We start from the raw sequence: 144,179 nt of genomic DNA on the forward strand, positions 1-144,179 counted from the left end.
CATACGTGTAATTGGCAGACAATTTTGTCTTTTTAATAATTTATTTATCTAATAGCATTGATCTAAACTGTTTGTTTTATTTCAGGCTTACAGGAGAATGGCAGCTCCTCCTCATCTTCATTTGCTCAGACCTCTCCTCAGTGGAAACAGCAGGACAAGAAGAAGAAGAAGATGATAAAGAAATCAACAAGAGGATCACAGAATTTGACAGCCACTTCTTTGGCGTGCAGTTCTGTTCCTGCTGACAAACACGATCAGCCCGAAGCCCTCAACACTGATCAACAACAAGGGCATAATACAAATCACAAGGCCTTGTTTACCAACTCCTCCGACCGTAAAGATAATACGTTGTTTCGTACAAAACAGAAGCCATATGCCTGCTCTGAGTGTGGCAAACGATTTTCACACAGCAACAGTTTTCACAGACACAAAAGAATTCACAATGGAGAGAAACCCCATTGCTGTTCTGAATGTGGCAAGTGTTTCTCGGACAACAGAAATCTTAATAGCCACATGACAATCCACACTGGAGAGAAACCCTATGCCTGTCCAGAGTGTGGAAAACGATTCCCATTGTTGCGCAGTCTTCAGAGCCACATAAGAATCCACACTGGAGAAAAACCCTATTGCTGCTCTGAGTGTGGCAAGCGATTCTCTGACAATAGCGGACTTCGACAGCACACCCGAATCCATACTGGAGAGAAGCCATATTGCTGTTCTGAATGTGGTAAACGATTCTCCCAGAGCAGCAATCTTCAGAAACACCTTCGAATCCACACTGGAGAAAAACCTCTTTGCTGTTCTGAATGTGGGAAGAGATTTTCAAACAGTAGCAGTCTGCAAAAACATGTAAAAATTCACACTGGAGAGAAACCTCACTGTTGTTCTGAATGTGGGAAAGGATTCTTACAAATCTATCACCTCCAATGCCATATCAGGATTCACACTGGAGAGAAGCCGTATTGTTGTACTGAATGTGGGAAACAGTTCTTACAAGTAAGCCAACTTCGGAGCCACATCAGAATTCACACCGGAGAAAAACCTCACTGTTGTTTGGAATGTGGCAAACAATTCTCTCACCTCAGTAGTCTTCATAATCACTTAAGAATTCATACTGGTGAGAAGCCCCATTGTTGTTCTGAATGTGGGAAAAGATTCCTACAAATTGGCCACCTACAACAGCACATTAGAATTCACACAGGAGAGAAGCCTTATTGTTGTTCTGAGTGTGGCAAACAATTCTCACAAACAAGTAGCCTTCACAATCACATGAGGATTCACAATGTTACATAGTAGGAAGGATTGGTTTCTACTGGTTTATTGCCAGTATGTCAGTCACACGGACAATGGTCTTGACGTTGGTGCTATGAGATAAAATATGGAACAGTATGGCTGCCAGAAAACATGTACTGTGCTATGATATTGACATCCAACAAAAGATCAAAGCTAAAAAATGTTCAGTGTAGTAATGCAGAAATACAGATAAACTATAAGATGAGGTTCACAGTGTAATGCAAACTACAAGGTAATGGGGTAGGGTTACACTTGAATATTTTTGGTAAGGAGCTGAATGGCTATAAGAAGGAAGTTGTTGAGATGGCATGTTGCCTGAGGGCGGTATTTCAGTTTATAAATGACTGCTGAGGCGAGTGGGGTTGTTGCAAGCTTCTTCACTCAGTTCTTAATCCTGGAAGCAAACAAGTCCTTTAGTGATGGAGGCTGACAGCCAATAATTTCTACAGAGCAGACCACCCACTGTAGCCTCGTCTGGGAAGTGGGATACTGGTCAGAACACTGATGGTGGTGACTGAATAAAAGCTCATTTGCAAGGACTGAGGAATGCTGAGCATCCCAAGATAAGAACAAATAATGATGGAGGCGATGTTTCTGTCCTACTTCAGAAGATTGTGAATTGTGGTCCCCAACAACTTAAAAGACTTCACCATGGACACTCCTTGGCCATAGACGTCAATGGAAGGATAAGGCAGGAGGGTGTGTGTGGAAGTCGGGTTCCATATATGCACTGTGTTTAGTTCAGCATTCCTATGAGCAACCCGTACTACAAGGTGGACCCCCTCTTTTTAGTTGGAGATGTGAGAGGAGACCCACAGGTGGCAGACTCTAAGGACTTAAGGTGGAGATCATTAATGGACTGGAGGTGGGCCACCATCAAATGTTCAGGGCTTTTCATAACTGCTGGGCCGGTAATCCTTAAATCAGAACAGTAGGATGGACCAGCCGCTACTTCAGATTCTGGACACTTTCTTGTGAGTGTCTCACTCAAACAGGACCAGGTATCCTATATCTAGACACTGATGCCAAAAACCGAGTAACAGAAAAACCAGACAACCGAAAGAGCAAGTGAGCGTACTGTGCTGTGGTAACACCATGCAATAAAGCTGAAACAGTTTTCAGTGCAATAATATCAAAATACTGATGAAGACTAGGATCAAGTTCACAGTGTGCTACCAAGTAACGAGGGGTACAGAGACAGAGGAGTGGAAGGAATACACTTGGAAATGTTTGGTAAGGAGCTGAATGTCCACACGACTGAAGTTTTGGAGTGAAGAATTATGGTGGCTGCCTGGATGAGATGAGTCTGCAGAAGTCTTTCTTGCTTTCAAAGGAGTCATTTAGTGGTGGACAATTTAGATCCTCTCCTGTGACCCAGTATTGGCAAGGGAACCAGCAAAAAAAGTTCGGAACATTCTGGATGATGGCTGAGTAAAACTTCATTAGCGTACTGAGGGTCTTAAGCTGGTGTAGGGGGAACAGACACACTGCTGTGGTTCATTAATACAAGAGGTGATGTTCTTGCCTCACTTCAGAGTGTCATTAATGATGGATCTCAAAAAAGACTCCACCATGGACGCAGCCTGGTTTAAGATTTCCACAAATGGATGGACAGGAGGGAGTTTAAGGAAGGCCACCACCATTTCCAGGGTTTTGATGTTCTTAATTACAAGCCCACCAGGCTACAGTGCGGTCCACTTACCGGAATGGGGTATCGTAATGTCATTAAGGAATGACATCCACACCTCAAATTCATTGGAATTATTACAGGAGGTGCAGTCGTGAGTGTAAAGTGAGAATATGGAAAATAAAAGGTCATGTGTGTTAGCACTTGAACCTCTGTGGGAATCGAGTATGCTTAGCAGTTAATCAATAGAGGCATATGCCATATTTCTTTTTTGGACAAAGGTCAGAGAAAAGCTACCCATGTTTAATAAATCAAAGTGGGGGAGATGAATGGGGATCAGCCCGATTTCAGAAGAGGGGGAACACGTGGCGGTCAGAAAATACAGCGCCTTGCACAATTATTGGCACCCTTGGTTAAGATGTGTTCTTAGGCTTCTAATAAATCTTAATAATAATAAACCTTTAATTGAAGTGCATTTATTCATTGGGGAAAAAAATCCCACATTAAGAAATACATTTTTTACATGAAATCATATGTTGCCAGAATTATTGGCACCCCTGCTGCTGTTAATATTTGGTACAACCCCGTTTTACCAACAGGACAGCACTTAATCTTCTTGTAATAAGTTTAGATAGATACTTTATTAATCCCAAGGGGAAATTTGTTTATATGTTTAATATGTCACTGTGCTCTGTACAAATATTTTAAATCTGCACAGCTGAGCCAGATTTAGTGCAAAGGGGCTCAGCATTTAGATATATAGATATAGATAGATACTTTATTAATCCCAATGGGAAATTCACATTCTCCAGCAGCAGCATATTGATACAATAAACAATATTAAATTAAAGATTGATAATAATGCAGGTGAAAAACAGACAATAACTTTGTATAATGTTAAATGTTAGCGTTTACCCCCCGGGTGGAATTGAAGAGTCGCATAGTGTGGGGGAGGAACGATCTCCTCAGTCTGTCAGTGGAGCAGGACAGTGACAGCAGTCTGTCGCTGAAGCTGCTCCTCTGGCTGGAGATGATCCTGTTCAGTGGATGCAGTGGATTCTCCATGATTGACAGGAGTCTGCTCAGTGCCCGTCGCTCTGCCACAAATGTCAAGCTGTCCAGCTCCGTGCCTACAATAGAGTCTGCCTTCCTCACCAGTTTGTCCAGGCGTGAGGCGTCTTTCTTCTTAATGCTGCCTCCCCAGCACACCACCGCGTAGAAGAGGGTGCTCGCCACAACTGTCTGATAGAACATCTGCAGCATCTTATTGCAGATGTTGAAGGACGCCAGCCTTCTAAGGAAGTATAGTCGGCTCTGTCCTCTCTTACACAGATCATCAGTATTGGCAGTCCAGCTGCACTCCCAGATATTTATAGGTCTGTACCCTCTGCACACAGTCACCTCTGATGATCACGGGGTCCATGAGGGGCCTGGTCCTCCTAAAATCCACCACCAGCTCCTTGGTTTTGCTGGTGTTCAGTTGTAGGTTGTTTGAGTCGCACCATTTAACAAAGTCCTTGATTAGGTCCCTATACTCCTCCTCCTGCCCACTCCTGATGCAGCCCACGATAGCAGTGAGCTATTAGAGCTGCTAGGCTAAGCATAAGATAAGATAGACAAAGGCAAATGGGCAACGTGCACTATTTCTGTGTGTTAAGAGTCAGCATGTACGGAATGGCATGATTTACCTAAGTGGGGGCCTGCACGTGGAGAAAGGGTATAAAACCTTGGCACATCTCGGATGGGAAATTTCGTCATCCGATCCGGAAAACCCTTCCAGTGCAGCGACGAAAATGGCAGACTCTAAACTTCGAGATCCCACTTCGATAATAGTCTTGTCATGGCTTCCTCGCCTGTTATGCCACGTAAATTGTCATCAAAGAAAGGTACAGTGGAACCTCGGTTTACGAGTGTTTTGCAAGACGAGCAAAAATTTTTAATAAATTTTCACTTGATAAACGAGCGAGGTCTTGCAGTACGAGTAGTATGTACTGTATACGCTTTGTTGGCTGAGCGTCATGTGATCACAACTGAGCTGATGGTTCTTCTCTCTCTCTCACTGCGGGATTGTGGGCAATCATCTCCTATTCTCCTTCTGAGTCGGCGTACCTCACTCATAGTAAACATCCGTACAAGCGTATAGTGTTTACTACAGCATTGTGACTGTGTGTGTGTGCGTGTGTGTGTGTATGTGTGCTCGCATGCACTCGTGTGTGTGTGCTGTGACATGCGAGTCCCCGTCTTGCACCGTAAAACACGAAGCTGAGTCTCAGTACTTTAGCAACACCAGCTTTATTCAGCTTGAAACCGCAACAGCGCGGTTATTTATACACCGACACAGTAGTCAGGCAGGGCCCTGCACATTTATAATGTTCCTTGTATCACCCATTGACAGCAGGCGCTTATAGCACGTCCGCGATCTTTTCGGGTTCGCTTTGACGGCAAACTGCTACAGCGCTGGGAGACTGCGATTGCTTTGGGACGCTCTTCCGTGTGTCGTCCCGTTGGGTGGAATCTCACAAGAGTTTAGAAACTCACTCACACCAGCCAGGATTCTTTTCAAAGGTAAAGTGCAAGTTAATTTGTTTTATGTATTTTTACTTTATATTTTGTATTAATCATTTTTGTATGAATAGTTTTGGGTTGTGGAACAAATCATCTGAGTTTCCATTATTTCTTATGGGGAAATTCACTTTGATATACGAGTGCTTTGGACTACGAGTACGTTTCCGGAACGAATTATGCTCGCAAACCGAGGTTCCACTGTAATTTCTCTTAGGTGATTGCTTACCACCATATCACTATGGGAGGGATATCGCCTTTTAATATTATATCTGTATAGTTTCAGGTTACTTAAGACGCCACAATTACAAAAAGAACTCATTTCAACAAGGGAGCTAGCGACTCCTGATGGATGGACTTCTCCTCTAACATTTCACAAGGTTGAGGAATACAGAGACCGGGATTTTTGACCTATTCCTCTTTGCATAATCTTTCTGGATCGTCCGGAGTCCCGGCTTCTCTCTTATGCACGCTCCCCTTCAGGTTTTCAATGAGACGGCCATAGGAGGACTTTGATTTTGTGTCTACTGAGCCATTTTGGTGTCGATTTTGCCCATATGTTTAGGGTCATTATCCTGCTGGTGTGAGCGCTGAAGTCAGAAAATGACGAGATAAACACCAATATAAAATTAAAAGCAATTTCTTTATTCTTGGTGAGTTAGAGAGATTGTGAGACTGCCCCCCCCCATGCCTTTGAAGAGACTGCAACCCGACACACCCCCCAAACCCACCACCACCACCACCACCCAAGCTCAGTGCCACTAACTGGTCAGAACAGACAGTCTTGCTTAAAAGAAAAAAATCTTCTTTATATTACCTAACTTATTCATTAGCCAAAGAGAGAACAGAAAAAATGTTATGATAGATAGATAGATAGATAGATAGATAGATAGATAGATAGATAGATAGATAGATAGATAGATAGATAGATAGATAGATAGATAGATAGATCTGAAAGGCACTATAAGATAGATAGATAGATAGATAGATCTGAAAGGCACTATAAGATAGATAGATAGATAGATAGATAGATAGATAGATAGATAGATAGATAGATAGATAGATAGATAGATAGATAGATAGGAGATGCAGTACATAATAACAGATAGAAAGAAAGAAAGAAAAAGGAAAGAAATCTTTCTTTTTTCTTTCTTTCTTTCTTTTTCTTTCTTTCTGTAGTGTCTTCTCACACATTCCAATGAAGTCCATTTTTAAGGCACATAGACAGATAGATAGCTAGAAAGAAAGAAAGAAAGGCAGTATATAATAACAGATAGATAGATAGATAGATCTGAAAGGCACTATAAGATAGATAGATAGATAGATAGATCTGAAAGGCACTATTAGATAGATAGATAGATAGATAGATAGATAGATAGATAGATAGATAGATAGATAGGAGATGCAGTACATAATAACAGATTTCTTTCCTTTTTCTTTCTTTCTTTCTTTCTTTTCTTTCTGTAGTGTCTTCTCACACATTCTAATGAAGTGCATTTATAAGGCACATAGATAGACAGATAGCTAGAAAGAAAGAAAGGGAATATATAATAACAGACATAGATAGATAGATAGATAGATAGATAGATAGATAGATAGATAGGAGATGCAGTACATAATAACAGACAGAAAGAAAGAAAGAAAAAGTAAAGAAATCTTTCTTTTTTCTTTCTTTCTTTCTTTCTTTCTTTCTTTCTTTCTTTCTTTCTTTCTTTCTTTAGTGTCTTCTCACACATTCAAATGAAGTCCATTTTTAAGGCACATAGACAGATAGCTAGAAAGAAAGAAAGAAAGAAAGAAAGAAAGAGAAAGAAAGGCAGTATATAATAACAGATAGGTAGGGTTAGGGTTAGGAGATGCAGTAGATAATAACAGATAGAAAGAAAGAAAGAAAAAGGAAATAAATCTTTCTTTTTTCCTCTCCTCTTTCTTTCTTTCTTTCTTTCTTTCTTTCTTTCTTTCTTTCTTTCTCTCGCGACAGTGGTGAGTGGGCGGAGCTCTGTGAGAAAGTGAGAGTGAGAGCGGGAGTGTTTGAAGGTTTGTGATTTTACTTTTTTTTTCCTGCTTTTTTATTCTGTCTCTGACTGTTAATCTTTTGGTTGGAGTGGTTTATTCTGAGGAAGGCCAGAATGGCCTCCTCAGGAGGGGTCCGTTTTCGGAACGGTGATTTTGAAAAACTCACCCGACAACATGGAGTAAAGCTAATGCCAGAAGCGACCTGTTCTCTAGAAGAATGTGTATTGGCTTTAGGGAATGTAATAGGCTGTGACAATGTTCGTTCAGCCTCAAGAATGAGCAGTGTGGTGGTTGTGTTTGTTGCTACAACGGATTTTGTCCATAGATTGGTAGAAAATGGAGTTGTTATAAAAGAAACTTTAACTCCCGTAATGCCTCTTACAACTCCAGCAAAAAAGATGACCCTATCTAATGTACCTCCTTTTCTATCTAACGAGACCCTTGAAAGAGAGCTATCTCGCTATGGACAGTTAATCTCACAGATTAAACGTATACCTTTAGGATGTAAAGCACCCCAGTTGAAGCATGTGATGTCTTTTCGGAGGCAAGTTTTAATGATTTTAAAAAATACAGCAGATGAGTTAAACGTAGCGTTGAGGTTCCGAGTGGACGGTTACGAATACGTTATCATTGTCACCTCGGAACCGATGAAATGCTTTAAATGTGGCAAAGCTGGTCATGTAGCAAGAGATTGCAAAGATGTTGTTAAAGCTGTAAAATCTGGCAAACAACTGACCATAGATGAGAACCCCGACCGCCCTGGGGATGAGACAGATTCGGCAGAGAAGGCGTCTGCAGTTAATAACGCAGCAGAAAGTAGCGGCGGGTTCGCTGTTGTTCAGAATGAAGACGCTGCTAGCGATCAGACTGCGTTGGTCCAATTGATCAGCGATTCGCTTAATGCTGATCCTAAATTAAATAGGGATAATGGAAATCAGGACACCCCTGTATTAGAGTCTGGAAACATTGCTAATGAGTCGGGTGTCTTGGAGGTATCGGACACTGCTACGGAATCGGTGGTCACAAGCATATGGGGCGATAAGAACATGGAGTGTGTCGGCTCCGACAGTACTTTCAAAACAGCAAAGGCTGTTAAAAGACACCGTGGGGCAGATGAGCAAGTTGCTTCTAAAAAAAGAAGCTTTGAGGAGACTGCAGCTGCGGTTGACACGGAAGCGTCCTCGGTTTCAGATTGTGGGGAGGACGGTTATTTAACTGATTCCTCTGTTGTGTCAGAAAGCAGTCAGGACACCACAGAAGGATATGGATTCTACAGAATTAGAGCCTTTCTGATTGAAACAAAGGGGAAAAGAGTGGATGTACAGAACTTTTTTCCAGATGTTAAATTATTTATTTCCTCCGTTAAACGGTTAATGAAGCAAAGATCGGGCACTGAGGTTTTTTCAGACAAGGAGGGGTGGAGGCTTAGAAGTATTTTAAGAAAATTACGTACCTCTGCTAATTTAACAGCTTGTTGATAATGGCTCAAAAATCAGCATTTTTTTATATTACTTAATGGTTTTATAGCATTTGTTTTGGTTCCATTATCTATTTTACCAATGTACGATTTTAAAATTGGGAGTCTTAATGTTGCCGGTTGTAAGAGCCGTCTCAAGATAGCGAAAGTGTGCGACTTCCTGAGAGGGAAGCACCTGACAGTGGCTTACCTGCAGGAGACGCACAGCGAAAATGAGTGGCAGAAATGCTGGGGAGGAGATGTGTTTTTTAGTCACGGGTCTACACGTAGCACTGGTGTTGCCATTGGTGTATCTAAACAAATGTGTCCGGCATCGGTGTCTGCCTACGAAGTGATAAAAGGGCGGCTGCTTAAAGTAAAGGTTGAAGTGGACAACAGCCGGTTGGTTTTTATTAACGTTTATGCTCCAACAATTGGCAGTGAAAGAGTGCGATTTTTTAAATGTCTTGAGCGTACTTTAGCAGAGTGTGACCCGGATGAATGTGTGTTTTTAGGTGGGGATTTTAACTGCACCCTTACTGATGCATTGGACAGAAACCATGCAGAACCCCACCCGCGATCTGCCAGAGAGCTGAAAGCGCTCATTGAGCGATATGAATTGAAGGATGTGTGGAGGACCCTGAATGAGGGAGACAGGCAGTACACGTGGGCACAAATGCGAGGTGGCACTCTTTCACTTGCCAGGCTTGATCGGTTTTATACTTTTAACCATCATCTTAACCGTTTTAATTCATGTGTCATTGTGCCTACAAGTCTTTCAGATCATGCATTAGTTACCTGCAATGTTCTTATGTCATCTTTAAAGTCAAAAAGCTCTCATTGGCATTTTAATGAGCTTTTATGTCAGGACTCCCATTTTAAAAATTGTTTTAGGTACTTTTGGACACAGTGGCGGGAAAGGATATGTCAGTTCTCTTCTCTGGGTCAGTGGTGGGATGTTGGTAAAGTGCAGATTCGCCAGTTCTGTCAGCAGTATACTCTGAATGTCACAAGGAGTTTGAATGATTCTATGAAAGCACTGGAGGAAGAGATAACAGCACTCCAGCAGGACTTTGACTCCTCTAAGGGCAGTGAGCACCTGGACATGTTGAAAGTGAGAAAGGCTGCCCTCACACACCTGACTGATTATAAAGTCCAAGGTGCTTTGGTTAGAGCCCGTTTTCAAGCAGAAACTGAGTGTGATGCTCCAACCAAGTACTTTTTTGGACTGGAAAGAAAACAGGGCCAAAGCAGAATGATTCATTGTTTGCGTGACCCCTCTGGAAGTGAGATGACAAGCTCTTCTCAAATTAGGGCATTTGCTGTTGATTTTTATTCTAAACTTTTCTCATCTGAGCTGGTGGAACAGGACACTGCTTGTTCGGGTTTTACTAAGGGGCTGCCGCAGGTGCCAGAGGAGGATTTACCAGCTTTACAGAGAGGGCTTACCCTTGAAGAACTCTCACGGGCATTGGCAAGTTTAAACACTGGGAAAGCTCCAGGTATTGATGGACTTACTGTCGAATTCTACAGGTTGTTTTGGGAGTTCATCGGACCAGACCTACTTGCGGTTCTTCAAGAGTGCTTAGATAAAGGTCTCCTCCCCTTGAGCTGTAGAAGAGCTGTTGTTGCCCTCATTCCAAAAAAAGGTGATCTCTGTAATATTAAGAACTGGAGGCCAGTATCCTTGCTTTGTACTGACTATAAAATATTTTCTAAAGTGTTGGCTATGAGAATGAAGGAGGTGTTGGGGCATGTCATTCACCCTGATCAGACTTACTGTGTGCCAAACAGGTCCATATATGATAACATCTTTTTTATCAGGGATACATTTGACATCTGTAAACTGTTTGGATTACGCGGTGGTCTAATTTCCTTGGACCAGGAGAAGGCTTTTGATCGGGTGGAGCATCAATACCTTTGGCGAGTACTAATGGGATTTGGTTTTCCACCCTGCTTTGTTTCCATGGTTCAGGTGCTCTATAGTGACATTCAGGGTGTACTGAAAATCAATGGTGGACTGAGCGCTCCTTTCAAAGTAGATAGAGGGATTAGACTGGGGTTGCTCCTTGTCTGGCATGTTGTATGCCCTGGCTATAGAACCCATCCATCCATCCATTATCCAACCCGCTGAATCCGAACACAGGGTCACGGGGGTCTGCTGGAGCCAATCCCAGCCAACACAGGGCACAAGGCAGGAATCAATCCCGGGCAGGGTGCCAACCCACCGCAGGACACACACAAACACACCCACACACCAAGCACACACTAGGGCCAATTTAGAATCGCCAATCCACCTAACCTGCATGTCTTTGGATTGTGGGAGGAAACCGGAGCGCCCGGAGGAAACCCATGCAGACACGGGGAGAACATGCAAACTCCACGCAGGGAGGACCCGGGAAGTGAACCCGGGTCTCCAGGTCACCCAACTGCGAGGCAGCAGCGCCACCCACTGTGCCACCGTGCCGCCCGCTATAGAACCCCTGCTGATCAAATTAAGGAAAGTGGTGGGTGGACTGACTGTCCCTGAGTGTTCAGTGCCTTTGAAGGTCTCAGCATATGCAGATGATCTCGTAGTATTAGTTGCAAAACAACCAGATGTGGATGGGCTGATATCCGTGCTGGATGAGTTCCAAAAGGTATCATCAGCTAAAGTAAATTGGACCAAGAGCTCTGCAGTACTATTGGGTAACTGGATGGGTCCTTTTTCTTCATTGCCATCTGGACTGAAATGGACAAGAGATGGAATTAAATACCTGGGATTACATCTGGGAGGCATAAACAGTGACATTAAGAATTGGGAAGGCGTTGCAGAAAAGGTCAGAAACCGTTTACAACGCTGGAGATGGCTACTTCCCCAACTGTCATATAGAGGAAGGACGCTAATCATAAACAACCTTGTTGCATCTGCTCTATGGCACAGGTTGGCATGCCTGGAACCCCCACCAGAACTGATTACTGAAGTGCAAAGGGAGTTGATTAGTTTTTTTTGGAATGAGAAGCATTGGCTGTATCAAGGTGTTTTGTACTTGCCCAGGAGTGCAGGAGGACAAGGACTGGTGGACATCTGTAGCAGGAAAAATGCGTTCAGACTACAAACTCTGCAAAAACTGCTCTATGGTCATATGGCTGTGTCTTGGAAGCCACTAGCATGTGCTCTCCTGCGCCAAGTTGGCAACCTGAAATTGGACCAAGCACTTTTCTTAATGGACAGTGATTCCTTCCCCATTGGTAATGTGTCAGACTTTTACCGGAGTTTATTAAGAATCTGGCAACAGTTGGACTGTCGGTTAGAGGAAAAATCCTTGAATTTATATTGGACTTTAGAGTTGCCAATTGTCTCTACCATGGCAGTAGAATCGACATCTCTGAAACAACACCTGATCAGGGCTGGTATTCTACAAATTAAAAATTTGATTCAACCACAGCTACTCAGTTGGCTGAGCCCAGAGACGGTGGCTGCAGCTTTAGGACTGAGCTCTGTGCGCACAGCAGAAAGATTTTTGCGGCAGATCTTTTTGAATATACCTTCAACAGCTAAGGATTTCTTGAAAGACTTTTTCAAAGCTATAGATTATCCAGAGCCTTTGTCTGCGTTTCCAAATTTGTTTATTAATGCCAATGAGAACAAGATGGAGGAAAACAACAGGAGAAGTACTAAATATCTTTCTTTTGACTCTGCGGAAGGGAAGGATCTTTATAAAGTGTGTGTCCAGGCTCGATACCAGTCCCAACTATGCAGATACCCAGATACACCCTGGAGGGATAAACTGGGAGGGGTGGAGGGTGTCGGCCCCATTTGGGAAAGTCTGTACAGTCCACCATTGAATAAGAGAACTGGCGATCTGCAATGGAGAATTGTTCATGGGATTGTGGCAGTTAACTCTTTTTTGTCTTTACTTAACTCCAACATCTCAGAGATGTGTCCTTTTTGCCAACAGAGAGAGACTGTTTTTCACTGTTTTCTTTACTGTTTTAGGATTCAACCTCTTTTATCTGTACTTGGAAGTGTTTTTAAGGTTTTGGGTGTTTATTTTACCAATCAGGTTTTTATATATGGTTGTGCTAATGTGAGAGCTAAAAAGAATGTTAGTAGATTAGCGAATTTTTTATTGGGCCAGGCTAAGCTTGCCATTTATATCACCAGGAAGGAAAAAATTAAGAGTGACGGGGAGTCTGACTTGGTGGGGTTCTTTAAAGCACAATTAAAAATACGAATTTTATTAGATTTCAAGTTTTATAGGATGACCCACAATTTGCAAACATTTATAGAAAAGTGGTGTGCAGTGAATGCAATTTGTAAACTTGATAATGAGGAGTGTGTTTTTGTTTTGTGAATTACTTATTATGAATCTACAGCAAATTACTCATTGCTAGGTTACATAGGATGTTATTTTTTTTGTTGGTTTGTTGATTTTTGTATTGATTGTTGAATGTTTAATAAAAGGTATTTTTAAAACTCAAAAAACTCTTTCTTTCTTTCTTTCTTTCTTTCTTTCTTTCTTTCTGTGGTGTAGATAGATAGATAGATAGATAGATAGATAGATAGATAGATAGATAGATAGATAGATAGATAGGAGATGCAGTACATAATAACAGAAAGAAAGAAAGAAAGAAAGAAAGAAAGAAAGAAAGAAAGAAAGAAAGAAAGAAAGAAAGAAAGAAAGAAAGAAAGAGAAAGAAATCTTTCTTTTTTCTTTTTTTCTTTCTTTCTTTCTCTTTCTTTCTTTCTTTCTTTCTTTCTTTCTTTCTTTCTGTAGTGTCTTCTCACACATTCCAATGAAGTCCATTTTTAAGGCACATAGACAGATAGACAGACAGATAGCTAGAAAGAAAGAAAGGCAGTATATAATAATAGATAGATAGATAGATAGATAGATAGATAGATAGATAGATAGATAGATAGATAGATAGATAGATAGATAGATAGATAGATAGATACTTTGTTAATCCCAAGGGGAAATTCACATATTATTATTTTTGTGATTTAAATGTTGATTAACGGAGAGTACGGTGCCACAGTGATAGCAGTGCTTCCTCACAACATGGAGGGTTCATTTCACGTCTGGTGGTGCTCCCAGTGTGCGGTTTGCACGTTCTCCTTGTGTCTGTGTGGCTTTCCTCAGACAGTTTAAAGGCATGCAGGTGGGGGGACATTGATGTGTTCAATTGTCCTTGATGTGTGTGTGTGTGTGTGTGTGTGTGAATGACTGACACCCTGTCCTGTGGTTGTTCTTGTCTCGTGTCCGATGCTTGCTGGGACAGGCACCACGTTCCCAGTGATCCTGTTCTGATAAGTGGGTTTAGATGATGGATGGATGGATTTTTATTTCTTTTTCTCAGTTCATTGAAATTAGTCATAACTGTACATAAACATCCATCCATCCATTATCCAACCCGCTATATCCTCACTACAGGGTCATGGGGGTCTGCTGGAGCCAATCCCAGTCAACACAGGGTGCAAGGCAGGAAACAAATCCCAGGCAGGGTGCCAGCCCACCACAGGGCACACACACGGGACAATTTAGGATCGCCAATGCACCTAACCTGCATGTCTTTGGACTGTGGGAGGAAACCCACGCAGACACGGGGAGAACATGCAAACTCCACGCAGGGAAGCGAACCCAGGTCTCATTTTCTTTAAAATGCTATTGTTTTAAGTTTTATTTACTACTAAGTGGTTCTCCCGTGCTTGCTTCGCTCTCCAACCCCCACCAGCCTGCGCTACATGCCAGCCACTTTGCGTCTCAGCTGTTTGAGTTATAACAATAATAATAATAATAATTCATTACATTTATATGACGCTTTTCTCAGTACTCCAAGCGCTATCCACACAGGGAGTTGTGAAGAGGGGCCTGAACTCACCCCAAGGAGACTCGGTTGCTCCTCTGAAACCCCCTCTTAAACGGTGATACAATGGAAAACACATACTGTTTTATTTTACCTCCTCTTTGCTCGATCAGCTGCTGCTGTGCCACGTGATCTGCATCTGACACGGCATTTTGAATATTTAAATGTCTGTACAGCAGCTGTCCTGCTCTTTGTGTTTTATTTCCAGCCCCTGGTGAGTTAAATCTTTTGGCACAAAGTCTTGTCTCACGGGACGCAAGTTCTTGATATTTTTTTAGTTTATAATTTAAAAAACGAATAAGAATCTGAAAATCTACCAACATGGGCGGCACGGTGGTGCAGTGGGTAGCGCTGCTGCCTCACAGTTAGGAGACCTGTTGGGTTCGCTTCCCGGGTCCTCCCTGCATGGAGTTTGCATGTTCTCCCCGTGTCTGCGTGGGTTTCCTCCCACAGTCCAAAGACATGCAGGTTAGGTGCATTGGCGATCCTAAAAAATTCTCCCTAATATGTGTGCTTGGTGTGGGGGTGTGTGTGTCCTGCGGTGGGATGGCGCCCTGCCTGGGGTTTGTTCCCTGCCTTGTGTTGCACCCTGTGTTGGCTGGGAATGGCTCCAGCACACCCCTGTGACCCTGTAGGGTTGGATAATGGATGGATGGAAATCTACCATGTGATAATTCCCCGGACACCACCACATCTTAATCCACAAGACCTTTATTTCTCTTCTCCACAACACACAAGTCAGTCCCGCTCAAGTCCCACAATGCTTCCATCCCCAGTCTCCCTTCTCCTGGGCCTTCTCCCTCCTTGTCCCTGGGCCAGCTGTACACTCTCTCCACGAGCTTCGTCCTGCTCCTGCTCCCAACTCCAGCTCATTGATTGGAGGGAAGCGGCCTCTCTTATCCTCACCTGGATGAGCTCCAGCTGCTCTCCATGACGTCATGTCCTGGTGTGGCGAAAGCGTCAGGATAGAACCTGGGAGCACTCCGGGTGACCCTGGATGGATTGTCCTCCATTTGTCTGGTGGAAGTAAATAAGTCCCGGGCTCCATGAGACTCAGGGCACCCCCTGGCGGTGACCAGAGGCCCCAACGGTCTTGAGCCTCCCTGCTCTCCTTCCATGGGCCTCTTCTACTCCAGGGTGGTTGTCCCCTTGTGGCCCGGAGGACAAATATACCATCACCTAGTCCTTCCAGGTGTCCCGGCCGAGTCTGACCCCCAGCCATGTACGACAACCAACATCACATTAAAGTTTGATAAATTGTGAAAAGAATGATACCAAACATATACTGTATACAGTATGTAGGTTTTAAAATAAGCCTGATTTAAAAGGTGACATAAAGCGTGACATAAAATCGTTGCACTTTTAGGCTTAGGATTTTATATACGTATATAGAATTTGGCCGAAGAAGAAGGAGAAGTAGAAGAGATGGGAGACATGTCTGGAGGCAGCAGGAGAGGAGGAAAGTAAAGAGAGTGGAACTGAGGGTAGGAACTTAGGGCAGTATGACTGGTAAGGGGAGAGAGTGAGCAGATATGATGGAGAGAAGGAAGGTTGATATGTTGTGACTACAAGAGACTAAATGGAAGGGGAGTAAGGCCAGGTGGATCAGAGGTGGATTCAAATTGTTCTATCATGGTGTGAATAGGATGAGATATGGAGTAGGAGTTATTCTGAAGGAACAGCATGTCAAGAGTGTTTTGGAGGTGAAAAGAGTGTCAGACAGAGTAATGATTATGAAGCTGGAAATTGGAGGTGTGATGATGAATGTTGTTAGTGCATATGCACCGCACGTTGGTGTGCAATGAGAAAGAAGATTTTTGGAGTGAGTTGGATGAAGTGATGAACAGTGTACCCAAGGGACAGAAAGTGGTGATTGGAGTGGATTTCAATAGACATGTTGGTGAAGGGAACAGAGGAGATGAGGAGGTGATGGGTAGGTATGGTGTCAAGGAGAGGAATGAAGAAGGTCAGAGGATAGTGAATTTTGCCAAAGGGATGGACATGGCTGTGTTGAATATGAATTTTAAGAAGATGGAGGAACATAGGGTTACGTACAAGAGTGGAGGAAGATGCACACAGGTAGATGACATCCTATGCAGAAGAGTCAATCTGAAGGAGACTGAAGACTGCAAAGTGGTGGCCTGGGAAAGTGTAGTTAAGCAGCATAGGATGGTGGTCTGTGGGATGACATTGGAGATCAAGAAGAGGAAGAGAGTGAGGGCAGAGCCAAAGATCAAATGGTGGAAGTTGAAAAAGGAAGACTGCAAGGTTGAGTTTAGGGAGGAGGTGAGACAGGCACTGGGTGGCAGTGAAGAGTCACCAGACAGCAGATGTAGTAAGGGTGACAGCAGGAAGGGTGATTGCTGTGACATCTGGACAGGGGAAGGAGGAAAAGGAAACCTGGTGGTGGAATGTGGAAGTACAGGAGAATATACAGAGGAAGAGGATGGTGAAGAAGTGGGATAGTCCGAGAGATGCAGAAAGTAGACAAGAGTACAAGGAGACAAGGCACAAGGTGAAGAGAGAGGTGGTGAAGGCTAAAGAAAAGGCGTATGATGAGTTGTATGAGAAGCTGGACACTAAGGAGGGAGAAAAGGACTGCTGGGCTGGACAGAGAGGGGCCGATCTGGGAAAGATGTGCAGCAGGTTAGGGTGATAAAGGATAAAGATGGAAACAAGTCAGGAGAGTGTGGTGAGCAGATGGAAAGTGTACTTTGAGAGGCTGATGAATGAAGAGAACAAGAGAGAGAAGACGTTGGATGATGTGAGGATAGTGAATCAGGAAGTGCAATGGATTAGCAAGGAGGAAGTAAGGACAGCGAGGAAGAGGATGAAGAATGGAAAGGCCGTTGGTCCCGATGACATACCTATGGAAGCATGGAGGTGTTCAGGAAAGATAGCAGTGGAGTTTTTAATCAGATTGTTTAATGGAATCTTGGAAAGTGAGAGGATGCCTGAGGAGTGGAGAAGAAGTGTACTGGTGCTGATATTTAGGAATAAGGGGGATGTGCAGGACTGCAGTAACTACAGGGGGATAAAATTGATGAGCCACAGCATGAAGCTATAGGAAAGAGTAGTGGAAGCTCAGTTAAGAAGTGAGGTGATGATTAGTGAGCAGCAGGACGGTTTTATACCAAGAAAGAGCACCAGAGATGTGATGTTTGATCTGAGGATGTTGATGGAGATGTTTAGAGGAGGCCAGAAGGAGTTGCATTGCGTCTTTGTGGACCTGGAGAAAGCATATGACAGGGTGACTGAGAGGAGCTGTGGTATTGTATGAGGAAGTCAGGAGTGGCAGAAAAGTACATAAGAGTTGTACAGGATATGTACGAGGGAAGTGTGACAGTGGTGAGGTCTGCGGTAGGAGTGACGGAGGTGGGATTACATCAGAGATCGGCTCTGAGCCCTTTCTTATTTGCAATGGTGATGGACAGGCTGACAGATGAGATTAGACAGGAGTCCCCGTGGACTGTGATCTTTGCTGAGGACATTCTGATCTGTAGCGATAGTAGTGAACACCAAGACAGAATACATGTGTGTGAATAAGAGGAAGGTCAGTGGAATGGTGAGGATGCAGGGAGTAGAGATGGTGAAGATGGAAGAGTTTAAAAACTTGGGATCAACAGTACAGAGTAATGGGGAGTGTAGAAGAGAGGTGAAGAAGAGAGTGCAGGCAGGGTGGAGTGGGTGGAGAAGAGTGACAGGAGTGATTTGTGACAGATGGGTATCAGCAAGAGTGAAAGGGAAGGTCTACAGGATGGTAGTGAGACCAGCTGTGTTATATGGGCTGGAGATGGTGGCACTGACCAGAAAGCAGGAGACAGAGCTGGAGGTGGCAGAGTTAAAGATGCTAAGATTTGCATTGGGTGTGATGAGGATGGACAGGATTAGAAATGAGGACATTAGAGGGTCAGCTCAGGTGGGGAGACAAAGTCAGAGAGGCGAGATTGTGTTGGTTTGATCATGTGCAGAGGAGAGATGCTGGGTATACTGGGAGAAGGGTGCTAAGGATGCCATGTAAGGGAAACAGAGGAACCCCTTTTCCCTTCATTTTAATAGCCCTGTTTTTAAGGATTCAGTCCTCTGAATTGATTTTTTTCTTCATTAAATGGCAGCCAAACAGAAATGAGATGTGAAGCGAGCCAAGAAAGGACCTGAAAAAGAGGGGCTTCAATCTCCCAACATTTCACTCCAACCCGTTTCTTAATGAGACACCCATTCTTTTTGTTAATTCAACCCATTATTGAATTCCATAACTTGTTGCTGCTCTCATTTCCATAACTGTTGATTTTATTTTATACTTTCTCGTATATGAAGTATGGAGAAAGTATTGTAATTGTCCAAAAATTCGATGTCGAGATTTTGATGAATCTCGATGTTTTAGACGTCCCCGAGTCCAAAAATAACATTTTGGAATTATGTGTGTGTGTAAACACGATAACCTGAGTACGCTTTCACTTAGGTCAACCAAATTGTGCATACAAGTGTTAAGTACAAAACGTAGAATTCGATCAACTTTTAGGCTTTTTTCGTTAATCGGAAGCGGTACTTTTCCTGCAAACATACTCATTTTTTTTTATTCATGCAACTGCAGAGTCCGATTTCTTCTTCTTCTTCTTCTTCTTCTTTTTCTTCTTCTTCTTCTTTTCTTTTGGCTGCTCCCGTTAGGGCAGCGTTTCTCAACCTTTAAGTATTTGCGACCCGAGTTTTCATAACAGTTTAAATCACGCTCCCCTAACATTTTTTTGAAAACCCAATAAAATTTATTCCTATATTTTTTGCTGCCGATACACAGCTACAAGTTTAAAATTTCCCTACGAATAGCGAAATTACGCCACATATGGCAATATCCGCGGCCCCTTTTTTGTTACTTCGGGGGGTGCGCCCCACAGTTTGAGAACCGCTGCGATAGGGGTTGTCACAGCAGATCATCTTCTTCCATACCTTTCTGTCCTCTGTATCTTGTTCTGTTACCCCCATCACCTGCATGTCTTCTCTCACCACATCCATAAACCTTCTCTTAGGTCAGTGGTTCTCAACCTGCCCCCTAGGGGGGCGCGAAGTAACAAAAAGGGGGTCGTGAAGAGGTGAAAAATAGAAAACAAGAATCGAAAATATGAAAAATACATCTATTGAAACCAAAACAAATTAACTTAAACTACATTCTGATACTAGAAAAATAAATATAGAGTTAGATAAATGTAATCGTTAAGTAGGTATAATAAAATCCTTAGCGTCTCTTAATATTAAGTTGTGTTGCGCTACTCGAAAGAAACGGGTCTTCTGAATTGAGAAAAATGAAGCCAGCACAAACAACAAAAAATCCTACCTTCATGCGCTAGATGGCAGTGTTTCTCCGATTGGGATCTCGCTTTTCCAACACTTTTCCATTGAGTCGCTCGTTGATGACTCGTTTTGTTTTTCTTTGTTTCACTGAGGTCTGTGGCGGCTTCGTCTCCCCCTCGAGGTGCCCGTCTTAACTTTGAGGCGCAATAGTGAACGGAAACAGAGAAGCGAGAGACAAAAAGGAGGAGCGTCAGTGAGTCAAAAGAGCGAATTGGGAATATCTGGAAAGACAGAAGGACCGGGGCCGAGAATTTGGAGCGAGGGAGGTAAGGAAGGAGCGAGAGAATGAGCGTGAAAGTGACGAGGCTGAAGTCGGCTACTTATTCAACTCCAGCCAACTAATTCGGATGCTTTTGTGCAAACCTTCTCAAGGCTGCAGGTGAGCTTTTTTTTTCCCCAGACCCAACGTGGATACCCCAGTCAAAAGGACTGGCAAAGCTGGCACACTTCCATATCTAACGAATGAGGTTTAACTGTGATGGTTAAAGGTAAACCTGTAAAGGTTTTAAAAAGCGTTGGATCACCCCAGTTGTCACAATTTTGTATGAAAACAGATGCTTTTGTTACGTTTCAGTTGAGTTTTCTCAGCCCAACGTGGGTACCTTGAGTCAAAAAGACTGGAATAGTTGGCACACTCTTATATCTAATGAATGGGGTGCACTGAGATGTTTGAATGGCACTGTAAAGGGTTAAAAAGCATTGGGCCACCGCAATTGTCACACTTATGTAAAAAAAAAAAAAAAAAGGCAGATGCTCAGTCCAATATAATAATTATAATTATGATGTAATATAATAAAATATAATCCTCTTTAATAAAACCCCTGTGTGAGTCCAGTATCCGTATGTGTGTCTTCTGGTGAGTGCGCATGCGCGGGGCACGGGTGTGCTGTTTCAAAGCAGATGCTTCAAAGGCCGCCTGACGTGTCACGCAAGACAGAGTGGGCGGGACCTATAAAATATCGCGCGGCCGATCCAATCGGATTTCGGTAAATGAGGTAAGACCTAAAACATAAAACACGAGAAATCCAATCAGGTACTGAGAACGCGGAGACCAGCTTCCCCATTGTTGTGCAAGTGTTCACTCTGAGGATGTCAGATTTGCGATTAAGAAGCTTGGCCCGGGAAAGTAGAAAGTGTCAGTCGTTGAAGGGGTTTTCCTAAATTTACGAATTTTCATGATATTACAATACAATGACTTTTAAAAGTAGATTTATTTTCGCGCACATTAAATCAGTTGCTGGGGAGAGTTTGCTGATTGCCCACTGTTGTGACAGAAAATTAAACGCATATCACGGACAGCAAAGCCAGTATTACTGTCAAAGAAAATTACAGGCATTTTACGGAAACAATTTAATGAGGTAAAAGTTCCCTTGCCATTTAATATAGACTGTTCCTACTAATGTTTATGGACTACTTTTCTAGCGCCTGTTATTGTAACGGGCTTAATGTCTAGTAATTATATAATGCTATAATTATTGTTGTTTTATCTTGCTTTGCCTTTGTTTAAACTTTTTATGTTGCACTTTGATATTTACTGCTAATGTAAAGTGCCCCTATAAATAAAATGCATTATTATTATTATTAAGTTAATGTTAGAGTTTGTTTTGGTATTTATTAAAAATATATAAAACTTAAAATATACTGTATGCCGCATTTTTCACAAACAGCACTTCAGTTCTATGGTAACACTTTCACGATTTATAAACAGTTTTCTTATATGCACCGTATATATTTGACTTACAAATTCAATTCGTTCGCGAGGGCTGGTTGTAACTCAAGTTGGTTGTAAGTCAAGACAATTTTCCCCATAAGAAATAATGGAAATACCCATAATGCATTCTGAACCTCCTACAGCACTATCACCTGTTGCTGGCTTATCCTTTAACAGATCTGCATTTACAGCCCTAGCTTTTTCACAAATTATAGACTCATATAGGCTATAACCTGCCATCTGCCTTTCGTTTATCCACACCAATAATAGCTTTTCGACCTCGTCTAACACACTTACTAATTTGAGTAACGCCTTTAGCGACACTAGCTTCCTTATACCAATCTTTTCTTTGTAAAATTGACAAGATGGTGGATTTCGACATTCTGTACATATTAGCGAGATCGGTCACACGAACGCCACTCTCATATTTCCGCACAATTTCCTTCTTCATTTTGATTGTGATCGCTTTCTTTACCTTCGTTACCTTCTCTTCCTTCCTTAGCTTCTTTTCTAGCTTTTTTGGGGCCATTTTGATAGCAATTATCAAAACAAATTATATAAATCACTGCACTGACCGAAATGATGTCCACAAACACATGTATCTGGGCTCCGACTGACGCTTACGAACGCTCTCGGCTGTTTGTTAACAATTGCACGAGCGCATACACGTGACCGCATTCGGGTCGTAATTCAAAACAAAAATTTTGGTCGTAAACATGTCAGGCCGGTCGTATATCGAGGGTCTGTCACTACCCGATCTGCACGCGCAGGTGTATTGAAAGCCTAGCATGCTGTAAAGTGTTCACGCATGCGTTAAACAGATTGGGCAGCACCGTAAAATGTGTGATGACGTAGCCTTTCAATACACACGCGTATTGAAAATTCAAAAGTTGCCATCTTTTCCAGTGAGAAGTCCACTTAATTGGGATTAATAAAGTATCTATCTATCTATCTATCTATCTATCTATCTATCTATCTATCTATCTATCTATCTATCTATCTATCTATCTATCTATCTATCTATCTACAGACCAAGATAAATATAGCACAAAAATGACTCGCAAGTACAATTCAAACCTGAAGAGTGACGTGTGTCGTAAAACATTAGACATGCGCAGAACAAATCGGGCAGTGTCGTGAAATTAATTTTAATTAAGCAGAGAGCACGTGTGTGAGACAAATCGGATGGGGACTCGTGTCGCAAAGTAGAAAAACGCAGATCGGGTAGTAAATAGTAATAGTAATAGTAAAGTTCTGCGCATGCACGCGCGGCTCGGGTTGTCTTTGTGCGCATGCGCGCGCAAATCGGGTAGCGACAGGATCGACTGTATCTGTGTATCTTATATATAAATGTCTACGCGTGGAAGTACGTGTCTGTCTGTCCGGCCCAGAAGTGCGCCGCTACAGCAACGAAGCTCAAAGAGCCGGCAAAGCCACCCCAGATTAACGAGTCGGAAGAAGAACGAAGTACGAGGCTACAGCACGAAGCTGAAAGAAAGTGCAGAGGAAAGGCAAACGAGAGAGAAACTTGCTTAGCCGCTGATAGACGAGGGGCGGCGCGGACGTCCGCAAAACAAAACCGCCGACTCTGCATTTCAATTTTTTTTCCCGACGATTTCAATAGTTTCTAGGAGCCCGGGTTTACACAGCTAGTATATGTGAAAATATATAAAACCTGTGACATCAACACTTTATTTTGTTTCATGTGGGTAATGATGTGAAAACACAAAGTCCTAGTTTGTATCTTGTATGTGAGAGAAGTGTCTCCATATCTTTAGAGTTGTGAAAAGTAAATGTGCGAGGGGCGCTAAACGCTCTTCCCTTTGTTCTTCATCATCGCAGTCTTGGTTGTCCTCAAATTTTGCAGCTGCATCCGTGGCATCTTTAGGCTCCGTTTCTTCTACTGAAGGCTTGCATCTTTTTTTCCTGTAAATAATTCTTTGGTTCTCTCCATCCTCCATGTTCTTCAGCACTGATGATTCCTGTCCAAATATGTTAAGAGAGAGTTGCTCAGATATAGAGGAGTGGAGAATGTCACATGTATTGTGGAACTCCAGTTTAGAAATGTCAATGTAATTTTGTTAATTAGAGTAGCTCTCTTCACAACAACACACACACGGGTCGGTTCTTTGAAACGGACGTTTATTGCTTGGGCTCGTCTTACTCACACCGTCACGCCTTGAGAACTACATGGTGAGTAATCAGTACAAAACACGATAGCGAATACGCAGTAACTTGCGCGTACTCACACGATGAATTACAAAACATTTAGTGCAAACATGAAGCAAAAGACGTTTTACAAATTAAACACCTCGTTGGCCGCTTGTCACGAAAAGAGGTCCTTAAATCACTTGGATGGTCTGTTTTAGCGTCAGACATTTATAGTTTGAAACCTTTACTGCAACATGGCAGAGCCTCGCGAGAGACATCCGCCCTCCTGTGGCCCATGGGGCAGGTCTTTCTCATGTTCTCCAGTTACCTCCTAAGTGCGTTCTCGTGAGACACATTACTTTACATACAGTACATGCAGTATCTCACCAAAGTGAGTACACCCCTCACATTTTTGTAAATATTTTATTCTATCTTTTCATGGGACAACACTGAAGATCTGACACTTTGCTCCAATGTACAGTAGTCCGTGTACAGCTTGTATAACTGTGGAAATTTGCTGTCCCCTCAAAATAACTCAACACACAGCCATTAATGTCAAGAAAAGTGAGTACACCCCTAAGTGAAAAATGTCCAAATTGTGCCCAAAGTGTCCATATTTTGTGTGCCCACCATTATTTTCCTTAACTCTCTTGGGCATGGAGTTCACACGAGCTTCACAGGTCACCACTGGAATCCTCTTCCACTCCTCCATGACGACATCACAGAGCTGGTGGATGTTAGAGACCTTGCGCTCATTCATCCACCTTCCATTTGAGGAGGCCCCACAGATGCTCAATAGGGTTTAGGTCTGCAGACATGCTTGGCCAGTCCAGCACCTTTCCCCTCAGTTTCTTTATCAAGGCAGTGGTGGTCTTGGAGGTGTGTTTGGGGTCGTTATCATGTTGGAATACTGCCCTGCGGCCCAGGGAGGGGATCATGCTCTGCTTCAGTATGTCACAGGACATGTTGGCATTCATGGTGCCCTCAATGAACTGTAGCCCCCCAATGCACTCATGCAGCCCCAAACCAGGACACTCCCACCACCATGCTGGACTGTAGGTAAGACACACTTGTCTTTGTACTCCTCTCCTGGTTGCCGCCACACACGCTTGACACCATCTGAACCAAAGAAGTTTATCTTGGTCTCATCAGTTCCAGTAATCCATGTCCTTAGTCTGCTTGTCTTTCTTGTGCATCATCTTTAGAAGAGGCTTCCTTCTGGGACGACAGCCATGCAGACCAATGTGATGCCGTGTGCGGCGGGCGTATGGTCTGAGCACTGCCAGGCTGACCCCCCCCCCCCCCCCCCCCCCCCCCCCCGCCCGCCCGCAGCAATACTGGCAGCACTCATACGCCTGTTTTCAAAAGACCACCTCTGGATGTGACGCTGAGCACGGGCACTCAACTTCTTTGGTCGACCGTGGCGAGGCTTGTTCTGAGTGGAGCCTGTCCTGTTAAACCTGTCGCTGTATGGTCTTGGCCACCGTGCTGCAGCTCAGTTTCAGGGTGTTGCCAATCTTCTTATCGCCTTGGCCATCTTTATGTAGAGCCACAATTCTTGTTTTCAGATCCTCAGAGAGTTCTTTGCCATGAGGTGCCATGTTGAACTTCCAGTGACCAGTATGAGAGAGTGTGAGAGCGATAACAGCAAATGTAACACACCTGAGACCTTGTAACACCAACGAGTCACATGACACCGGGGAGGGAACATGGCTGATTGGGCACAATTTGGACATTTTTCACTTAGGGGTGTACTCACTTTTGTTGTTAGACATTAATGGCTGTGTGTTGAGTTATTTTGAGGGGACAGCAAATTTACACAATCTGTACATGGACTACTGTACATTGGAGCAACGTGTCAGATCTTCAGTGTTGTCCCATGAAAAGATAGAATAAAATATTTACAAAAATGTCAGGGGTGTACTTACTTTTACGAGATTCTGTATTATCTTAAAGTCCATCCATCCATCCATTTTCCAACCCGCTGAATCCGAACACAGGGTCACGGGGGTCTGCTGGAGCCAATCCCAGCCAACACAGGGCACAAGGCAGGAACCAATCCCGGGCAGGGTGCCAACCCACCGCAGGACACACCCACACACCAAGCACACACTAGGGCCAATTTAGAATCGCCAATCCACCTAACCTGCATGTCTTTGGACTGTGGGAGGAAACCCACACAGACACGGGGAGAACATGCAAACTCCATGCAGGGAGGACCCGGGAAGTGAACCCAGGTCCCCAGGTCTCCCAACTGCAAGGCAGCAGCGCTACCCACTGCATTACTGTGCCGCCTATCTTAAAGTCACTTAACAATAACAAATTGTAACATGTAAATTTACTATATACATCACATTTTAGATAAGTTATGTAACCCATTATAAATCAATTATCTACAACATGAACTTTACATTAAATATTGTTCAACATCATTCACAATTAGAATAATTAAACTGGCATCATTGCTTGAAAAAAGTTTGTAAGGAGTGAAACTTTTATGTTGCAACTGAAATGTAATTTTGATGTACGCGCTTATTAGCCCCCTTTATCACTGAAACACTATGGCAGGCACAGGTGTCACTAATGACATCGATGAAGCTTCTGTTCGATTCCAGCGTAGTATAATTGCAACCTTCATTCATGTCATTACTGACAATACTAGTTCATGTCAATATGGCTGCTATGATACACATGACACCATGTGACACCCCCTATCAGCAATGGTGGCTCAGCAACGACTCAAAAACCAAAGAGCACCTTTTCTGGTGATGTCCATGACACTTTAAGCTACGTTTAGTGACAGAATGGACTAATTTCAAAATAGAGTTGTATTTGCTATTCAATTTGTAATATTATACTCGCTCATAACATGGTCATTTTTCATTTTGGGGATAGCAGAGTATTTACACAAAATATGGAGTGGGAAAAGCACTTGAAAACAATTTCTGTGCAACTTATGTTTAGGGAGATGTAGCCAAGCAAAAAAAGTTCAGATTTTGTCAGCTTAAATCTCCTTCATTTTTGGTCCAAGACCTGAGTGATTTCAGTTCCACGGGTTACTCATACGAGCAAATCAGCAGGGCCAAGGATCGTTAAAATCTTTGATGATGATGATGATGAGCTCCAATTTGCCCTGTAATTACATAACCTAAAGCCACGATTTTTGAAACTGTGGTGGTACTTCAAGTCATGCCAAGTGGTACTCGTGTGGTCCTTAATTTTCCACGAATTAATGTTGCTAGAATGCCAATATGTTGCATATAATCATATATAGTATAAGTATACTACTGTAAATGCGTGGAAGACTCCAAGCCGGCTTTTATTAGCGCTGGCACCCATTTCCTTAATTAGTTTAATATCACTTTAACGTCATAATTATAGTCATTATAGTGACGTTTTCTTCAAAACAACACGGGCGTAAATTAACGATTCATTGACAGTGGTACTTCAGTTTACTGGTCCTCGCGGAGTGGTACTTGTTCAAAAAAGTTTGAACACCATGGACCTAAAGAAACCAAAGGTGAATGGGTTGCACATCCACAGTTTCAAATGAAGACTTGTCCCAGCAGCCACTCTCAGAATGGTAAGTTCCCCTGTTCAGACTTGACACCCCGGGTATTTAGCTTCAGCATTTGTAATTATGTGAGATGCCCCCTCAAATTATCTTAAGAGTGGAAAGGAGGAGCCGTTGATAATAATAATAATAATAATAATAATAATAATTTATTACATTTATATAGCGCTTTTCTCAGTACTCACAGTGCTATCCACACAGGAAGGAACCGGGAAGCGAACCCACAATCTTCCATGTTTACATGGAGGATGTGATGCACTTCACTCTGTATGTACACATGGATGCTCTGCTGAGATTTCCTATTCATAATAATAATAATAATAATAATAATAATTCATTACATTTATATAGCACTTTTCTCATCTTGCTGTAGAGATATCAGCATCCTCAGCCTGCTGACTGATATGATTGGCTAAGCAGCAAGCTATACATAGTCACCATAATTTGGAATGATAATTATTGTTTTATTAACAATAGGTTTGCTTTCCACTTTTTTTTTCTTGTCTTCTAGTAATATTCATGTGAGAAACATGACTGAGGATGAAACAAACCCATTTGCTGTGTTTTAGTAATTGTTATTTGTCTGTTTATGGCTCCGATGTTAAACTCACCCACCTTCACCAACTCTACTTTCTTCATCCTCACCATTCCACTGACCTCCCTCTCATTCACACACATGTATTCTGTCTTGGTGTTCCTACTGACCTTCATTCCTCTCCTCTCATATCTCCACCTCTCCAGAGTCTCCTCAACATGCTCCCTACTATCGTTACAGATCAGAATGTCATCAGCAAACATCACAGTCCCCGGGGACTCCTGTCTAATCTCATCTGTCAGCCTGTCCATCACCAATTGCAAATAAGAAAGGGCTCAGAGCCGATCCCTGATGTAATCCCACCTCCGTCACTCCCACCACAGACCTCACCATGGTCACACTTCCCTCGTACATATCGTGTACAACTCTTACGTACTTCTCTGCCACTCCCGACTTCCTTATACAATACCACAGCTCCTCTCTCCTCACCCTGTCAATGCAACTCCTTCTGGCCTTCTCTAAACTTCTCCATCAACACCCTCAGAGCAAACATCACATCTGTGGTGGTCTTTCTTGGCATGAAACCATCCTGCTGCTCACTAATCATCACCTCACTTCTAAACTGAGTTTCCACTACTCTTTCCCATAACTTCATGCTGTGGCTCATCAATTTTATCCCCCTGTAGTTACTGCAGTCCTGCGCATCCCCCTTATTCTTAAATATCGGCACCAGTACACTTCTTCTTCACTCCTCAGGCATCGTCTCACTTACCAAGATTCCATTAAACATTCTGGTTAAAAACTCCACTGCCATCTCTCCTGAACACCTCCATGCTTCCACAGGTTTGTCATCTGGACCAACGGCCTTTCCATTCTTCATCCTCTTCCTTGCTGTCCTTGCTTCCTCCTTGCTAATCCATTGCACTTCCTGATTCACTATCTCCACATCATCCAACCTCTTCTTTCTCTCGTTCTCTTCATTCATCAGCCTCTCACAGAACTCTTTCCATCCACTCACCACACTCTCCTCACTTGTTTCCATCTTTATCCTTTATCACCCTAACCTGCTGCACATCTTTCCCAGCTTGGCCCCTCTGTTTAGCCCACCGGTCCTTTTCTCCCTCCTTAGTGTCCAACCTCTCATACAACTCATCATACGCCTTTTCTTTAGCCTTCACCACCTCTCTCTTCACCTTGTGCCTTATCTCCTTGTACTCTTGTCTACTTTCTGCATCTCTCTGACTATCCCACTTCTACTTCACCATCCTCTTCCTCTGTATACTCTCCTGTACTTTCCCAGTCTACCACCAGATTTCCTTGTCCTCCTTCCTCTGTCCAGATGTCACACCAAGCACCCTTCCAGCCGTCACCTGATGCTACAGAAGACAGATAAACGCTCAGTTCAGACGTCCGTGTGGAGAGGGCCTTACTGTTGTGTTTGGGCAGCCTTGACTAGAGCTGAAGTGCTTCAAACTCATGAAAGGAGCACACATATTAAAACATTTCCCTTTTCCCTCATCTTGGATTTGTCATGATCATAGGAAGTGGGATTTCACTCCATGTCTGCTGAGAGGTTCTTCGACTAACACCGAGGGTTCACAGTATTTCAAATCTCTTACAAAAATCGAGTTGTTAGTTTAATGTTTTTAGTAAATCTTGAAATTATTTTTGTTGAATTTATGAAGAAATTCTATTGCTTTTATCTTGACAGGTAATAAGGAGCCTCCTTGCCAGCTGACGTAGCCATGTAATGAGGCGTCAAATGGCCTCCAGACCGAGAAGAAAAACTTAGAAGAGAAGAGCAGACACTTGTGAGAGAAGAGTTTAACACGGAGCATGGCCTCAACCAAAGAGGATGGTGTGGACGAGAGACTGGCACACATTAAAAAGGAGGACTGTGAGTGGGGGCCACCAGGAGATTGGCGTGTGAAGATAGAGGACTGGGAAGGAAGGAGTTCCGTGTTTGAAGAGGAGGAGTCCAAGGAGGAGTTTGTGGACATTAAAGTGGAAGATGTGAACAATTTCTCAGGGGGTCCTGAATGGCAGGAGTGCAAAACTGGGAATATTTTCAAACAAGAATCTCCCCCCAGTTCACGGCCCTGGTTCACTCATCATGAGGCAGTGAAATCTGAGATTCCCGAGGGTGAAGAGAAAATCACCGAAGGCAACGAGAGAGGAGCGGAGGAAGAAGAGCCGTTATCTAGGAGTGTTGGAATAAGTAAGTAATGTGATTAAACATAAGCAAAAGTGAAAAAGATAACAGTATATTCTATCGGGGGGTTATCTTGACATTTTTAGGGGACAGAATGGAGAGCGGGATTCATGTCTGATCGCGTTGAGATATCGAGCAGCTGCTCAGATGCATGATGTGTAAGCACAGCTGACCTAGCAAATAATATATTTAAAAACGTTTGTGTAAACCGCAAAAGGGCTGAAGTCTCCAACATCCGACTTTCACCACATAACACTGAGTGTGTATTGCAAGAGAATATTTTGCTGTTTATCGAGGTGCTCAAAAATCCACATTTCTTCAAATGTGACGAGGCAAAAGGATCAAATGTGCACAAAAATCCACTCAGAATCATTACGTCTGAGCAGTAAAGTTACAGGATTTATTTTTCTGCCAAAGAACAGTCATGTGAAAAAGAAAGTGCACCCTCTTTCAGTTCCAAGGTTTGATGCATTGGGACATAATAAAAAATCATCTGGCCTTAAACTGAGGTCAGTACAACCTCAGATGAAAAACAACACGTGATGTATTACACCGTGTCATGATTTGTTACAACAACTAAGCCAAAATTAAAAAGCAGTGTGTGAAAAATTAATTGCCCCCTTGCTACTTTTTTTTGTTCTTTATTTCGCCTTATACAATTTCTTGTATTAGGAATTTGTTAGTTTTCGCATACCCCTTGGGGTCAGAGCGCAGGGTCAGTCATTGTACAGCACCCCTGGAGCAATTTAAGGTTAAGGGCCCAGCAGAGTAGGATCTCTTTTGGCAGTGACAGGGATTCGAACCGGCAACCTTCGGGATACCAGCGCCACCACTCCGCTCTTAAATTGCATAGGAATTAAGCGGGTGAGTATCAGCCAGGTGCTGCTCATCAAATGCACTCGATTAATTGATCATCAGCAAGTGGGACCCCCTCGATAAAAGCAGATGTTTTGGTAGTTTGCTGATCTGTGTTAACACAACGCCAAGGAGGAAAGACAACAGCCGTAATCACAGAAAAACAATTGTGGCTGCCCATCAATTTGTCAATCAATCAATCAATCAAACAATTTGACGTCCTTCACTCTACAGTCAGAAAGACTATATTCACAAGTGGGAAACATTCAAGAGACTTGCCAAGAGTGGACGTCCCAGCAAATTCACCCCTAGGTGCAATTCTCAGAGAAACTGCCACAACCCCATGAGCTCCACCTCAGACTCTACAGGCCTCAGTTAGCGTGTTCAGTGTTGAAGTTTGATGACAGTGCAATGTCTGTGACTCCACAATGCATTGCGGTGGAGGTAACCGTGAGGTTTAACACAAAGCTCTGGCCTTGAGTCCGCTGCAGGGCCCTGTTAAAGACTGTGAGGTACAGCATGAAAGAAATGAGAGGAAAAGTGAGAACACAAGACTTAGTAAGTGCTAGGGCTGTCAGATTGACGGTCTGTGTTGGAATTAATTTTTAAACGATCTTATTCAAAGGCAAAAACTTGGAATGCTTGATTGTGAAAAGGATGTTGGACATCTCTGGGTCTACACGGTCCTTGAGGCTGATCCTCCAATTAGCTGTGAAACACCCCCATACCCCCATCTCACTGAGATTGAACCAGCTGAGGGTAGGGGAGGTTGCAGGGATCTGTGGTATCCGGGGTGAACTTCTCCAGGCAGGAGGTAAGTCTGTCCTCCTGGCATTGCAAGCAGTTCTTGCTTCAATCTGGGAGACTGTCATCATCCCAGCTGACTGGATAATGGGACTTGTCGTCCCTATCTGCAAAGGGAAGGGTGATTGCCTGGATTGCAGCAACTACAGGGGGATAACACTGCTCTCGGTGCCAGGGGGTCGTCCTCAATAGGATCCGTGATCACTTGCTCACCTATCAGCGACCAGAACAGTCTGGTTTTACGCCTAAGAAGTCTACCATCGACCACATCCTGGCACTGAAGGTCCTCATGGAGCGCAAACGCAAATATCGGCAGAGTTTCTTTGCAGCCTTTGTTAATTTTCGTAAAGAGTTGGACTCAGTTGATCGAGGTGCCCTGCGGGACATCCTGAGGGTTCGCGGGATCCCCTCAAGGTTGCCGGATATCATGGCCAGCCTGTACACTGGTACTGTGAGTGCTGTGCAGAGTGGAGACAGACCCTCTGTGTTTTTCCCAGTTGATTCTGGGGTTCGTCAGGGGTGTGTTTTTGCTGCTACTCTGTTTAGCGCTTGCATGGACTGGGTGGTGGGCACGGTCATGGGGTCCAGCAGCTGTGGGGCATCTGTCTGTTATGTAAGATTCACAGATCTTGACTGTGCTGACGATGCTGTGATCTTCGTGGAGTCAATGGAGGCTCTGATTGGGACGCTCAAGAGTCTGAGTGAGTAGTCGATTTTCGTAAAGCGTTTGACTCATTTGATCGAGGTGCCCTGTAGGACATCCTGAGACTTCACGGGATCCCCTCAAAGTTGTTGGATACCATGGCTGGCCTCTACACAGGTATTGTGAGTGTTGTGCAGAGTGGAAGTACTGCTCTGCATTTTTCCCAGTTGATTCTGGGGCTTTTCAGGGATGTGTTCTTGCTCCTACTCTGTTCAATGCTTGCATGGATTGGTTGTTAGGCAAGGTTGTGGGGTCCAGTGGCTATGAGGCAGCTGTTGGTGAAGAAAAATCCACTGATCTTGACTTTGCTGTGATCTTTGCAAAGTCAATGGAGGCTCTGATCAGGGCTCTCGAAAGACTGAGTGAGGAGTCTGAGGATCTGGGCTTGTGATAAAAACAAAGATCCAGGCCTTTAGTGACCTCTTGGGCCCGGCCATCAGCAGTGTGTCAGTCCGCGGAGAGAGTGTCGACCTCATCGAGAGGTTTACTTTCCTCAGCAGTGACATTCATGTCTCTGGTGACTCTTCCTGTGAAGTCAGTAGACGGATTGGCTATGAGGTCACTGGTAAGGGGTGTGTGTCACTCCCAATATCTCTATAAAAGGATGAAGGTCCAAGTCTTTAGAGTCCTGGTGCCCCCTGTTTCTGAGACATGGACGCTATCCAGTGACCCGAGATGAAGACTGGACTCCTTGTGTCTCTTCAGAGAATCGTTGTGTCCTGCTGGTTTGACTTTGTGTTGCTCACAGAGTCCCGAATGAGGCACATGACCTGCATTGTGAGGGAGCGTCAGTTACGGCACTACGGCCATGTGGCGCGTTTCCCCCGAGGATGATCCGGCTCATAAGATCCTCATTCTTGGGGACCCGTGTAGCTGGACCAGACCAAGGGGTCGCCCACATAACACCTGGCTGCGGCAGCTAGAGGGTCATATCCGGAAGGTGGGACCGGACCGGATGTCTGCCGGGGGGGTTGCCAACCGGGATCCCGAGTTGTTTCGTCATGTAGTGGGTGCAGCAACACACTGTACGCATGCATGCTCCCCAACTTGACTTGATTGTGAAAAAGCAGGAGTTTGTTTTACCCGCACTGAGTCTCACATCTAGCTGCAATCTTTCACTGATCTGTTTTCACGCCTTCACTTCCACGGTCAGCCTTTTTAAATTTTGAACAGTTAACTTGTCATATTAATTAGTAGGACGTACAGCCAGACCCCTCTACAATGTAATTTTATTTTTACCTGTCCCGCTGCCCAGCACGTTGTTCAACAAGTGTACTCAGAGCAGTTTTTTCTCCTGCACCCTCTCTGATTCTGTCCCGTTTGATCTTAAACCAGGGATCTCCGACTGCTGTTTAATGCTAAGACCTACTGAATTAAGCAAATGTTAAGTACCGGTCACAATTCTGATTTTTTTCCTTTTGTTACAAACTTTAAGACCCCAACTTTAAAGAGCTTTGTTACCAAACACGTGTTGTCCCACAATAAGCCACCGTCTTGCGTGGCTGCTGGTTTGACCCATAATGCGAAAACAACGAGGCGTAATGAAAACTATGCAGGCCACCTTTATTAAAATGTTGATGCATCTCTAATAGACAGGATTTTGCAGATCCCGAATGATACTGTGACGATCTGGCTTTTCCGGGTGCTTCTTATTCGGAATGCTGCTCTATGAATGGTGTATTGCCGCTTGCGCGTTGGACACTTTCCAATGAATCAAATATTCCATCAGTCTCTCTCGCCCACTCTGTTGGGTATATTGTCAGTGAGGTATATCCTTAACACAGTCTTCCAGAAGTGGAAAAATACAAAATGTTGGCAGAGTGGTAGCTCTGAGGGTAAGGGTCTGTGCTGGTATCTGGAAGGTTGCCGGTTTGAATCCCGTTACTGTCAGAAGGGATTCTGCTCCTTTGAGCCCTTGAGGAAGGCCCTTAATTGCTCCAGGGGCTCTGTACATTAGCTGACCCTGCACTCGGACCCCAAGGGGTATGCGATAACTCCGTTTGATTGTACGTGAGCAATGACAATATCATTATTAGCATTACTTCTCTTGCTGCGCTCAGCCTGCCCACCTCACATTCCTCTTGTTCATAAACCGCTCTGCCTGCTTACTGCAGAAGCACTGCCACTCATTCCTGAGCTCTGTCTCTCCACTCTCTCTCTCTCTCTCTCTCTCTCTCTCTCTCTCTCTCTCTCTCTCTCTCTCTCTCTCTCTCCTTCTCTCAGAAAGGTGCCCTGTGATGCCCCCCGTGCCTCCCCCCCCACCCCTGCTTTCCATTTTCCACATCAGTCCATGCAATTACAAGACATGTCACAATATGTGCAGCATATTCTAGAGAAGTTCTAGAAACGGGACCCACGTCACATTGTCTTGAGGGCTTCTTGTTTTGCGAGTAAAAAAATAAATAAATAAAAGCATTGATGATAATGTCGAGGAGCACGTTGCCAGCATGCATGACTTGTAAGGCTGATGTTTTGTGCCCAGGTGTCACTGAAGACAGTATGGCGGTGCAAATACTCAGGATGGGCAGCACGGTGGTGCAGTGGTAGCGCTGCTGCCTCGCAGTAAGGTGACCTGGGTTCGCTTCCCAGGTCCTCCCTGCGTGGAGTTTGCATGTTCCCCCCGTGTCTGCGTGGGTTTCCTCCGGGCGCTCCGGTTTCCTCCCACAGTCCAAAGACATGCAGGTTAGGTCGATTGGCGATTCTAAATTGGCCCTAGTGTGTGCTTGGTGTGTGGGTGTTTGTGTGTGTGTCCTGCAGTGGGTTGGCGCCCTGCCCGGGATTGGTTCCCTGCCTTGCGCCCCGTGTTGGCTGGGATTGGCTCCAGCAGACCCCCGTGACCCTGTGTTCGGATTCAGCGGGTTGGAAAATGGATGGATGGATGGAAATACTCTGGATTTTGATGGCTCCTATATTTAAATAACAGTTGCCCAAGTACCACTAGAATATTTTTTGCCCTTGGTGTTCGTTCTTTCTGTGGCCATCACCATGATAAAGTATTAATTAAAGTTCATTCAAATGTGCATGATATGCCCAGAATCATTTACCCAGATTAGAAAATATTTGAATATTTAGTCACAGAGTCACAGAGGTCTGCTAGAGCCAATCCCAGCCAGCACAGGGCACAAGGCAGGAATAAATCCTGGGCAGGGTGCCAGCCCACCGCAGGGCACACACCCACACACCAAGCACACACTAAGGACAAATGCAGACACGGGGAGAACATGCAAACTTCATGCAGGGAGGACCCGGGAAGTGAACCCAGGTCTCCTTACTGCAAGGCAGCAGCGCTACCACTGTGCCACCGTGCTGCCCCTTTGAATATTTACATATTTTTAATTTTGATATTCAAACTTTATTTCTAGGCTAATTTGACAGCCCTAGTACAAGCCAGTGAAAATAATAAAGATGTGAGGGGGGGGGTCACTCGTGACAACTGGACGTGAAGGCGCTTGAACTAGAGTTCGGCCCACCACCGCAATTCATTAGCTCCACTTTGCTGTAATCCATGGGTCCATTTTCTTAACCTGGAGTTGTGAGCAGCTTTTAGAGATAAGGCAGACATCAACCTGAAAGTGGATGCCAATCCATTGCAGGGCAGACTGCCACATGCATCCACACTCGAGCACACCAGGCGGTGATTAACACAGCAGGCGCATGTGTGGGAGGAAATGAACAGATACTGGGAGAACATGTAAAGTCCACACACTCTGTGGGCAAAGAAAGAATGGAATTACAGAGTGAGGTAGCAAAACCAATTAGGGTTGCCACCTGTCCGTTTTCAATCTCTTTAAAATTTTAAACCGTTTGTGTTATTTCAGATTTCCACGACAATGGTAGCGTTTCCCCATCTTCATTTGCTCAGCAGTCATGGAACTGCAGACTGCAACAGAAACGGGACAAGGACAAGATGAAGAAATCTACAAGGGGATCAAAGAATGTGACCTCAGCCTCTCAGCAGTGCAGTTCTGTTCCTGCTACCAGACTTACACAGGGAGAAGTCATCAACATTGATCAGCAAGAAGTGCTTAACACAAATCCAGAGGCTTTATATGCAGAGCAAGGGGATGGAAAAACTTTGAAAAAAAAATCTGATTGTGAAAATAAGTGGATTCATACAAAACAGAAGCCACATCCCTGTGAAGAATGTGGCAAACTATTTTCATGCATCAGAAATCTTAACTTGCACAAAAGAATTCACACAGGAGAGAAACCCCATTGCTGTCAAGAATGTGGAAAACGATTCTCACAGATAAGCAATCTGAAGAGCCACTCGAGAGTTCACACGGGAGAAAAACCTTTTTGCTGCTCTGAGTGTGGCAAACGTTTCTCCCACAACTGCAGCCTACAGACCCATGCAAAAATCCACACGGGAGAAAAGCCTTATTGCTGTATTGAATGTGGGAAAAGATTTTCACAAATAAGCCAACTTCAAAGCCACACTAGAATTCATACTGGAGAGAAACCTTACTGTTGTGTTGAATGTGGGAAAAGATTTTTGCAAATAAGCCATCTGAAGTGCCATATGAGAATTCACACTGGTGAGAAACTTTATTGTTGCCCTGAATGTGGTAAGCGATTTTTAGACAGTAGCACTCTTCGTAAGCATGAAAGAATTCATACAGGTGAGAAGCCCTATACCTGTTCTGAATGTGGCAAACAATTCTCCTACAGTAGCAGTCTTCAGAAGCACACGCGGATTCATACTGGAGAGAAGCCGTATTGCTGTTCTGAATGTGGCAAACGGTTCTCTGACTGCAGTGCTCTCCGCAGCCACAGGAGAATTCACAGTCGGGAAAAACCTTATTGGTGCTGCGAATGTGGAAAACGATTTCGCTACAGTAACAGTCTTCGGCTGCACACTCAAATTCATACTGAAGAGAAGCCATATTGTTGTTCTGATTGTGGCAAAAGATTCTCCAATAACGGTTATCTGCAGAAACACGCAAAAATTCACAGTGGCGCGAAATCTCATTGAACATTAGAACAATTGCTTATTGAGATTGTCCAAAATAACCTCAAGTCGAGATTTGAAGGTCCCTACGTCCCTGCTCTCTCTACAATACTACTTGGTCATTTATTACATGTGTCTGTGGTTCTTTGCATGAAGAAAAAAAAAACTTCTAATATTTATGCAAAATCTGCCCTTAAGTTTCCCATCATGTTGCTAACTTTGTGATATGGAATAAATTTTAAAGTAACAGCAGGGATCCACTGTACTAATTCCTTTCACAATTTTAAACCCTTCTGTCACCTCTTATTCGCTGCTTAAACTGATAAAGGTTCAGCTACTTCAGTCTCCTCCTGTAGCTCGTACTTCTTACCCTCCGGAATCAGCTTAGCCTCTCTTCTCTGGACCTTTTCTAGTGCTGCTATGTCTTTACTGTATAGTTTGGAGACCAAAACTGCACCCATTACTCCAGATGAGGCCTCACCAGTGTGTTATAAAGCTTGTACTCCACACGTCAAGGTGCTATATAACCTGACATTCTGTTAACCTTCTAAATGGCTTCTGAACACTGTCTGGTTAGGTGATCAAATCAAATCAAATCCAATCAAATAGCCTTATATTGTCAATTCACTATATGTGCAGAACATACAGGAGAATCGGAATACTGTTTCTCTCTCAACTTCGTAGTTAATAAAATATAAAAAGTATAAAGTACTAGCAAAATACCTACGCTTCGCAGCGGAGAAGTAGTGTGTTAAAGAGGTTATGTAAACATATATATACATAAACATATATACTTATATATACATATCTACATATATACATATATATATACATATACACATCCACATATATATACATATATCAACATATATATACACATACATACATACACACATATATATATATATATATATATATATATATATATATATATATATATATATATATATATATATTCATGGCATTCGAAGTCTGTGTCACAATCTGATTGTATGGGTGGTTACCTACCAGGTAATGCTTGTGGTTGGCCAGCAATCTGCTAACATCCGCCACGGTGCCCTCAGTTTATGAGGAGCAGATCATAGAATGGTTGAAATAGTTTACTGTCAAATAAATATAAAGAGTACACGACACGTGTTTCGCCCTCATTCTGGGCTCATCAGGTGTACACACTCCTATATACACATACAGACACATATATATACATATACATATTTACATATCTACATATATATATACACATATATACATATCCACATACATACACATCTATCTATCTATCTATCTATCTATCTATCTATCTATCTATCTATCTATCTATCTATCTATCTATCTATCTATCTATCTATCTATCTATCTATCTATCTATCTATCTATATACATACATATATATCTCTATCTATCTATATATATACATCCCCGTGCTTTGCAGCGGCGAAGTATTGCTTTTAAATTTTTATTAAGAAGAAAACCTTTTTAAATTGAGTGAAAATATACCAATAACAATTTGTTAAGGATCTGTTTTTTTGTGAAACTGACTTCACACAGCCTCTCCGCTTTTTTATAAACGAACGTCATATAAGGTCTTCCTTTTTCATTGCTTTGCCAACGGAAGCAGTCTTTTTATTTAATCCTGTTTTTACGATTGTTCTGTTTGTATATCACGTTGTCAGTTCAGCACTCCGGTTGTAATATGACCAAGTTATGCAAGCACACTCTTGAGAATGCAACGTATAGTTGTACAGGAGAAAAGCAATCTTGCCTGAAATCAATGGCAACCTTTTGTAGGTCTATGAACTTAATTTAAACTTTAGGTTTACACGGTGCTTTCTTTCCGAAGTACCTGCACTCATGAATATGTCTGTATGTGTCAGTCGCTCAAATCCCCGCGGTTTGCACCGGTGAAGTTCTGCTTTTAAATTTTTATTAAGAAGAAAAGAAAACCTTTTAAAATTGAGGGAAAATATACCAATAACAGTTTGTTAAGGATCTGTTTTTTTGTGAAGCTGCCTTCACTCGAGTGATCACTTCGAGCTTTAAGCCTGAGAAATCACCCCGTAAATGCACACGCTTAATTGCACATCTGTTAATATGTATGCTTACAAAGTATTAAAAGACACTCAACAATTACACAGTATTAAAAGACACTCAACAATTAATGTCATTTACCTTCATTCCCGCGTTTGACTCGTGCTGTAAATCTCTTCCTTGTTTTCACTTCACATGATTACGTAGGAGGCGTAATATGTGATGACGCGATACGTGACTTCGCCTCCTCCATTAGAGTATATGGACAAAAAATAGGTTCCAGTTATGACCATTTTGCGTAGAATTTCGAAATGAAACCTGCCTAACTTTTGTAAGTAAGCTGTAAGGAATGAGCCTGCCAAATTTCAGCCTTCTTCCTACACGGGAAGTTGGAGAATTAGTGATGAGTGAGTCAGTCAGTCAGTCAGTGAGGGCTTTGCCTTTTATTAGTATAGATAACATATGAGATAAATAACATTAGAACTTGTAAAGTAGACCTGTGTACAATGTGCAATAGTCAGTAGTGCAAAAGCCAATTAGAGTAAAAAAAATGAGAAGGTGCATTATAGAGTAGCTTATGAGATGTACAAAAAGACAGACAGTTAGCAGCAGATGTAATATGGGTACTTGGTAGATAGTGACTCTTGTTATGGTGCAGGGGTAGGGGGCAACAGAGTTCAGCATCCTGACATCTTGGTGGATGAAGCTGTTAGACAGTCTTGCGGAGCGTGCCTGGAGGCTCCGGTACCTTTTCCCTGAGGGGAGGCGGCTAAAAAGGGAGTGAAAGGGGTGGGAGGAGTCACCAGCAATGCTGATGGCTCTACGGGTGAGACGGGTGTGGAAAATGTTCTTGAGGGAGGGCAGTGGGGCACCAATGATCTTACTGGCCGCATCCACTATGCGTTGCAGGGACTTCCTACAGGAGGCGGTGCAGCTTCCGTACCACACAGAGATACAGCTGGTGAGGGTGCCCTCGATTGTGCCCCGGTGGAAAGAGCACATGATGGGGGGGGTGGGGACTTGTGCTCTCCTCTGTTTGCGTAGAAAGTAGAGGCAGGTTTGAGCTTTCTTGGTCAGTAATCTGACCAGGAAAGGTCCACTGAGATGTATGTCCCCAGGAACTTGGTGCTACTCACAGCTACACCATCGATGGTCAGTGTGAATGACCTCTCCTGAAATCGATCGCACTTTCAGGAAGAGACTGTAGTCTTTACACCACTGGACCAGTTGGCTCACCTCGTTCCTGTAGTTGGCTTCGTCATTGTTGGTGATGAGGCCGACCGCAGTTGTATTGTCTGCAAACTTGACAATGTGATTGGTACACAGTCGTGGGTCAGCAGGGTGAAGAGCAACGGGCTGAGCACACGCCCTTGTGGGGCCCCTGTGCTTAACGTGATGGTCTTAGAGGTGTTATTGCCCACTCGCACATTTTGTGTCCAACACCCAGTTGCAGAGAGAGGTCTTGAGTCCCAGATGGCTGAGTTTTTGTATTAGCTGCTGGGGAATGACTGGGTTGAATGCTGAACAACATTCGCACATAGGAGTTCTTGGAGTCCAGGTGGGTGAGGGCTGGATGGAGAGCAGCAGACCTGGCATCCTCTATGGACCTGTTTGACCTGTATGCAAAATGAAACGGGCCATGGGAGGGGGAAAGAATGGACTTGATGGTCTGCATAACCAGCTGCTCAAAGCATTTCATGATGATGGAAGTCAGTGCTACGGGCCGATAGTCATTATAACTAGATGGTGTTGATAGTATCGAGTCCACTACGACTCCTAAGTCCTCCTTATACGGGGTGCTTTCAAGTTTCAGTCATCCCATTGTGTATTCAAATCTACCATTTTTACTTCTTACATGTACTACTTTGCATTTATTTACACTCAATTTCATCTGCCACAAATCGGCCCAAGCCAGTATCCTGTGTAAGTCCCTCTGAGACGGCTCAACAGATTCCAGATAATTCATCTAGCTTGGTATCATTTATAAATCTAACCAGCTTATTGATCATATTCTTGTCCAAATTGTTTATGTGTATTAAACAGAGAAGCAGCCCCAGCACTGAAAGGTCCACCGTCTCTGAAAATGTTCCCCTCAGCATAACCCTTTGCTTCTGGTGCCTAAGCCAGTTTTGTACCCATCTACACACTAACACCTTCAACACTGACCACTAAATTCTAATGGAGTACCTGATCAAAAGTCCTCTGAAAATTAAGAAAAATTATCCTCATATCTCCTCCCTGATTGTAGGGTTTTGTTGCTTCCTCACAGAAATGCAGTGTATCGGTGAAACACGATCTTCCTCATCTGAACCCATGCTGACTGTTCAGTGAAACTCCTCTCCCTGCCACGTGATGCTCCATCCGTTCCTGAATAAATCACTCAGTTAATTTACCAGTGATGCACGTTAAGCCTACTGGGCCATAGTCACTTGGATCAACCCAGTCACCAGGATAACGTGTAGTCTCCAGTCTGATCGAGTTAATCCCAGTGTGCAGTAAGTTTCTAAAAAATATGTGTCAGCTCTCACTGACCTCCATCAGCACTCGCTGATACATATGATCTGGTCCTGGGGATGTGCAGATTTTAGTCTGTTTAATCGCAGCAGCACTCCTCCCTTAACATTTCCAAATCACAAGATCCCTTCTTAATATTTCATGTCGCTGATCGAGGATATCTGCTTCATAACATGTACGCCTAATGACTTTGGTAACCTGCAACTTCAACACATTAGCCTTTTAAGTGGCCGCATTTTATTATTCCCCTTTGCTACTCCTGATACAGTTCATCACTTCTTGACTGATCTTTTACTGCTAAAATATTAAAAGCATCTCTTTAGGTCACCTTTCTCCTTTTCTCGATATTTCTTGCCAGCTGCCTTTTAGTTTTTCTAATATCCCTTTTCAAAATTGCTCACATTTATATCCATTTTGGAGTTTTTGATCATTTTTTTTCTGCTTCTACATTTTAGGATGAATTTGTTCTGCATTTACCATAAAACACTTTCAGACCTGACCATCAGCCCCTCCGCTGTCACCACACATAAAAGCTTATCCCAGCTTGTTGTCCTCTAGCTTGGCTACATCTGCTCAAAGTTCTTTTCTACTAAAATTAAATGTAACTTTTTGTTTTAGAATACGCACTCAGCCAAAACACCCTGAAATCTGCTATGAAATCCACGGGGGCTCCGTTATAGAAACAGCAATACGAGACACGGGGACTGTGACTGTCAACTCTGAAGCTTTCTTTATTTTTAATTTTAGTCATTCTGGGGGGTGTTCAGATCATATTATGTCTGTCTGTCTGTCTGTCTATGTTATTATATAGTGCCTTATCTATCTATCTATCTATCTATCTATCTATCTATCTATCTATCTATCTATCTATCTATCTATCTATCTATCTATCTATCTCTTAAAACAAATTCCTGTTCTTGTTCTCCACTCGTTGTAAGTGTAGCCCAGTGGACGTTGGGGTAATTCAAGTCTCCCCTGACTATGCTCTCCCCTGCCTTTCTAATATTATTGAAAAGTTTAATTTTAAAGATGTAAACTACTTTGTGCCGTAGGGCGTCTGTGACACACTCCTAATATGAGGCCGCAGTCTTTAATGGTGTTTAGTAGAATCCAGACGTCCTGACTAAGCTGTGGCTCACCTTTTCAATTCTGTTTAATGTAGATGGTGACTCCCCTACCTTTTCTGCTTTGCCTGTCTTTCCTAAGTAATGAGTACCCATCTGTGTTCTGCTGCTGCCCCATCTCTGTTACTTAGGCAGGTTGCTGTTATTCCTCTTATATCAAAGGTCGGTGCAGCTACTTGTGGACTATGAAGGCATCACAGCAGCTGTACAAGGCACAAGTCAGACGACAGGCTGGATCTCAATCTCAAGTGTAACTAGCAAGTGCTCTTTTACTTAATGTGCTACTCCAAAGATCTTCACTGTGCTAAATGGTTCTGATCTTATTAAACACTTAAAGGTGTATTTTTTTAATATTGGATTTGTTTTTAGATTGCAATCCTGATGACTTTCAATTCATTAATGAATGAGGCGCGAGTTGTCCTTCACTGATGTAAAGTCAATTATTATCTTACTTTTGCCAGGTTGGGTTTCTAAACATGCTTGTGCAATTTATAGCTTCAGAGAGTTCAGGCAGATCCCAGCATCCTCAAGGACAAAGCTGAAAGTAAACCAGAATATCAGAGTCCACTGCCATACACATTCCTGATCATCCTGGGCCAATTTAAGAGGCTCAAATGTGTCTTAAAAATGCACATCATAGGAATGTGAGAGAAGACACTACAGAAAGAGAAAGAGAAAGAAAGATAGAAAGAAAGAGAAAAGGAAAAAAAGAAAAAAGGAAGGAAAGAGAAAAAGAAAGAAAAAAGAAAGGATGGAAGGAAGGAAAAAAGAAACAATAACAAAGAAAGAGGAAAGAAAGAAAGAGAAAGGGAGGAAAGAAAGAAAAGAAAAAAGAAAGAAAAGGAAGGAAGGAAGGAAAGGAAGAGAAAAGGAAGAAAAGAAAGAAAGAAAGAAAGAAAGAAAGAAAGAAAGAGAAAAAAAAAGAAAGAAAGAAAGAAAGAAATAGAAAAGGAAAGAAAAGGGAGGAATGAGAGAGAGAGAAAAGGAAGGAAGGAAAAGGAAATAGTAAAGGTAGGAAGGAAAGAAAGAAAAGAGAGAAAAGAAAGAGAGAAAATGGAGTAAAGAAAGAAAGAAAGAGAAAAGGAAAGAAAAGGAAGGAAGGAAAGGAAGAGAAAAGGAAGGAAAGGAAGAGAAAATGAAGGAATGAAAGAAAGAAAAGGTAGGAAGGAAGGAAGAAGGAAAGCAAGAAAATGAGAAAAGGAAACAGAAAGAAAGAAAGAAAGAAAGAAAGAAAGAAAGAAAGAAAGAAAGAAAGAAAGAAAGAAAGAAAGAAAAGGGAGGAATGAGAGAAAGAGAAAAGGAAGGAAGGAAAAAGAAATAGTAAAGGTAAGAAAGAAAGAAAGAAAGAAAGAAAGAAAGAAAGAAAGAAAGAAAGAAAGAAGAGAAAAGAAAGGAGAAAGAAGAGAAAAGAAAAGAAAGGAAAAAGGAAGAAAGAATGAAAAAGAAAGAAAGAAAAGGAATGAAGGAAAGGAATAGAAAAGGAAGGAATGAAAGAAAGAAAAGGAAGGAAGGATAGAAAGAAAAAGAAAAATAGTAAAGGTAGGAAGAGAGAAAAGAAAAGAAAGGAAAAGGAAGGAATGAGAGAAATGAGGCCACCCTGATGAAGTCTGTTTCTGATTGTTTGCTGAGACATTCACCCCAGTGTTCCACCTGCCTGCTGGAGGTCATTTTGTAGGCTCTGCCAGTGCTCATCCTGTTCCTCTTTGCCCAAAGGAACAGATACCAGTGGGTCCTGTTGATGGGTTAAGGACCTTCTACCAGGGGCCCTGTCCAGCTCTCCTCGAGTAACTGCCTGCCTTTCTGTCTCCTGGAATCTCCTCCATGCCATTGAGACTGTGCTGGGAGACACAGCAAACCTTCTGGCAATGGGAGGCACGTATTGATGTGCCTGCCATCCTGGAGATGTTGGACTACCTGTGCCACCACACTCTGTAGGGTCCGGGTATGGCCTCAGACTACCAGTAGTGACACTGACTGTAGACAAATGCAAAACGACAGATGAGGAGGGAAAAATGTCAGTGGCCTCCCTCAAGCCATTCATTCCTGTTTTGGGGGTCATCTCATTGTTGCCCCTCTAGTGCACCAAAGCAGCAGAAACTGATTAACAAGCCCCTCTGCCAATCCCAGCCCACCGCACACCACACACTAAGGACAATTTAGAATTGCAAACCTGCATGTCTTTGGACTGTGGGAGGAGTACCCGGAGGAAACCCACGAGGGGAGAACCCGGGAAGTGGGAAACCCGGGTCTCCTAACTGCGAGGCAGCAGCACTACCCACTGTGCCACCGTGCCGCCCTCCTCACAGTCCTATTTCGCTAATACGCGGGCGAAGCAGTGGGGGATGGCTAGCATATATATATATATATATATATATATATATATATATATATATAGAAAAATTGGGATGCAGAGATGCACGAGTGACAGGAAGGAGAGATCTGGTTTCCAAGGAAGAGTAACTTTATTGTTGAACAGGCAAGAACAGCTTCCAGACTTTATCCAAAACAGGAGCTTTTACTTCGGCACACAAGATACAGGCAGCGACGAGGGCAAACGTCCTGCTTCAGCCCCTTCTTCGGATTTAACAGAACACAAAGTCGTCTTCTTCAAGCTGGTTCAGCGGCTGCGAGATACCTGTTGGTGCAGACACAGTCTAGAGAAGAGAGAAAAGGAAAGACCCAGAGGGCAAGTGAGAACTTCAGGTTAAATATTTTAAACATTGCGTGGCTAGCAAGTTATGCGGTAAGTGCCCAGCTGAGACAAAGGAAAGTTAACAATGTGCTTGTTTCTCATTGACATTTTCTCCAGGAGGGGATTTAGACGAACAGTTGTGGTAACAGCAGTGGTTCTCAAACTGTGGGGCGGGCCCACCAAAGGGGGGAGCGAAGATGTGAAAAAAAGATAAGTAAAATATGAAAAATACCTCTATTGAAACAAACACAAATTAACTTAAACTATAGTTTAAGTTTAAGAATGTATACATTCTGATACTAGAAAAAAAAATAGAGAGTTAGAAAAATGTCGATAAAAGTTAAGTAGGTATAATAACATATGCATCTGATATATCATTAATTAAAAAAGAACAAATTGGTATTAGTGGGCTCCTTTCAAAAAAACGTTAGGGGGGCGCGATTAAAACTGTTATGAAAACTCGGGTCGCAAATACTCAAAGGCTGAGAAACGCAGGTCTACAGTTTAGCGGAGTGTCAGCACGCAGCTGATGGTGACAGTCGGGAATGTGCGGCAGACCGCCTACCGAGATATCTTAAAGCACCTGCGGCCATCAGAGATGGCGAAAGGCAGCAATAGCGGTACATGCGTGCGTCCGTGACACTGGCCTGGAAAACGTTGCCAGTACAATACACTACGTGCTCTTAACTGCTGCTGGTGATGGACCGTTTTCCCACACCGGAGAAATTTGATTCGTTTTCCAAGCCGGCTTGCCGACTGATTGTTATCAGTGACAAGCCCCTACCTTTCTACTAAAGAAACCGACGCTTTACAATCAAGCAAGGCCCGCAGGAACAAGGCGTTCCTCTTCCCACAGTCCAAACTTTAAACCCCACCCCCTTTCAGTGGAAGTAGTACGCTCTCATACTCCTGAACATCCACATGACACGCAGCTAAAGTTAATTCGCTCCGTGCTTACGCAAGTCGCGTCGGACTTCACAGAGATCGTCAACCATGAGGCAGGCATCTCGCACCTGGCCAAGCCGACAGAGACCCTAACCTTTTCGTCTTTAAAAGATTTAAAGGGAACATGAGAGCAACACACCTCAGGCAAGCTGATCTCCAAGGACTGAACTGGTGGTAGGCAACACTCCCTTGCCAGATGCCCAGACTCATCACAGCGAAAGCACCTGCGTTCGGTCCCAGCTGCGGAATTTCCTCGACGGGGTCTTCTGCCCGGGGCCCCGGCCTGAGTCCCCCCTCTAGTGACGTCAGTGACTCCACGAGCCTGGGCTTGAACCTGAGACACTGGAGACGGGTTTGGCACTGCAAGTTGGTCCGAGGTAAGGAAAGGACGAGCCGGAGCCTGGGGTTGAGGAAAGTAACCCCTACGATTGGCCTTCGGACGGGGACGGGGCGGTTGAACAGGAGCAGGAGCTAGACTGGGGTAGCCCGTCTTCCTCCAAACGACTTGGGCGCCTTCCAATCTGTGGGTCACACTCAACAGCGAGTCGACATTGCTGCAGATCATTTCATTACAGAGGTCTTCGCTTATCCCAGACAGCACTACGTCAATAGCGACCTTTTCGATGATGCGCTCGATGGACTCTCCACGAAACCAGCTGTGGATAAGGTACTGCAAGTCCTGTATCTGCCCCCCGATGGGGCGATTAGGATCGATCTGCCACAGCCGGATCTTACGCCCCTTGGCCAAGGAGCTCATACAAGTATTAACAAGAATTTGCTGCTTCAGATAATCATAATCAAGTCTCTCAAGGGGAATGTTTCGCATAACCTTCAGAGCATCTCCAGTCAAAAACGGGGCCACAATGGCAGACCAGTATCGCCTGTTCCAGCGCATCAACGTGGCCATATGTTCAAAGCCAATGAGGAAACTCTCAGGATCGTCCTTAGGATCCATCTTCACGAGCACATCAGTGGGACTGAGAGGGACTGGAGCCCACGCAGGCACATCGTCCGGATCAGGTGGAAGGGGGGCGTCGTGAGGTTGTTCACCTTCAGCGGGCAACTGCTGTTGAGGATCCATCTGCGTAACACCCCCACCTTGTGCCACTTGACAAGCTTGGGTCGCAGAGTTGCTCGAGAGACAGGAAGACGAGGCTTTTAATTCTTGAAACAGAAAGCTTTAAGGCTTTTAGCAAAAACACGAGCTTTCACTTCAGCACACAAAATACGAGCAGCGATGGCGCAAACGTTCTGCTTCAGCTCTCTTCTTCAGATTAAAAGAACACAAAGCCTTTCTTCCTCGAGCGGGTTGACTAACGCAGTCTAGAGGAGAGAGCAAAGGAAATACAGTAAGGGCCGATGGGAACTTCAGTTTTGAATGTTCTAAACATCGAGAGACAAGCAGGTTACGCGGCAAGCTGTAGAGGGGCAAGTGAACAGTGTGCTTGATTCCCACTGCCTGGAGTGTCTGAAGAGCAGTTATGCTACTTTGCCATTAACTTATCGTTTAACGGAGTGTCAGCGTGCAGCTGCCGGCGGAGGGCGAGAGGAATACGCAGTAGACCACCTATACCGAGGTACTGTGAATCACTGGCGACAGCGGCCACTATATATATCGTGAGATCTTTGAGACCCCAATAACCCTCCCAACTGCGCCGTACGCCGACACTCTGTGAATGCAGGCAGGGGATTGGTTGGCCTTTGTCGGTGCAACTGCAAGCTCGCAGGCTCAAAGAGTAACGCGTCTGCGGCCCGACGGTTGATGCCGGAGAACGTTGATAATCTGACCGTGTGCTCACTTTCTATCTTCTCGCTTGTGCAGGAAGGCTAGCAGCTCTTTGGATCAGAGAAGGGAGAGAATGCAGGATGACGTCATTGTCGTGTTTTACAAGTGAGTTCGAATCTGCTGTGAGAACTTTAACGTTTATGTAACAGAAACAGTGTCTCAACAGCCAAATGTATTTCCTCCCCCTCCCGCATTCCTCCTACCTCAACCTATCCATATTACTAACCGAGAATGCTAAACCGGATGATGGACGCAGGCACATCCGGCCATGGGCCGTAGCTGCAAAAAGACGTACTGCGCCGGCGCAACAAAGAGTCCGCGAGAGTCGGCTGAGGACCCGAGAAAGGCGGACAAAAGAGGGCGAGAGAGGCGGATGAGGGTCCGCGAGAGACGCAGGCGCAAAAAGAGTCCGACAAGAGCACAGAAAACAGGAGTGAGCACATACAGAAAGGAGTCACAAAAATGAGGCTCAACAAGCACCAAAATAAGGAAAAGGCACATAAAACAGTACTCAAAGGAGGGGAAAGCACGAAACACATTGCACACGAAACTAAACACACCAAAAAAAAAGAACAGACGAGCGCACAATAGCAAGGCACGACCATACCCCCGCCACCCTACAGGCACGGGACGGGACGGGACACACACCAAGAGGGGGATTCAACAAGCCCATGGAAGACCAAAAAAAAGAACACAAAACCACCCCACAGACCCTACAAGCAAGGGACGGGACACACACAAAGAGGGGGATTCAAACAAGACACAGGAACACAAAAAGAAACAAAACGCTCGCGCAACAACGATCCCCCCCCACACATCCATAAGAAGTGACACCCAAAGCCACATATTCGAAAGTGAACGTCAGCACCTTCACACTAGGCAGCATAGGTGTCGGCATAGGTGTCAGCATAGGTGTGTGTCCTTTCAATAAAGCACTATTAACCGTTCAACTGCAGAGAAGGATACATATTAACAGTGAGTGCGATCCGCCTTATTACTTATCCATATTTCGCATGCTGAGAAAGAAACAAGTCATGAATACACGCTCACGGGTACAAAACGATTCGGAAAGGATAACGGGAACAAACACACGTACACGAAAGAAACAAGAAAATAGACGACGGCGCATAAAACGCGCTTCTGAAACACCGGGAGAGAAAATGTCTCGGATCGAAAAAAGGAAAGCACAAATGACACCGTTACAGAGACGTGCCCAGATGGACAGACACAATGAACGTAGACGCATTCAGTGCGCGTGTCAAAATGCTGCATCGAAAGAAGCACGATTACAAACCGAAAGAGCTCGCGTGTCAGACATACAAAAAAGTGAGCGAAGATATGCAGGTGAGTTGTGTTTTATCTTATTTGGTATGACCACAGAATTGTTTTGACAATTGTCTGTGACACAGAAGAAGATACTGTATAATCATAGGTATAAAGAACGAATTGCACAAACTATGCTTTCCTCTTTAAATGAATTACAATCTGATGCTTTTCACCAAATTATTCATGCCACGGAGGGCAACAACCCTATACCCAAATGCTTCTTTCTTGACGGCCCTGGAGGAAGCGGAAAAACATACCTTTATGAAACACTTATACATTTCTTTGGTGCAAGACAACAGATGATTATCGCATCTGCTACAACCGGAGTGGCAGCAAATCTGTTAATAAATGGTCGTGCATGTCACTCAATATTCAAAATACCGGTCCCAATCACAGAGACATCAGTATCCATTATGAACATTCACAGTAGCAATGCCCGAGACATCCGTCTTGCAAAACTGATAATTATTGATGAATGTACAATGGCATCCAGTCACTTACTCAACACCATTGATAAACTTCTACAAACGTTGATAAATAATAATATTCCCTTTGGAGGAAAAGTTCTTTTATTAGGAGGAGATTTTAGACAATGCTTAGCTATTGTTCCACATGCCATGCGCTCAGCTATTGTTCAGTCCACCTTAAAATACGCAGACAATTGGCATTGCTTTAAAACAATACAGTTGGTACAAAACATGCGATGTCCAGATCCAGAATATAACAGTTGGCTAATACAACTGGGAAATGGTACACTCACAAATACAGATGGACTTCACCCAGATATTATTTCCATTCCACAATCCTTTATCTCAGACGACTTAGTAAAAGAGATATTTGGAACAGCAATCACATTAGACCAAATACCCCTGTTAACACAACGCACTATATTATGTCCAAAAAATATTAATGTTAATCACATTAATAACCAAGTCATTTCATTACTTCCTGGAGAGACACAGATCTTTCTAAGCTCAGACAAAGTTGACTCTGATGACGACAATGAACATATAAATTTCCCCTTAGAATATTTGAACACTATTAACCCTGCCGGATTACCACAACACGACCTTGCCCTTAAAAACGGAACAATAATCATGCTATTAAGAAACCTTAACACAAAACAGGGTTTATGCAATGGCACACAGTTGGTCGTCAACACCATGACACGCAATGTTATTCAAGCAACAGTTCTTACAGGATCACATGCTAACAATACTGTTCTCATTCCTAGAATTGACCTTACGAGTTATGACCTAGAATTACCTTTTACATTGAAACGCCGACAGTTCCCCATTAAACCTGCATTTGCCATGACCATCAACAAATCACAAGGACAGACCATGGACAAGGTTGGCATCTACCTCTCTGAACCCGTTTTTGGACATGGACAACTTTATGTTGCCTTCTCACGTGTTCACCGTTCATCTGACGTTAAAGTTAAAATTATAAATAATCCATGCCAAGGAAGACTCATTCAAGGACAAGACACCATCTTTACTACTAATGTTGTATACAAAGAAATATTCCAATAAAACATTAATATATGACAAACACTCTATTTGTTATTTCTATTGTCATCATCCAAAGCTGCACACTATTCTATATCTAATTCATACATCTGACTCTTTCTCATGTCCCAACGCCAGGGGTTGGCGAGCGAAGCGAGCAGGGGGCGGAGCCCCCTAGTTACCCCCTAACACTTAACAGTATTATACACAAATGATCGCGCAGTCACCGTCCCTACTTGCATGCTACTCGTGTTTGAGTGTCAGTTCAGTTTGAATAAATGCTTTCAGAATATTCCTGTCTTCACAACAGTAAAGCTGATTTTTTTTGGGAACCTGGACTCGCCTCTTTCTCTGTGACGTGCGAGTCCCTGTCATGCACCCCAAAACAGAAGGCTGAGTCACAGTACTTTAGTAAAACCAGCTTTATTCAACTTGAAACCGGAACAGCGCGGTTATTTATTGTAGCGGATCTACCACTGCCCTATACACAGACACAGCAGGGTCACACTGTTACCTGCATTTAGTATCTTCCTTGCATCACCCGTCGACGACAGGCACTTATTCGCGGCGATATGCTGTCTTCCACAGATGCGGATCAACCCACAAAGTAGTGAAACAGGACACATTTTAAAAATCAATAACACAAAAAAATGTAATTTATATTAATTATATTAATTATATTATATTAATTTATTTACACGCCTGGACAAACTGGTGAGGAAGGCAGGCTCTATTGTTGGCATGGAGCTGGACAGTTTAACATCTGTGGCAGAGCGAAGGGCACTCAGTAGGCTCCTATCAATTATGGAGAATCCACTGCATCCACTAAATAATGTCATCTCCAGACAGAAGAGCAGCTTCAGCGACAGACTGCTGTCACTGTCCTGCTCCACAGACAGATTGAGGAGATCGTTCCTCCCCCAAACTATGCGACTCTTTAATTCCACCAGGGGGGGTAAACGTTAATATTTAACATTATACATAGTTATTGTCTGTTTTTTTCACCTGTATTATTATCATTCTTTAATTTAATATTATTTATTGTATCAGTATGCTGCTGCTGAAGAATGTGAATTTCCCATCGGGATTAATAAAGTATCTATCTATCTATCTATCTATCTATCTATCTATCTATCTATCTATCTATCTATCTATCTATCTATCTATCTATCTATCTATCTATCTATCTATCTATCTATCTATCTATCTATCTTTATTATCCGAGGGCCTGTGAGGTCCCGATTCCTCCTCCCTTCTGCCTGCAGCCGCTCTCTCGGATTTGTTGAAATTAATCGCTGCCGCAAGCGAACTATGATACTTAGCGCGATGAGAGAAGTCGCACAATTAACCGGAATGTTCAAGCAAATTATAATAAAAAAGATCTAAATCCTTTAAGTAGCTCTCTCTCGAAAACCGGACAGACAGACTTTGAATTTTAAATAGTCATAAAGTCTTTTTTTTTACTTTCCCTATACTTCGTATAAGAGAAAGTATTGGAATTATCAAAAATTCGATGTATCTTGATGTTTAAAACCTCCACGAGTCCGAAAATTACCATTTTTGGAATTATGTCTGTGTGTCTGCGTGTGTAAACACGATAACTTGAGTAAACTTTCGCTTAGGTCAGCCAAATTTTGCACACATGCAAGTATTACGTACAAACCGTAGATTCCTATTAACTTTTCAGCTATTTCCGCTAACCGGAAGTGATACTTTACATCTATCTATCTATCTATCTATCTATCTATCTATCTATCTATCTATCTATCTATCTATCTATCTATCTATCTATCTATCATATAGTGCCATTCTCTACACTCTAAAAACTACTGTTTTGGGCCAACAAAAAAAATTAACGCAACGCTCTGCATCAAGCTTTTTAAGTTACTATAACTTCTGGTTAAAATTACGTAGAACCAACCCATAACATTGAGTAACTGGAAAAGGTTTTTCCTTCAGATCTTAAATTGCTTTTAAGTACCATCAGCTTAAAAAATTATAGGATACACAGAACTTTTTAAATTCACTGCACAGAAAAATTAAGTTGTCCCAACTAATTTATGTTACATTTTTAAATACTGTTTTAAGTTCTACGTACTTAATTATTAATATATTTTAAAGTTGTGATGGTGTAAAAAGTGAAGTTGGTGTAATTAATGTTTTCAGCCTATAATTTTCAGCTTTATCAAGTTTAATTATTTATTGAATTATTAAAACTACAGCCACTTAAAGAATGAAAATGTTGCAAAATTTACTTTATTGGAAATATAATGTGGCGGCACGGTGGCGCAGTGGGTAGCGCTGCTGCCTCGCAGTTGGGAGACCTGGGGACCTGGGTTCGCTTCCCGGGTCCTCCCTGCGTGGAGTTTGCATGTTCTCCCCATGTCTGCGTGGGTTTCCTCCGGGCGCTCCGGTTTCCTCCCACAGTCCAAAGACATGCTGGTTAGGTGGATTGGCGATTCTAAATTGGCCCTAGTGTGTGCTTGGTGTGTAGGTGTGTGTGTCCTGCGGTGGGTTGGCACCCTGCCCGGGATTGGTTCCTGCCTTGTGCCCTGTGTTGGCTGGGATTGGCTCCAGCAGACCCCCGTGACCCTGTGTTCGGATTCAGCGGGTTGGAAAATGGATGGATGGATGGATATAATGTTGCATTTTTATATTTTTCAACAAATAGCCATACTACAGCAGCAAAAATATAGGCCTCAATGTAATATTCAACTGTCAAATTTGTCAAACCTGACTTCTATTGCAGGATGCAAAAACATTTTGAAAAATATAGCAACCTCACTATGAAAATACCAAGTGCTTACAAAGATCATGAGGTACAAACACACAACAGCACCTACTCTGATCGAAGAACATTCTTGGACAAAAGAGCAACATTCTTTGAACTCAGTATTACAAAACCATAATGAACATGTTTTCAACAGCACATAATCAACAAAAATTTAAAACAAAACCTGAGAATGTTTACAATTGAAACAGCTGTTTATGGATTCCTAGAAATTTGATTCTGTTCATCTGGACAAAGTTTTTAAGTGGGAGAAATATTTCGAGACTTATCGAAGTCTCTTCCTCAGTCTCAATTGACTGCAGGTTTCCCCAACCTTATAAACAGTACCTTTGCTTAATCACAGAGACTAGCACCATTGACAAAGGGCCAGTTGATCAGTGATATGCAAATTGTCCACTGATTAGTAGACGTGTGAACCATTCATAGAGGGTTGAGGAATGGCTGCGATCACAGCATTGTAAGATGGCGACAGATGTACCCTTAGGCCCCCTCGTCTGTTCAGAGATGGTCGTTCCTTTTTCACGTAAATGGCCTCCTTGATTCCTCTCTCAAACCAGCGCTCCTCCCTGTCCAGGATGTACACCTCTTCATCTTTAAAGGAGTGACCACTATCCTGTAGAAGTAAATAGACCTGGCCTGACGAGGAAGCTCTTCTGTGTTGTGACATGCGCTTAGCCAGTGGCTGCTTGGTTTCCCCGATGTACAATTCACGGCACTCCTCCTGGCACTTAACTGCATAAACTATGTTACTCTGTTTGTGCCGTGGGACCCGATCCTTGGGATGGACCAATCTTTGGCGTAGCGTGTTTTGGGGTTTGAAAGCCACTGAGACCCGGCGTTTCGAGAAAATGCGCCTCAGCTGTTCCGATACTCCTGACACATACGGGATCACTAAGGGTTTTCGCTTAGGCAGTGGATGTCCTTCCTCTCTCATGAATCGCTTGGAGCGTTCTTTAGGTGTCCTCCCTGCTTTGACAAATGACCAGCTGGGATATCCACATTTACTCAGGGCCTTTTTGACGTGGTGTTCTTCGTTTATGGATTAAATAATAACATGGGTTTAAAAAAAAATGGCAGTGGTTTGAAAGAAAAGTGTTCTTAGAAAATTCTGTACTTAAGATTCATTACATTCCCACTGGTTTTTAGTCCATCAAGTTTAAGGAACAGTTTCTGAAATACTTCATATGTACATTTTAGATCCTTGGGATAGCTCAGATTCAGAGCGTATATTAAACCCATGAGCAAAACACAGCACCTTGGGACATCAGTACCATCCAGGATTTTGGCTCCCTCGATCAGGATGGTTCCAGTGTTTGGATTCTGGTCTTTGATGATGGCAATGTTCAATTCTTGCCTGTCAAGGTTTGCTTCAAACTCTTTAATATTCTGGCAGAACAAATGCAAAAGTATATTAAGAGGTTTAGTAAAACAAAATTGTGTTATTACTGCTGACGTTATTTTAACCATTCCAACACACAACCATACACAGCTACTTACATGAACTGGCTCAACTTGAGCAGTGAGTAGCATTGCCATCACACAGTAGCTATGGAGACAAATTTAACTTACTTTTTTTATTTGTTGGGGTCAAAAGTGCCAATATGAAGTATTACAAGAGCACGAAAGCTTACTAGAATCTTCATAGTGGCAAAGTTTGTCAGGTATTAATCCACCAAAAAGAAAACATGGTGTTTGGCAGCCTAATCAGAAACCTGAATGTGTTTGGGCTAAGCATTAAGTCAATACACTCATAATTTTTTTTCTCATTTATAAATGGGACAATAGTCAGATCCATTGCCAGGATTTAGCAAAATGCTGTTGTGGTTATTTCTATTATTTAAAGAAGCCTTCTTGCATATATTGTGTTATCCTCTAGCATTATAATGTGTCATTCTTTAGGAATGTGAGAATGTTTCAACTATTTGTGATGTCAAATTGTGCCACAGTAGAACTTACTTTCAACTTTCAATTTTTTGGTTGAAGTCTACAGAGAAAAATGTCCTTTTTTGTAAAATGTCATTTCTTACTTTAGGCGTATCACAGTGAAAGGTATCAAAACAACAAAAATTTTAAAAATAACCACTTCATAAGTGAAACAGGTTTTCAGTAACAATTACAGCTGTCTATAGCAGGTTTTGCCTGGAATATTAAAGTGTAATAATAATAATAATAAATTTTATTTATATTGCACTTTAGTAGATTCCACTGTGATAAATTACTTACAATAAACTCCTTGAAGAGGTCCTGTTCCTTTTCTCCAAGGTAGACAACCAGGCAACGAATGGCCACCTCTCTCCGTACTTCAATTATATTGTTCTAATTGAGTAAAAAGAGAAAAAAGAATAAAATTAAATTCCAATATGACTAATCCAAAAGGGTGACAAGTCAGCAAGCTTAATTTCAAAGACGAGTCTGATTAGTTCTCATACCTCTAGAAGCTGATTCTTAACGTGCCTTATCCTCAATCCTGAAGTTCCTCCCCTCGATGAGACAACATCCATTAATTTGGTCAAAACAGTCAATGGTCAAATGGTCAAACAGAAAGAGCTCTATGCAATTCAACCTTTAAGACCAAGACAAAGTTGGACAAAATTTATAATATTGCACTGATTCCATCCCCCCTGCAGATTTTATAAGCAAAGGAACATTTTACAATCCAGTTGAGGCAAAGCACACACATATGATGATGGTGGTGAGTTTAACATACATCCTGATTAAAATGGCTACTTTGAATAATTGCAAAAAAGGCACAAAAATGAAAATAACACAAAGCAATTTTAAGAAAAATGGCTGTACAGCTTCGGAGTAAACTCTAAACCAGGGGTGTCAACAGGGCCGGATTTATATGAAAAGAGGCCCTAGGCTATTCCACTTATGAGGCCCTTTCACCTTCCATTTTTAAGTTTGTAAATTACATGAGAGATAATAAAATTTTGCTAACAATTTGAATGTAGGCCCCTCTTGATCTTGAGGCCCTAGGCTGAAGCCTAGTTAGCCTATAGGAAAATCCGGCCCTGGGTGTTGAACTCCAGTCCTGGAGGGCCGCAGTGGCTGTAGGTTTTCATTCTAACCACCTTCTTAATTAGTGACCAGTTTTTTCTGCTAATTACTTTTAATTAACTTGACTCAGGCCCTTTAGTTGTTTCTTTTTCCTTAATTAGCAGCCAAACAATAATGAGACACAAAACAAGCCGCCACATCACACAATATCTGAAAATAAAGAAAGGTGATGGTCTTGGTAAGGTTGATCTCTCAACTCACCAAAACACTTTGACGATGTTCTTATAAAAAACAAAAAATCAACAGTTTTGGAAATGTCTGCTGTTGCAGAACGAGAGCAGCAACAAGCCATGGAATTAAATAACGGGTTTAATTAACAGCAAGCATCGGCTTCTCATTCAAAAACTGGTTGGAGTTTGAAGTCCAAGTTTAAGCTGGTCATCTGTTGGCTTGTTTCACATCTCATTTCTGTTTGCCTGTCATTTAATGAGGAAACAAATCAATTCAGAGGACTGAATCCTTCTAACATGGCTGTTAAAATAAAGGGGAAAAAAGTGAATTAGCAGTGAAAACTGGTCACTGATTAGGAAAAGGGTTAGAATGAAAACCTGCAGCCACTGCGGCCCTCCAGGCCCGGAGTTTGACACCTGTGCTCTAAACTTAAAAACTGGAAAATAAGTAAAGTCAAAGAAAGATTATTACAATTAATGAAGTATCTTCTCAAAATGGCATCAGGCTTACATGCAGTAAGGCAACATTGCATCTAAAATCCTTAACCAACATAGAAACGCACGTGAGAAATCATTAGCGGCTCGAACAAAAAAAAAAAGTAATGTTGAGAAAATATGGTAAGATGGACGGCAATAAATTTCACTAGAGCTATTCAATCGGTTATGCAAAATAAGTAAATTATATGTTAGAGCAATAATTATTATCTTGAAATTGCTCCTCTATCACTTAGCTTTTACCTGTTCATCTGCCTAATGTTAGACAGCCATCACGTTAGCCTGCCTGAATCCGTAGCTTAACCTCTACAGACGTAAAGTAACTTTACTAGTCTTATCAGCATTGCGCAAATAAAAACGCAGGATTATTGAAGGAGAAATGAAGTACTATTCACCTTTGACAGCAATTAAAATAGCTGCTCTATCACTCACCGTAGTTGTTTCTTTCACTTGCAATATGGCGTTACGATCTTCTCACAGCATGTTAAGTGGGAGGAGTTTCGTGCCCACTCATGAAACAGAGAAATTAAGTAGCCATAACGTTAGATTAGGTTAGACGAACTTGAATTTTGTTTTTCAATAAATGAAAAAAGGATTTTGAGTTTAGATTACTTACAAGTCTAAGCTAAAATATGTACTAATATAATTCTTTCATGTCAACACATTAAATAATGTTTTCAAATTAAAATGTTTAATAAAATCATTGATGTTGAATTTTTAACCTAATAGAATGCATTTGATTAAGTGATTGGTAGAGGTTCCTTGAATTGCTTTTTACAGTGTATCTGTCCATCATATAGTGTCTTTCACATCTATGTATCTATCCATCTGTCTATTATATGGTGCCTTTTCTATCTATCTATCTATCTATCTATCTATCTATCTATCTATCTATCTATCTATCTATCTATCTATCTATCTATCTATCTATGTTATATACAGTGCATCCAGAAAGTATTCACAGCACGTCACTTTTTCCACATTTTGTTATGTTACAGCCTTATTCCAAATTGGATTAAATTCATTTTTTTCCTCAGAATTCTACACACAACACCCCATAATGACAACGTGAAAAAAGTTTACTTGAAGTTTTTGCAAATTTATTAAAAAAACACTGATAAATCCCATGTCCATAAGTATTCACAGCCTTTGCTCAATACTTTGTCGATGCCCCTTTGGCAGCAATTCCAGCCTCAAGTCTTGTTGAATATGATGCCACAAGCTTGGCACACCTATCCTTGGCCAGTTTCACCCATTCCTCTCTGTAGCACCTCTCAAGCGCCATCAGGTTGGATGGGAAGTGTCGGTGCACAGCCATTTTAAGATCTCTCCAGAGATGTTCAATCGGATTCAAGTCTGGGCTCTGTCTGGGCCACTCAAGGACATTCACAGAGTTGTCCTGGAGCCACTCCTTTGATATCTTGGCTGTGTGCTTAGGGTTGTTGTCCTGCTGAAAGATGAACCGTCGCCCCAGTCTGAGGTCAAGAGCGCTCTGGAGCAGGTTTTCATCCAGGATGTCTCTGTACATTGCTGCAGTCATCTTTCCCTTTATCCTGACTAGTCTCCCAGTCCCTGCCGCTGAAAAACATCTCCACAGCATGATGCTGCCACCACCATGCTTCACTGTAGGGATGGTATTGGCCTGGTGATGAGTGGTGCCTGGTTTCCTCCAATTGTGACGCCTGTCATTCACACCAAAGAGTTCAATCTTTATCTCATCAGACCAGAAAATTTTCTTTCTCATGGTCTGAGAGTCCTTCAGGTGCCTTTTGGCAAACTTCAGGTGGGCTGGAGTGGCTTCTGTCTGGCCACTCTACCATTCAGGCCTGATTGGTGGATTGCTGCAGAGACGGTTCTCCTTCTGGAAGATTCTCCTCTCTCCACAGAGGACCTCTAGAGCTCTGACAGAGTGACCATCGGGTTCTTGGTCACCTCCCTGACTAAGGCCCTTCTCCCCCGATCGCTCAGTTTAGATGGCCGGCCAGCTCTAGGAAGAGTCCTAGTGGTTTCAAACTTCTTCCACTTATGGATGATGGAGGCCACTGTGCTTATTGGGACCTTCAAAGCAGCAGAAATTTTCCTGTAACCTTCCCCAGATTTGTGCCTCGAGACAATCCTGTCTCGGAGGTCTACAGACAATTCCTTTGACTTCATGCTTGTTTTTTTTTTTTTTTGTTCTTTATTTTGCCTTATACAATTTCTTGTATTAGGAATTTGGTAGTTTTCACATACCCCTTGGGGTCAGAGCGCAGGGTCAGCCATTGTACAGCGCCCCTGGAGCAATTACATGTTAAGGGCCTTGCTCAAGGGCCCAGCAGAGCAGTGGTCTTTTTGGCAGTGATGGGGATTCGAACCGGCAACCTTTGGGATACCAGCACAGATCCTTAGCCTCAGGTTTGTGGTCTGACATGAACTGTCAACTGTGGGACCTTCTATAGACAGGTGTGTGCCTTTCTAAATCATGTCCAGTCAACTGAATTTACCACAGGTGGACTCCAATGAAGCTACAGAAACATCTCAAGGATGATCAGGGGAAACAGGATGGACCTGAGCTCAATTTGGAGCTTCATGGCAAAGGCTGTGAATACTTATGTACATGTGATTTCTCAATTTTTTTATTTTTAATAAATTTGCAAAAATTTCAAGTAAACTTTTTTCACGTTGTCATTATGGGGTGTTGTGTGTAGAATTCTGAGGGAAAAAATGAATTTAATCCAATTTGGAATAAGGCTGTAACATAACAAAATGTGGATAAAGTGATGCGCTGTGAATACTTTCTGGATGCACTGTATAGTGCCTTACAGATCTATCTATCTATCTATCTATCTATCTATCTATCTATCTATCTATCTATCTATCTATCTATCTATCTATCTATCTATCTATCTATCATATAGTGTTATAGCTGGAGTATATATATATATATATATATATATATATATATATATATATATATATATATATATATATATATATATATATATATATACAGTGGGTACGGAAAGTATTCAGACCCCCTTCAATTTTTCACTCTTTGTCATATTGCAGCCATTTGCTAAAATCATTTAAATTAATTTTTTCCCTCATTAATGTACACACAGCACCCCATATTGACAGACAAAAAAAGAATTTTTGAAATTGCTGCAGATTTATTAAAAAAGAAAAACTGAAATATCACCTGGTCCTAAGTATTCAGACCCTTTGCTCAGTATTTAGTAGAAGCACCCTTTTGAGCTAATACAGCCAGGAGTCTTCTTGGGAAAGATGCAACAAGTTTTTCGCACCTGGATTTGGGGATCCTCTGCCATTCCTCCTTGCAGATCCTCTCCAGTTCTGTCAGGTTGGATGGTAAACGTTGGTGGACAGCCATGTTTAGGTCTCTCCAGAGATGCTCAATTGGGTTTAAGTCAGGGCTCTGGCTGGGCCATTCAAGAACAGTCACAGAGTTGTTGTGAAGCCACTCCTTCGTTATTTTAGCTGTGTGCTTAGGGTCATTGTCTTGTTGGAAGGTAAACCTTCGGCCCAGTCTGAGGTCCTTAGCACTCTGGAGAAGGTTCTTGTCCAGGATATCCCTGTACTTGACCGCATTCATCTTTCCCTCGATTGCAACCAGTCGTCCTGTCCCTGCAGCTGAAAAACACTCCCACAGCATGATGCTGCCACCGCCATGCTTCACTGTGGGGTCTGTATTGGACAGGACTATAGGCTAACAACACAAAAAACAGAAAAATCCAACTTTTAATTGAAGTACGTTTATTCATTGGGGAAAAAAATCCTACATTATTAAGAAATACATTTTTTATATGAAATCATGTGTGCCACAATTATTGGCACCCCTAACAATTCCTATAAAATAACTTGTAATTGAAGCGTTTTTATAATTTCTAGTTTAGTTTTTAAAGCTGATCAGAGTAAAGTGGAACTTTTAATAAGTAATTAATGACTTCCTGTGTCCCTGGGGTATAAATATGACGTGACACAAAATCCTATTGCTCTTAGCCACTCTTCAACATGGGAAAGACAAGAGAACATGCCGTTCAAATAAAGCAGATGTGTGTCGACCTTCATAAGTCAGGTAATGGCTACAAGAAAATAGCTACTTGTAAAACAACAGGAACAGTGACAAAGAAGGATGGACAAGGACCCAAGTTTATCTTGCCACCACGCACAGTGAGGAGGATGGTAAGAGATGTAAAGAATTCTCCAAAGCTTACTGTTAGAGAACTGCACCAAAAAGTGGTATCTTGTGGTCACAAATTCTCCATGATAACTATAAGATGCTATCTCCATGCCAACAAGCTGTTTGGGAGACATGCAAGGAAAAAGCCTTTTCTCACCTACAATCACAAACGTAAACGTCTGGAGTTTGCTAAGCGGTACTGGGGTTTCAACTGGGACCGTGTGCTTTGGTCTGATGAGAATAAAATTGAGGTTTTTGGCAACAAACATTCTAAGTGGGTCTGGCATGAATCCAAGAATGAGTATGCATGCCCACTGTAAAGTATGGTGGAGGATCTCTGATGCTGTGGGGCTGTTTATCTTGCAAAGGCCCTGGGAACCTTGTTAGGGTGCATGGCATCATGAACTCCTTGAAATACCAGGACATTTTAAATCAAAATCTGGTGGCCTCTACCAGAGAGCTGAAGATGGGTCATCATTGGGTCTTTCAGCAGGATAATGACCCTAAACATATGGCAAATTCTATACAAAAATGGCTCAGCACACACAAAATCAAACTCCTGCCATGGCCATCTCAGTACCCAGACCTCAACCCCTCTGAAAACCTGTGGGATGAGCTGATGAGGAGAATGCATAAGAGAGGACTCTGGACAATCTAGAAAGACTGTGCAAAGACGAATGGTCAAAAATCCCTGTCTCTGTATTCTCCAATCTTGTGAAATATTATAGGAGACGGTTAAGTGCTGTCTTGTTGGCAAAAGGGGGTTGTACGAAATATTAACAGCAGGGGTTCCAATAATTGTGGCACACATGATTTCATGTAAAAAATGTATTTCTTAATGGGGGATTTTTTTCCCAATAAATAAATATACTTCAGTTAAAGGCTGGATCTCTTTTTTGTGTTTTGAGCCTATATTTTTTGGGGAAAAAAATTAATTTATTAGAAACCTACAGTAAGAACACATCTTAACCAGGGGTGCCAATAATTGTTCAGGGCGCTGTATATATGTGAATTTCCCCTTGGGATTAACAAAGTATCTATCTATCTATCTATGTTATATAGTGCCTTTGTCTCTGTCTATCTATGTTATATAGTGCCTTTGTCTCTGTCTATCTATCTATGTTATATAGTGCCTTTCTCTCTATCTATCTATCTATCTATCTATCTATCTATCTATCTATCTATCTATCTATCTATCTATCTATCTATCTATCTATCTATGTTATATTGTGCCTTTCTATATAGTGCATTTCATGTCTATCTATCTATCGTGTCTTTCACATCTCTCAATCTATATATATATATATATATTGGTCTATTATATAGTGCCTTTCACTTCTATCTATCTATGTTATATAGTGCCTTTCTCTCTATCTATCTATCTATGTTATATAGTGCCTTTCTCTCTCTCTATCTATCATGTCTTTCACATCTATCAATCTATATATGTATATAGGTCTATTATATAGTGCCTCTCACGTCTATCTATCTATCTATGTTATATAGTGCCTTTCTCTCTATCTATCTATCTATCTATGTTATATAGTGCCTTTCTCTCCTATCTATCTATCTATCTATCTATCTATCTATCTATCTATCTATCTATCTATCTATCTATCTATCTATCTATCTATCTATCTATCTATCTATCTATGTTATATGGTGCCTTTCTCTCTCTCTATCTATCTATCTATCTATGTTATATAGTGCCTTTCTCTCTATCTATCTATCTATGTTATATTGTGCCTTTCTATATAGTGCATTTCATGTCTATCTATCTATCGTGTCTTTCACATCTAGCAATCTATATATATATATATATATATATATATATATATATATATATATATATATATATATATATATATATATTGGTCTATTATATAGTGCCATTCACGTCTATCTATCTATCTATCTATGTTATATGGTGCCTTTCTCTCTATCTATCTATCTATCTATCTATCTATCTATCTATCTATCTATCTATCTATCTATCTATCTATCTATCTATCTATGTTATATTGTGCCTTTCTCTCTATCTATCTATCTATCGTGTCTTTCACATCTAGCAATCTATATATATATATATATATATATATATATATATATATATATATATATATATATATATATTGGTCTATTATATAGTGCCTTTCACGTCTATCTATCTATCTATCTATCTATCTATCTATCTATCTATCTATCTATCTATCTATCTATCTATCTATCTATCTATGTTATATTGTGCCTTTCTCTCTATCTATCTATCTATCTATCGTGTCTTTCACATCTAGCAATCTATATATATATATATATATATATATATATATATATATATATATATATATATATATATATATATATATATATTGGTCTATTATATAGTGCCTTTCACGTCTATCTATCTATCTATCTATCTATCTATCTATGTTATATGGTGCCTTTCTCTCTATCTATCTATCTATCTATCTATGTTATATGGTGCCTTTCTCTCTCTCTATCTATCTATCTATCTATCTATCTATCTATCTATCTGTTATATTGTGCCTTTTTATATAGTGCATTTCACGTCTATCTATCTATCGTGTCTTTCACATCTAGCAATCTATATATATATATATATATATATATATATATATATATATATATATATATATATATATATATTGGTCTATTATATAGTGCCTTTCACATCTATCTATCTATCTATCTATCTATGTTATATGGTGCCTTTCTCTCTATCTATCTATCTATCTATTTATGTTATATGGTGCCTTTCTCTCTATCTATCTATCTATCTATCTATCTATCTATCTATCTATCTATCTATCTATCTATGTTATATAGTGCCTTTCTCTCTATCTATCTATGTTATATAGTGCCTTTCTCTCCTATCTATCTATCTATCTATCTATCTATCTATCTATCTATCTATCTATCTATCTATCTATCTATCTATGTTATATGGTGCCTTTCTATCTATCTATCTATCTATCTATGTTATATGGTGCCTTTCTATATAGTGCATTTCACGTCTATCTATCTATCGTGTCTTTCACATCTATCAATCTATATATGTATATAAGTCTATTATATAGTGCCTCTCACGTCTATCTATCTATCTATCTATGTTATATAGTGCCTTTCTCTCTATCTATCTATGATATATACTGCCTTTCTATATAGTGCATTTCATGTCTATCTATCGTGTCTTTCACATCTATCAATCTATATATATACATTGGTCTATTATATAGTGCCTTTCACATCTGTCTATCTATCTATGTTATATAGTGCCTTTCTCTATCTATCTATCTATCATATAGTACCTTTCACATCTATCTATATATCTATTACATAGTGCATTTCATGTCCATCTATCGTGTCTTTCACATCTATCAATCTATATATATATATATATATATATTGGTCTATTATATAGTGCCTTTCACGTCTATCTATCTATCTATCTATCTATCTATCTATCTATCTATCTATCTATCTATCTATCGTCCCTTTCACATTTATCTGTCTATCTATCTATATATAGTGCACTATTACATTTTCATTGTACCTTAATTTCCGTTCACCTCTTTTAAAGATTCTTCTTTTCTGGCTCGTTAGTAACGTTAACTCTTGTTTTACTATTTATGAAGCGGTTTGAGCTACATATCTGGATGAATTTGTGCCATCAAAGTGTTACCATTTTCAGACTCGCTTAATCCACATCAGGAACACGGCCTCTAGTGCTGATTCAGGCTGAATGGCGTGCAAGGCTGAAAGCAGCGCGGGGCAGAGCGCCAGTCTCTCGCAGGACTTCTATTCAAAAGAGACGACGCTCTATAAAAATAGAACTTTACTACTAATTCGCCCTCTGTACAGTAGATGGCAGTATTTACCCACTTATTGTTATCTTTCCAAAAAAAAAAAAAAAAAAAAAAAAAAAAAAGCAATGCCAGGGACAACTCCCTCCCGTCGAGTCGCACGTTGATGACTCGATTTGTTTCTCTTTGTTTGATTCCGCGGGCTGACTGCCGTACGAGGCGTGTGCCGACACTTTCTTAGAGATAAAAACGATCTGAAGCAGAGAAGAGGAGAGACGGGGAGAGGAAGGACAGCGAGGTGAAACAGGAGGAGGAAGAGGAAGAGGATGAGTGCCGGTGAGCAATGGAAGCATCGAGTGAGGTGGGGGTACCGGGTGGGAGAAGAAATAGAAAGACAAAGACAACGTTGTAATGGAGAGAAAATGAGACAAGAGAGAATGCGAGTTAGCGTTAAAAGGATGAGATGAGATGATAACGAGTCGCGGTCCATCCGTTTTGCTGTTAAATTGCCTCCCGCTTGCATTCGCCTCTCGTCGTTTATGCAGGCCGCGGCTCCAGCCATTCATTCACCCCTTGCTGTAATTGCCCAGGTTTAGTGGCCGCTAAAATGGAAAAAAAAGGGCAAAAAGTCTGACATTCAAGTTGTTATTTTTCACAATTACGAACAAACCCACCAAGTCTCGTGTACAATCGACTTTATCGGATATTTCCTTCAAGGTTTTTTTTTTTCTACAGCACGTATATTCCTAATGTGTATGCAAATTATTCGAAAATTTTAATATGCATGCATGCAAGAGAAATCCAACTCCCCAACACGAACACCCGGTTAGTTTTGAATCCCCCGCTAGCCCAATGCGCAGGTGTTTGAGATCACGGAAGAAACAGCAACACGCGCCCACGGGGAGAGCAGACGGGATCGGGAAAGCGGCTACTCCGTATCACAACCAATTACACATACAAATACAATAAAATAATAGAATGATTACAACCATAACGATGTTAATACAGCTGAGGTCCAAAGTCTCCATACACCTCAGCAGAAAACATTCACACTCAGCCTTACAAAACTCCATCCATTCCCTGTGTTAAGTCAAATAGGGGTCTCTGCTTTATGTCAATAAGTGGTCCCAATAATCCGCTAACTGACAGATTGATTTCAGCCTTTATTTACTCTATCAGATCTTCGGTGAATAAACAGTTTCCATCCACCTTGGTTAACAGACCTTAACATTCAGTGTTTCTCAAGTCCACACTTATCATGTTACTTCAAAGTCCCAGTGTTAAAGTCAATTAGGGGTCTCGGCTTTAATTCCATTAGTGGCCATGTCACAAAAATACCGTAGTGACTGGCTAATCTCGGCCTTTATTTACTGCATCAGATCTTCAGTGGGTCAAATGTTTCCATCATACACCTTGGCTGACAGACCTTAAGACTCTGTGTTTCTCAAGTCCACACTTATCATGTTACCTCACAGTCTCAGTGTTAAAGTCAATTAGGGGTCTCGGCTTTATGTCTATAAGTGGACCTGTCCCAATAATCAGCTAACAGACAGATTGATTTCAGCCTTTACTTACTCAATCAGATCTTCAGTGGGTCAAAAGTTAACACCCACCAAGCCGAACGTCCGATCCCAGAAATGGAGGTCCGGACTTTTAGAAGCCTCTGATTGTCTTCATTGAGATCATTGCCTTAACTCCTGTGGTGTATTGTACAAACCCCCCCCTTTAGACACCATGCCTTGTCGACTTGGGGGGTGGAGTGGGGGGGTATCCGAGAAACTCGGCTAAAACCTCAGAAGAAGAAGAAAAACAAAAGGTGGACCCCCCCACAAGTCTGGTTCCTCCTTAGGAGCAATTTCCAAGCAACTTAAAGCACAATTGTACACAAATACAAACTTCTAGTGACCACACAGACAATGCATTGTTCAGGAATGGAGGCTCAAGTCACCTAGTAGTGTGGTGGACAGGAGGACTTTGGGGTCTTTCAGAAGTCCACTTGATGTTTGTTTTTTTTTTTTTTTGTTTTTTTAGAAGAATTAAGTGCAGAAGACTGGCGAGACTTTGCTGGGCTCAATGGCCTGTTCTCGTCCAGATGGCTCAAATGTGCCAAATGCAAAGTTTTAGAGAAAATTGGATGTACAGTACACCATTAAAAATAAAGGTGGCAGGGTGGTTCTTCAGAGCGATGCTATTGGTTTGGGGGCATTTTTGGTTCCCAAGAGATGCAGCCACATGAAGGTTCCAGAAAGACCACCGACAAGCTCCACACAGTAAAAACCCAGAATAGATGGTAGGACTGCAGTGGGCAGGCGCCCTGCCCGGTTTTTGTTTCCTGCCTTGCGCCCTGTGTTGGCTGGGATTGGCTCAAGCAGACCCCCATGACCCTGTAGTTAGGATATAGCGGGTTGGATAATGGATGGATGGATGGTAGCAGCTCCGTGAAATACCCATTACACCGTGATTTGAAAAGGGACACTTGCTTATTTACATTTACATTTCTTTGCTTGGCAGATGCTTTTATCCAAAGTGACTTACACATGTGGTAAACATCATCGAGTAACATTAGGCTGGGGCCTGTTTATTCAGCAAGTGTAGTTGGACCGGTAACAAAAGTTGCTTGCCACAAGATGTGATAACTAGTAGACTTACAATCATAGATTACAATCGATAAGCAACTAAACTTAATCAAATTCTCATCCTTCTTCTTTCGGCTGCTCCCGTTAGGGGTTGCCACAGCAGATCATCTTCTTCCATCTCTTCCTGTCCTCATCATCTTGTTCTGTACCCTATCACCTGCATGTCCTCTCTCACCACATCCATAAACCTTCTCTTAGGCCTTCCTCATTTCCTCTTCCCTGGCAGCTCTATCCTTAGCATCCTTCTCCCAATATACTCATCATCTCTCCTCTGCACATGTCCACACCAACGCAATCTCACCTCTCTGACTTTGTCTCCCAACTTGAGCTGACCCTCTAATGTCCTCATTTCTAATCCTGTCCATCCTTGTCACACACAATTCAAATCTTAGCATCTTTAACTCTGTCACCTCCAGCTGTGTCTCCTGCTTTCTGGTCAGTGCCACCGTCTCCAGCCCATATAACACAGCTGGTCTCACTACCATCCTGTAGACCTTCCCTTTCACTCTTGCTGATACCCGTCTGTCACAAATCACTCCTGACACTCTTCTCCAACCACTCTACCCTGCCTGCACTCTCTTCTTCACTTCTCTTCCACAATCCCCGTCACTCTGTACTGTTGATCCCAAGTAAACTCCTCCACCTTCACCAACTCTACTTTCTTCATCCTGACCATTCCACTGACCTCCCTCTCATTCACACACATGTATTCTGTCTTGGTGGTCCTACTGACCTTCATTCCTCTCCTCTCTAGAGCACATCTCCACCTCTCATATAACACAGCTGGTCTCACTACCATCCTGTAGACCTTCCCTTTCACTCTTGCTCATACCCGTCTGTCGCAAATCACTCCTGACACTCTTCTCCACCCACTCCAACCTGCCTGCACTCTCTTCTTCACCTCTCTTCCACAATCCTTGTTACTCTGTACTGTCGATCACCAAGTATTTAAACTCCTCCACCTTCGCCAACTCTACTTTCTTCATCCTCACCATTCCACTGACCTCCTTCTCATTCACACACATGTATGCGGTCTTGGTGTTCCTACTGACCTTCATTCCTCTCCTCTCCTCTCCTATCTCCACTTCTCCAGGGTCTCCTCAATCTGCTCCCTACTATCGCTACACATCACAATGTCATCAGCAAACATCACAGTCCACGGGGACTCCTCCCTAATCTCGTCTGTTAACCTGTCCATCACCACTACAAATAAAAAAGGACTCAGAGCCAATCCCTGATGTAATCCCACCTCCGTCACTCCCACCGCAGACCTCACCACGGTCACACTTCCCTCGTACGTATCCTGTACCACTCTTACAAGCTGAGTGAGTTAACATTTGAATAGTAGAAACAATTTATGCACAAAACATACTTCATATGTGCAAGATGATTTACAGGAATGTCTCAACCTGTTCGCCATCGTGTCCAACACGTGTACCATATGTGGCACATAAATACAATTTTTGTGAACAATTTAAGTATACGCATAGCAGCACCATTAGTGTTAACATAATTTCAACTCACCTGTTCTTCTCTGCCACTCCCGACTTCCTCATACAGTACCACAACTCCTCTCAGTCACCCTGTCATTGGCTTTCTGCAGGTCCACAAAGACACAATGCAACTCCTTCTGGCCTTCTCTAAACTTCTCCATCATCATCCTCAGAGCAAACATCACATCTTTGGTGGTCTTTCTTGGCATGAAGCCATCCTGCTGCTCACTAATCATCTTCTTACCTGAGCTTCTACTACTCTTTCCCATAACTTCATGCTGTGGCTCATCACTTGTATCTCCCTGTAGTTACTACAGTCCTGCACATCCTCCTTACTAAACTTAAACAAATGAACCAACAATATGAAGGATCACAGAGCATAGTTTTTTATTTATTTTGTATACAGTAATCAATTAGCCAGATATTCACAGAACAGATGGCCTTCAATTGCTTCTTGAAAACAATGAGGGACTCGGCAGTTTGGATGGAGGTGGGCAGCTCGTTCCACCAATTAGGAACTACACAGAAGAAGACTCTGGATTGAGACTTGGCATCACCAGACGCTGTTCCCTGGTGGACCCGAGTACAGAACTTCACCATTGTCTGTATACTCAGGTGCTGACCCATTGACTGCACTGTAGGCCAGCATCAGGGATATGAACTTAATGTGTGCTGCTACAGGGAGCCAATGTAGTGACCTGAAGAGAGGAGTGACATATGTCCATCTCAGCTGGTTAAATACAAAATGGGCCATTGCATTCTTGACCGTCTTCAATGGCTTGATGGCACTTGCTGGTCCTCCTGCCAGAAGTGAGCTGCAGTAGTCCAAACGCAACAAGACCAAAACCTGGACCAGACATTGTGCAACAGATGAGGGCCGATCTTCCGGATGTCGTTAAGCCAGAATTTGCATGAACAAAAAACGGTAGAAATGTGGTTAGAAAAAGATAACTGTTCCTCAATCACCATCCCAAGGTTGGGAACTGACGTGGTGGGTGTTAACAACAGACCGTGAGCCAAGCTGTGAGCAGACTAGCTGGCCGGGATCACAAGAAGTTCAGTTTTTGATGGTGGTCCATCATCCAGGTTGGTAAGACATGCAGAGACTCTTAGCTGATGTTGTGTTGTCTACAGGAGGGAACAACACAGCACTGATAAGAGAACCCGTGGGATCAGATGATGGAGCCCAGTGAGGTGGTGCACAGAGAGAAGAGTAGAGGACCCAGCACCGATCCTTGGGGTACACCTGCACATGTGTGAATGCAAATTCTTCTCCCCGTCCTGTTAAAAATAAAAGTGCCGGAGTGGTTCCCAAAAGACCCTTCCATAGAACTTGCATTTATGTGGATCTGTAACAGGCTCCACACAAACCACCGTGAATAGATGGTAAAAGTTTTATGAAACACCAAGAAGTTATGATTTGAAAAGGACTCTTGCTTACAATTACATAAGTCCCGGTGTTCTTAATGTATACGTGTCCTGCTAGGTAGCCTACCATACATTGTAATTTCATTTAAAAACACGCAAAGAGCAGCGAACCTCTGCTGAGGCCGATCTATGGCTCATTCATCAGAGCCTATGGAAGGATCATCGGCTGTAACTAACCACACGTTGAAGTCCAATAAGAGTCCACGGCAAGGAAGGGCGGCCCTCAGGCTGAATAAGAGCGATTCCTTCATAGGAGCTTCCTCAAGAGCAAAATCTGCGAGTCCACAGGGAGAGGGTTGGGGTTTCAGATGAAAGATTGGACAGCGAGCTTATGTGCAGAAACGTATGGGCAGGAATCAGTCGTGTACTTCTGGATGCGTTATGTGTCAGGCGGAGAGTGCGATGCAGTCTTCAAAAATCGGGAGTGCTCTCCCCTCGACTTTCTCGTAAACCCAGATATGGGGATGGATATCTGAGGAGTAAAACTGCAAGACAAGGATTATATTTTGATATTATGTACATTAACGAACCATCAACATCAAATTAATAATTTATTGAACAATCATTACACAAGTAAAGTTGAATAAACCGGACTCTGCAGCTGCATGAATAAAAATGTACAACTTCCGGTTAGCGGAAATAGCCCAAAAGTGAATAGAAATCCACATTTTGTACCTAATACCTGTATGCAAAATTTGGTTGACATAAGTGAAAGTGTACTCAGGTTATCATGTTTACACACACACACAGCAGCGGTTACACTTCCTGAGGGTCCTCAGAAAGCACAAGCTGCTACTGACCTTCTACCGCTCGTCCATCGAGAGCCTGCTGACGTACTGTATCACAGTATGGTAAGGCAGACAGGGAGAGGCTTCAGCGAGTAGTAAAGGCAGCACAGAAGATCATCGGCTGCCCTCTCCCCTCCCTGATGGACATTTACACCTCCTGCTGCCTCAGCAGAGCAAAAAAACATCATCAAGGAGAACTCCCACCCTGGCTCTGATTTGTCAGACCTGCTGCCCTCATGGAGGCTCTACAGGTGCATCACAACAAGGGCAAACAGACTCAACAACAGTTTTTTCCCAAAAGCCATAACCATTCTAAACTCACACGTACACTGACTACACAGTCAAACCCCCAATCTCTGGACTTCCTTCTATACATCAACTGTGCAATATCTAATATCTAAATGGTACTGATAATAACTGTGTAATATCTGCATACTGTACAATATCATTACTCTCAGGGTCCAACATCCACTACTCACTGCCCATGATCATCATTATTGTGCGATATTTAAATTATGTGCAATAACCCAATAGGGCAATAGTTATTTATTCTTTCCATATATATATAGCACTGCAGAACTTTTTTTTGCAACTTTTTACACCATTTATTTGTTTGTTGTGTTCTACATATACAGTGCATCCGGAAAGTATTCACAGCACATCACTTTTTCCACCTTTTGTTATGTCACAGCCTTATTCCAAAATGGATTAAATTCATTTTTTTCCGCAGAATTCTACACACAACACCCCATAATCCATCCATCCATTTTCCAACCCGCTAAATCCGAGCACAGGGTCAAGGGGGTCTGCTGGAGCCAATCCCAGCCAACACAGTGCACAAGGCAGGAACCAATCCCGGGAAGGGTGCCAACCCACCGCAGGACACACACAAACACACCCACACACCAAGCACACACACTAGGGCCAATTTAGAATCACCAATCCACCTAACCTGCATGTCTTTGGACTGTGGGAGGAAACCCACGCAGACACAGGGAGAACATGCAAACTTCACACAGGGAGGACCCGGGAAGCGAACCTGGGTCCCCAGGTCTCCCAACTGCAAGGCAGCAACACCCCATAATGACAACATGAAAAAAGTTTACTTGAGGTTTTTGCAAATTTATTAAAAACAAAAAAATTGAGAAAGCACATGTACATAAGTATTCAGAGCCTTTGCCATGAAGCTCAAAATTGAGCTCAGGTGCCTCCTGTTTCCCCTGATCATCCTTGAGATGTTTCTGCAGCTTCATTGGAGTCCACCTGTGGTAAATTCAGTTGACTGGACCTGATTTGGAAAGGCACACACCTGTCTATAGAAGGTCCCACAGTTGACAGTTCATGTCAGAGCACAAACCAAGCATGAAGTCAAAGTAATTGTCTGTGGACCTCCGAGACAGGATTGTCTCGAAGCACAAATCTGGGGAAGGTTACAGAAAAATTTCTGCTGCTTTGAAGGTCCCAATGAGCACAGTGGCCTCCATCATCCGTAATTGGAAGAAGTTCGAAACCACCAGGACTCTTCCTAGAGCTGGCTGGCCATCTAAACTGAGCGATCAGGGGAGAAGGGCCTTAGTCAGGGAGGTGACCAAGAACCCGATGGTCACTCTGTCAGAGCTCCAGAGGTCCACTGTGGAGAGAGGAGAACCTTCCAGAAGGACAACCATCTCTGCAGCAATCCACCAATCAGGCCTGTATGGTAGAGTGGCCAGACGGAAGCCACTTCTTAGTAAAAGGCACATGGCAGCCCACCTGGAGTTTGCCAAAAGGCACCTGAAGGACTCTCAGATCATGAGAAAGAAAATTCTCTGGTCTGATGAGACAAAGATTGAACTCTTTGGTGTGAATGCCGGGCGTCACGTTTGGAGGAAACCAGGCACCGCTCATCACCAGGCCAATACCATCCTTACAGTGAAGCATGGTGGTGGCAGCATTTCTAAGTTTTTTTATTTTTAATAAATTTGCAAAAACCAAGTAAACTTTTTTTTCACGTTGTCATTATGGGGTGTTGTGTGTAGAAGTCTGAGGAAAAAAATGAATTTAATCCATTTTGGAATAAGGCTGTAACATAACAAAAGGTGGAAAAAGTGATGCGCTGTGAATACTTTCCAGATGCACTGTATGTCTGCACTGGAGGAGCTCCTATTAATCTCATTGTACACGTGTATAGTAACAATAAAAGGCATTCTATTCTATTCTCTGTTCTACACACACACACAGACGCACAGAGAGAATTCCATAAACGGTATTTTCGGACTCAGGGAGGTCTAAAACGTCGAGATTCATTCAAAATCTCGAAATGGAATTTTTGGAGGATTCCAAATACTTTCCCTATACTTCGTATACGAGAAAGTCAGAGAGGTCTAAACCGTCGAGAAAGTAAAAAAAAAAAATAGGACCGGTTTTGCACCCGGTTATCCACATGAGGGCGCCATTTCAGCAAATCAGTCCCTTCTCTGTGTCCTGCAAGCGCTGGATATGAAGCGGGCGTCATAAAGAAACGCGCCGGCCGAGCGCAACCGCCGTCTTCACTGCTGTGTTTCGTATTGCGTATTATTAATGCACTTAACTGCATACTATTAATGCAAATTTAAAGACACACCACAATTCATCGTTTAAAGTAACCTCTTGAGCACATTTTTCTTATGAAAGATCTCATTGTTGTATAATTGATTATTATTCATTAAGCGAAATATTTTAGTTTGCTCTAATTTTTTAGATTTATAGCTGTAACAATAAATTAGTGAAGGCAGACAAGAGGGAATGGTAATGCAAGTAAACCTTGTGGCGTGGGCAAAGAAAATGATGAGGCAGGGCAAAAGCCAAATGCTTGGGGTTCCAACTGGGTAAAATCCCATTTTATTCCAAAAAATAATAATTATAATAAGAAACATATCAAAAAGTATGCTCTCACAGGCACTCTCTACTATAGGGCTAATTCCCTTTAATTAGCTCTGTCTCTCTCTATTTCCTTCTCTATTTCTCTCCCTCTCTCTCACACCATTCTCACTTTCTCTTCTTTTTGGTTCCTTTTACACCATGTGGACCACAAGGGGCAGTTTCTCGAGACTGTGAGGGGTTAAAAGGAGAGAAGGCATCCCGGGGCAGTACAACACACCTTAGGACAGCCTGGATGGTGACCTTTTGCCGTTCATGTGTGACCTCATCTGAGTTATCTTTCGTTTGTATTATTGGAAGGACATGGTAGTAGTCAAATGTAACATACATATATTTTTATTATGATGGCTTTGAAAGGAGCAAAACTTAATAGATCTACAGTACATTACTGTAAAGCTTCAAATAGTTCCCATAGTTTTACTATTCTTTTCACCTAAAGGTTATTTCATTAAAACGTTTCATTTACATGTATATACTGAGCAGATGATCTAAAACAGCTTACAATGGAGGTCAATGGTAACGTCAGTCTGAGGGACTGTGACAGGACAGGCATACAAAAGTGATAATCGCAAGTGGGAAAAAAAATACACTGCCTAGATAATAAAAGCAGACAGAAATTCCACAAATATGAGTGGTAAATGCTTCTTAAACACAGCATGCAGTTTGTTCCACCAGCCAGGAGCTCCACATAAACGAAAGGACTCAGGATTGAGACTTGATGCCACGCAGAGGTGGCATCACAGCAGACCTCAGAGGTCAAGAAGGAGTATAGGACCCCAAAAGTGTCTCCATATATGTAAGGGGCTGACCCATTGACTATTCTGTAGGCAAAAATTAAGGATTTGCACAGGGAGCCATTGTAGTGATCCAAAGAGAGGAGGGACGTGATCCATTTCTTATATAATGATATTTGATTACAGCTGGAGAAATCTTGTACACTCAGCTTTAAACAAGTTATAAAATTTATGCATGGTGTAACACTCAGGTGCGTTGGAGGGCTGTGCAGGCCATGTAAGCCTTCAGTGGACAGAGTTCAGTACATCGGTTCTAGAACCTTCTGAATCCATTTCAGTGTTGGGGTGGGGCCAGAAGGCATCCCATAAGGATTGGGATAAAGGCTGAAAACCGGTCAGGGCAGGGCTGTAGTCCATCCTAAAGACCACTCACCCACACGCACTATTCACACACACAGTATTCACACGCTGACAATTTGCAATTGTGAATTAACATAGCCTAAGATTAAAAAATAAAATCTTCTGTAATTAATTTATTCTTGTCTTGATCACGTCTGGCTGTAGTCATTTTCAAAAAGTGGGACTTGCAAAGCTATTCAGTTATGACAAATGTTAGAAGATAACAAAAGTGAAAGGTGGAATTTATGGCCACTGTGGAGATCAGGCGAATGTGGCACCTCTGTCGGTAAATTACAGTGTCAGTGAAATAGTAAATTGTTGTAAACTGCAGGTAATGGAAGGTGTGTTGCTACTGTTGATTTGCTCCATGCACGGTGGCTTACACCCCACAGGGTGCTTCATTCCTATCTAGACAACTTTTTGTTTTCATTGCTTGCATTTTATACTTTCATGGTTAGTAAGATCATTTAACGTACCAGTTACAACTTGGAACGTAAGGAGGACTGAGGGGCTCGTGCACTTGCTCAAACAGATAAGGAGACTTCATGAAGTTCAAACAATGGGCTGATGCAGATGTTTCCGTGACAGCCAAGCCGAAAATGGCAGACAGAGGATTTGCCACCCAACCGTGCACTCAGACAACCAGTGACAATGACTCAGACAGTCTGCTGATGTTTCCATGGCTTGTACTGGCGATCTGTTTGCCATTAGTAGTGGCTATCAGAAGTGAAAAAGGCAAAAATATGCATACCAAAGTAAGTCGCCCAGAGAATTTCTCTGTTTTAAGATTGTCGAGTTGACAGATATGTCAGTCTCTTTCATTGAATTCAAAACTTTGTACAGCGTGACCTGTTTGAGATAATCTGAATGACAATTTAACCATCCCAACCAATTTCCTCACAAAATATGTCAATCAAACTTCACCAAAATTGTTTTATGGGAGACCGTGTTTTTTTTTTTATGCGGACAGACTGACAGACCGTAGGGCAAGGGTGGGCAAAGTCAGTCCTGGAGGGCCACAGTGGCCTTCAGTTGCTTAATTAGAAAACAATCCATGCCAATAATTCCACTTCATGACTAATTAGTGCTTTAACTCTGCCATGTCAGGTCATTCTCGTATCTTAGATTTTTTTTCTTTCCTTTCTAAGGATATCATTCAAATGATTTGAAGTCTAAACCCGATGAGTAATTCTCAGTCCTTCACTTTTTTTTTCTCTTCACTTTCCCTCCAAGTAGTTCATTAAACCAAATAGTGTACGATAAAAGATTGGAAGGGATTTGCATACTGTATTTCTCCCTCTACAATGTACAATAGCATTAAATGATTCAAGGAATCTGGAGGAATTTCAGTATGGAAAGGGCAAGGGTGCAAGCCTAAGCTGAACACCTGCGATCTCCGCTCCCTCAGACAGCACTGTATCAAAAGCGCTATATAAATGTAATGAATGAATTATTAAGAAATGTCACTCATAAATAGCTGATATAACCACATGGGCAAAGGATTACTGTGGCAAACCTTTTTCTAGCACTACAATGCAGAGCTACATTCACTGTGCTAAAAAGAAGCCTCATGTTAACAATGTCCAGAAGCCATATTGACTTTTCTGGGCTTGGAGGCATCTAGGGTGGACCACCACACAGTGGAAACATGTGTTGTTCTCAGACACATCAGTATAATTAGATACACATACAGTAGGTTCATAAAGTATTTAGACTTTTGTCACACTTTATTGTGCTGTAGATTTCATTTTAAATTGATAAATCACACATTTCTGTCCATCATTCTGCACTCAACAACCCATAATGACAAAGTGAAAGTATGTGTTCAGAAAGGTTTGCAGATTTATTAAAAATCAAATACTGAAATCTCTTGCATATACTCTGAAAGTCAAGCGGTCACAATGCTTTCTGAATCCACTGTATATACAGTACATGGAGGATTCATAGCATTTCAAATCCCTCAGGAAAAACGTAGCTGGTAATTTTCTCTGTTTTCTAAAATCTGGAAGTTATCTGTGAAAGGTGCTCAAGTTGTCCTCAATCATTTTGTGAAGAAATTCTATCACTTTTTCATTTTGACAGATGAAAAGGAGCCTCCTCCAAGTTGCAGTGAGGTGTAATTGGCTGTCCATGTGAGAAGGGATTCTTAGAAGAGAAGAGCAAACACTTAGGGTGGAGAAGAGTTTTACACAGAGCATGGATTCAGCCAACGGTGATGGAGTGGATGAAAGGCTGGCAAACATTAAGCAAGAGGATTGTGAATGGGGTGCACCGGAGGACCTGTGCATAAAGCTGGAGGATTGCGAAGGGAGAATTTCGGTTTTTAAGGAGGAGGAGGAGTCCGAGGGGGAAATTGTTCAGGTTAAAGTGGAGGATTCCGAAGATTTCTCAGTTAGTCCTGAACTGCAAAAAAATGAAATTGTAAATATTTTCAAGCAGGATATTGCTGATGAAGCTCATTTCAGCTTACAGCCCTGGTTCACCAATATGGCACGACTGGCTGGCCAACAAAATTCTGTAACAGTGAAATCTGAGTTTGAGGAGAAAATCACTGAAGGAAAGACAAGAGAAGGAGAAGACTATGCTAAGAATGTGGGAATATGTAAGTAAAGTGATTGCATGTGAGAGAAAGTGAAACTGAGAACAATGACATGTCTTAATGGTGGTTGTCTTGGTTTTGTTTGTAAGTGGGAATGAGAGCAGTTGAATTTAAGTAGAGAGTAATGGCTCAGATGCACAATGCCTTGCAATAGCTGACCTAACAAATCATAAACTGAAAGAATTTCACTGAACACAAAAAATAGAAGTGGCCAGTACATGACATTCACTACATAAAGCTGTGATTTTAGCAGTGAAATATTGCTGGCCAGTTATCTTATGTTTAATGAAATGATTTTAATAGAATATATAGTGCATATATATATATATATATATATATATATATATATATATATACTGTGTATATATATATACAGTATCTCACAAAAGTGAGTACATCCCTCATATTTTTGTAAATATTTTATTCTATCTTTACATGGGACAACACTGAGGATATGACACTTTGCTTCAATGTAAAGTAGTCCGTGTACAGCTTGTATAACAGTGTAAATTTGCTGTCCCTTCAAAATACCACAACATTTTTCACTTAGGGGTGTTGCCAGTGGTTTAGACATTAATTGCTGTGTGTTGGTAGGGCGCCAGCCCACCGCAGGGCACACACACACACCAAGCACACACTAGGGACAATGTATAATCACCAATTCACCTAACCTGCATGTCTTTGTACTGTGGGAGGAAATCGGAGTACCCGGATGAAACCCACGCAGACACGGGGAGAACATGCAAACTCCACGCAGGGAGGACCCGGGAAGCAAACCCGGGTCTTCTAACTGTAAGGCAGTAGCGCTACCCACTGTATCACCGTGCCACCCTAGCATATATATACTGCATATATTTATATATATATATATATATATATATATATATATATATATATATATATAAGTTTTGATAATCTTTAATTTTAACATTTTTTATAATTTTATATATAACAAAAAATGTCATTATTATTACCTCTCTGTGTTATGAATTGAGCACACGAAAAAATAGCAAATGTGCGTGAGGCCTGTAAAAGACCCTCAGGCAGGCATCAGCCTACACAGGCCCGAGAAGGGCTAATGATTTTTTATGTCCAAAAATATCCTAAATGGTCCAAATATAACAAATGGCAAACACACACACACACACACACACACACACAAACAGACACAAAAATAGGCACTAAGAATTTGTCTATAAAGCAATCCAAGGTGAATAAAGTCCTATTTCAACATCCTAAGCTAAAACCACAAAACAGAAGAATCCAGAAACCAAACAAAGAATGAAATACTCACAATTAAGATCTCTTTTGAAACATCGCTGAATAATCCACTTTAGGATCCACCTCTCAGACTCACAATATTGTAGGCTAAGGGTGGTCCTTCAGCTGTAACGTCAGGGTAGCCCCATCTCTTAGAGTTCCACCCACAAAACACAAGGGTCACAGGAGAATAAGTAATGCATATACAGTAAATAAAAAAAAATATAAAGAATAGAACAAAGAAAATAATAGTATAATTTAAATGTGAACAATTTTAACCCAGCAAACAACTCTGTTGCAGAAAGAGCCCAAGTAAATTTGCAAAGTCCAAACACACAGTGGGACAGAAACCAGTGCTGTGGAAAACATTTAGTAAAAAAAAAAAAGAGTCTTGAGCCATCATTTTATACAAACTCAGAAACACAGCCATCCTTTGTTTACTCTTACAGGTGGAGTCTCTGCGTGTCCCTTGTTCAAAGCGTTAGGGCAGGCAGAGAAATCTAGCAGAAAGATTTCATTAATCCACTAGGTTAAATTTACATGTAATGGCTACAAAGCATTTCAGACACAGCAATCAGCATACAGATAAATGGTTTTACCCAGAAACCCACCTGGATTGTTATGTACAGTTTCAAAATAATTTAAACATATCAAGAGTTGTGGGTGGAATCTTGGTTAACAGAAATAAGATGTCATATATGTAAACTGTTATCAGAGAATAGCATTACTAGTGAAATGATATATATGTTCTTGTTTTCTCATTTCTCAGTGTCCTAGTTAAACAGGCAGGCAGTTTCAAGTATATGTTTCTCCTACAGCCACCTATCTCACTTTAATGTGTTTTTTGAAACATTTAACTGAACTTAATTTGTGTTACTGCAGATTTGCAGGAGAGTGGCAGCTTCTCTACATCTTCATTTGCCGAGACTTCTTTTCGGTGCAGACTGCAACACACTTGGCACAATGAGAAGATGAAGATGTCAGCAAGAGCAACAGAGAATTTGACAGCAGCCTCTGTGCACTTTAGTTCTCTTCCTGTTGCCCGACTAACACAGGTAGGAGTCATCAACATTGATCAACAGCAACTGCACAATTCAGATCAAACAGGCCAAGAGGACATAAAAACTTTCCCACAAATATCTGATTATAAGTTAATTGACATGAAACAGAAGCCAAATTCTTTTTTTCAATGTGGTCAGCTGCTTTCAGGCGGCAGTCTCAAGAAACGTACAATTCCTTTGGCAGAGAAACCTCATTGCTGTTCTGAATGTGGCAAACGATTCTCACAGATGAGCAGTCTTCACAGGCACACAAGAATTCACACTGGAGAAAAGCCCTTTTGCTGCTCCGTATGTGGCAAGCGATTTTCTGACAGTAGCAGTCTCCAAAGACACACAAGAATTCACACTGGCGAAAAGCCATACAGCTGTTTGGAATGTGGCAAGCGATTCTCCAACAGCAGCGCTCTCCAACAGCATGTACAAATTCACACCGGAGAGAAGCCATATTGCTGTTCCATCTGTGAGAAAAGATTTTCCAACAATAGCAGTCTTCAGAAACATGCAAAAATTCACACTGGAGAAAAACCTCATTGCTGTTCTGAATGTGGGAAGCGGTTCTTGCAAATAGGCCAGCTTCATCGACATGTCAGAAGCCACACTGGGGAGAAACCCTTCTGTTGTACTGTATGTGGTAAACAATTCTCCCACAGCAGTGACCTTCATGGTCATGAAAGAATTCATACGGGTGAGAAACCACACAGCTGTTCTGAATGTGGAAAGTGTTTCTCAGACAACAGATGTCTTAACAGACACTTGAGAATCCACACTGGAGAGAAACCCCATTGCTGTCAAGAATGTGGCAAACGATTCACACTAATAAGCACTCTTCAGAGGCACACAAGAATCCACACTGGAGAAAAACCTTTTTCCTGTTTAGAATGTGGAAAACGATGTTCTGACCGACGCAGTTTACAAAGACATACAAGAAGTCACACTGGGGAAAAGCCATATAGCTGTTTAGAATGTGGGAAAGGCTTTTCTGACAGCAGTACCCTTCAGAAGCATACACGAATTCATACTGGAGAGAAGCCATACTGCTGTACAGAGTGTGGAAAACGATTTTCCCAAATAAGTAGCCTTAATAGCCACTCAAAAATACACACCGGAGAGAAACCTCATTGCTGTTCCGAATGTGGGAGAAGATTCTTACAAATATGCCAACTTCAACGGCACCTCAGAATTCACACAGGAGAGAAACCATATGGTTGCCCTGAGTGTGGTAAACGATTCTCACACAACAGTTGCCTTTATAGCCATAGAAGAATTCACACTGGCGAGAAACCTTATAGCTGTTATGAATGTGGCAAGCGTTTCACAGACAGCAGGTGTCTCACTAGACACGTGAGAATTCACACTGGAGAGAAACCCTATTGTTGCACCGATTGTGGCAAACGATTCTCAGACAGCACTGGCCTCCGTAGCCATAAAAGAGTTCATACTGGGGAGAGACCTTATGGCTGTTCTGAATGCGGCAAGAATTTCTCAAACAGCAGCAAGCTTAGTAGACACATGAGGATTCACACTGGAGTGAGGAAAAATCGCAAAGTACCAGGAGTTCCAAACAGTAATGCGCCAAAGGTGGAATAAAGCCACCAACATAACGGCAGTGACATTGCAATCTGTGGTTTTCAACAAAAGAAATTCCAAGCCTATCTAGACCTCCTATGAATTACTTTACCACTGGGGAAAAATGCATTTACTGTGCCATGTTCTCGCTGTAAATTTAAGACAATGTCACATCTCATGAGTGAGATCACTGCAATGCCTTCTCCTAATGACATTAAAAATTCAAGAATATCTAACACCCTGTACGGGGATTGTTCTTGTTTTGCGTGCTATGCTTGTTGTGATGGGCTCCATCTTTCCTGTGATCCCCTCTCAGAAAATACTGGGCTTGGAAAATGGATGGATGGACAAATCATCAAACAGTGAACCATTTTTGTGGTCCCCATCAGTCTCCAACAGAGTCGGGTTGTAACGCATTAGCATGTACTCTGTTACTTGTACTTAAGGAAATTTCTAGAAAAAAATTGTACTTGGCAGAGTATTTTGTGGTGACCGTAGTTTTTATTCTTTTCTTTTCAAATGAACTTGACTAAATGTAAAAAAAAAAAAAAGATGGCAAAGATTCAGCCACAACTTTTCACTGTCACTTGGCTTATTTTGTGGATTTCATTGGTTATTTTGAGCCATCAGTCACTGTTGTCCCTTCTTGCACTGACAGCAGCCTATAGCAAAGCCTCATTGCTTCCTATTGACTTATTCTGTGGATTTCATTGGCACAACGGACTGTCAATCATGGATGTCCCGCTGGCAGTCAGTAAGTCTTTTTTTTGACCAACCTTCAAGGAAATGTAGGCAGCTCTACTTGTCATCCAGGCACTGGTCACAGTGTGCCTCAACATCTGCACATCTGTACCGATGGGGTATCTGCATGAACTGTCAAGCCACTGCAGAAACTTCAAAATACAATGACAGGCAGACAGGACAGGTTCATGTCACTTCATTTCTCGGGTGACCCCACTGGCTCTCTGTAAAGTTCACGTCATTGATGCTTACCTACAGGGCAGTCAGTGGTTCTGCACTTACTTATATGGAAACCTTGATTAGTTCCTGTGCTCCCCCCATCCCGGCGTTTGGTGATTCCATCTTCACGCAGCATCAAACTTCAACCCAAACTCCTTCTTGTGAATTCCTTAGCTGGTGGAATGAGGTGCCCACCTTCATCGGAACCACTGACTCCCTCGGTGTGTTTAAGAACAGACTTTCTTCTTTAGTGAATACCTTCCTAAGGGTCTTAATGGGAGGGTCTTGTGTATTTAAGGGGAACAGAACTTGTAAATGTGCTTGAATCGGTTTAATGGTTGCCTACCTGTAGCGCTTGGAGCACTTGTCACTTATTTAGCTCAATTTTTGCAGTCTAGTCTTGTATCACTTGTTTCAAATGTATCTTTACTTGATCAAGTTGACCTCATCAGTAAGTCACTTTGGATAAAAACATCGGAAAAATAAATAAATGTTAATGATTAGGTACTCAAAACAGGTCTTCTGGAAGCTTCAGCGAAGTAGCTTGAAAATGACAGCGCTGGCGGAATTGCTAAGAGCCTCGCTGTACTTCTGTTGGGCAGCTGGCGGGCAGTGGGCATCATCTGCTTTTTTTTAATCTTTTTTTTTTCTAACAGCACTTTAGTAGCAGTGATAGCCCAGGAATTACCAACAGTAGCTTTACTAGTCATAAAAGGATGAACAAAATAATGTTTTATGGTCGATAGATAAAGTGATGGAAAGAGGGATAGGAAATATACTGTAAAAGGTAGATGTGAAAGGCACTAAATCATAGATGGATAGAGTGAAAGACACTCTTTTGATAGATAGATAGATAGATAGATAGATAGATAGATAGATAGATAGATAGATAGATAGATAGATAGATAGATAGATAGATAGATAGATAGATAGATGCACTATATTATATCTATCTATCTATCTATCTATCTATCTATCTATCTATCTATCTATCTATCTATCTATCTATCTATCTATCTATCTATCTATCTATCTATCTATCTATCTATCTGTCTGTTATGTTGTACCTTATTATATTTGTCTACCCATCTACCTTTTACATGGTTCCACTCATGTCTGTCTGTTGTATAAAAATCAGGAACACAAAAAGTAGGGTTGAGGGTACCATGAAAGTATGCCCTGCATAATGATAGGAAGACAGGGGGAAAAAAGACAAAGACTTAATAAAAATAATAATGTTCAATGACCATGTAGGTTTTGCTGATCATAGATATGCAAAATGACACTCTTGGAGATTTGAAATGAACTCTCTGAATTGGGTTGCACAGTTGAATGCCAGTTTCTGTTTTGCCTGTCTGTATATTCTGTTTGAGGCAGAATGGTCTGGATTAACGGTTTGGAGGCAGAGGAAGTGACGTCAGAACTCCTGTGGCTGGTCTGTCCTGGAAATTGAATTTAAGAAATTGTTGCTAATAGCGCCCTCTCATGCTTGGAAGTGGCAGTGGTAGTGCTTCTGCTTTGCAGTAAGGAGACTTTGGAAGATTGTGGGTTCGCTTCCTGGTTCCTCCCTGTGTGGATAGCGCTTTGAGTACTGAGAAAATCGCTATATAAATGTAATGAATTATTTATTATTTTTATTATTATAAATGACTTTATCCCCCTAATGTGTCCTGCACTATCACTATGCTGTACAGTGCCGTTCACATCTGTCTATACTGATAGATAGATAGATAGATAGATAGATAGATAGATAGATAGATAGATAGATAGATAGATAGATAGATAGATATAATATAGTGCATCTATCTATCATATAGTGCCTTTCACTAGTAATAGATAGATGCACTATATTCTATCTATTTATCTATCTATCTATCTCTCACTAGAGAAAGGCACTATATGATAGATAGATATAATATAGTCTATCTATCTATCTATCTATCTATCTATCTATCTATCTATCTATCTGTCTATCTATCTATCTATCTATCTATCTATCTATCTATCACTAGTGAAAGGCATTATATGATAGATAAGATATAATATAGTGCATCTATCTATCTATCATATAATGCCTTTCACTAGTGATAGATAGATAGATAGATAGATAGATAGATAGATAGATAGATAGATAGATAGATAGATAGATAGATAGATAGATAGATATAATATAGTGCATCTATCTATCTATTTATTACTAGTGAAAGGCACTATATGATAGATAGATAGATGCACTATATTATATCTATCAATCTATCTATCTATCTATTAGTAGTGAAAGGCACTATATGATAGATAGATAGATAGATAGATAGATAGATAGATAGATAGATAGATAGATAGATAGATAGATAGATAGATAGATAGATACACTATATTATATCTATCTATCATATAGTGCCTTTCACTAGTAATAGATAGATGCACTATATTCTATCTATTTATCTATCTATCTATCTCTCACTAGAGAAAGGCACTATATGATAGATAGATAGATAGATAGATAGATAGATAGATAGATAGATAGATAGATAGATAGATATAATATAGTCTATCTATCTATCTATCTATCTATCTATCTATCTATCTATCTATCTATCTATCATATAGTGCCTTTCACTAGTAATAGATAGATAGATAGATAGATAGATAGATAGATATAATATAGTCTATCTATCTATCTATCTATCTATCTATCTATCTATCTATCTATCATATAGTGCCTTTCACTAGTAATAGATAGATAGATAGATAGATAGATAGATAGATAGATAGATAGATAGATAGATAGATAGATAGATAGATAGATAGATAGATAGATAGATAGATAGATAGATAGATATAATATAGTCTATCTATCTATCTATCTATCTATCTATCTATCTATCTATCTATCTATCTATCTATCTATCTATCTATCATATAGTGCCTTTCACTAGTAATAGATAGATAGATAGATAGATAGATAGATAGATAGATAGATAGATAGATAGATAGATAGATAGATAGATAGAAATTTATTTGAACCTAGGAGAAATGTAGCTTTTTACAGAAACTCTTTAAATAAGTACATAAATAGGTAGATAAATAAATAAATAAACATATACATACATACTTTGTTCTGAATACACACCAGATTGACTGTAAAGCAATAAATTTAAAAAGAAAGAGAAGAAACCCTCTGACTTGGCAGCCCCAGTCCCAGTGAGGTGTTATACCGACGCTGTTGATATATAGTGACCCCCCACCTCATTTCTTGACACACTTGAGCTGAAAAATTCATTGGCTGAAAGTCCTCATTGTTATTGTGTCACAGAGAGGATGTGCAGCATTGTTCACAATGGCAGTCCGTTTTGTTTTAATCCTGTCCTTTGCTACGACCTCCAGGGGGTCCAGAGTGTGTCATAACTGAGCCTGCCTTTTTTTTACTAGTTTCTTGATTCAGTGGGCTTCTCTTGAAGTGATGTCAGCAGCCCACCACACCAAACTGGCTGTCACAGAGTTGTAGAAGATGTGAAGGATGTCACTTTCCACATTAGAGGAGTGCAGTCTCCTAAGGAAGAAGAAGAGCTTGCTCTGCCTTTTCTTCTGTAGCTCCTCTGTGCTCTGAGACCAGTCCATCCTGCTATCAATGTGGACCCCCAAGTACTTGTAGGAGTGGACCACCTCTTCATCTTCTCCATGAATAGTAACCGGATATTGGGGCTGTTTGCTGCAGTGAAAGTCAATGAGCAGCTCCTTAGTTTTTCAGATATTAGGTTGCAGACAAGTCTCTTCGCAGCAAGATGCAAAGTTCTCCCCCTGACCCCCCTCCTCTGTCTCATCTCCCTTTATCAGTACACCCCCTAAGTGCAGAATCATCTGAGAATGTCTGCTGGCGACCTTACCTGCCGTTATATTTCTAGTCTGAGGTGTACAGAATGAAGAGTACAGCAGACCGGCCTGATCCTGGTGGTGCTCCAGTGTCGCCCACACAGTCCTTGAGTCTCACAAATGGTGGTCTGTCCAAGAGACAGCCCATCATCCAGGGTGGTGGTACATAGCATAGCATAATCATTAAGTAAGAGAACACACTCAAGTAGTGATTAGGGATGAGTCCATACAGCAGCAAATACAGTAAAATGACATCTCATGAAAAACAGGAAATGCCACCCAATGTATTGGTGAATGCTAGTAAAGTATTAAGAAATCCAGAAGAAGTTTAATTACATTTCTGGTTATTTAAAGTGCTATGCTGCGAAATGTTTGTGTGGACCACAACCTGACCACCACACCTACTGTATATGAGGTTTTTGAATACCCCATTCCAAAATCTTGGGCATTAATATTGAGTTGACTTGCCCTCTAATAGCTTCCACAATTCTGGGAAGGCTTTCCAAAGAGTTTTAGGAATTTGTGCCCATTCAGCGAGGCTGGGCTCTGATGTTGGATGAGAAGACCTGTCTGGCAATTGGTGTTCCAATTCATCCCAAAGGTGTTCAGGACAGCTGAGGTCAGGTCTCTGTGCAGCCTGAAATCTTCTGGGTCCTCAACTTTAATTTTGACAATTTCCCTCGGGGGATCCTCCTCCTCTTTCAGCACTTCACGGTCTTCCTCCATCAAACACAGATCCTCCGGGGCATTCCACTCACAATCCTCTTGTTTCATGTGTGCCAGTTTTTTCGTCTATCATATGGTCGTGGCATGAGGCCATGTTCTGTGTTAAACTCTTCTCTCTCCCCAGGTGTCTGCTCTTCTGTTTTCAACCGGCCTGGAGGGGGTTTAAGACCCCTCATGGCATCATCTGAAGTCCCCATCGTCCCCACCAATGTCTTTATGTTTAAAGGCCACAATCACGCTGGAACCGAAGTGGACTCTCCCGAAACAGGAAGCACACAATTGTGTAGCATTAACAGCAGAACCAAGGGGCCAGGCTCAAACACTTCCATTATCCTCCAAGCTATACAGTAGGCACTATGCAGCCCATTCTCCTGGTACACGCCAATCTCGGACAGGTCTATCAGACTGCCAGATAGTGAAGTGTGAATCATTGCTCCATGTCTGCACTGCTCCAGAGTTCAACGTCAGCATGCTTTATGCCACACCAGCTCACTACTGGCATTGGAGCATAGTGATCTTAAGCTTCTGGGCACCTGCTCTGCCATGGAAACTCACTTCATGAAGCTCCCAGTGCTCATCTCTTGTGCTGATGTTGCTTCCAGGGGCAGTTTGGGACTCGTGATGCCACAGCAGATTGATTATTTTTGCAGGCCTGCTCTGTGAGTTTGTGTGGTCTACCACTTTGTGGCTGAGCTGCTGCTGCTCCTTGATGCTTGCACTTCACAATAACACCATTGATGTCAGAGGTTTCCATGCACTTTGGGGTGAATTCCTTTCATACTCACTTTATAAGTCCTCCACAGATTTTATATTAAGAGATTATCAATTTAGCATATCGTTTAAGACATCTGCTTTGTGCAGGGTATAAGTAATTGTTTCCCACAATGTTTGCAGCCCTTCAAGTATTTCACTTTTTTATTGGCCATGTCACAATTCCAGTGTGTCACAAGTTTACATATGTAGGATCACCTCTGAACTGTTTCACTTGAGGCAAACATTTTGGGTTGCCTTCCACAAGCTTCTTGCTATAAATTGCTGGAATTTTGTCCCATTCCTCCAGAGGCAGAACTGGTGTAACTGGGACAGGTTTGTAGGCCTCCTTGCTCACATAACCTTTTTCATTCGGGTTGAGGTCAGGGTTTTGTGATGGCTATTCCAGTATCTTGACCTTGTTATCCTTAAGCCATTTTGCCACAACTTTGGGGGTCTGTTTTGGGGTCCTTGTCCATCTGGAAGCCGCATTTGCAAATGAACTTCACCTTCCTTGCTAAACTCTTGAGATGTTACTGCAGTGTTTTGCTACCATTTTCCTACCTCCTGATGCCATGTATTTTGTGAAGTGCACCAGTTCCTCCTGTAGCCCCCCACAACATGATGTTCCCACAACCATGCTTGATATTTGTTCTTGGCCTGCAGGCCTTACCCTTTTTCCTCCAAACATAACATTGATCATGATGGCCAAACAGTTGGATCGTGGATTCATCAGACCTGAGGACATTTCTCCAGAAGGTGAGCTCTTTTTCCCCATGTGCCATTGCAGGCTGCAGTCTGGCTTTTCAATGGTGGCTTTGGAGCAGATGCTTCTTCCTTACTGATCAGCCTTTCAGGTGATGTCGATGTCAGACTCATTTTACAGTGAATATCGATACTCATCTACTGGTGTCCTCCAGCATTTTCACAAAGTCCTCTGCTGTTGTTCTAGCACTGATTTTCTCTTTTTGTGCCAAAGTCCATCTTTCTCTAGAAGACAGAGTGTGTCTCCTTCCTGAGCTTTATGATGGCTCTGTGGTCCCATGGTGTTTATACTTGTGTATTATTGTCTGTACTGATGAATGTGGAACCTTCAGGCATTTGGAGATCGTTCCCAAGGATGAACCACATTTTGTGGAAGTCCACCATTTTTTTCTGAGGTCTTGGCCGATTTCTTTTGATTTTCCCATTAATGTCAAGCAAAGAGGCCATGCGTTTGATGGTCAGCCTTAACATCCATCCACATGTTAACTCTAATGAGGCTAATTGGTTTCCAGAAGCTCATTGTTGACTTGCCTAAAGGCTTGACATCATTTTCTGGAATTTTCCAAGCTGTTAAAAGGTTAACAAAGTGACCCACTGGAATTGTGATCTGGTCAATTAAAAGTGAAATACTCTGTGAACATGTTGGAAAAATGACTTGCCCTGCATAAAGTAGATGTCTTAAATGATATGCCAGATTTATAGTTTGTTAGTATAAAATCTGGGGAGGGCTTATAAAGAGAGTTTGAAAGAATTCACGCTAAGTGGATGGAGACTTCTGACTTCAACCGTAGAACTTACAGTTGACCAGGACGTTTCTAACAGAGCAGACATGTCACAAACTGACTTGTGGCAAAGGTGGCATCCTATGACAATGGCACTTTCGAAGTCACTGAGATCTTCGGTTTGTCAATGGAGATTGCATGACTATGTGCTTGAGTTGATGCACCTGTTAACAAGGAAACATCTGAACTCAGTTATTTTGGAGGGGGTTCCAAATACTTTTCCATGGTAAACACTTCCAACATTTTTGTGCATAGCAAGAATACACCAACTCAGCAGTTCTTGTTTGTCTCACTCTCAGAATTCTGAGCAGGCCAGTGTGAGTTGGGTCCGATAACTGAGCCTGTCTCCTTAATCAGCCTTGTATAGAAAAGTAAGTACAGGTTGTTTCCAAGCTGACCAGAAAAGACTAGAAGAGACGCAGGGCATTTGGTATCCTCCAGCTGCAGACCTCCAGAGCTTTGCTCTAGCTTCTAGTAGAAAGTGTCAATCAAATTGCACACAACTGATGCCATTTAGTGGACTTCATATTGTCCATCAGTCATGTTACATCATATGCGCAGTAATTTGCTTTATCTCAACACGTCAAGGCCTACTACTGTCTAGGGCTCGTTCTAATAAAACACTCTGGTAAAGATAAGGGTTGTGGGCGGGTCATATGACTCGGTAGTCATGTGGGCGTGTCGTGTAATGGCACTGTCTTTCGGGTAGTGAGACTGCTGTGCAGTAGTGCTGCGAGTTAGCACACCCCATCACACTTTTTGATTTTTCTTCCTACTCTCGATCTCTCCTTTGCTCTTTCTCTTCACTGTTCAGATTCTTTATGTTTTGATTGAACAAAGTTCATTGAAAGGTATTTGTTTTAATGGTAACGAATTCAAAATTACACAATCAGCCGATGATTGTGTTGTGTGTGTCTACAAAGCACACCGTTTCTCACTTGCTAGAATGCTCTTTATTTTCAAGTCTCGAAAACACAGCAACCGAAGGTGCACGCTATTCTCACACATGCGCAAAAACATATGCGCTCACTTTCCATGCGCGCATGCAATTACTATTACAAACATCATGTTATCCAACAGATACAACTTTATTTTTGAACAATAATCACGAAGTTTCTACATCTGTTGAAATAACTACTTTTCAAGTTTCTCAGCACTAAATCTCAACATTAAAAAATGCTCTATTTCATTACAGATGTTAGGTTTATTGCTGCTTTTTTTCTTGTCGTATTATTGTACTATTTTGAAATTATCTACAAAAATAATCCGTTAAAAAAGCAGCCCTGCGGGTCGCTGCGTGCATGTGACATATACCTGAAATTCGATTGGCTGTTCAGCGGGGTGCCTGACTCGCGGAGCTCCAATGGTTTGTCCAATAGATAGCAGGATTCGCCCGAAGACACGCCCAGTCCTCTCGCCCCGAGTCGCCCGCTGATGACTCGGTAGGTTTTACAGAACTGGACTGCTGTACGAAGCGCGTGTTTGCTCTTTCTTCAGGGAGAAAAAACGGAGCAAAACAAAAGAAGGGAGAGACAAATCGGCGATTCGGTGAGCAACGGGCGGGTGCGAGGATCATGGGTGGGAGAGGAGAGCGGACAGTACTGTCACGGTGCACCGTGATAAACCGAAGTGAAGTTAGCTTGACGTTCGACATTCATACCTTTTGGTAAATCTGGGGACCCCTGTTTCTTCTCATTCTCTGGTGTTATCGAATAGAGAGTTAATCAGCCGTGGGGAATACCGTTACTGATGCCTATTTTAAGAAGACACGAATACGCACCCTGCAAACACCAGCCACGGAATATTGCGCTTCTGAACATAAAGCGAAACGTCCACTTCTCGTGGCGAATGCACACTTAAGGGTTGTGCATGAAAGACGGCAGCAGCTCCCATCTAATGCTGCCTTCGGGGACTGCCGAACAGACGGCAAAGCTCAGCCTCCGAGCTTTACACGATTTTCGGTATCATGGGGCGAGCAGATAGAACAGCCCCAGAGTGTGATGTGTCCACCTCCGTGCATGACTGTGTGGATGATGTTCTTTGGGTCATAACTCAGCATTTCTCTTCCTCCAAATACGGCGGGTCGAGTTGATGCCAAAGAGCTCGATTTGAGTTTGAACTTTCTCTCAAGCCTTCTCTGAATCATTGTGATGTTCACTGGCAAACTTGAGACGGGCCTGTACACGTGCCGCCTTGAGCTTGCGAGCGCTGAAAGATTTCAATCCTTTACGGCGTAGTAGTGTGTTACCAATGGTGTTCTTGATAACTGTGGTCCCAACTGCCGTTTAGATCTTTAGCAAGCTCCTCCCGTGTAGTTCTGGGCTGATCCCTCACTTTTCTCATGATCATCCTCACCACATGAGGCATGGAGCTCCAGAGTGAGGGTGATTGATGGTCGGTTTATATTTCTTCCATTTCCGAATAATCGCACCAACAGTTGTCCCCTCCTCTTCAAGCTTCTTGCTGATGGTCTTGTATCCCATTCCAGCCATGTCCCCGACGTCCTTTGACAGCTCTTTGGTGTTGCTCGTGGTGGTGGAGACGTTGGAATGGAAGACATTGATTCTGTGGACCGGTGTGCTCAGTGCCGTAGCTCGAGTTCGTGCCGCTCGGGGCGGTGCTTCAATGTCCCGCCTTCTAACATATCGGAATATGTTAACCTATTTAAATAGAAAATTAAAATAACGTATAGAGAAAAATTAAGATAAATTTTGCCTAGATTTATTCATATATAGAGATACAAATAATTTTTCACATAAGCATCAACTAGATAAGAATATAGTATAGACGCACTGATAAGCCGTGTTCTGATTATTAGCTTAATATAATTACGCTGCGAAAATCAGAACCAGTGTAGTGTACCAGTGATAGCTGGGGATGTTTTCTGCGCAGAGCAAGAACGCATTCGGATTGATAACGAAACGAACTTATAAATTGTAAACGAGTTGTTTTATCTTCCTAGAAATTATTATCGGTATGATGTTTATTTTTGTTATTGCCTCATAAATTTCAACTGCTGTGTTTGATGCCGACACAGAAGGACAGTCTGAAAATTATTTTTAATAATCCATCCATCCATTTTCCAACCCGCTGAATCCGAACACAGGGTCACGGGGGGTCTGCTGGAGCCAATCCCAGCCAACACAGGGCACAAGGCAGGGAACCAATCCTGGGCAGGGTGCCAACCCACCGCAGATTTTTAATAATAATAATAATAATACATTTTATTTATACAAGGCGCCTTTCAGAGAACTCAAGGACACCGAACAAACAATAAATAAATAAATAAAAGACACAATTATAAACAACTTAAAACATCAGAAAATCTAAAAATTAAAACCAAACAAAACCACTATAATCAGGAGGAAAAAAAAAAAGCCATTTTAAACAGATGTGTTTTAAGTTTACATTTGAAGGATGAATATGATTTGATATTTCGGAGATCCGCAGGTAATGAATTCCAGAGCTTGGGAGCAGAACGGCTGAAAGCTCTGCTCCCCATGGTGGTTAGACGGGCGGGAGGGACGGTAAGATGGGTGGAGGAAGAGGATCTAAGGTTACGGGATGGAATGGCAACATGAAGAAGGTCAGACAGATATGGAGGGGCGAGGTTATGGATGGCCTTAAATGTTAATAGCAGAATCTTAAAATCAATACGAAACTTGATCGGGAGTCAATGAAGCTGCTGCAAGACCGGAGTAATATGGTGAATAGAAGGGGTTCGAGTGATGATACGTGCTGCAGAATTCTGGACTAACTGAAGCTTTTGAAGAGATTCTATTTTTGAAGCATTTGTGGACAAAAATCAGAGAATTTTACTTTTTTCATTCATGGGTGATAGTTTTCCGAACCCTACTGCTTACACACGAATTGTACTGAGCCTTTTGGCTAATAATGCCGCCCGGGGAGGACTGCTAACTCCGCCCACAGCTAGCTACGCCACTGGGGGTGCTTTATACACATAACAAGTTGAGATAATAATAATAATAATACATTTTATTTATTTAGCGCCCCTCACTCAAGACACTTCAAACGTGTTGTTAACAGGGAGGAGCAGCAGCAGCATGCGTGCGCCAGCGTCCCTTCCTCTGAGATAGTATGATCAAAATGTTTTGGGCTCGTCCGGGATTTGAACCCGGGACCTCTCGCACCCAAAGCGAGAATCATACCCCTAGACCAACGAGCCACTATGATCAGGCGTATCTGTGATTGATTGATTGATTGAATGAATGAATGAATGAATGAATGAATGAATGAATGAATGAATGAATGAATGAATGAAATCTGTGTTCCACGTGGGCACACGGCCAATCTGTGGGAGCCAGAATTCTGGCTGGGTTGCAGGGGACCAAATACTTCTTTCACGCAATGACCAGCAAATCAATTTATAACTTTTATGTAATGCATTTTTTCTGGATTTTTGGTTGATATTCTGTCACTCTCAGTTAAAATGAAACTACCATAAAAATTAGAGACTCTTCATTCCTTTGTAAGTGCGCAAACTTTCAAATTGAGCAGGGGATCAAATACTTATTTTCCCCCGCTGTAAATAAAATGAGTAAATATGCAAACAAATAAAAGTTGTGAGGTGCAAATGAGGAAGAGGAGAACCAAAGAAAAGTTGAGGTATCATTTTTAGGCCACCTCGTTTACTGCCAACGTTCAAAACCATGAACAGAAATGAGCACATGGTGGCCTAACAGATGCCTTTTCAGCCTCTGCCGCTTCTCAGATATATTGTCTATGTCAAGCAGGTCCGGGTCGGGGGGGGGGCTTCCATCATGCGGGAGTGTGTTCCTCAGACTGAGACGCTGTCTTCTGGGAGTTCTCGAATGGATGTCTTCCAGACTGGTAAGGGCGTGGCTTAACTGGTAGGGGGCGTGGCTTATGTGTCCAACCCTTCTCAGAGCTACGGAGGAGAAAAGGGACGGCATTGTTCTCGTTGGCTCCCCCTGTCGGCCCAACAGGGTATTGCGACCTTGTCTGAGCATGGAAGTTGATCCTCAGACCCCCCAAAGTGTAACAAAGTACTGTGAAATTAGGCAAAAAATAAATAGCAACATAAAATGTGAGTATAAATAACTAAATGCGTCATAAAATTGCTTATTTCTTTTTGTATCGGTATATTATTTTTTATATATTTTTGGGCAGAGTGGTGGGCTAGGGATCTGCACTGGCAATCGGAAGGTTGCCGGTTCGAATCCCGTAAATGCCAAAAGTGACTCTACTCTGTTGGGCCCTTGAGCAAGGCCCTTAACCTGGGTTTGATGTTAATCTGCATCCAGCCCTGCAACCTGCAGGGAAGAACTTGGGGTTTGGTGGTAGAACTGGCACTCCAGCCACCGTAAATAACCTCCCACTGTTCCCACTCCATCTGAACTAGTGTGGTGCTGAGGTGTCACCCGTTTTCATGGCTGCACTCGAGTCCTAATCTGGGGTCCTGTGTTGGTTTGTCGTGTGGTGGGTGCAGCAATGCGCTCTATCAGCGCCTGCTCCTAACCTCTCTCTCTGTCTTATTATTTTTTCACTTCATTGACCCCACAGGCAGCATGAAATGAAAACTGTCACATTCACTTGTCAAAGCTGTGAGGGGCGGGTTCGAGCAAATACTGTTTTGCGATTGGTGAATCGGCAGCCATCAAGTGTCACGTGTACAGCAGACACTTCAAATTATGAATTTGGAGTTTCTTGAATTCATGTCCCCGCTAAACACGGTAACTCCGGCTGATATTTTCTTGCCACGGGATTCCCGAGCCACGCGAAACACATCCATCCAGTCTGCAGATGATTCACCAATCAAAATGCAGTACTCACTAGAGCCCGCCCTCATAATGTTAATGAGTGAAAGTAACAGTTTTCATTTCAAGGCCTGTGAGGTCACTGAAGTGAAGAAATAATAAACAGATATATAAAGAAATAAGGAAAAAAAGTACATTTTGTGACCCATTTCATTATTTATGCTCACATTTTAAGTTGTTATTTATTTCTTTGTCATATTTCATAGTACTCTATCAGGCACGTGCGCCTGAGGATCACCTTCCAGGCTCGGACAAAGGTATGCAGTACCCCACTGGGGCAAGAGGGGGCGCCAACGCTAACAATGATGTCTCTTTTCTCCTCCGTAGCTCTGTGAAGTGTTGGACACCTAAGCCACGCCCCCTATCAGCTAAGCCACGCCCTTACCAATCGATTCAAGAACGGCTGTTTTTGACTCCGGTGCCATTTCTGTTCTCCTTTTCCTGCAAGTTCCACCCTGTGGCAGCACAGAAACAAACTTTGAAGTGTACTTGAGTTATTTTTGGTGACTGTAGGAAGTGATTCTGTCACTTTGTTTTGTTCTGACAGAGGCTAAGGAGGCTGCTTGACCAGTTCATATGCTGATGCACAGAGGTGTCTAATGGGCTTCTGGGCAGAGCTGACCATGTGAGGAGGGGACTCTTAGAAGAGAAGAGCAGAAACTTGGGTGGAGAGAAGAGTTTCACACGGAACAATGGCTTTAGCCAGAGATGAGGTAATGGATCGACGCCTGACCTGCATTAAACAAGAGGACTGTGACTGGGGAGCACCCGAGAATGTATGGCTGAAGCTGGAGGACTGTGAAGGAAGAATTTCGATTTCTAAACCGGAGGAGTCCCAGGAGGGGATTGCTGACATTAAAAATGAAGATTCAGAGGACTTCTCAGTTACTCTCGACCTGCCAAAACAAGAAACTGGGAATGTCTTCAAACAGGAGGTTTTTTGCGGAGAGTCTCATTCCAGTTCACAGCCCTGGCTCGCTAACACGGGAGGACACCTGTCTGCTGAACAGAATTCTGTGGAACTGAAATCGGAGTTTGAGGAGGAAGTCCTTGAAGGAAATGAAAAAGGAGAAGAAGAAGAGCAGAAGTCATCTAGGAGTGTTAGAATAGGTAAGTCATGTGATTAAACATAACAGAAAAAGTGAAACGGAGAACATCTACAAGTCCTACCTGTGCTTCTCTTGGTGTATCCAGTAGGTTTCAATTATCATGAAGGTGGGATACATGTTTGGTTGAATTTGAATAAACAACATTTATTTATATAGCACATTTTCATGCAAATAATGTAGCTCAAAGTGCTTTACATGATGAAGAAAGAGAAAAAAGACAAAATAAATAAAAATTAGAATACGAGAACACTAATTATCATAGAATAAAAGTAAGGTCTGATGGCCAGGGAGGACAGAAAAAAACAAAAAAAAAATCTCCAGACAGCTGGAGAAAAAAATTAAAATCTGCAGGGGTTCAGGCCATGAGACCACCCAGCCCCCTACTTAATTGAATATACAGAGCATCAGGATTAAATGAAGGTGAAGTTATTGGAAAGCCTTGTTAAAGTAATGTGTTTTCAGCAGTTGTTTTAAAGTGCTCCACTGTGAGTACAAAAATCAATTTTTTGGTCATTCCTTGAACATGTTTTTTCTGCAAATATTCAGAACAAACATTTCACAAAAAATACATATATATACATATTAAATACACAATATATTTTATAAGCTTTTCACAAAAAATATTTATAAATTATACATAAAATATCTATTTGAAATAATTATATGTACATATATTAAATACATCTTATATTTTGAACATTACATAACATTAATATAGTATACATAAAATGTGTGTGTGTATATATATATATATATATATATATATATATATATTAGTCACAAACTTGAGGCAGAGTCATATAAAGGTTTGGAGCAGCCACCCGTATAATTTGGTTTCCTGGCTGCCAAGTTGCTTTTCAAAATAATACAGCACTGATGTGCACAAAACTGAGTCCAACAACAACAACAACATTTATTTCTATAGCACAGTTTCATACAAAAAGTAGCTCAAAGTGCTTTACATAATGAAGAAAAGAAAAATAAAAGACAAAATAAGAAATTAAAATAAGGCAACATTAATTACCATAAAAAAAGAGTAAGGTCCAATGGGCAGGGGGGACAGAAAAAACAAAAAAAAAAACTCCAGAGAGCTTGAGAAAAAAAAAAAAAAAAATCTGCAGGGGTTCCAGGCCACGAGACCACCCAGTCCTCCCTGGGCATTCTACCTAACATAAATGAAAATAGTCCTCTTTGTAGTTAGGGTTCTCACGGAGTCACTTGATGCTGATGGTCATACAGACTTCTGGCTTTTAATCCATCCATCATTTTTGGAACATCATGGTGCTTAGAGTAGATGGTGGTGGCAACACCGGAAAAGGAAACAGAAGAGAGAGTAGGGGTTAGTACAGATTTTAGAGCCACCATGAATAGGTATTATAATGAATTGGATATACAGAGTATCAGGATTAAATTACAGTGAAGTTACGAGAAGTCCAAAACAAGACTGAGGGAACAGGGAAAAGGGGATCACAGGAAGTGAAGTCAAAGGGGTGGGGCTCATGTAGGTCTTCTGCCATTGGTGCGAGCCCGGACGTGACATCACAGGGGTTGGAGCCAGCAAGGTTTCCAAAGCGATTTTTTTGCTTTAGACTAAATAGAAGAAGTTACATTAAGTGACAGCAAGGATTTTCAATTTGAAGTAAGGCAAAAAATTACGTTAGGTGAACAAACATATTAATATAGTTCATTACAACTACTAAAATTACCTTAAATCAAAAAGAGGCCTTTTTCTATTTTTAGAGTGTGTCTGCGGAGAGAGTGTCGACCTCGTCATCGAGAGGTTTACTTACCTCGGCAGTGACATTCATGTGACTCTTCCTATGAAGTCAGTAGACAGACTGGTTGTTTCCTGAAGAGAGGTATTGGCTCTCTGGAAATGTGTTCTTTTTCAATTGTGGCGTTTTAATAACCTGAATTTAAATAAAAAGGTATTATCCCTCCCCTGCATGCAATATGATGGTTAAAAGATTACACGAGTACAAAAGGATAATCTAGCTCTTTACTGACGGTTTCACGTGGTATTACAAACGGGAAGCTTATGACAGACATATCAAGCCGTGGGAATCTTGATCTGTGCAGCCCGTCATCTTTCGTCGCCACGCTGAAAGGATTTTAGCCGGACAGAAGACATACTCTTCCGCCCGGAAGCTTCAAAGTGTTGGCCGTAGGTGTCCATTCTTATATAGTGGTTCTCCATGTGCAGGCTCTTGGCTCCGGATCCAAACAAGGGCAGGAAAGTACTCAAACCCCACCTTCAAACATTCAGGAATAGCACAATGCCCACATACAGTTCTCATTCTCCCAACAAGGAAATATGCTGACAGAAGACAGAAATATACAAGTCTGTCTTTAGGCTGACTATTCAATTCTCCAGTTGTCTGTGTCTCTCTAGCCCTGTGCTTGGCTCGGCAAGTCTAAATGCTGATACTGTGCCTGTGTACCATAGTTGGTCTGCCTGTATGAATGAATCCATAACATTGGGCACAGAGAACAGTGACATTAAACTTAAATAAAAAAACACATAGTATAACACTGGTTTGCAGCAGTCACCCCTTCAGTCTCTAAATTTGGCACATTTATCTAAAATCTGTTTTCAAGCGGTCATTCCGTCTGTGTTTTCCGCATCGTGCAAATCAAAGGGCCCTACTTACGGGGATCGAATGTCAAACATCCGCGCTTGAGGTGAAGCCTCAGCTGTTGCGCCACGGCGGCTGGTTCACCTATTTGACGGTACAGTATATGAAGATTGGAGGTGGAGAAACAACTGAAGGACTTCTTCTGGCTGTATATGAATAGTTGGCATTTGTAGTAGGGCCACGGTGAAGAAAAAAAATATGTCGAGAATAACGTCGACATGTTGACTTTATTCTCGACATTTCCACTTTATTCTCATAGTTTATTTTGCCATTAAAGTAGAATGTCGTAAACTAAACTTGCTCTTAAAATGAATGTTTAATTTACTAGATTTTCTCAAACCCCATCATAAGTTAATGGAGCACATTAAATGCTTTATATTAAGTGTTCCCCGACCCAGTTGTTAATCGCTACGCGCTTCTTAAACGGACGTCCTCTTGTACTGAGAGGAGCCGCAGGCAGCGATCGCTGCACAGAATTCCTTCACTTCATGATATTCCTGCTCTCTAAACATTTAGAATGCTAAAATAAATACTTGATAATATTTTCATGATGAAATGCATTAATTAGGTATTAAACTTCCACGGTAATGTAGCGGTAGTGCTGCTCCCTCGCAGTAAGGGGTCCCCAGGAGTAAGTTCAGTGTAGAGAACTTTGTAAGAGTCATTTTCCTTGTTCTATAAGATTCATGGATACAGTATTTCTTAGATGACAATGCATAAATAACGGGAGGTTCCTATAATCCCCGTAAGTAGAATGTTGTGGTATATTCTACCATTTCTAACAGCTTGGAGTAAACCTTATTCTTCAGTTAGTTAGTGACAGCCTTGCCTTGTATAAGGTGTGGAGGCATACGGTTTTTAACCGTGATCACACGTCACCGTGCCTAGGCACTTGCCTATGTGCCAACCGGCTTACGAGCCTTTTGAGTGTGTGAAGTAAATATGCACTTAACAGCACTTAATTTATGTGTTGTGCCGTGCGTAAAGTGTACAAAAGAAGAAGCTGAGAACCTTTAAGTAGAGAAGAAAAAACTTGACCGCACGTAACAGTGCTCAATGGCCTACGGGCTCTTTGAATGTGAGAAATAACAAGTAAAGAAAACTTGTTTACTTAAGTCCAACACCGTACGCTAAGGCGTACAGAAGAAGAAATTGAGAACCTATGGAAATATGGAAATGTATGGGAATAACTAAAGTCCTTCAAGAAAAGCTAAGTTTAATGAAGATACATTTTTTCCTTTGCCTTTTATTCTACGTGTGTAACTATTTTTTCTTTTATTCTTGTGTGGATTATTTGCTTTTAACTTTCACTAAATACCTTTAAAAACGAACTCTTGGACTCTGAGAATTCTTTTGACACGCGTCTTACCCGTGCCTGATGACACCTTATAATTCAGCGGCTACAAACTTTATGGCAGGTGTGACGAGGCTCCAAAAAACTGGATGTATGAATGGGTATCTCAGAGGTTTAACTGAAATATTGTGTGAATGTTGGGTTCGTGATCTGGTAGTCGGAGACACGAACACAGAATTTAATGGATGTTTCTTCTGAGCGGGCTTTCTTTATTGCATGCGTGCTATCTCTGTCCGACGTACCAAACCCCCAGTTCCTATCCTTCCTTTTTCTTTCTCCACCTAACCAATCATCACACGATAGACGTCTTTGTGAAATTAACACTAGTTGTAAACTTAGACCACGGAGTGTTCAGTACTTTAAAAAAATCTTCGTTATACAACCATTCAGGGTTGCGCCCATCCAAACAAACACTAGCAGGGTCAATATAGCAGAACAAAACCGCACATCCCACATGACTTTGGAAGGAAACTGAAGCACACCGAGTAAACCCACCAGAAAAACATACAAACTCAAGGTAGGGAACACTCAGGACCCCCTTGCTGCAAGGCAGCAGTGCAACATCTACGCCACCACATGCTTTAATGCATTTCGTCATGAAAATGATATCAGGTATTTATCTTAGCATTGTAAATGTTCAGGGAGCAGGAATATCACAAAATGAATGTATTCTGTGTGGTGATCGCTGCCTGCACCTCCTCTTAGTGCAAGAGGTAGTCAATTTAAGAAGCACGTAGCGATCAACATGGCTCAGGGAACACTTAACACAAAGCATTTCATGCGCTACATAATTTATGACGGGGTTTGAGAAAATCCAACCTATCCATCCATCCATCCAGTATCCAACCCGCTATATCCTAACTACAGGGTCACGGGGGTCTGCTGGAGCCAATCCCAGCCAACACAGGGCGCAAGGCAGGAAACAAACCCCGGGCAGGGCGCCAGCCCACCACAGGGCCCACACACCAAGCACAATTTAGAATCGCCACTCCACCTAACCTGCATGTCTTTGGACTCTGGGAGGAAACCCACGCAGACACGGGGAGAACATGCAAACTCCATGCAGGGAGGACCCAGGAAGAGAACTGGGGTCTCCTAACTGCGAGGCATTGAGAAAATGTAGTAAATTAAATATTCATTTTAAGATGAAGTTTAGTTTTTACAGTATGACTTTATTCTCGACATATAGTTTGTTTTTTTTCTTCACCGTGACCCTAATACGCTTCTGTACTATTAAAACACTTGGAAAGTAGATTTCAGATCCAAACTTTAATATGCAGATCTAGATGTACATATGACAGTGTGTGTGGTCTACAATAAAAATTAAAGTAGAAGTATTCTTAGTTCTCACATTACACGTAAAGGAAAACCACGTTGCAAAATCTTATGCAAATATTAATCACAGAGTTGCAATGCTGATGTTGGCCACTTGGTGTAACTAAAGGCACAATTGAGAAGCGTTAAAGCGTTAACTATTATAACATCATTAATTCATCCATTTTCCAACCCGCTGAATCCTAACTACAGGGTCACGGGGATCTGCTGGAGCCAATCCCAGCCAACACAGGGCGCAAGGCAGGAACCAATCCCGAGCAGGGCACCAACCCACCGCAGATAACATCATTAATAAATTAAATATTCTTAGTTAACAGTGCCCTATAAGAACTTCATGGACAATTAACGTTCTCAAAATATACATCATTACTTTCTGGTTCTTTACTCATTTAACTTTAACAAGGGAATAACGTATTGGTTCCTACATAGTCATATATACAATTTAATATGAACAGAACTTGCGTTGCTTCATTTGACGCCCACTTATTCCTAAGGAACTCTCTAACTATTTGGAGTGCAGATACTTAAACAGACAGTGGGAAACAACCACGCTTTCTCTTTCTTCCTGCTACCCACAGTCCTTCACTCCGCGGAAGGCAGCATCTAAGTCCCTCCTCCTGATGACTGAACTCCGCCTCCCAGACAGGTCTGATTATTTGGGTAGTCGCCTGCAAAGGTGCGCAGACCCGGTGAGTCCCAATTAGGTAAAACATGTATACTGTATCACATATCTGTGATCTGCTTCTCACAACTGAGAGGACATGGCAGACGTTTGCCTTCTGGCTGACCAACCACAAGTGCTACCTAATAGGTAGTCACCTAAATAATCATAATGCCATTCAGACCAAAGAATGTAATACTTTGCTCTTCACCCTGTCAAGTAAGCAAACCAGCCACCATGGCCCAACATCAGAGGCTTCACCTGAGGTGGTGACATCCGAGGTTCGCTCAGAATGGGCACCCCTCCATTGCAGGGCACACTGGCACTCACAGCCACACCCAGTCAGACCAGACCGTGATTTACATAGCAGACATGTCTGTGGGATATGATAGGGCAATGGAGAAACTGATCAGACACCAGGAGAAGATGTAAAGTCTATAAGTACAATGGACAGACCAGGAATGGAACCTCATTGTGAGGTGGTGACAGCAACCAGTGTCACCACCTCTCTCTTTTCCATAATTTGTTCTTTTAATTAATCTAATTAAATTGTTCATTTAATTGCAGGTTCACATGAGAATGCTCAGACCTCTTTTGAGAGCAGACAGCAACAGGAACAGGACAAGGAGAAGATGAATAAATCAACAAGAGGATCTGAGACTATGGCTACTTTGCAGTGTAGTTCCCCTCCTACCGGTCTAACACAGGTAGGAGCCATCAAGACTGATCAACAAGAAGTGCATAACACAAATCGACAGACTTTGTGTGCTCGACAGGAGTGCACAAAAACCTTCAAATACAAATCTGACTGTAAAGATCACAAGTTGATCCAGACCGGACAGAAGCCATATGCCTGTTCTGAATGTGGAAAACTCTTTTCACGGAGAGACCATCTTAACAAACATGAAAGAATTCACACTGGAGAGAAGCCTCATTGCTGCTCAGAGTGTGGCAAACAATTCTCGCAAATAAGCAATCTTCAGATCCACACTAGAATCCACACTGGAGAAAAACCTTATTGCTGCTCTAAATGTGGTAAGCGATTCTCCCATAACAACACTCTCCAGCAACACACCCGAATTCATACTGGAGAGAAGCCATTTGGCTGTTCTGAATGTGGCAAGAGATTCTCCGTTAACAGTAGCCTGCAGAAGCACATGACCATCCACAGTGGAAAGAAACCGCATTGCTGTTGTGAATGTGGCAAAACGTTTTCCTACAACAGCAGTCTTCAGAAACATGCAAAAATTCACACTGGGGAGAGAACTCATTGCTGTTCCGATTGTGGGAAAAGATTCTCACAAATATGCCATCTTCAACGCCACATCCGAATTCATACCGGAGAGAAACCTTATTGTTGCACGGAATGTGGAAAACGGTTCTTGGAGGTCAGCCATCTTCAGAGTCACATCAGAACTCACACGGGAGAGAAACCATACTGTTGTTCAGAATGTGGCAAACGATTTGCGTACAGCAATACCCTTCACAAACACAGAAGAATTCACACGGGTGAGAAACCTCACTGCTGTTCTGAATGTGGGAAAAGATTCTCGGAGGTGTTCCATCTTCAGTGTCACCTTAGAATCCACACTGGAGAGAAGCCGTATTGCTGTCCTGAATGTGGAAAACAATTCTCAAACAGCAGTGGCCTTCATAGACATAAGCGAGTTCATAGTGGAGAGAAGCCTTACAGCTGCTCTGAATGTGGTAAGAGTTTTTCAGACAGAAGGCGACTTCATAGACATATGAGAATTCACACTGGAGAGACAGAAAATAATAAAATGGCAGGAGAGGCAAACAAAAATATGGCAAATGTGGAATAAAACCACTGAAACTGTACCACAGGTTTTGGGGTCAAGACGACTTCTCAAAGGAAACTAGACATCTTAGCCATCTACATTCAGCTTTATGAATGGCTGTAAATAGACTTGAAGAAGATATAGTGACCAGTGTAATACTGTGATCTGTGAGCCTGACGTTGTATAAATACAGTTTTTTGTGTAGCATACATTCCTGAAATACACTGTGTTAAAATGTGTAAGTAAAAATTTGAAGACTTTTTTTTTTCCAGGCAACTGCAACAATGTAGTAGTAGTAGTAGTAGTAGTAGAGCTTTGTTGTCATCCTAACAATATACTTACAGTACACAGTGGGATGAAATATCGTCCTCCAGAGTCAAAAGGTGCAGTACACAAGATATATATATATATATATATATATATATATATATATATATATATATCCATCCATCCATCCATCCATTTTCCAACCCGCTGAATCCAAACAGGGTCACGGGGGTCTGCTGGAGCCAATCCCAGCCAACATAGGGCACAAGGCAGGAATCAATCCCGGGCAGGGTCCCAACCCACCGCAGTATATATATGTATATATATATATATATATATATATATATATATATATATATATATATATAACTAAAAAACATATACAGTATTAAGTAGTATTATGTAATCCAGAGAGTGTGTGGAGTAAAGAGTCCAGTGTGGAGGAGGGCAGCATGGTGTTCAGGAGCCGGACTGCTTGGGGAAAGAAACTATTGCACAATCTCGCAGACCTGCTCCTGATGCTGCAGAGTCGTCTTCCAGATGGAACAGGAGTAAACAGTTGGTGGGAGGGGTGGTGGGGGTCAGCCATGATGCTAGTGGCTTTATGAAGGCAGCGTGAGGTGTAGATCTCCTGCAGACTGGGTAGAGAGCTGCCAATGATGCACTCTGAAGGGCTTTGTGGTCGGAGGCATGCCAGTTTCCATACCAGACTGTAATACAGCTGGTCAGGACGCTCTCTATGGTGCCTCTGTAGAAGGTGGTAAGTATGGATTTATGGAGGTTCACCTTCTTCAGTCGTCGCAGGAAGTAAAGACGCTGCTGGGCTCTTTTTGTAAGATAGTTGGTGTTTTTGGTCCAGGACAGGTCCTCTGTGATATGAACACCTAGGAACTTGGTGCTCTTCACTCTCTCTACTGTGACGCCATCAATTTTGAGTGGGAGATGGACAGCCTTTGTCTTCCTGAAGTCAACAATCAACTCTTTTGTCTTTTCAACATTAAGAGACAGATTATTGTCTTCACACCAAAGTACCAACCGTTCCACCTCTTCTGTGTACACCGCATCATCGTCGTTCTCAATGAGTCCCACTACTGTAGTGTCATTGGCGAACTTAATAATGTGGTTTGTGTCAGAGTTGGAGGTGCAATCATGGGTCAACAGCATGAAGAGTAGCGGGCTCAACACAGAACCCTGGGGGGCACCTGTGCTCAGTGTGATGGTGTTAGATCTTTTATTCCCAATCTGTACTGTTTGAGGTCTTTCAGTGAGAAAGTCCAGAATCCAGTTGCAGGTGGAGGTGTTAAGTCCGAGCAGATCCAGCTTACTGATCAGCTGCCCGGGAATGATAGTATTGAATGCTGAGCTGAAATCAATGAACATCATTCTTACATGTGCATTGCGGTGATCCAGATGTGACAGGATCAGGTGGAATACCATGAAATTGCATCGTCAGTTGATCGGTTTGATTGATATGCAAACTGTAGAGGGTCCAGTTTGGGGGGCACCTGATTCTTTATGTGACTCAAAACTAACAGCTCAAAGCACTTCATAATGATTGGAGTGAGTGCCACTGGGCGGTAGTCATTGAGTTCTGAGGCTGTGGCTGTCTTTGGGACAGGTCTGATGGTGGTGTTTTTAAAACATTGTGGCACAACAGCTTGGCTCAGGGAGATGTTGAAGATGTCCACTAGGACATCAGTCAGCTGGTGTGCACAAGCTCTGAACACACGTCCAGGTATGTTATCTGGTCCAGCAGCTTTGTGTGGGTTGACCCTGATGAGAGTCCTTCTCACACTAGCTGCAGACAGGGACAAAACTTGATTGTCTGACGAGGGGATGGCCTTCCATGCTGGTTTATTGTTCTGTGTCTCAAACCTGGCATAGAAGGTGTTAAGAGCGTCTGGAAGAGAGGTGTCGTTAACACACATATGCGGTGGGGCCTTATAATCCATGATGGTTTGGATGCCCTGCCACATTCGCCGAGAATCTCTTGAGCAGGCGAAGTGATCACTGATTTTCTTTGAGTACTCCCGCTTTGCTAGCTTGATGCCTTGGGACAGGTTGGCTCTGGCTGCTCTGAGTGCCACTTCGTCGTTGGCTTTGTAGGCAGCATCCCTTGTTTTCAGCAGCTCGTGAACTTCTGCTGTGAACCATGGCTTCTGGTTAGCGCGCGTTGAGACAGATTTGATGACAGTGACATCTCCAATGCATTTGTCAATGTATCCTGTAACTGCTTCGGCATACTCATTAATGTCAATGTGATGATCAATGGTCGCCACTTCTCTAAAGACACTCCATTTTGTGCTCTCAAAACAGTCCTGCAGGGCTTCAGTAGCTCCATCCGGCCATGTTCTGATCTGCTTTATTACCAGCTTTGTTCTCTTCAGCAATGGCATATATGCCGGAGTAAGCATTACTGTAATGTGATCAGACTGTCCAATGTGAGGGTGTGGAGTTGCTCTATATGCAGACCTGGTGTTAGTGTATACCAAGTCCAATATATTGTCTCCTCTTGTCGGAAATTTAACATGCTGGTGGAGTTTAGGCAGAACAGTCTTTAAATTCGCTTGATTGAAGTCCCCAGCGATAATAAAAAATCCCTCAGGGTGGCGAGATTGCAGGTCACCGATGGCCTCGTACAGCTCGCATAACGCCTCCTTAGCATTTGCATCGGGAGGAATATACACTGCCACAATGACAATAATACTTAATTCTCGCGGCAAATAATAAGGTCTGCACTTAACTGCCACAAATTCCACCAGCGATGAGCAGTGCTTCGTGATCATACCTGTGTTTCCACACCATTCTGTGTTGATGTATACACGCAGGCCGCCGCCGCGTGTTTTTCCGGATCTGTTGGCGTCTCCATCCGCACGGATAGCATGTAGCCCTTTTAGCTATATAGCCGCGTCGGAGATATTATCATTCAGCCAGGTTTCCGTGAAGATAAAAACACAGCAGTCTCTTACTTCGCGACGTTTTGCTCTTAGAAGTCGGATATGGTCCAGTTTGTTGTCCAATGAACGAACATTTGCCAGAATGATGGACGGAACAGCCGGTCTGGTTGGATTAGCCTTTAGCTTAGCTCGGACACCTCCTCGTTTACCGCGCTTCCGGGTACGCTCACACCGCTTGCGGCGTCTCCTTGCTGGGATGATACCTGTAGGTGATTCAGGGGCGGGTTCACGGAGCAGGCCTAGCTCACGGAGCTCTTTTGTTAGAGCGTCTTCAGGTAAGTTGTTGGTGTTAAATCTTGAATTGATTTCCAGAAGTGTGACGCTGTTGTATGAGAGTCTTTGTGTGTCTTTCACACACATGATTTATTGACTGTGCGAACAAAATAAATAGTTAAATAGTTAAAAACAGCTAAAATGCACCTTTTTTTTTTTAATCCGGAGTAGCCGCTGCGCTCTAGCATGCCGCCATGATTAGTAAGGAACCCTGGTGATTAGAGCAGCTGCACTGTTCCATTTTGACAGAAGAAGGTGTCTGCCATGTTCCGGAGTCTCAGCCATGGCAGAAAGGGGTGCCCAGACCATAAAGCCTGCCCAGAATAGGTTCACTCTAAGTCAGCCATGCCACAACTGACAACCAGCAGGCTGCGGCCTACTCATACCCCACAAAATGGAGAACTGGTTTCAAAAGTTCAAAAAAAAAAAATAGAGGTGTCACAGGTACAACCATTGCCCATATGTCTGAAAGAATAGATATGGATGTGCAATTTGGGTCCAAAAGTGTTAATAATAATAAAAGAGACACATTACGTGATTGAGAATGTATTCTCCCACAGACAGCTTCTCCACTTGAAGCTTCATAAAATAAAAGTCCTCAATGGACCCAAGCAGAGCAACAATGAGAGAAGCCAAGAAAGACGACTTGACTGGTCAGACTGTCACCTCTCGGTAATATACACCAGAGTCTGTAACCACCATACTGCGTGTTTGTGTCTGACCTTGTCTGGAGGATCTTCAGGTGTGTCCAATGGCGGACTTTATAAAGTTAGTTTGTTAAATCTCAATGTAATGAACTCTGGTAAAGTGCCTGTCACACGCTGAAAGTTGTGTAGAAGTAGCACTGTGGTTTCTTTATTTTGCCGTGCACTTGTACTGTGAGTGCTGTGCAGAGTGGAGGCAGAACCTCAACATTTTTCCCAGTTGATTTTGGGGTTCGTCAGCGGTGTGTTTTTGCACCTAATTTGTTCAGTGCTGGCATGGACTGGGTGGTGGGTAGGGCTGTAGGGCATCTGTTGGTGAAGAGAGATTCACTGATCTTGACTTTGGTGACGATGCTGTGATCTTCAATGGAGGCTCTGATGGGGGCTCTTGAGAGTCTGAGTGAGGAGTCTGAGGGTCTGGGCTTGTGATAAAAATCAACATCCAGGCCTTTAATGACCTCTTGGGCACGGCCATCAGCAGTGCGACTGTCTGTGGAGAGAGTGTCGACCTCGTCATTGAGAGATTTACTTACCTCAGCAGTGACATTCATGTGACTCTGGTGACTCTTCCTATGAAGTCAGTAGATGGATCGGGAGAGCATGGAGGGTCATGAGGTCACTGGAAAGGGGTGTGTGGCGCTGCTGATATCTCTGCAAAAGGACGAAGGTCCAAGTCTTTAGAGTCCCGGTGCTTCCTGTATGTGAGACATGGATGCTATCCAGTGACCTGAGATAAAGACCGAACTCCTGTGTCTCTTCAGAGAATCCTTGGGAGCCACTGGTTTGACTTGGTGTTGCTCATGGAGTCTCGAGTGAGGCACATGACCTGCATTGTAATCGAGTGTCAGTTATGGCACTACGGCCATGTGGTGTGATTCCCAGAGGATGATCTGGCTCGCAGGACCCTCACTACCCACGTAACACCTGGCTGCAGCAGACAGAAGGTTATTTCTGGACGGTGGGACTGGACCGCGTGTCTGCCTAGGGGGTTGCCAACGGGGATACCGAGTTTTTTTGTCATGTAGTGGGTGTGGCTCCCTATCCTAACCTGACCTTATTTATTTTGTACAAAACAGATTGAGAACCCTCATACCCTGGATGATCCCTCAAAATCCTACCCTGTTTGGAATAATACACAAAGTGATTATATTGTAAAATGATAATAATATTCTGTATATGTGCTGAATTTATAATAAACCTACCAAAAGCACAATAATCCCTAACAGAATCGGCTGAGTTTATCTGAGCAGCGCTCACTAAACACGGTCCACAAAGACAGTCCGGGTGGAAGTGGAAACAATAACTGAGCTGAATCATGGAATAGAGCAGCCAGTTAGGGAAGTCATATTCACTGGCAGGAGAGAAAATGGCTTGGCTATTTGCAAGTAGATTTGGGTGATGTGCTGGATTCAGCTGAAGTGCTGCAGCACCAATATAGTCCCTAAATCAACCCCATCCAAAAAAAAAAGACAAGATGTAGTCCTCCATGGCCTCAATAGACAATCCTAATAATATGTGCTTGTGTGGTAAAATCTGAACTTCAATGGTGTTTACTGATGATCCTCTTCATTACTGACCTGAAGTAATGTACATGTGATTTCTCAATTGTTTTATTTTTAATAAATTTGCAAAAATCTCAAGTAAACTTTTTTCACTTTGTCATTATGGGGTGTTGTGTGTAGAATTCTGAGGAAAAAAATGAATTTAATCCATTTTGGAATAAGGCTGTAACATAACAAAAGGTGGAAAAAGTGATGAAGCGCTGTGAATACTTTCCGGATGCACTGTATATTCAGATGATGACTTTATATAATCAGGCTTTGACGTTATATATTCAGAAAATTGTTGTATTTGCCTGTTTGGCACCCCATAATATATATATATATACATAGAAAAAATAAAACATATACAAGAAAGAAAGAAAGAGTAATAAGAGTGTAAAATATATACTTAGAGAAAATATAGAGAATACGAATTTGCTACTGTATATTTTTAAATATTTATGGGCCTTTTAGAGGAAAATAAATTTGCTAGATTTTGAAACACTAATAAGGTCTGGTTGTCCCGTCCCTCCAAGGAACCTGATTGGTCAGTTTGGATTTGGCATCCTGACGAATGAGGAAGTGCGGGTTTGAGACGTCTGAGAAGTAAAGGCGCATGCGTGGAGTCTCGCCTGCAAAGATGGAAAGCCAAAAAGAACGACAGGGTCTGAGACACAGGAACATGTGCTCGAGAGAGAGGCAGCGCCGGCGAAGAGATGTTAGTAAAGCACCCTACGAAGCACCCTGACAGAATCATCTTTAAAGACTGAAAGTATAAAACCGGATGGAAAGTGAGAAAGGCACCTCGAAGATAAAGTCTGAGAAGCAGCTTTACAGGAATGCGCTTGAGCGACAGAGAGAGAGGGGGTACTAAATTTAAAGATACGTTGCAACACACATGCGAATTTGGAGGAAAAGCGCTGAAGGTGCACGTTGGTCATCAACAACAACAATTAATTTTTTTGTATAGCTCAAAATCACACATGCAGTGGGCTTGAACAGGCCCTGGTTTTTGACTGCCCCCACAAGTAAAAGAAAAAACTTCCAAAAAACCCTTGCTGGGAAAAAAAATAATGGAAGAAACCGTTCAAAGCAGGTTGGGTGTGCAGTGGGTGTCATAAAATGGGGAGACCTGGGTTCGCATCCCAGATCCTCCCTGAGTGGAGTTTGCATGTTCTCCCCATGTCTGCATGGGTTTCCTCCCACAGTCCAAAGAAATGCAGTTTAGGAGCATTGGCAATTCTAAATTGTCCCGTGTGTGTGCTGGGTGTGTGTGCCCTGCAGTGGGCTGGCGCCCTGTGTTGGCTGGGATTGGCTCCAGCAGACCCCGTGACCCTGTGTTAGGATATAGCAGGTTGGACACTGACTGACTGACTGACAATACAATACACAGAAGAGGACCCAAGTAATGCTCTTCACAGATCTACATGGCCAAGCTATCATTGCCACCTCAGGAAAACAATACAAAAGTACAATAGCAAGAGTACAAGTACAGAGCAAAATGCAAGAGTCCAGCTGTGGCCAAAACTTTTGAGAATGACACAAATATTAATTTCCAGAAAGTTTGCTGCCTCAGTTTTTATGATGGCAATTTTCCTCAACTCCAGAATGTTCTGAAGAGGGATCAGATGAATTGCAATTATTTGCAAAGTCCCTCTTTGCCATGAAAATGAACTTCATCCCAAAAAAAAGCAACATTTCCACTGCCTTTCAGCACTGCCACAAAAGGACCCGCTGACGTCATCTCAGTGATCCTCTTGTTCACACAGGTGAGAGTGTCGATGAAGACAAGGCTGGAGATCACTCTATCAGAATAGAGAGGTTCAATTGTTGTGAGGAAGGCTTCAGGGTACCCAAGAAAGTCCAGCAAATGCCAGGACCATCTCCTAAAGTTGATGGTTAAGGATCGGGGGGCACCACCAGTGCAGAGCTTGCTCAGTAATGGCAGCAGACAGGTGGGAGGGCATCTGCACACCCAATGAGGGAGGCAAAGACTTTTGCAGACTGGCCAGGTGGGTGTCAAGAAGGGCATCAAAGAAGCCAAGAAAAACATCAGGGACAGACTGATATTCTGCAAAAGGTACAGGGATTTGGCTGCTGGGGACTTCTGGGGGAAAGTCATCTTCTCTGATGAATCCCCTTTCTGACTGGAAAAAAGAAAAGATGAGCGGCGCTACCATCAGTCCTGTGTCATGTGTGCCAACAGTGAAGCATCATGAGACCATTCATGTGTGGGGTTGCTTCTCAGAACACAGCCATGAATAAAGAATGGGACCAAAACCTCCTCCGAGAGCAACTTCTCCCAACCATCCAACAACACTTTGGTGGCCAACAGTGAACAATCCAGTATGATGCAGCACCGGGCCATAAGGCAAAAGTGACAACTAAGTGGCTCTGGGAGCAAAACATCGAAATTTGGGGTCCATGGCCAGGAACCTCCCCACTGAGAACTTGTGGTCAGTCATCAAACAAAAACCCACCAATTCTGACAAACTCCAAGCATTGATTAGAATGGGCAGCTGCCATCAGTCAGGATTTGGCTCAGAAGTTGATTGCCAGCCTTCCAGGGTGAATTCCAGAGGTCTTGAAAAAGAAAGAATTTCCAACACTGCAAATATGGAGTCTGTACATAAACTTCATGGGATTGTCAATAAAAGCCTTTGAAACTTTTGAACTGCTCGTCACTCTACTATAGTGTACCAGAGAAACATCTGACACAAAGATCTCAAAACACTGAAGCAGACAACTGTGTGAAAACCAACACTTGGCTCATTCTCAGAACATTTGGCCACAACTGTAGATTATATGAATACAATGAGGACTGATTGAGATCACTTGTGTCAGGTAGAATACCAAGAGGGGGCTGGGTGGTCTCGTGGCCTCGGAACATCTGCAGATTTGCCGTCTGGAGTTTTTTTTTTTTTGTTTTTTTTGTCCTCCCTGGCCATTGGACCTTACTTTTATTCTATGTTAATTAGTGTTCCCTAATTCTATTTTCTTATTTATTTTGCCTTTTTTCTCTTTCTTCATCATGTAAAGCAATTTGAGCTCCATTATTTGAATGAAAATGTGTGATATAAATAAATGTTGTTGTTGTATTTCACATAGGAGAATTCAGATTTGTTTGGAGTCCTGGGATCTCATGTATAAACGGTGCGTATGCACAAAAATGTTGCGTACTCCCGTTTCCACGCTCAAATTGCGATGTATAAAACCTAAACTTGGTGTAAGCCATGCACATTTTCACAGCAGCTAAATCCTTGGCGTACGCAAGTTCTCCGCTCGGTTTTGCAAACTGGCAGCACCCAGCATCAAAGCAGTGCTTTTGTTCCTGTGGGGTTTCCCTTTCTTTTTTAGATGCACATCCCTGACACGAGTTTATCAAATACACTGAAATTAACTGCATATCCTTTATTAGTTTAATGTATCTGATTATAATTAACCTGTAACGATATTATGGTCCACGGAATACCATAGCTGCTTTAGCGTTGTTAATCTCACTGCACCTTCTTCTTCTTCTTTCAGCTACTCCCGTTAGGTGTTGCCACAGCAGATCATCTTTTTCCATATTACTCTCACTGCATCACTCGGAGTATTTATATCACTGTATCTGAGTGGGGAATCACAGATCTACAGCAGCTGATCGGAAAGAGAATTATCAGTATATGGCATCAAGCACACGCTGCCTGAGCCATGCTGCCTATTGAACTGCTCTGACATGGCAAACACTTCAGAGCCTTCCCTGTACGGACCTCGCAGTTTAGACACAGTTTCATCCCAACAACTCTAAACACACTCAATCAGTCCATCAAGTGCTCCTTGTAGAACTGTTTGTACTTATAAGTACAATCACCTCACTGTAAACTTGGGATAGTTATAATATTGCACAACCTGAGCCACTTTATAAAGCGCGTATTTACATATGATGACGATATCATTTTAAAGATGAAATGCAGCAAAATATGTTTATTACATTATACAGTTAAAATGTTAACATCATTTAAATAATCTGTATTGTTAATAATTAAACATGTGAGGAAACAGTGCCGCAGCGCTAGCTAGTTCATGGATTGTTCCTGCCTCGTGCTGTATTCTTGCTGGGCTGGCACAACACTGGAAGGATAGATAGACAGAATAATTAAACACGTACTACGAAGACATTTCAATGTTCCTTAAATGTTTTGAAGAATTGGCGTTCTAAGCTTACAGATGGCTTAACGTCTATTACAGAGCTGATTGTGTGGTGATTGGTTACTTGGAGAAAGAAAAGTAAGGACAGGAATTGGAGGTTAGTACGTTTGAAAGACAGTACTGCGGCAACAAATTATTTCATTGTGGGTCATGCACAGCGTAGCAAGCATCTTGCGGGAGGCAGGAACAATCTCTAGGCAGGGCGCCAGCTAGTCACTATCACTGCGCCACCGTGTTCCCATGTTTAATAACATGCTTTAACTCCTATCATCATGAAAATGATATCACGTATACATCTCAGTATTTTAATCATTCAGAGAGCTGTAATATCACAAATGTAATGGATTCTGTGTCCTGTCGGAGAAAGAGAAAGCCCATTGTCACACACATATGAGTAGGGGGATGTTGTATGGACCAATCAAAGGTAATTCCACGCCAGGCCAGGGGGTGGCGGGGTGCACTAAACCTTCTTCTGTTATCTCGACAGACCAGCCACAGGAAAACCTACCTGAGTCAGTGCCGACGGTGCCAGAATCGGTGCCCAGAAGAAGGTCACTTCCAGGACACAGGCTGACGTCAGAAGGACATCACTTCCGGTCTGATCCCTTAAAGCCACCATCTTTTCCAACCCTCGTCAGTTCTGTTTTGGACTCAGTATTGTCAACAGCTATGTGCTATGTTCAAAAAACCATTTGCAGCCAGGGATATGATACGGGTGGCTGCCCCAAACCTTTTCACGTGTGTTGAGTCTGTTCCTTTTTACAACGTTTGAGGAGCACGTAGTGATTCCCACATAAAGCACACAGAAGAACACATACAATACAAAGCATTTAATGTGCTACTTTAGTTACGAAGGGATTTGAGAAACTAGTAAATTAAATGATTTCAAGATTAAGATTACAACGTTCTACTTTAATGACAAAATAAACTACGTGACTAAAATGGACATTTCAAGATTAAAGTTGACATTTCGTGCTTTTTTCCCCACTTTGTCCCTATTTTTTTTTCTCTGTACCCTAATAAGCTTTCATATGACACTCAGACGGTGGGCTACGACTCGCCTTTTCACAGCGACTTCGATATCTGACAAGTTCTTTTTTATTTCGGGCACTGTGCGACTTTGTGAATGTGAGCTTTCGAGTTTCTCCGACACTATGTCACTCGATCAACTTCCTTTTGTTGTTTTTTCCCACTGTTTAAACCAACAAATAGGACGTTTTTCTTTGCCTCCACTTGATATTCGCTGAAATTCTTCTATTTTCCCCAGTGCTTTTGCCATTGTCTTTTCACAGAACGCTGAGCTTAAGGGCTATTTATATGGATTTGCATATTCAAAGAGGTGTAATTCTGGGAGAAGTTTGGGAAGTGGCGGCAGGCGTGTGCGTTAATTTTCACGCTGACCAGGATTTATGGAGCGGAAGAATGTGGGAGCTGGCAAACGCACAGATTTATGCACCTGGATTTTTTTGTGTGTACACACATTTCCACTTTTGTCCCTACACCATGTTATAGTGTGAATTCTACGCACGGCGTTATGCATGAGGCCCCTGGAGATTTCCGCCAACAAGCCACTGGCCAATTCACAGCCGAGTCAGTGCTGGGCTGGCCAATCTGATGAAAGGACCCTCCCACCCGATGCTCCATTATCGGAGATGACTTTTCCATAGGCAAGCAAGCAATAAACGTCAAATAGCAAATATTTTTAAATTATTCTATCGCATGTCTTTGACAGGTACCATGGCTAATAATAAATATATAAATAAATAAAAATGCCCCATTCAGTTCTTTTTTATTTAGATATTTATTTTATTGCCAATATATTTTAATAATTGTTTGTATGCATTTATTTTTATCATCAGGATTGTTTGTCCCCACGGACATAAATAATCAACCACTCATCAAATCCTGATTAGATATCGGACCCAAGTTCACTCTTCAAAGTCCCAGTTCTTCAGTAACGCTTTACTGGCCTGTGTGGTTCCTCCCAGAACCATCGCTTGATAAAGAGCCATTTCATTCTGTGAAGAGATCTTTGCTTATGAAGTTTGAGGAGGTTCATAACATGTGGACAAACCAGAACAATTTAATGTGAGGTACGATCAAGAAGACCAAAACTGGGCCAATGCCAGCGTATGCAGGGAGAGTTCATTAAAAATCAGGAGACCCTCTGGAATTTCACAGATCTGTTGTTCATAACTATTTATGGAGCCTGTTTCTCATCTAAATAAATAACAGTTCTTTCTGGAACCTTCATGTGGATGGCCCATTTTGGAAACCAAAACTGGTTCCCCAATGGCGTTGCTGTGAAAATCCACTCGGGCCCCTTTAATTTGAAGAGTGTATGCGCACTACAAAGAGTATTCCTTCACCTTCCATTGCACACCCACTGTTTGTGATGTCACAATGTCTCCACCAGACTAGTTACAGGAGTGCATCAGATGTTTGAGATGGAGAGGCAAACACAATCACATGGGAGCTACCAGTTGTGGGGTATTCATGTCAAACAGGGGACAATAAATGGAAGGGTGGGGACAGAGAAATGCCATCCTCGCTGGTTTGTCCTCAAATGATATTCCCTTAAGATTCTAAAGATGAATGCTTGATAATCCAGACAGAAACCCTGAACTGGAGAGGACACATGTGTGTGCGTGTGAGTGTCAACGGGACAATCAGCCAGAACAACAATGGAAGGTCTTCATATGAACAAAATGGGTGGCCCGTGTGACCATAACCCAGTGAACCTCTGAGGCGAGGCCTAAAAACTGCTGTCCAACTCACCTGGCACAGCATCAGTAATGTGCTGAGAAGAATCGGGCAAACGCTGCTCCATCCCGCTGTGCAAAGTGAAGAGAGAACTACCAGAAAAGACAACTTGGCAGTAAGAGGTGAGAGCAGGCGGTCAGCCGAGAGCTCAATACTTACAGGCTGGCCACATTTCAAGTTTTCACAATTCAATTTAATGGCACAGCATGGGGTAAAGAATATTTGATTTACAAATGAAAATTCCAAGTCATGTCACAGGTTGGGACCACCATTGATGGGGTGGGGGGGGTGAATTCTTTTTCAAGCTGATTTATTATTTTGGAAATCACAAACCACCTCGAAGAAATGGCAAAGACAGACAGGTTGGTGTGGCGTAACACTGAGGTGCGTCCAGAGACCGGCTAAGCTGCTTTGAAAGTTGCCACACTTCTGGTCACATCATCAAAGTGTCTGCTGCATATTTTAATAACAAGTTGTGTTATAATTAAAAATAACAGCGTTAATAGAATGTCCTGGGAGCCAAGTTGTTTCATGCAGGCAGACAGACAGACTGGCCTATTACAGCAGACGATTGCCACGCTACACGTAAAAACCATTGCTGTTATAACAGAGTAGATAAAACAAACACAAGTCAACTATAAAATAAAATGCTAAGGTCTGTGTGTGTGTGTGTGTGTGTGTGTGTCCAGTCCTTCAGCGCAATCAGAGCAGCCAGTTTGGCTTTGGCGACTTGAACTAAAGATGAACTGCGAGTGTGAGACACACAAGGAGAAGTGAGAGGGTCAGAGGCTGAGAGTCGCCTTCACAGATGGGGAGTTGAAAAGCAGACAGGAGGCGACCCGAGCTCCTCGAAATGACGGGCTTTAGGGGAACGGGACTTAGTTTGCCTTCAGACTGGCACACATACCACTGGGCAGCAGATGACGTCCTCCTTGTTACTTCATGCCACGTCTTCACCAGTTCTGTTCTCATGACTTGAATTTGTCTCTTCTATTATTTCATCTTTTGCTGTTGTTCTAATTTCTCTTCACTTAACTGCTGTCTTTCTTTATTTTGCTTAGCAATGTTAAGTTTGCATCACTTATCTTGGATCACTTGCCTGGATTCCAATTATGAGTGAGTCCTCCCGGTATAACAACACTTTGTTGGAAATTGACAATTTATTGCATGGAAGTAGCAGGCCGTGATCTCCTCTTCATCTACCACTGACCACCGTGTCAAATGTTTTTGATTTTCTGCTCAACTTACACTTTGGTGGTCTCGTCTGTTCCATTTTTCATCTTGACTGTCACCCAGACTGGAGGTCATCTTCTCTTCATCTGAAGATGTCACACTATCACTGCCACCATCGACCCCAGTGCTTAGGCAGGAGTAGGGACATTTCTATCCTGAGAGACATGCAACAGGTATGAATTACTGCTTCTGGATCAGGATCATGATATACAAATAGTTTGGCTTTGATAAGGTTTTGTAATGAAACCCACCCTGTGAAGATATCCATCAAGACTTGAGTAGCTAGGTGGGCTTACATTATACATGCTTTTTGACTTCTTCTTACCTTCTTTACCTCTCACCTTCTGGAATTTCTCTATGGGTTAAATTTTTTCACATATTTCTGGTGTGCTTACTGACAAGAATAATGCTCACTCTTCAGTCATGGCAGTTCTGTTGTACGGCTGTATTTCTTAAGTTTTCAGTGAGGGTTCAGTGCAGCACTGGCACTGTTCCTAATAACGTCTCCTTTAGCAATTTATAAGGAGTTACGCTAATCAGTAGATAGGCCTGAAAGTTCTTCATTAGTTCCGTTGATCCCAGCACAACCGGTTCTATTGCTGTTTTTTAGTTCCAGTGTGAATTCTTAAGTGTTTCTGAAGATGGCTGTTTTGAGAGAATCGTTTCCCACATTCAGAACAGCAATATGGCTTCTCTCCAGTATGAATTCTTGTGTGCTGCTGAAGTGTGCTGTTACGGGAGAATCGTTTGCCACATTCTGGACAGCAATGGGGTTTCTCTCCAGTGTGAATTCTAAGGTGACTTTGAAGTTGACTTTTAAGTAAGAACCGTTTCCCACATTCAGAACAGTAATGAGGTTTCTCTGCCGTGTGAATTCCTCTATGTTTATGAAGACAGCTGCTGTTTGAAAAACGTTTCCCACACTCAGGGCAACAGTAAGGCTTCTCTCCAGTGTGAACTCTGATGTGGCTCCGAAGGTGGCTGACCTGTAAGAACTGTTTCCCACATTCAGTACAACGATAAGGTTTCTCTCCGGTGTGAATTCGGATGTGACTTTGAAGTTGGCTTTTTAGCAAGAATCTTTTCCCACACTGAGAGCAGCGATAAGGTTTTTCTCCAGTATGAATTTTCGCATGTGTACGAAGACTGCTGTTATTGGAGAATCGCTTGCCACACTCAGAGCAGCAGTAAGGTTTTTCTCCAGTATGGATTCTTTTGTGACTCTGAAGATGGCCTAAATGCAAGAATCGCTTGCCACATTCAACACAGCAATGAGGTTTTTCTCCAGTGTGAATTCGTTTGTGTTTATGAAGATTGCTGCTGCAGGAAAAGAATTTGCCACACTCAGTACAGACATACGGATTTGGTTTTGTATGAAGCCATTTATGGTATTTATAATCCAGCATGTTTTTGAAAGTTCTTTTGCATCCTTGGCAGGCATACAATGTCTCTTGATATGTATTATGCTCTTGATCACTGTCGATGGCTTCCCTCTGTGTTTCGTTGTCAGCGGTAAGAGGACTGCACTGCACAGGGGCTGCTGTCACATTCTCAGACCCACTTGCTGATTTCTTTCTATCCTCATTGTCAGGTCTCTGCTGCAGTCTGCACTGAGGAGAGGCCTGTGCAAAAGAAGATGAAGAGAAGCCACCACTTTCCTGGAAATCTGTAAAAACAAGAAGAGTTTAGGTAAATGTCTGAAATCAATACATTATTATTATTAAGAGACAGGTGACCCTCTGGTTGCTGCTGCTCCGTTCCTTTACATGTCTGTCCATTGTGTGCGTGGACATTTCACGTTCTCCTCCCCTGTGCTCAGTTCCTTATCTTCCTCCTATATACCACAGATGTGTCTGCTGGGTTAATCTCAGTCCACTATGGCTGAGTGTTGACTTATGTGCCATCGTGATCTGCAGTGGACGGGCATCTGTTCTCAGGTTGGTATATGCCTTGGCTTCACCGGTGAAGAAAATGAAAGAATGGGACCTCACAAGTAGAGCTGATGAAGTGCGTCTGTCATATGGATTCACCCAAACTCAAGTTCAGGCCCCTCCAGGTCCAATGGTCACTACTTTACCAGGATGCACTGTGGAGTCAGAGAAGAGCTGACCTACAGGAATTGGCATATGGCTGTGGATTTGGCTTTCTCTTCGTCATTGTCAATTTATTTAATGACATTACAATGTTTTGAAGAACCCTATCTATATTGCAAAAACGCTTTAATAAATATATATGGTATACCACAGCTATTCTGACGACACACGACTGTGTTTATCAATAGTGCCTGATGACCCTGACTCTCTTGATTCACTGACCCCCAATGTCTTACTTATGTTTCTGAATGGTTCTTAGTGAGTGAGTGGGTGGGCCTGAGAGGGACTGGCATTCCATCCACGGTGGGATTCTGCTGCTATACAGTAGGCTCGGACCTCTCAGGTGTGATCCTGAATTGTGTTTATTAATATGATGTTACGTCACATAAAGATCATGTTCTAAAGTGAATACTGAACCTTCTCATAAAGTCTGTAGGTGCGTATTATAAAATAATCAGGCAAGGAATGTGTTGTGCGCTGGGCAGAATTTAGATGGTTCACACATTACAAGAATCCACACTCAGAGTAAACGTTTACCTGTGTGTCCGGAGGGCAGTCTGAGCACACGAGGACTCCAAAGTGAATCACTCAATCCGAAGGAAACTTGCGTGGCAAGTTATTAGGACTCAAAAGTTGTAAAAGCCAACTGATTGTCAGTAAAGATACTGCAGTGGATTTAGCGATGCACACACAGGTTCAAGGAGTTTGGAAAAAACGATGACTCTTCCTAAATCTGACCACCCGGCCAAACAGAGGCATTGTGGGAGGAGAACATCGAGAAGAAAAGCGACCCGATGGTCACTCTGATGGGGCTGAGCTCCAGAAAACCTGTGTGGAGAGGACAGAAACTTCCAGAAGGACAACTGGCACAGCCACACTCCGCCAATCTGGGTTTAATGACCGAGTGCCCAGATGGAAGTCTTTCCTCAGTAAAAGACACGTGGAAGCCCCCAGTGGGAGTTGGCAAAATGGTAACAAGAGGACTCGCCAACTGTGAGGAAGAAGCCAAGCTTAGTGTCACGTGTGGAGTTCACCGGGCAGCACTCAGGACCCCCGCATTCAGTGCTACTGGGAGAGGCGCTGTGTGACCTTGACTTGAAGTAAACACACCTGACAATACGATGGAATGCTGCACGTGGTCAGCCAGGTGGGGTTTCATGGGTTATGGAGCAGGAAACACACGGGGTGTATTTGGAGGTCACTGACCACACAGCCATGACACTCGTAGTTGGCACGCAGGGCAGGAAACTCTCTGGGCATGCCAGCTGGCATGAACAAGTTCACCTCAATCGAAGGTCGCAATGGCCATCGGACCATCATAGTGGCGAGATGCTAATCGGTGACAGATGTTGATGACAGCTGTGGTGCCACACACTTCAGTTATTTTTCTGGAAAATCAAATGTCATCCAAAACATGACTAACAAAAAAACTAAATGAAAATGAAAAATTCTGCTATGTGACCCCATATTCATTTTCCATTTTATTTCAGTTTCCTACTATGCTATTTACACGTTACCCAAAAATATGCCCGTACCTGGCACTATAGCCCTAAAGACAGTTTACAAAATAACTGGTAGGTGGCGTCCATCTATAGATCATCGACTACCAGTTGGCTCACATTGAGCAGTCAAAGTGTTAAACGACGAGTTCTCTGCACGTCAGCGTTCATAATGAGACCGGCTACAATGGAGGATGGTGCTGCCAGCCAAGACCTACACGTGAACACAGGAAAAAAATAGCAAAGGATGGCATCAAACACCATTTCTGAGTCCAAGGACTACTCGGATATTAACCTGGTGTCACATATGTGTAACTGGGAGGCAGCTAAAGGGCCTGAATATTAGTATCAGTACCATGGCAGACCAGGGGGTGGCGAGCTGCACTGACTTTCTCTCTTGATCCTCTGCAGACCACCTACGGGAAATGCCACTCGCTTCTGGGGCCTAGGATGATGTCACTTCTGGTACTGGTGCTATTGATGGCGTCACTTCCGGCACAGGCACCACTGATAATGTCACTTCCGGTCCCCGATGACATCACTTCCTGTCTCGGCCTTTAAAGCTGTCACATTCTCATCCTACAATCAGATCTGTTTTGGACTCTGTTCTGTGAATACCTCAACCATTTACCCATTTGCTGCCAGGGCAAAATACACGTGTGGCTTCCCAAAACTGTTTTTGACATCTCGGGCTCGTTTGTGCGACACTGGGATTCCCTTTAGGACCTCCAAACATTTTGTTTACCTCTGAAACATACCTTGACATCTGACGTGCATTCAGAGTCATGAAACGTTTCCCACATATCTGATAGACGTATGTTATACAATAATCAGTGTAAAGAAAATTCTGTGACCTGAGTAAACGTAGGATGGATTTACAAGACATAGGAAACCACTTTCAGAATGAAGATCTGTCTGTGCACATGTGTGTGTGAGGGGACATCAAGTCAGTCACATGGAAACTGGACATTAGCACTTGAAAACGACCAGTCAGTTGGTTTACATGAAGGGTGTCCAACTCCAGTCCTGGGGGGCCGCAGTGGCTGCAGGTTTTCATTCTCACCATTTCCCTAATCAGTTACCAGTTTTCACTGCTAATTAACTCCTTTTCCCTTCATTTTCATAGCCCTGTTTTTAAGGATTCAGTCCTCTGAATTGATTTGTTTCTTCATTAAATGACAGCCAAACAGAAATTAAACATGAAGTGAGCCAAGAGATGACCAGCTAAACGGGGTCTTCAAACTCCAGCCAGTTTCCCTCCAACCAGTTTCTTAATGAGAAGCCGAATCTCGCCATTAATGAAAGCCGTTATCGAATATCATGACGTGTTGCTGCCACAGCAGACTGTTGATGTTCTGCTTTTTATTTTTCTAAGACCATCATCAAGATGTTTTGGTGACCTGAGCAGACCAACATGACTGAGACCTTCTTCTTTCATTATTTTCAGGTGAGCTGGTTTTGTTTGGCTTCTCATTAAGGGAACAGAAACAACACTAAGGGGTCCGAGTAAAACGTCAATTAAAATGAAGGTAAAACAAGTTAATCAGCAGCACAAACGGCTCACTAATTAAGAAGATGGTCAGAATGGAAACCTACAGCCAATGCGGCCCACCAGGTTTGGAGTTGGACCCCCCTGGTTTACATTGAAATCACTCCTGTAGAGTTTCCCACATTCATGTAATGACGTCAACTTGTGTGCCTTAACTGTGAGAACATCCACAGTTTTAACATGATATGGTGCTTGTGATATTTTGGTGCTAAACCTGCAGCATTAAGTAAGTAAAGTCATGTGCAGGATGCTTTTGAGTTTGTTTGTTTTGGTGATCATGAAGCGATTTTCAGCTCATCACTTGTTAGGTCAGCGATTGCTAATCACAGCACACCCAAGCCACTGATGTCAATTCAAATGAAATCAAACAGCCATCCTGCTCTCAGTAACACCAACTACAATTTGTAAATGTGACGATTGTCACTTGAAGTTTATAATCACATTACTTACGTATTCCAATGCTCCCAGAAGGCAGCTGCACTTCCTCTTTCTGACCTTTTCCTTCATCGATGTTCTCTTCAAATTCAGATAACTCACATTTCAGCTCCATAGAATTCTGCTGAGTAACCAGCTCTCCCGTACTGAGGAACTGGGGCTGGATACTTGAAAAATATTCTTCTGTAATCTCTTGCTTGAATGAATCCTCAGTTTCATGCTTTTGCTGTTCAACACTGCCCGAGAACCCTTTACAATCCTCCACTTTAATGCCATTAAACTCCTCCTTGAACTCTTCCTCTTTAAAACCTGAAATCTGCTCCTCGCAGTCCTCCTCCTTCACACACAGACCCGCCGGTATACCCCACTTGCAGTCCTCTTCTTTAATGTGCACTTCAACGTCCTCTTTGGCCGAGGCCATAGCCCTGTGGAAAACTCTTCTCTCTCTCCACTCAAACTGTCTGCTTTTCTCTTCTAAGATTCTCTTCTCACATGCATGGCCCAGACCTGGAGGACATTAGACAACTCACTGCACAACCATGGAAACTGGGAAGGAGGTGCCTTTAAATCTGTCACAAAAAAGGGACAGAATTACCTCATAAAATCACAGTAAAATGAGCACATTTCAGGGTTAACATATAGCTTTAAGCAAACAGTTTTTAACACAAATACCAAAACAACCAACTAAGGTTTGGATGAGAGATCTGAAATGCTGGAAACCCCCCACGTTAACCTAAGACGCTCTCAGCAGATTTGGAGCCAAAACCTACTTGATATGGAGACAAAAATTAACAACGATAATATAGTGCCTTTCAAAGTCCAGTCAGGAGCGTGAAACATTAAAACAAGAAGTCAAAACTCCTTTAGTTTACCCAAACTAAGGCCACCATCTCAGAGAGACCCGGCCTGTGATATACTGATATGACACACTCACTTTTTAATTGACATTCATTTTTGACCAGCAGGTTTTTCACACTTGCCTTGTTCTCATTCCTTCTTCTTATTTAATTCAATCCAAAGCATAACATTATGTCCATTCATGCATTTATTAACTGTGATATCAGTCAGATTTCAGATTCTGTTTGCACACTTCCTCCATGCAGTCTGTCTGTCCTCCCCGTTCTCTAACCCCCCCACTTGCAATTGCATTCCAGCCAAGTTCTGTTTAACTAGTGAAAGGCAGTAGAAGAGCCAGTGGGCCAGCAGCAGCAGACAATGGAACAGCTTGAACAAGCTGGCACGGTGGTCTGAATGATCTCTCGTTTCTCAGATTTGTTCATCTGTTCTACCCTGCTGAACTCAAAGCCATCTTCATCGGTCCCACCTCACATTAAAACAATAGGCGTACAACCGAGGACTCTGAATCCGCCTCAGGTCTGTCAAGTTTGCACTGTAGTCTTGGACTCCTGCTACCTCAGGACTATCAGGGCTCTTCTGTGTCTGTTGAGAAAAAAACAACTCACTGCATGTTACTGTTTCTATGATTTACACTATTTCAGGTGTTACTGTACTGATCCTACTCTATTCACACTATCCTTAACATATTTTAACTCACACTAATCATTCTGTATGTACTTTGAGTTACTCTTGTCTGCACAACCCCTCACTGCTGCACACATTTATAATTTATCTGACTACTTGCACTTCTAGTTAGATGCAAAACGGCACTTCGTTGTCATGATACTTGTACTGAATCCAATGACAATGAAGTTGAATCTAATCTAGTAAAGCGAGTAGGAAATTTGAAAATACAGATCATTCAGTATTTTTAATTATCTTGACAAAATGTCTCACTGAATAGTACTGTACTTGTAATAACCTTCCTGTAAAATTCACAGCATGGATTATCGCGAGTTCCACCGCCCACTAATCTCGGACTACATGCCAATTAGGCGATGCGACGAGCGAGCGGCTCACACTGAATCCTGGAGGTCTGGCACGCGGTAACGTCAAAAAATGTGCAGGGCTCAAAGTGCCGCTCACGACAAGAACCGATGAACCTCGTATATTGCCGATTCTCCTCCATTCATTCCTTCTCATCTCCATCTTTCGTAGTCCGTCTTTCTCACTCTGTGAGATTTCTGCCCTCACCTTTGCTGTGCTCCGCTGTTCTCTCCTCCTCCCTCTCCTGGTATTCCCATTCCTTCCGGATGCTCCCATTACTTACCAACACACTCCTCCTGACGGGATCTGTTTCTGAATCCGTCTCTCGCTGTCTTTTTCTTGTTTGCTTTTTGTCTTTGAAAGTGCAGACACGCGCCGTCCGAACTCGGAAGCAAACATAGTCAAACAAACCGAGTCATCAGCGTGCGACGCGATGCCATGGCGTTTCCCTGATTGGCTGTTCAGCGGAGCGCTGCTGTCGATTGGCTGTTCAGCGGTGCTCCTGAGAAGGACCCACCCTCCGTAGTTCTGTGAGTCAGGGACTCAGCCAAGCAGCCTATAGAATTGTATGTTTATGTCACATGATTTACGCAGCGTGTGACCTAAACTGCAATCCGATTGGCTCTTCTGCGGAGCTCTTTGCTCTCTGGAGTTGTGTAGGATCGAGGCACCGCTTTATTGTTATCTACTTCAGGACAAATGCATTCAATTGTGGGAGTATTGCTGTTTACAAGTCCAGTTATATTTTATTTTATTTTTGTTAACAGAGCCTAATCTTCCCGGATAGTTCCAGACTCCGCACTCTTGAACTACATTTACCGGTTTTAAATATTACGGTAATGATTTTAAGCGCAGCATTTATTTCTGTAGGCAGACAGACAAACAAATATATGTCAGAGATACAATATAACAGACATAGGGTATCTATCTATCTATCTATCTATCTATCTATCTATCTATCTATCTATCTATCTATCTATCTATCATGTAGTGCCTTGCACATCTATCTATATTGTGACAAACAGACACACTCCATGAATAAAAAAAGATTTTTTTCTTTTAATACTGGTAGAGTTGTATATTCAAGTAAAGCGACTGCTACAAAACAGCAATAATCAACCAAAACCCGTCTCATACTGCGGTGGGTTGGCACCCTGCCCAGGATTGGTTCCTGCCTTGTGCCCTGTGTTGGCTGGGATTGGCTCCAGCAGACTCCCGTCACCCTGTGTTCGGATTCAGCGGGTTGGAAAAAGGATGGATGAATCCCGTCTCATACTCATATACCAGGCAGCATCGGTCAGTGGTAGTAGGGAAACTCCAAAATCCCCCTTTAATCTTTAATAAAACACTCATGTTGCCAAAAGCTATAACCCAACATTAAACAAAAGAACTGTTTAAAATCCAACATAAAATTTCACAGATGAGAGCAGGTTCACCCTGAGCAAATGTGACAGACGTGAAAGGATCTGGAGAAGCCTTGGAGAACGTTATGCTGCCTGGTGACATCGTTCAGCGTGACCGCTTTGGTGGTGGGTCACTGATGGTATATCTGGGAAGGGAGGCATATCCATGGAGGGGAACACAGACCTCTACAGGCTAGACAACGGCACCTTGACTGCTATTAGGTATCAGGAAGAAACAAAGTACTGAGTTGCTGCAATGACATTTCGGCAAAATGGACTCGCCTGCCTGCCGCATCATTTTTTCCCTTTGATTTTCGGGGTGTCTTTGAATTCAGCCCTCTGTAGGTTGATCATTTTCATTTCCATCACACGATGTGCCATCCTTTCATTTGTAAAACATCACCATATCAGTCCATTGCAGAAGAGATAGCCAGCAGGATTTTTTCCCATTGAGATCTGACGTGTTTAAAAAGTGTTCCTTTAATTCTTTGAGCAGTGCATTTGTAGATTGATGACGATATTCCAGAGAATGGAGATTCAGAACAACAAAAACATTCTACAGTAGATGGCGCTGTTCACCAATTTGGCACAAATCTACCATCTTCTTTCTCTCGTGTCGCTCGCTGATTACTCGTTTTGTTTCGCTTTGTTTAATTTCGGCTCGGACTACTCCAGCAAACTGCCACACGAGACCCGTGTCTGCACTTTCCAAGACAGAAGTGAAGAGAGAAGAGGAAAAGAAAGAGCGGCGAGGAGGAGGCGTGTCGGTGAGCCACAGGAGCCTCGAGCGAGAAGAGATAATGCCGAGTGAGAGCGGCGCGAAGCAGTGCAGGAACCTCGGGGAGACAGAAAGACAAGGACAGTGCGAGTGCGGGGATCCCGTGGAATAAGAAGGTATCCTTTGGGGATGGGTTTGGGTGAGAGGGTCGTAGCAGTGTAAAAGACAGACAGACAGACAGACAGACAGAGAAGAAGCAGGGGTACGCCGCAGTCTTCGAAGTCATTCCGAGTTGGCGGTAAACAAAGGTAAATAAAGTATCTATCTATCTATCTATCTATCTATCTATCTATCTATCTATCTATCTATCTATCTATCTACTGTATATAGATAGATAGATAGATAGATGAACTTGATAGATGAACTCATTTTACTGTCACCGTCTCGATCCACTGTACTAATTCCCTTCATCATTTTAAACACTTCAGTCAGGTCTCCTCTAATCTCCATTTCCTTAAACTGTAAAGGCTCAGCTCTTTTAATCTTTCCTCATAACTCATCCCCTGTAGCCCTGAATCAACCTAGTCGCTCTTCTCTGGACATTTTCAAGTGCTACTATGTCCTTTTTTGCACCCAGGACTCCAGATGAGACCTCACCAGTGTGTTATAAAGCTTGAGCAGAACCTCCTGGGACGTGTACTCCACACATCAAGGCGCTATATAACATGACATTCTGTTTGCCTTCCTAATGGCTACTGAACATTGTCTGGCAGTCGATAGCGTCAGGTCCACTAAGACACCTAAATCCTTCTCATAAGGTGGACTCTCGATTTTCAGACCTCCCATTGTGTATTCAAACCTCACATTTTTACTTCCTAGGTTTAATACTTTATATTTACTGACATTAAATTTCTTCTTTCATATATATGCCTAAGCCTGTCTGCTGTCCAAGTCCCTCTGTGATAATTTAATGGATTCAAGATTACCTGCTAATCCACCTATCTTGGTATCATCTGCAAACCTAACCAGCTTGTTATTTATATTCCACTCCAAATTAGACATGTATAAACGAAAGACAAGTGTGTGTGTGTGTGTGTGTGTGTTTGGGTGTGGAACAACATGTTCAACCACAGCCACTAGATGGTCCATGTGTGCACCTCAGTTCTCATTCAGCCGAGACAGACAAACTCAGCTTTGTGGTACATGCATGTTGTACGTTCACACAACAAGTTACCATACGTTTGACTGACTACACGTCCGTCTCGGACAAGATATCACCTGTCCTGGTCCACTTAGCTGACTCCTCTGCAAGTTCGCCAATATCGTAAAACTGTTAGGGAATTATCAGGTTGCTTTTTGTCTTGAAGATCAGACAGCTAAACATTTGTATATGTCAGCGTTTCTCAACCTTTAAGTATCTGCGAGTTTTCATAACAGTTTTAATGCCCCCCCCCCCCCCCCCAACGTTTTTTTGAAAGGAGCCCACTAATACCAATTTGTTCTTTTTTAATTAATGATATATCATAGATGCATATTTTATTATACCTACTTAACGTTTATCAACATTTATCTAACTCTATATTTATTTTTCTAGTATCAGGATGTAGTTTAAGTTAATGTATTTTGGTTTCAATAGATGTATTTTTATATTTTCGATTCTTGTTTTCTTTTTTTCACATTTTTGCCCCCTCCCTCCTCTTTTTCTTACTTCGCGCCCCACTGCCCCCTGCTGATCACCACTCTTATCATCAGCCAATTCTGATTTGGTTCCTCACACTCTCCTCACCCCCTGCTTCATGTGTCTGAGCCAATTCTGCACCCATCACACCCTGAACTGCCACTTCTTTTAGTTTGTTGCCCACCCTTTCATGTGGCATCTCATCAAATGCTTTTCGAAAGTCCAGATAAATAATATCTTGTGCTCCACTCTGATCAGATCCTTTTGATGCTTCCTCATAGAATTCCAGCAAGTTAGTAAAACACGACCTCCCTCTTCTTATCCCATGCTGACTGTTCAGTAAGATAGATAGATAGATGTAAAAGGCACTATATAATAAATAGATAGATAGATGTATAAGGCACTATATAATAGATTGATAGATGTAAAAGGCACTATATAATAAATAGATAGATGTATAAGGTACTATATAATAGACAGGTTGGTAGATGTATAAGGTACTATATAATAGACAGGCAGATAGATAGATGTGAAAGGCACTATATAATAAATAGATAGATAAACGTATAAGGCACTATATAATAGATAGATTGATGTATAAGGCACTATATAATAGATTGATAGATGTATAAGGCACTATATAATAGATTGATAGATGTATAAGGCACTATATAATAGATTGATAGATAGATGTAAAACGCACTATATAATAAATAGATAGATAGATGTAAAAGGCACTATATAATAGATAGATGTATAAGGCACTATATAATAGATTGATAGATGTAAAAGGCACTACATAATAGACAGATATATAGATAGATGTATAAGGTACTATATAATAGACAGATAGATGTGAAAGGCACTATATAATAAATAGATAGACGTATAAGGCACTATATAATAGATTGATAGATGTAAAAGGCACTATATAATAGATAGATAGGTAGATAGATGTAAAAGGCACTATATAATAGATAGATAGATGTATAAGGTACTATATAATAGACAGATAGATAGATAGATAGATGTGAAAGGCACTATATAATAGATAGATGTATAAGGTACTATATAATAGATAGATAGATGTATAAGGTACAATATAATAGACAGATAGATAGATGTGAAAGGCACTATATAATAAATAGATAGACGTATAAGGCACTATATAATAGATAGATTGATGTATAAGGCACTATATAATAGATTGATAGATAGATGTATAAGGCACTATATAATAGATAGATAGGTAGATAGATGTAAAAGGCACTATATAATAGATAGATAGATGTATAAGGTACTATATAATAGACAGATAGATAGATAGATGTGAAAGGCACTATATAATAGATAGATGTATAAGGTACTATATAATAGATAGATAGATGTATAAGGTACAATATAATAGACAGATAGATAGATGTGAAAGGCACTATATAATAAATAGATAGACGTATAAGGCACTATATAATAGATAGATTGATGTATAAGGCACTATATAATAGATTGATAGATAGATGTATAAGGCACTATATAATAGATAGATAGGTAGATAGATGTAAAAGGCACTATATAATAGATAGATAGATGTATAAGGTACTATATAATAGACAGATAGATAGATAGATGTGAAAGGCACTATATAATAGATAGATAGATGTATAAGGTACTATATAATAGACAGATAGATGTGAAAGGCACTATATAATAGATAGATGTATAAGGTACTATAAAATAGATAGATAGATGTATAAGGTACAATATAATAGACAGATAGATGTGAAAGGCACTATATAATAGATAGATGTATAAGGTACTATATAATAGACAGATAGATGTGAAAGGCACTATATAATAGATAGATAGATGTGAAAGGCACTATATAACAGATTGATGGACAGACACACAGTATGCTCTGAGCACGCTTCAGAATGACTAAAAAAAAGAGAAGATCTGACTTGGCAGTCCCATTACGCAGACGTATTGCTGTTGGTATTCAGGAGCCCCCCTCGTCTCATTTCTTGACACACTTCTTCTGAATAATTCGCTGTCTGAAAGTCCTCAGTGTTGCTGTGTCACAGAGAGGATGTGCAGTGTTGTTCATAATGGCACTCTGTTTTGCTTTCATTCTCTCCTTCACTACGACCTCCAAGGGGTCCAGAGTGTGTCTCATAACTGAGCCTGCCCTTTTAATCAGCTTGTTCACTTGGTGGGCTTCTCTTGAAGTGATGTCACTAGCCCAGCCCACCACACTGGCTATCACAGAGTTGTAGAAGATGTGAAGGATGTCACTACTCATCATTGAAGTGTGAAGGAGTGAAGTCTCCTACTAAAAAGAGTCTGCTCTTCCCTTTCTTCTATAGTTCCACTGTGTTTCGAGACCAGTCCAACCTGTTGTTGATGTGGACCCCCAAGTACCTGTAGGAGTGGACCACCTCTGCATTCACTTCCTGGAGAGTGATCAGACATTGAGGCTTTTTGGTGTTGTGAAAGTCAATAAGCAGTTCCTTACTTTTGCTGATGTTAAGTTGCTGACAGTTCTCTTTGTACCAAGATACAGAATTCTCCACCTGACTCCTCTCCTCTGTCTCATCCCCCTTATCAGTAGAGCACCCCCTATGTGCAGAATCATCTGAGCATTTCTGCAGGTCACCTGACCTGCTGTTATATTTGTAGTCTGAGGTGTACAGAGTGAAGAGAGATGGATCCCGGCCTGTTCCTGGTATTGCTCCAGTGTTGCTCACACAGTCCTTGAGCCTCATAAATGGTGGTCTGCCCCACAGATAGTCCATCACAGGCTCATCCACCTGCATGTCTCTGAATTTACCCTTTAACAGGGATGGCTGGATGGTACTGACGCCATTGAGAAACTGAGAAAAATAATCCTCACAGTGCTGCCAACCTTGTGGAGCAGATGGATAATTACATCCTCCAATCCAAGCTTTGTCCAATAGGCAAACTGCAGTGGGTCCAGGTGGTCTACCACAAGAGGACTCCTATAGTCCAGGACCAGCCCCTCAAAGGTCTCCATGATGTGAGACGTGTAAGTGCCACTGCTCTGCAGTCATTAGGTGAAGAGGCGCCTGCCTTCTTTGGAGCAGGAACAATGCAGGATGTTTTCCACCTTCTGGAGCCTTGAGGATGCACTGAACAGGTGACCAAGGACACCATAAAGTTGGTCACCTCAGGCCTTAAGAACTCAAGTGCTGACTCCATCTGGGTCTGCAGCGTTTCCTGTCTGTGTCTTCCTCAGTTGTCTCCTTACTTGGTCTTCAGTTATGGAGAATCCACACAAATGGTCAGAGGTGGCCATTCCAGTTCACCTGGTAGGAGTTGTTGATGGTGTGGAGGTTGGGGGAGGGATTAAACTGGTCATGAGAATAAGGTGGCAGTGGGAGGGAAAATCTATTATTTTTCTCTTTTGCCGCACAGTAACAGAATGTCATAAAAGTGACCAATGGGACAGCTGCTCTGATTGTGCTCCACCCACTTGTACTTTTCTTTTAAATGTTTTCTGTTAAGTCAACACTGATTGGTTTATAATTGTGTCAATCATCGTGAGGTAAGGATGGAAGGGCAGTGTATTGCTATGAGTGCCTGTAAGATGTCCACATTAGCAGGCTTTTATTTTTCTGAAATATGCTAAGACCCCCAGGGTCTCCATTCACATCATCCTGAAGATATTTCCGGCTGTGACCTCTGCAGTAGAAGTGTCACTCGGCCTTTCTTATGGCCACAGTTTGGGTCAGCACAGAGTTAGGGTGTCCAATGGGCTATGAAGGAAGGAAGGAGTGGAGGTTTTCATTTTTTTTTTTCAGGGGTCTTAAGTCCAATGGTGCATCATGGAGGCAATCTCTGGAGGTCACCTGCATGTCAGTGATTCAACGTTCTGCTCAGTCCCATAGAAGGGTCCCTGTGAGGAGAAGCTGGAGTTAAGTGTCAGACAAAGGGGGGTCTGGCAGCTGCTTCCATTGCAGACGTCTTGTGTGCCAAAGCAAACTAAACTGAGTAATGCCAGTCTGTCCTACTGTACCTCATTGAAATGGAGGCCCGTGTTTAGGTTTCTCCGTGGCCTTGAATAGACCTGTGCTGCCAATGGGAAATGATTCTAATGGGGGAAACAAAACATACAGTTTGAATGTTTTTGTGTTTTGTGTGCCCGTGGTTTTGTATATCAAAGTAAATTTGCTCGAAAAACGCTGAGGGAGTCATAGGATGGCATGTGGCAGTCACAGCATTTAAAGTCGCTTATATAAAAATTTAGTTGTTATTTTTTCCTGTTTTTGTTAAACCTGGAAGGTAACCCAGGCATGTGCTGGTTTTTTATGGTAACTGTATGTAATGCTTCTCTCAATTTTCTATTGACAGATAAATAGGAGCCCCCTTCCCAGTTCACATGGCCACCATGCAGTGTACTTTCTAATATCCTCCAGGCTGAGGTCGTCCATGTGAGAAGAGAATCCTAGAATAGAAGAACATACTCTTCAGGGGAGAGAGAGTGAAGAGTTTCACACGGAGCAATGGCCTCCTCTAAAGACGATGGCATGGATGGAAGTCTAGTGCACGTTAAAGAAGAGGACTGTGAGTGGGGCACATCCGAGAATGTGTGTGTGAAGCTAGAGGCCTGGGAATTAAACAGATTGGGTTTGAAAGAGGAGGAGTGCAAGGGGGAGACTGTTGAGATCAAAGTGGAGGATTCGCAAGAAATTGCAGTTAGTCCTGAACTGCGAAAGTATGAAGCTGGGAATATTTTCAAGGGAGATATCTGTGAAGAATCTCATTCCGGTTTACAGCCCTGGGCCACTAAAATGGGACAACTGACTAGCCGGCAGAATTCTATGGAACTGCAATCTGAGTTATGTGACTTGAAGGGGAAAATCGATGAAGGAAAAGGGAGCAAAGAAGAGGAGTGTCAGTCATCCAGGAATGGGGGAATAAGTAAGTGATGTGATTAAATGTGAAACAAAAAGTGAAAAATGATGATATTTAAAGGTTCTAACAGTGGCTCTCTTGGCACGTACAGTAGATGGTAATGCCAGCGGGATACACGTTTGACTGAATATGAAAGACCAGCTGCTCAGGTGCATGATGGCTAACAACAGGCTACAGATGAACATATCTTAATAATAAGGACTCTTTACATTTAGCACTTTTCTCACTACTCACAGGGAAGACCCAGGATGCAAACCCATGATCTCCTTACTGAGCGGCAGCAGCACGACCACTGTGCCACCAGCATGGTGTAGCATCTTTAGAAGGTGGAAATTAAAGCAGGATATGCATTTGACCAGCTGCTCTGGTGCCTCAAGACTAGCAATAGCTGAACTAACAAAGAATAATAATAATAAAAAGTTTAGCTAAACAAAAAAACTAAATTGCCCAGGATGTCACTTTTTCTGAATAGTCCTGTGACTTTGGTATTGAAACACTGCAAATCGATATTCTAGAATGTTTCACAGATTAAACGTTCAAAACTGGCTACAAAGGCAGTTAAGGCAGAAATGTGCCCAAAAAACCCACATACACACCACATGTTTCTTCTGCGTTTTTTCCTGTGCTAATAATAATGGCCAGATTCATTTTCATTTAATGATTCACTTTTGTTGTTACAGTGGCCACAGACTCCTATTCACATACACCTTCACTTTGAAAACGAATTTCTAAATCTTGAGAATCTATCATCATTTTTAACATTATATGGTCTTTTACAAGCACCCTTCCATCCATCCATCTTCCAAATCCACTTTTCTGAATTGGGTTAAGGGGAAGATGGAGCCAATTCCAGTAGGCATAGGGTGCAAGGCAGGAACAATCCTAGATCGGGCGCCAGTCCAGTGCAGTTAATTACCTTACAATAATTATTATATAAGATATGCAGTAGAGAAAATGTGTTCAATGTTTAATGACTCAGCATGTCTTTAGGTCTCTTTACATCTATCTATCTATCTATCTATCTATCTATCTATCTATCTATCTATCTATCTATCTATCTATCTATCTATCTATCTATCTATCTATCTATCTATCTATCTGTGTTCAGACAATTAAACCAACTAGTATGCCACTGCTCTGTTTATAATAATGCATTCATTCAAAAACAGTTAACTAAACTCTTATTCAATTTCAGATTTCAAAAAGAATGGCAGCTTGCCCCCATCTTCATTTGCTCATCCCTCACTTCAGTGCAGATGGCAACACAAACAGGAGAAGGAGAAGATGAAGAAATCAACAAGAGGATCAGAGAATTTGCCACCAGCCTCTGTGCAGTGCTGTTCTCTTCCTGCTACCGGAATCGCACATACAAAGGCCAAGGATTCTAAGCAACAGCAAGTACATAATACAGATGAAGAGAGTTTGCATGCCAATCGAGATTGTGGAAAAGCTTTTAAAAAAACACCTGGCTGTAAAGATAAATTGATTCTTACGAGACGGAAGCCATATGCCTGTTCTGAATGTGGTAAACTCTATTCACGCAGCGACAGTCTTAAGAGACACAAAAGAATTCACACTGGAGAAAAAACCCATTGCTGCACAGAATGTGGCAAACGATTTCCCAGTAACAGTGCTCTTCAGCGGCATGCAAACATTCATACTGGAGAGAAGCTATATGGATGTTCTGATACCGGCAAAGAAGTTTCCCATAAGAGCAGACTTCAGAATTATGTAAAAATTCACTCTGGAGAAAAACCTTATTGCTGTTCTAAATGTGGTAAAGGATTCTTATTTTTAAATAGGCTTCAAAGACACTTAAGAATTCACAGTGGAGAGAAGCCTCATTGCTGTACAGAATGTGGCAAACAGTTTTTACAAGTAAGCAATCTACAGACCCACATGAGAATTCACACGGGAGAAAAACCGCACTCTTGTTCAGAATGTGGCAAACGATTCTCCCAGATAAGCAGTCTTCAGATCCACACCAGAAGCCACACGGGGGAAAAGCCATTTAGCTGTTCTGAATGTGGAAAACACTTCTCTTGTGGTAGTAGTCTTCAAAGGCACACACGGATTCATACAGGAGAAAAGCCATATAGCTGTACTGAATGTGGCAAACGATTCTCTGACAGCAGCAGTGTTCATAGCCACACAAGATTTCATACTAGAGAAAGGCCATATTGCTGTTCAGAATGTGGTAAATATTTCTCTTACAGTAGCAGTCTTCAAAGACATACGAGAATTCATACTGGAGAAAAGCCATACAGCTGTTCTGAATGTTGCAGGAGATTCACTGACAGTAGCACTCTTCAGAAGCACAAACGAATTCATACTGGAGAGAAGCCGTATTCCTGTTCTGAATGTGGTAAGCGATTTTCACAAATAAACACCCTGCATAGGCACTCAGAGATTCATAATGGATTGAAGTGAATCTGCAATGAGCCAGGTGTGGTACACAGTATCTGAAATTTTGCCGGTGGTGTTGGGATCAACAGGTCTCTTCAATAAAAACCTTACATCCCTGTCTTGACATCCCACCAATTGCCATGACTCTGTAAGAACTGCAAAAGGAAATGTTATTAGGAACAATGCAGGTGCTACACCAAGCCCTCATTGCACATTTTAGGAACTGAGAAACAAAGCAGTAGAGCTGACCTGGCATGACTAAAGAGAGAGGTTCACTACTGTCTGTCTTGATAGTAAGGATGACAAGAACATTTGGAGAACTTAACCCTGAGAGAAAGCAATCTGGAGTCAGCCAAATGTGGAACACAACAGCTGAAACTGGGATCAACAGGTTTCATCAGCAGAAACTTCCAGGCGCATTTGATGCCCCGCCAATTGCTATCACTGTGTATGAACTGCAAAAGAAGGCATTATTAGGAACAATTTGGGAACTATGCCCATAAATAAACTATTTATATGATTTATAGAATTTATGGGAAGAACAATTTTAGTAGTAAAACAGAAATGTCCAGATTAAAAAGAGTGAGGCTTACTCCTGTTTTCATAGTTGGCACATAAAACTCAGTTGGAGAAATTTACTACTGAGAGAAACTTCATTGAATGTAAGGAAAAAAAATACTTACAAATATGTCAGCTCAACAATAAATCATAATTCATACTAGGGAGAAAAACTATTGGTATCCTGAACATTGTATGCACTTCTCAGATAGCACTGAGAATGTGGGAAACGATTCTCACAAATATACAGACTTACAGTGTTCTTTATGTGGCAAGTGTTTCTAAAACAACAACAGTCTTAATTCACACTAGATAGATCAATCTATCAATAAGCTACAATGGGAAATGTGACAATTGTGGAATAAAACCACCAACATTCTATCACTGGGGCTGAGATCTACAGGACTCATTAGATGAAACTTCTGGACATACCCAGAAAATGTTCACAATTTTCATAGAAATTGATGACTTTTTTTATGACAATACCATTACATTGATTTAAAAATACAGCCAATACATTCCCAGTGTTACTAATGGTTATTATGTCTTGAAATGACTGGTTTTTAATTTTCCCATTATTGTTTAAATACCTCCAGAGTCGTTAGTATACACTTAAAAATTCTTCATTGGGACAATTAAACATGCTAATAATAAACTTCTGATAGTACTTAGCAAAGCCCACCAAACATTTAAATTCTTTTTACAGCAAAGGGAGGTGTCAAGTTTTGAATAGCCTTGAGGTTTTCCTCATCCATCATTACCATATTTTATACCCTAAAAAAATATGAATGGCTTATTAACCTCACACTTCTCGAATTTGGCAAAGGGACTGTTTTTGTACGGAGGAGAGAGAGGACCTTGCAAAACTCATTCCGTGTGCATCTCCATATCTGCAGAACATAATCGAATATTGTCATACATTATAGACGAGCAGAAAAGTTCACAGAAAAAAATCACTGACAGATTATTGAAATAATGTTTGGGCATTGACCAAACCAAATGGCATTTCACGATACTCATAATGTCCTGACGCCATCTTCCACTCTTTCTCTTCCGTAATTCTTATTATTGGTGGCTGCACTATGTAGATCGAATTTGACAAAAGCTGTTTTGCCATTTTGTGCAATTTATTTAACAAAAAGTGCTCTTTTGTGGGCGAATGTGGCTCCAGCAGTTGCTCTTCTTGACACACTCTGCAACAAACTACCGAGACGTGGAGTTAAAGCAGAAACCTTCACAACCTTTAAGAAGAATCTGGATGAGGCATTGGAACTGCTTAGCTATTAGCATTAAAAATGGGCTTGATGGACTGAATGGTCTCCTCTCGTTTGTCAAATTTCTTATGCTCTTACTTCAAGCAAAGGTCGTGTTGACAGGCATGTTTCAACTTCAGGCTTGTGAGTGATGCCCAGTAAATCCAATGAAAATGGCTGCACTTTCCCTAAATCCCACCATTGCTGCAGGCTGATGAACTCCCTTTTTTTAAGGATGTGGCTCAATCCCATTATTTCTATCTGTTGGTGAGTCGACAGTACAGTTAAAATCGCCTCCCAACACTACGAGTTCTTCTGAACTGCACTGCTCTAAAAGAGCTTCAACTTTCTGAGAAAACTGGATGCTGTCATTGCTGTCATTCGGAGCGTAGACATTTATGAAGCCCCTGGATTTGTACCTTTACTTTCAGGAATCTGCCCTCCAGTATGTCATCCACCCCACTGATGTCTGCATTGATGCTATTAGTCAACAGCACAGCCACACCAGAACTGACATTGGACCCATTACTATAAAATATCCCACCATTCCAGTTCCTGCTCCACTCCCACTGGTTTTCCTTATCAATATGAGTTTCTTGTAAAAAAGTTACATCAAGATTTTTCTGTTTTAAAAACTCAAAAAGAGCCCATCTCTTGCCAGTATTTCTACCCCCATTGATATTCAAGCTCCCAGTTTTAATACTGGCCATAATCACAGACGATATAAAAAAAACAATTCACAAGCAGAAGACCCCAGTTCAAAAGGGGGGGAGTCCTACCATTACTATTCATTTTGGGTATTCATTTTGGACTTTCTCTTTAGTTTACTTAATATATTCTCAATATAGCTCTTGTGAGGTAAACATTGTGGATGAAGATGGACTTTTTTTAAACCGCAAATAGATAGATAGATAGATCTGCAAGGCACTATATACTGTGATAGATAGATCTGTAAGGCACCATATACTGAGATAGATAGATAGATAGATAGATAGATAGATAGATAGATAGATAGATAGATAGATCTGTAAGGCACCATATACTGTGATAGATAGATAGATAGATAGATAGATAGATAGATAGATAGATAGATAGATAGATAGATAGATAGATAGATAGATAGATAGATAGATCTGTAAGGCACTATATACTGTGACAGATAGATAGATCTGTAAGGCACCATATACTGTGATAGATAGATAGATAGATAGATAGATAGATAGATAGATAGATAGATAGATAGATAGATAGATAGATAGATCTGTAAGGCACTATATACTGTAATAAATAGATCTGTAAGGCACTATATGCTGTAATAAATAGAAAGATAGATCTGTAAGGCACTATATACTGTAATAAATAAATAGCTAGATAGATAGATCTGTAAGGCACTATATACTGTAATAAATAGATCTGTAAGGCACTATATACTGTGACAGATAGATAGATCTGTAAGGCACCATATACTGTGATAGATAGATAGATAGATAGATAGATAGATAGATAGATAGATAGATAGATAGATAGATAGATAGATAGATAGATCTATCTGTAAGGCACTATATACTGTGACAGATAGATCTGTAAGGCACTATATACTGTGATAGATAGATAGATCTGTAAGGCACTATATACTGTAATAAATAGATCTGTAAGGCACTATATGCTGTAATAAATAGAAAGATAGATCTGTAAGGCACTATATACTGTAATAAATAAATAGCTAGATAGATAGATCTGTAAGGCACTATATACTGTAATAAATAGATAGATTTGTAAGGCACTATATACTGTAATAGATAGATATATAGATCTGTAAGGCACTATATACTGTAATAAATAGATAGATAGATCTGTAAGGCACTATATACTGTAATAAATAGATCGATAGATTTGTAAGGCACTATATACTGTAATAGATATATAGATCTGTAAGGCACTATATGCTGTAATAAATAGAACGATAGATCTGTAAGGCACTATATACTGTAATAGATAGATAGATCTGTAAGGCACTATATACTGTAATAAATAGATAGATCTGTAAGCCACTATATACTGTAATAGATAGATAGATAGATAGATAGATAGATAGATAGATAGATAGATCTGTAAGGCACCATATACTGTAATAAATAGATATATAGATCTGTAAGGCACTATATACGGTGATAGATAGATAGATAGATAGATAGATAGATAGATAGATAGATAGATAGATAGATAGATAGATGTAAAAGGCTTTCAATGTGTTATATTGTGTCCTTGACAAGTACAGTATGTATTTGTCTGTCTGTCTGCAGAACTAAATGCTGCCTTTATCATAATTATCACCATCATTTTCAAAACCAGTACATTTAGCTCAAAATTACAGACCTATCTATGCAGGTTGGGGTGCTGGACTGGCACTATCCATCGACAGAGTGCCAGGTTTTTGTTTTTTTTTAAGTTACATGTAAACAGCAGTATTTCCATGACTGCCGAAATTTGTCTGAAGAAGAAGCAGCTGATGATATGCCCAGCCGTGAATAATGCAATGTGTCTATCCCAGTGTTTCCCACCCTCGGTCCTGGGGACCCCTGTGGCTGAAGGTTTTTGTTCCAAGCAGCTTCTGTTTTTTAATTGGACTCCTGGACTAATTAAGTGATGTGTTATTTCCCAAATTCTGTGTTTTGGGAACATTATAGAAATTAGAAAACTAAGCTTGGTAATTAATAAATAAATATTTAAATGTACTAAGCAGTTTTTTGGGATTAATGTATTTTTTTTCATTTTAACAATATTTTCACCTTGATTTTCATTCTACTTTTCTAGGTGTTCTAATTGTTTAATTAATCCATTATTTACTAATTAGTGGTTCTGACGCTAAAGTACTTGCAGCCTTTGGTTATTTCATTTTGTTTGCTAGTGTGTCTGCTCTGCTCATTTTTAATTGTCATTAATAAGATACGACGAAGGGGAAAAACTGCACAGCGAAAGGGCAAACAATAATGAAATCAACTGAAGAGAGTTAAGCCTTTCAATCTCTAGCAAAAGCAGAAATATTTCTAAATGTCTTATAAATGTAAAAATCATGCTGCTGTGCTTTTCTGAATGTACAATAAGAGAAACATAATACTAGCTAATTAAATGAGATCAGTGCTATCAGGTGTTGTCACTGATTAGGAATCCGGTTGGAACAAAAACTTGCAGCCACAGTGGGCCCCCAGGACCGAATTTGGGAAACACCGCTCTATCCTAACTGCATAACCATAGACATAGAATTACTAGACGCCTCATGACCAGCAGCATCGTACGTCAACATCGCCGCCATATTGTGAGTGGCACTGCTGTGGAGTGAAGTAGTGGATAAAGATGCCTCGCGCATGTGCTGCTTGGGATTGTACAAACTGCTGTACGCTCCAAACCAGATCACAGGGATTACATTTCATAGGTAAAGCTGAAAAATTGTTTTGTTTATATTTGGCCATTAGAAAATCCCATTTTATAATCTTAACTTTAGCTACGCCAGGCTAAGCTAGCAAAGCTATGCATTCATGTGCTCAAGTGAGCCTCCAAACAACATTTTGGCTAAACTTATTTAGTCACTAACTACTGTATGTAGATTGTTGTTAGCGGTTAACATTTCTCAAACTTTGAAGGTTTCCCAAAGAAAATCCCCCTCAGGAAGTAGTGGGAGGTAGCCCTTAGACGGGATTTTGAGAAAGCTGTCCTGTGATGTTCGCTTCCCGGGTTCTCCCTGCGTGGAGTTTGCATGTTCTCTCCGTGTCTGCATGGGTTTCCTCCCACAGTCCAAAGACATGCTGGTTAGGTGGATTGGCGATTCTAAATTGGCCCTAGTGTGTGCTTGGTGTGTGGGTGTGTTTGTGTGTGTCCTGCGGTGGGTTGGCACCCTGCCCGGGATTGGTTCCTGCCTTGTGCCCTGTGTTGGCTGGGATTGGCTCCAGCAGACCCCCGTGACCCTGTGTTCGGATTCAGTGGGTTGGAAAATGGATGGATGGATGGATGTCCTGTGATGTGTGCCGTGCTAGTTTGGTAACAGATGCTGTACCGGCATCATATGATCAAAGCTACCACTTGCTGACTTTAAAAAAACAAAGGAGGTCTGATGATTCCTTCTGAGGGTCCAGTCAAGGTGGTCAAAGTAGATGAGCGTGTTATCCGACAGTCGACATTAGGGCAACCTGTCAGTGTATCTTTGATCATTCAGTTTTTTCTGGCTGTTATTGGTTCAGATGATGAGTTTTTTCTCAAGGAGCACATTGAGGAAACACAGTTTGAAACTGACAACCATCATTTGATGCTCATGTCTTTAGTTGTGTCTGTCTTCCACAAACCAA

The 144,179-nt window shown here is 42.0% G+C and overlaps 5 protein-coding genes and 1 non-coding gene across 7 annotated transcripts in view; 3 read left to right on the forward strand and 3 right to left on the reverse strand.

Annotated features, from left to right (window-relative positions):
- The window catches only part of LOC114644371 (zinc finger protein OZF-like), a 12,412-nt gene extending 9,093 nt beyond the window's left edge, over window positions 1-3,319 (forward strand). For both annotated transcript variants that reach the window (XM_051927473.1, XM_051927474.1), the window contains exon 3: window positions 86-3,319. In XM_051927473.1, coding sequence (XP_051783433.1) covers window positions 86-1,293 — 1,208 coding nt within the window. In that variant the 3' untranslated portion in view covers window positions 1,294-3,319. The remainder of the gene's footprint in view (window positions 1-85) is intronic.
- A 16,763-nt stretch (window positions 3,320-20,082) lies between these two features.
- LOC114644370 (zinc finger protein 91-like) lies at window positions 20,083-83,064 on the forward strand. The gene is made up of 6 exons (XM_051927791.1): window positions 20,083-20,416; window positions 29,833-30,339; window positions 36,514-37,667; window positions 47,491-48,034; window positions 78,606-79,070; window positions 81,210-83,064. Exons 2-6 carry the CDS (start codon window positions 29,958-29,960, stop codon window positions 82,973-82,975), a joined length of 4,311 nt encoding a protein of 1,436 aa, XP_051783751.1. The 5' UTR covers window positions 20,083-20,416; window positions 29,833-29,957; the 3' UTR covers window positions 82,976-83,064.
- LOC114642132 (uncharacterized) lies at window positions 45,753-48,393 on the reverse strand. The gene is made up of 2 exons (XM_028791116.2): window positions 47,089-48,393; window positions 45,753-45,966 (listed from the first exon to the last, which is right to left on the reverse strand). The coding sequence occupies exons 1-2, from the start codon at window positions 48,028-48,030 to the stop codon at window positions 45,895-45,897; spliced, it is 1,014 nt and encodes a 337-aa protein (XP_028646949.2). The 5' UTR covers window positions 48,031-48,393; the 3' UTR covers window positions 45,753-45,894.
- A 9,172-nt stretch (window positions 83,065-92,236) lies between the features above and the next one.
- Window positions 92,237-138,750, forward strand: LOC114642129 (zinc finger protein 420-like). Its single transcript, XM_051927792.1, has 5 exons — window positions 92,237-92,358; window positions 97,156-97,718; window positions 104,271-105,524; window positions 135,209-135,628; window positions 136,818-138,750. Exons 2-5 carry the CDS (start codon window positions 97,301-97,303, stop codon window positions 138,050-138,052), a joined length of 3,327 nt encoding a protein of 1,108 aa, XP_051783752.1. The 5' UTR covers window positions 92,237-92,358; window positions 97,156-97,300; the 3' UTR covers window positions 138,053-138,750.
- Window positions 94,925-94,996, reverse strand: trnap-ugg (transfer RNA proline (anticodon UGG)). The gene has a single exon. It is a non-coding gene; the product is annotated as a tRNA-Pro (tRNA).
- LOC114642131 (zinc finger protein 664-like) lies at window positions 118,527-127,286 on the reverse strand. The gene is made up of 3 exons (XM_028791115.2): window positions 127,175-127,286; window positions 125,023-125,576; window positions 118,527-121,097 (listed from the first exon to the last, which is right to left on the reverse strand). The coding sequence occupies exons 2-3, from the start codon at window positions 125,426-125,428 to the stop codon at window positions 120,025-120,027; spliced, it is 1,479 nt and encodes a 492-aa protein (XP_028646948.2). The 5' UTR covers window positions 125,429-125,576; window positions 127,175-127,286; the 3' UTR covers window positions 118,527-120,024.
- Window positions 138,751-144,179: the final 5,429 nt, after the last annotated feature.

The sequence above is a fragment of the Erpetoichthys calabaricus genome, chromosome 5, assembly GCF_900747795.2.
Source record: "Erpetoichthys calabaricus chromosome 5, fErpCal1.3, whole genome shotgun sequence".
In the NCBI taxonomy this organism is placed as follows: domain Eukaryota; kingdom Metazoa; phylum Chordata; class Cladistia; order Polypteriformes; family Polypteridae; genus Erpetoichthys; species Erpetoichthys calabaricus.

What these genes read in the sequence shown, in the direction of transcription:
- LOC114644370 (XM_051927791.1), top strand. Translation starts at nt 29,958, where the DNA reads ATGGCCTCAACCAAAGAGGATGGTGTGGACGAGAGACTGGCACACATT. An exon ending in GCTGTTGAGGATCCATCTGC is followed by an intron (nt 48,035 to 78,605) that starts GTAACACCCCCA and finishes TGTCCATGTGAG; the next exon opens with AAGGGATTCTTAGAAGAGAA. An exon ending in TGCTAAGAATGTGGGAATAT is followed by an intron (nt 79,071 to 81,209) that starts GTAAGTAAAGTG and finishes GTGTTACTGCAG; the next exon opens with ATTTGCAGGAGAGTGGCAGC.
- LOC114642132 (XM_028791116.2), bottom strand. Translation starts at nt 48,030, where the DNA reads ATGGATCCTCAACAGCAGTTGCCCGCTGAAGGTGAACAACCTCACGAC. An exon ending in TGGAGATCAGCTTGCCTGAG is followed by an intron (nt 45,967 to 47,088) that starts GTGTGTTGCTCT and finishes TCTCTTCTCTAG; the next exon opens with ACTGTGTCTGCACCAACAGG.
- LOC114642129 (XM_051927792.1), top strand. Translation starts at nt 97,301, where the DNA reads ATGGCTTTAGCCAGAGATGAGGTAATGGATCGACGCCTGACCTGCATT. An exon ending in AAATATGGCAAATGTGGAAT is followed by an intron (nt 105,525 to 135,208) that starts AAAACCACTGAA and finishes TTTCACACGGAG; the next exon opens with CAATGGCCTCCTCTAAAGAC. An exon ending in ATCCAGGAATGGGGGAATAA is followed by an intron (nt 135,629 to 136,817) that starts GTAAGTGATGTG and finishes ATTCAATTTCAG; the next exon opens with ATTTCAAAAAGAATGGCAGC.
- LOC114642131 (XM_028791115.2), bottom strand. Translation starts at nt 125,428, where the DNA reads ATGGCCTCGGCCAAAGAGGACGTTGAAGTGCACATTAAAGAAGAGGAC. An exon ending in TTCTGGGAGCATTGGAATAC is followed by an intron (nt 121,098 to 125,022) that starts GTAAGTAATGTG and finishes TTGTTTTTACAG; the next exon opens with ATTTCCAGGAAAGTGGTGGC.